Source organism: Suillus paluster (genome assembly GCF_016628075.1).
Source record: "Suillus paluster strain FC165 chromosome Unknown EDB91scaffold_73, whole genome shotgun sequence".
NCBI lineage: Eukaryota > Fungi > Basidiomycota > Agaricomycetes > Boletales > Suillaceae > Suillus > Suillus paluster.
The window spans coordinates 1-111,236 of record NW_024537633.1 but is presented as its reverse complement, the minus strand read 5'-3'; the positions used below and the strand labels follow the sequence as shown (position 1 = coordinate 111,236).

Genomic DNA, 111,236 nt, shown 5'->3' with positions numbered 1-111,236 from the left:
AATGCTGGGAAGTCTCCAATGAAGGTCAACTTCACAGCAAGGTACAAGAAGCAATCAAATATTTCAATAGATGAATTTGAGCAGCACTTGAAGCTCCTGCAGGAGGATTTTGATACCTGTGATCTCATTCAGTGGTGGGTAGGCCACTGTGCACAATTTCCAAACCTTTCTCATCTTGTGTGTGATATTCTTTCAATCCCTGGTGAGTGTAGTATAGCCTATTTGAAACATTCATATTTAATTATTGTCTTCATACTGTTTGCGGGGTCTGCTGTTGCTGTTGAACAGATTTTTTCTGGGGGTCAGGACACAGTCTCTATGTGGTGTACAAGCCTTAAGCCTGAGACCATCAAGACACTAATGCTGGTGAAGGCAAAGCTTTGTTTGGCTCATGCTGCAGTCAAAGACCTCATTTAGTGTTTCATATGTACTGTATGCTACCATATATAGCCATAAAGTATGCTGTACCATACTGTCAACATATTTTTTTCAACCATAATAGATGGTTATTGTTTAACTTCATATGGTGGCACACTGTATATGGTATGGTGAACAGCCCTACCGGTGTGCATGTTCAATGTATGTTCTCCTTGACATACAGAGACTATACAGCAGACTCCTACACTCCTGCCTGGTCATACCAGCAGGATGTGCTTACATCACCACCCTGGAAGCTATGCTTGGAATATGCAGTAACTGTCCATTCATGCCACACCATAATGTTTGACATCTCAATGCAGACCTTGCATAGTGGCAATTCAAGCTTGCCTAACCCCCTGTTAGTCACTCAATATCACAGCCCTCTTCCCTCATCAACATCCACACATTTTCTGATGCCAGCATATCTGTCAGAATTGCAATTGTTGTTAATGGGCATTGGAAGGCCTGGACTCTATGATCAGAATGGAAAACACTTGATAGCCAGCAGGATATTGAATGGGCTGATGTTAGATACTGTGCTTGGATGGAGAAGCAGAGGGGTTGGGGCTTGGCTTCAGCTCTTACATTGCACCTTTAGCTGAGTATGTGCCCCAAATTTGGAGCGGAGCTGATGTTGTCTAATGATAGGATGAGAGGACCACTTTGGTCTGCTTGGGGTTCAGAAAAGTAAAGGCTACTAGTGGCAGGCTGACTAGTAAGTGGGCGGATGAGGCGGAGGAAGTAAGTTGGAGGTGGAAAGGAACAAGGGGATTGGAGGTATGGATTATTGGATGGAGGGGACAAGAGGTAAAGACTTAAAGTGCAGCTCTAAGTTGGAGCAGAGAAGTGGAGGCAACAACAAGGTGAGACTTGTGTCTGGAGGTTGAGCAAGGTTCTATAGAGAATTCCCACAGTAGAAACTGGAGAAGACAAAGTAATATTAAGACTGAGGAATCTAGATTAAGTACAAGATATCTTATATACTCTAGGTAGCAAGGCAGTGATCAGTAATGCATAGCAGAAGTCTATGTGCTGAGTGTACAAAATGTAAGTATGATTATATGAGGAAACATAAGGGTTGGAGTGGATATCAATATGTACAAGATAGATCAGTAATCGGATGGCTATAGGAGTAACTGGTGATCTGAGAAGAAGAGCTATGTACTGAAAGGGGAAATTATATTACTAATGGGGAAAGGGGTCCAGTTGAATGAAACTGATACAGAAAGTAAACTGACTGAGGTGGTGGAGCAGGAGCACTGGGGCAGGGAACAAGCAGAGTGGAAGTAAGGGGAAAGTGGAATAATAGGGTCGGGTGGAGTGGATGTGAATGATATTGGGAGTAGTTGGATCCGGTATATGACAGCTGAATGTGTTGGCTTCAAGCTCCTCATTCATGCCATTCTCAATGGCTGCCATGGTAGACCACTTCATCACTTCTGCATTTTCTGTAATAACCAAGGAGTCGTTAATGGTTGGAAGAATGGCTGTAGTTGGAACTGGGCAACCAACCTCATATTCTGTCAGATCTGTTAGCAATGAAGTTTAATTTCACCTCAGTTATGTCCCCTACAGGAACAACTTGATAGATGGACCCTCTAGGGGCATCTTTCCCCCTTGTCATTTCCTCTTGCCACCTATCTCTCTTTCAGATGACCTCACAAAATACCTTGTTGATGCTGACATGTCAGCCATGCACCTCAGCTCCCACATCATCAATCAGAATACAAGCCCTGATGGGCTAGTTAATGAGGCAGACCTCAAGAATTGGGGAGATCGACTCTTCCAATTCTGCAATGTCTGGCAAGACTAGGACCTCCTGTTTTGTTGACATTACTCCCATCTCCTTAACCAGCCTAGTACTAAGCTCAGCCTTGTCCTTACTGCCCTGCCTTAATGCCTCCAGCATTGGACCTGAGGTCACATTGATTGGCCCAAGATCAATTATGGTTGTAGGTTCCTGCTGTGTCACAATCATGCTTAGACCACATAGGTTCTACAGTGGCAATTTTGAAGAGTGATCTAGACTGTATTTTGACTGTGATTGCCCACTTGCATGCTCCTAGTATGATGGAAACATATGGCTCAGGTTTATTAGTATTTCATGTTTTTTTTTGCGACTCATGCAGCATTCCAGAGTTTCAGTGTTGTCTAGCTCTATCCATCCTTACTCTTGCCTTCATTGCTTCTTGTGCAGGCATGTACTCTGGCAAGACCCTTGAAAATCACCCCTACTCTGTTTGAGTGTGGCATTTACTGTATGGACAGTCTTGGCTCATCAATCATGACCAAGTGTCATCAGCATTGAAAGGTGGAAAACACCTTGCCTCTTCCACTCCCCTTCATGCCACTGTCTATACTTGCCTCACCACTTCTTTCTTTACCATCACACACATGGGGGAATTTACTGTGCTGATATTGCAGAGCTTTGATCTGCTGGCTCATGTTATAGTGAGTGACATAAGGAATGAAGCTGATAGACATGGGTTCCAGGTCACAATTTTTCATTTACCACATACCAAATTCATGATCGCTGAGGAAGAAGTATATTAGGCAGCACAGTCTGAGGTAGAAGACCTGCAAGTGGCTCTAACCAACCACTTATCTATCAATAGACTGGCCACTTCTGAAGCTCTTTTTAGCTGGAAACATCACACCAGCATGAGACCCTTGATAAAGAGTCAATTTCTTACAATTAGCAAATGATTGGCTAGGTGGCGAGCCATTGAAGGCTCATGGGATTAGGATCGAGGTCACCCTTGAGTACTTGTTATAGGGTGTGCCCTTCAAATCTGTCAGAACCATATCTAATAGGTAGGAAGGAGGTTATAGAAGGGCTTAGCTTCATCTCATGTGCTGTGCTCCTTATGTGAGTATGGTGCCCTTAACTTCAAAGGACAGATAGGGGGCTTACCAAAGGTCAACTCTGACATGCTCTGACAGAGGTATGGTTATAAGGGACTACATCTGATATGCTTCAACAGAGGTAAGGCTATGAGGGACTAAGTCCAATGTAGTCTTGAGGTTGGAGTAGACAGTGAGGAATGCTCAAGTCCAGTTGGAGGTGGTTATGATAGGTTCAAGTCTATAATCATATTGTAGAAAACACTACCAGAGTACATGGAGTTTATATACTATAGGAATCCTTGGCTATGTGATACAGTGTAGTGGAGTACAAAGTAAATAATAAAGGTGCAATGAACCATACTATATAACAGGCTGAATTTGAATGGAGAGTTGGATCATATAAGGTACTGTTAAGAATGTGCTCAGGGGTAAGGCAGAGTCTGAGGGGCTTGGCTTCAGCTCGTGTGCTGCGCCCCTTACCTGAGTACATGCCCCTAATTTTGGAATGTAGTCTGACACGAGTTCTATGAGTTCCGACAGGACATCAGAACAGGAGTCCTCTGAAGGAGGACCGACGGACTACTAGGTGAGCACGGGAAAGTCAGGCGGGGTTGTTCCACCCAACAGGAGAGAGGTTTGAAGGCTACCGTTGTTGGAACCAACAGTAGAAGTGGAGTGGAACGAAGGGGACGGATTGTAGCAGGGTGCTGGGATTAGTTCCGACACGCGGGGAAAGGTGGCCGATGCGTGGGGAGTCAGATGAGTGGAGGAAACAGAGGAACAGAGGAACAGTGGAACAGTGGAACAGTGGAACAGTGGAACAGTGGAACAGTGGAGTGGAGGAGTGGGGGAGCAGGGGAGCAGGGGAGCAGGGGAGTGGGGGAGCGGGGGGAGCGGGGGAGCGGGGCGGGGGAGCAGGGGAGCAGGGGAGTGGGGGGAGCAGGGGAGCAGCTGACCTAGGGAGTCAATCCCCTAGGTCAGCAAATAGGAGTTGACTTGGGTTAAGCCTAAGTCAAGGAGCAGAAGAGCAGGGCTTAGAAAAGGTAATATTCAGACTGAGTATCTACAGACAAATGTACATATGTTTATATACTCTAAGTAAGTAGCATAGCATAGCAGAAGGCTATGTGCTGAGTGTACAGGATTACAAGAGAGATGACTGAGACATATGAGAAAGAGGCTCAGAGAATAGTATGTACGCAATGGATCAATAATCACTCGGGTATGGGATTACCGGTGATCCGAAAGGAGGAACTATGATACTAAACGGAGATAGGACCAGTTGAGTGGTTCCTAGTCTAGGAGTAGACTGGTGAGGGGGTTGGGCAGACTAATAGTCAGGTGGGGCAATACGAGCAGAACTGAAGGAACCGAGCGGGTCGGAAAAGCGGAGGGAGTAGGATTGGGCGGACCAATAGGGTGGAGGAGTTGAACTCCAGATAGGGTCAGATGGAAAAGGTATGGTGTCGGAGGGAATAGGGGTAGCATCGGAGGAGCAGGGCGGAGTCAGGCAGAGGTAGCAGGGCTGGTCCTGCTGAGATGCACTTCGTGCATTGTTGGGGAAGGAGGAATGAAGTGGATGGGGAAACAGGGGGTCGGACCAGCAGTAAGGATGCTCACAGGTGGTGTTGGAGGTGCTTAGATCTGGTATATGACAATGTTCCGCATTTCCCATGCATTGTCCAATGCATTCCACATTCCCACGCATCCTTCAGAACACGCCCGCACTATCCAATATTCCCGCGCATCATTGGACAACCTTCACATGTCCTGTCCCCATCCTTCCAGGTTCATTGGTATGCTGTATCTCTCTTCCCATTGCTTCTAATGTTATCCAGATCACATTGACACATGCCCTTATGTCATGGACCCCTATTGCAGGGTATTGCACCCATGTGCACTGCCTACCTTCACTTCTGCTTCCTGAGAAATTTACTACCTGTACCTCAGTGTTCCTTAAAAATAATGTTCCCTAAAAGTAGTGGTACTCAGGGCTTGAGTGTTTTTTTATCGAATCCCATCTCTTACCTTCCGACTTTTCCCTGACTTTCCTTCACCTTACTAGAGGACCGCTTTGACTTATGCTCACTATCAATCTAACCTTGTGATATACTTCCTTCAACTTGATCAGCAAGTTCTGATGAATCTGTATGTTCTGCATTTTATCCATTTGAGTTCCGCTTCGTTCCACTTCATTCTGCTTGAGTTCTGCTTGTTCTGCTTGTTCCACATTTTTGTGGATCCTCATCCTACCTGCGGTAGGGTTGATTAGGGTCGTTTAGGCAGAAACTAGTACTCCCCAGCAGTGTTAAGGTCGTGCTCAAGGGAAAGACTACTCAAAGGGCTTCAGCTTCAGCTCATGCGCTGCACCCCTTACCCGAGTATGTGCCCTTAATTTCTGAGGGGTAGAGGGGAAGTTCGATGGAAGTCCGGGGAGTTCCAGAGGACAAACATTGGTGGAGTTCAGCGGAACTCCAGAAGACTATGTGGGAACGGAGTAAGGCTACTATGGACAAGTCCAGAGTAGAAACAGAGCAGAGGTTAGACTACCCTAAGGTAGAGCTGGAGAATTAGTCCTAAGGTATAACCCCTAAGACTCGGAGGTGGACAAGAGATGAGACTCAAGTCCGGAGATTGCAGGAATGAGCAGAACTAAGATGATATTCGAACTGAGGAGTTCTGGAGTATTACAGGAGTTTATATACTGTAAGTATCATGTAAGTAAATCAGTCAGCAAAGGTAAGGGCTATGTATGAAGCATGTGGAAAGTCTATTAGTAAGTGTAATGGATCAAAGCAGTGAAGTCAGAAATGAAGTAAGAATGGATGGATCAGTAAGCATAGTGGTGTGGGTACAACAAGTGCAGTGGAGAGAAGTCGATCAACTACACAGTTGGGTCTTTGCTGCCTGCTGCCTCGCTTGGAAACAAGCACGTTTGACCCTTAAGGGGATTGCTACTGGGGAAACACTAGTCTCTGTCTAAAGCGACCCTATAGGATGAAGGATCCGCAAAAGCGGATGAAACGGATAGGATGCGAAACGTACGGATTCGTCGGATGGAGCGGATGATACTTGCAGATTGGATGGGATGCGAATCAAAGTCGAAGGAAGTTCATTAAAGGTTGGATGGATAGTGGGTATAAGTCAAAGCGACCTTCTGGTAAGGTGCAGGAAAAGTGGGAGCAAGTTACATGAAGTAAGTATTTTCAAGGAACATAGAGATATAGGTAGCGAGTCTAGACCGTGCCATAAGCTATCCGAAAAATACTGGAGTGTGAGAGGATATGTCTGTGTTCAGTCAGTAACAAGAAAATGCGTGTGAGTACGTACCAATGAGGTAGAATGGACGTGGACAGGATGGATGCGGCGGATGCGCGAGCTATAGGGGGAGATCTGAAGGTATCTGCATGTCATCCAAAAAGCGGATGTGTATCGGATGGAATGGATAGGTGTCGGATGGACGTCGGATGGACGCCTGATGCATCGGAAAAGTGGTGGATACGAGCCTAGCATAGGGATACTCCCTACAGCGGAAAAGGACATAACCGGTAACCAGAGCAGTAACTATTCTAAAAGGAGATAGGGGTGAGTAAATAACAGGACAGAGGACTGGACTTTAGTGGTGGGGTTCTGGAATTCCGGATCTGGAGGTATGGGATATGACAAGCAGCAATCCCCTTTAGGGTCGAATGTGCTTGTTCTCAAGTGAGGCAGCAGGCAGCAAAGACCCAACTTTGTAGTAGATCAATTTCTCGCTGCTGCACTTGTTGTACCCACACCGAGTACATGCCCCTAATTTTGGATTGTGGTCCAACTCAAGTTCTATGAGCTCCGACAGGACGTTGGAGTGGAGGTCTTCCAAAGGAGGACCAATGGACTACTAGATAAGCATGGGAACATCAGGTGGAGATTGGTCTGCCCTACAGGGGAGAGTCAGAGGGCTACTGCAGTTGGAGCTAACAGTAGGAATGGAGCGGAGGAGACTGCTCGGATGAAGTCCGAAGCAAAATGGAAATGTGGAGGACAGAGGTATGAGAGTATTAGCCACAAGTCCGACATGTGGGAAAGGTGGCAGAGGTGTGGGAAGTCAGATGAGCAGAGAAGGCGGCTGACCTAGGGAGTCAATCCCCTAGGCCAGCAAACAGGAGTTGTCAAGGGTTTTTGCCCAAGAACAGGGACAAGAGAGCAGGGCTTAGAAAAGGTAATATTCAGACTAAAGATCTACAGACAGATGTACATATGTTTATATACTCTAAGTAAGTAGCATAGCAGAGCAGAAGGCTATGTGCTGAGTGTACAGGATTACTAGAAAGATGACTGAGACATATGAGAAAGGGCTTAGAGAACAGTATGTATGCAACAGATCAATAATCGCTCAGGTATATGGATTACTGGCGATCCGAAGGGAGGAACTATGATACTAAAAGGAGGTAGGACCAGTTGAGTGGTTCCTAGTCTAGGAGCGGACTGGTGAGGTGGTCGGACGGACCAATAGTTGGGCGGAGCAACACGAGAGAAACTGAAGGAACCGAGTGGGTTGGAAAACTGGAGATGGTGGAGGGAAAAAGAGTAGGATTGGGCGGACCGATAGGGCAGAGGAGCAGAGCTACAGGTAGGGTCGGATGGTAGGGATATAGTGTCGGAGGATATAGGGGTAGTGTCGGAGGAGTGGAGCAGAGTCGGGTGGAGGTAGTAGGGCTATGCCTGCTGAGATGCACTTTGTGCATTGTTGGAGAAGGAGGGATGGAGCGGACAGGGAAACAGGGGGTTGGACCAATAGTAGGGACATCTATGAATGGTGTTGGGAGTGGCTGAATTGGGTATATGACACTAGCTCTTACCCCATTTAAGAAAGGTGTTAATACATGTTTTAGTTGAAAACCCTGCAGGTATTGCCCAAAACACTTGTTTAATCTTCTTCATAGTATTCTTAGACCTATGCTCTTAGCACTTGCCTGTGTTGATCAAAGCTCATTAATGTCTGCATTCCCAGCATTTAATCAATCACATTCATTCTCTTAAGATTAGCATAGATCATGTTCTCCCTAGTGCAAAGAACAAGCACATGGTTAGAACAAAGTCTATGCCATTTGGAGCAGAGAAAGCTCATGCCTTTTCTTTCTTCTGCCCATCACTATTCATATCTCTAATGCTATGGCTACTACTCTCTGTCCTGTTACTCTCTGTTTGAGTCTGCCTCTTTCAAGGCACCCACCCACCACTCCCTCACAGCAGCTCAAATGTTATGTCATCAGCTCATGTACCAACATCTTGGACATCAGAGAGTAATTTATGCATACATCACACTGCCAAGCTGCATTGATTGCAGATAAATTTGGAATTATGTCTTCTAGTGGCATAGCTAGAGTACCATGGATTCTGCAGTATTCCTTATGTGCTAATTGGTTTGCTTGACCCTTATAAAACAGGTCTTTTCAGCCGGGTGTCATATACCTGATCTGACTGCTCCTCAGATATTAATATCCGCTCTGCCTGACGTCATACTTCCCCCACTTTCCTACCACCTCCACTCTGTCCGCCCTCCACTCATCCCAGTCAGCTTTGGCATCTGCCCCTACAGTTCTGCTCGACCGCCTCGTCGGTTACCTTCCACATCGTTTCCATTCTACTGTAAACTCCTTCCCCATTTAGGTATATACTATTCCCCATTTGCACATAGTACTTACTTCCCGTATCACTGGTACTTCCCATAACCACTCAACTAACTAATCCAACGTGTACATATTGATATCTGCTCCAACTTATGTTTTTCACCTGTGTCTACTTACAAATTGTATACTTAGTACATAGCCTCATACCAAGGACTACTAGTCACTGCCTCCTACATAGAAGTATATAAAAACACATCCTGTATATAGCTACTCTCCAGTCTTAATATTACTTGTCTTCCCACTGTCTCTACTAGTGGGAATTCTCTGTAGGACTTTGCTCCCTCTCTGGACACAAGTTTACCTTGTCATCACCTCCGACCCTCTGCTCTGACTTAGAGCCGCGCTCTAAGTACTCACTCTTACCTCTCCAACCCCATCAATCAATCCTCTTACTCACCTCCGTCCCAATAAACTTCCTCTGCCTTCCCCACTCCGCTCCTAGTCGGATTACCACTAGTAGCACTTACCTCCCGACCCACCAAGTGGACCAAAGTGGTCTGCCCGTCCTATCGTTGGACTTCATTGGACCCGCTCCAAATTTTGGGCATGTACTTGGCTAAGGGTGCAGCGCAAGAGCTGAAGCCAAGCCCCAACCCCTTCGCTTCTCTGTCCAAGCATGGTCTCTAACACAGGGTCTGCATCATGTCAGTGGTAGAATATTATCACACTATTGTCTTTGGCACATCAGTTTTGAATGCCACCATGTTGACACTGACCCCTGATACAGGGCTGGTGGCTACTGCCCTAGCGGCCACTTTGCTTATAGGGACATCCTACACATTTGCTGGATGTAACATTTGAAGTTTTGATAATTACATGAATCCTGATCCTCATGAGTATCTTGGAACTAGAGATAAAATCATAGTTTATCACCACATTTACAACTCCTTTTGATCTCCACTACCATTGCCCATCTTCTCAGCATCATTATCCCACATTACAGCTTGAGGCAACAATCATGTGGAATTTAGCATCAGGATCTTGAACACTGGTGATCACCATCCACAGACCATTGAACTGCCTCTCAGTATTGTTTGCATCTCTATCCTCCAGCATCTGCACAAGCTCTTCTGGTCTTTCTCTCAGTCTCACACCATCCCTGCTCCTGCCACCTAGTACACCTCAGCCCCCAAAGCAGTAGGCAGGATCTAGAGTCATAGGAGATTAGGTACCCAGAGACAGCAATGACTTGCCCATTTGGAACACTCAGAGAGTACAGACCTGAATATATGTTTATTGAGTTTTGGTTATATTGTTTCAGCTCACAGCTTAACAGATAACCCATATCAGATCCTAGCAAATCTAATTGTTACTTGTTTCACAATTTTTCACCTGACCTGATGCATGTCATCCATGAACTTTCTTGAGCTGCTTAGCCCACCCACCCATCTCAGCTCACTCATATGCCAGGGTGTACTGTAAGCATGTTTTTTGCTCAACCTTGCCTGCTTTTCAATGTGGGAAACTCGGGCCATTGTGGTGGTAGTCATCACCAAAATTCCTGAAAACAGATAAGAACAGATAAGGTCAGATCAAGAGATGAAAGGTCACATAAGGTGCACCATATACATCAGCAAGCAGCAGATCAAAGGAGTAGGCCTATCAGACCAGAATTAGAAGCAGGATTTCTGCTCAGTATGCCAACTACATTTGAGACTTGGCAGATTTTTTGACCTTAGGAGTACTGATCTGTCCTGATCTGATGATAAGAACTGATAATACATTATCATTGCAGTAAGGTATTACATGTAAGGGAGTGAAACAGTGAGTGAAGTGTGAGTGATGCAGGTAGTGAAACAGCAAGTAAGAGCATGAGCATAGTAAAGAATATCATCAGAATGTGGAATACAGCTGAAGATATGCATCAGTAGGGAACTGCATGGGTATGGATATACCCATGCAGGTGCAGGGTATGGGTATGTGCAGGGTACAGGTACAGGTCTAGTGTTGCAATACCTGTACCCATACCCATACCCTCGTGCCAGGCTAGGGTTAAAACAGCAGGGTAAGTGTTGGTACTGGAATGATCAAGGAGGAGAAGATGAAATATGCACTGTGAGAGGGAGAACTGCACCAATCATGTTGAGTAAGGGCTTGAAATGATGCTGATGAATGGGGTCTTCAAAACGCTAGCAACGGCTAATTAGTCCTGCACAGTGAATCCTATGGTAGTGTACTGTTAGTCTGAAGCTCCTACCGGAATATGGGAGACTGGACTTAGAAGGTCCGGTAAGCTAGTACAATTGGTTATCTCATACTAGGTATAATTCATAGAGACCTGCAGGTATACCCTCTTGGGTCACCCAAATGTATTGCCTCAGAAAACCCTACCCCTGCAGGGTATGGTATATTTCAGGAGGTATGGGTTATACTACAACATGGGGTATACCCGTGCAGTTCCTATGATAGACCACTGAGCCAAGTGAAACTCACCAATACTCCTCCTATGCAGAAAAAATGCAAATGTTGTCAATATCCAGATCAAAAGGGCTGTATATACTTACTTGTCCTTGCTGATGTCCTTTTTTGCCTGAAAACATGCAATTAAGTCCATATATGTGCTATACAATAAGATAACTTATGATCATGGACATTTTGAAACCTTCAGTTTGTCATTGTTGCAGTCATCATCAGTATCTAATGACCTGTTGTGCTTATGTTTTCTGCCCTTGAGGGGCTCAGTACTGTGAGAAGGTTTCTCTACTGGAGGAGTGAGTGAAGTTTTATGCGACAATACTGAAGAGATGTCAGATTCAGAGTCTGAATCTGATGAACTTGAAGAATTGGATGCAACATGACAACAACTCAGACGGGCTGCATGATGATGGTGAGTATAGGGTTAAAATGATGCGACAACAGGCTGATATCAGTTGTTTGCTTGTATTTGTCAGTCAAAGTGTGAGACCATTTATTACTACAGTACATGCATACCTTTTTTGGCATGTCAAACATGTTCAACACAAATAGGCTACTGTAACTTCAAAACTCCATTGTTTTTAATGTAAAGTAGTGTAATAGACTCAGTTTCATATGCAGAACATGACCCATTGAACAAGTAGACACAATTCTGAAGTTTGAATTTTTCGTCATCAAAAATTGAAACATGCCTCCAAAAACTGTGTTTTAGCGCTGATAGAGGCCTGTAGGGCCTTCGGGTGAGTGTAAACAGTGTTTTGAGGGATGTATGAAGGCCCTATGAGGTATCTAAGACTCCATCAATGCAATTATTTCATTCGGGAGTCCTACATGGCGGTGAGACTTGTATTTGTGCACCGCGAAGGCTGTTTGACATGAATCAAGTCCTTTTCTGTGACACATAGCGTGGCAAAGAGTAAAATCAGAAAATTGAACAGGATCGGATACAGGGCAATGGAAAACTCACCAATATGCATCCATATAGTGCCACATTTTACAAAAAAACTGACGGATAGTCAAGGTCTCACACATATCAAGACACTGTGGAACCAGGACTTTCGCAGTTGTGAATTTTCCATCTGATGCTTTGCGATAACCTGAATGGTCCGTGAGTTAGTGTGATATGAATATGAAGGAAAACAACAATAAAACTCATGATATTTGGCATAACCCCACAGCAACTCAATAGGGTTCAACTCACAGTGAAACTTGGGCAAGAACATGCAAACATGCCCATGGCTCTCAATATAATGTTGTATCATTGGCTTTTCTGTGGCAAAGTCCTCTTGCAATGACAGCACACAATACATGCAGCACCATTCACTTTCTGGTGCTGTCTCGACCTCCTCGGCTTGGGAGATGTCATTATCTCACAATGTGTCTTCTTGCCCCATTGCCTCAGCTGCAGCAACTCGCCTCTCAGCATCTTTCTTTGCCTGTGATTTCTGGCAGCTCCTGCACTTTCCCACAACTTTTCTGTGACATTGCAAGCTCAACTCCTGCCAAACAGATTCACGCTCTTGAAGCACGGCCTTCATACCTTTTGGTTTTCCTTGCAATTGAAGATCAGGGTGGGTGTCAGGGTACACCAACTGCTGAGGCATCCCTCGTGTATTGAGTTGGCCTGGTTTCAGAGGTGGATTGGTAAGGGGGATGACTGTGTCTCACATCAGCCCACTGTTTTCCACTGGGGTTAACATTCATATTGTTGACATTGAGTGCATCAACCCGTGAGACCTTCGTGTACGGAGGAGCAATCGAAAAGCTAGATACCAACTTTCTCAGGATGTAGGTACTCAAAAATATCAACTGCAACTTTTGTCTGGTCCATGAGTTGGGCAAGGTCCCACCATGCATCGTGATTTTTACCAGGATAGATGATTTTGTGAGCATCCATTGCTTTGAGTCAAGCTTCTGGAAGCAATTGCAGTTGTTGTGCAATCTGTTCTTGCGAGAGCATGAGCTGACCTGTCAGTTCACAGATCCAGTCTGATATGTGAATTTGTTGGCCATTTCCTTTTGTCTTCAATGGTTGCTGGTTGTCTTTCAACCACACCCGACGGGTGTGATCATTGGTGCTGATGGTGCACTCATCATGTGTGAGAAGTATGTATTTTTCTCTCTGGCCTCAGGATTGGTGGAATCAGCTCCAGAGTTTTATCATATTTGCACATAAAACTTTACCATGGCATGAATAAGTACAATTATGTTGATGTGCGGAAACCTGCGGGAACTCACCATTCATATTCTTCCATCTGATCCAGGAACTTTTTGCATGCCTCAATGACATCAGGGCATTCATGACCATCATGGTAAACCCCCTTCTTAACATCTTTACAGGTATAACCAAGTTTCTTCAACCAATTGATAGCTGTCTGTTCACAAATACAGCTCTTTTTCTCAGATAAATCCAAGGTCGGAAGAATGACCTTGTTGACATGACAGCAGAATTCTCAAGGGGTGATGGTGCCCAGGCTCTGAGCAGCCAAGTATCTTCGAACACTATGCAGGACTGATTCATTGTCCAGAAGTGTATATTGGCCATGTTTGGCACCTTTTTTTGTGAGCGGGAGACGATGATGGCACAAGAGATAGTTTTCATGGTGGCGGATCTGGCGTGCAAAGTATGCACCATCTGCTTTTCCCATCCGATGTGCAATAGCCAGACTGGCATTAAGACAGGGCCACTTGCAATTTGGATTGCAGCAGAATCTCTCCTGGAACTGCACATATTGGGTAACTGCAGTAAGATGCATCACCATCTTGACTCTTTGTGCTGCTGGCATATCTAACTTTTTAAGATCTTCCAGACATGATTTTACAATCTGGAAGATGTCAGGAGCAGGCTCGTTTTCATTGTCATCCATAAGCTCTTGTGCAGCAGTAATTTCAGGTGCTTCAGTGACTTGTGCTTCTGAATCAATGACTGATTCGGACTTGTCATGGTCCAATTCTTCCCCTCCATTGTGAGCAAGCTGACCCAAGGTCAGTTTCAAGGTTTGTGGGTTTGTACTGCATGAAATGTGACTGCACAGGACATACCCAGAAATCATCATTTGTCTCATTGTTGGGCATTTGAAGCTGGGGCTCTTCAATGGACAATTCATTCTCAAGCTGCTCCATACAAAAGACATCAAATTTGAGACCCATCTCGATGTCAAAGGCAAGTCCAGAATCTTCCTCCAATGTTTCATCCATCATCTCACTCTTGGACATGAGTTGTAAATCTGGGGATGGTGTGCGGGTCCGTTTTTTCTGCATGTCACTTAGTTTCCTATCTATTTGGTGAGTTTTGAAGTTGATGACTCACGGAAAAGAACAAGTCCAGTTTCTGACATCCTTTTGATGCCCCTTTCCAATAGTTCTTCTTCTGCCAGTTGCTTGTATGAGAGTCCTTCTGATAAATAACACTTCGGTTGGGACCCTGTCGTTTTTTTGGCTTGTGGCAGGTTATGTTGCTTTAGACATAGTGGCAGAAAGACAGCATAAAGTTCTTGCAATGACATGATGTTTTCTGGTGATTCATCTTGTTCTTCTGCATCAGATTCTGCAGCTGACCAGACTTCTTCTTCACCTGAATCATACATTGATTCACTAGAATTGGAGACAGCCTTCACAGGTATAAACATTGACTGGCCAGCCTGTTGCTTCGCTCTGGCTCTTGTGGCAGCTTTGTTGGGGCGTGGCATAACTGTCTGTCAAGTACAGGGCAAATGGACTAACAGGCAAACAAAAAAAGAATTAAATTGGTCCACATTTTGAAACATGGGCGCCTAATTCAAAAATGTTAGACTACATGTCTTTTTAACCTAGTAAGTATTTGGGAAATATCCGACAGGGTTCTGAAGTTCAAGAAAATGTGGTGCAGAGGAGTCGAAAAAGTGTTGTGTGTACTGTAGATCATCAATAATTGCAATGTAAGTATGAGCAGTGATACTAGCAGTACAGGCAAAATCATTGTGACAGCATGACAACAAAATGAGAGCTAAGGTAACAAAACTTCAACAGCAAAATGGGAGCAAAAAAACTGCAAAAGTCATTTACATGGTCTGCCAAGTTGGATGCTTCAGCTCTTTCCTTGACATAGTGGGCCTCAGATTCTCAGGATCTGGATTGGGGTTCCCAGCGTGGCTAAAGGATATGGTGCACTTTAACTTGTTTGCTATAAATTAGGGCCTGAATACTGGAATACATACTAATTTTATACAGTTGATATGTCATATACCTGATCCGACCACTCCGATATTAATATCCGCTCCGCTTTCCAACCCCCTCCACTTCATCCATCCTCCGCTCCATCTGATCACAGTCTGCATTCCGCTCCTATGCTTCCGCTCAACCGCTCAACCGGTCCCCTTCCATAATGTCTCCATTCAACTGGACCTCTTTCCCCTTTTAGATATATACTTCCCCCTTCGGTACATAGACCCTTACTCCCGGATCACCAGTAATTCCTTTTACCGCTCGATTACTGATCCGACACGTACATATTGATATCCGCTCCGACTTATGTCTTCACCTGTGTAAGTACTTACAAATTATATCCTTGGTACATAGCTTTACAACATAGTTATCCTGATCACTGCCTCCTACTTAGAAGTATATAACATATCCTGTACTTATATATTTTCCCCAGTCTTAATATTACTTGTCTTCTCGCAGTTACTACTTGTGAGAATTTCTCAGTAGGATCTTGCCTCCTCTGGACACAAGTTTCACCTTGTTGTCACCTCCGACCCTCCTGCTCCGACTTAGAGCCGTGCTCTAAGTCTTCTCTTTACTTCTCTGCCCCTATCAAGTATTCCCCCTGCTCCTTTCCACCCTCTGCATTATCCTCCACCTCCTCCACTCCTATCAAGCATTCCCCCAGCCCCTTTCCACCCTCCCCATTATCCTCCACCCTGCTCCTAGTCGGTCCACCAGCTAGTAGCTCTTACCTCCCGACCCTCAAAGCTGGACCTAAGCAGGTCCACTTGTCCTATCAGTTGGACAATGTCGGACCCGCTCCAAATTCGGGGCACGTACTCGGCTAAGGGTGCAGCGCAAGAGCTGAAGCCAAGCCCCAACCCCTCTGCCTCTTGAGCTGGCATGGTACCTAACATGATACTTGAAAGTGCTGCTTGATCTATTAACAAAACAGATGGTATTTAGGTTGGCACTTGTAGTAGGCGAACACTGAGGTCAGAACACATCCAGGGAGACATGCAGATGGTCTGAACTTATCTGAAGTGCATCATACTGATGGCAACCTGACATGCTCGCAGATTGGCTGCTGTGCATGTCACGAACTTATTGTTGTGTTGACAATGTACTATCATTCTGGGTAATCTGCAACTAGCATGTAATATGCAAAATGTTCAAAACACCTCAACGTGCTGCTCAACTCACTTCAAAAAAATTCAGGCATATGTAGACTACTTATAGATGATGTACTGTCCAAGTAGAATGAAAATTTCTTGAGTGTTGCAGCTGTGAGAGATGAAATAGTGGTAATTTGTAACCATGCAAAAACATAAATCATCCAGATCCCATAGATCCTACAGATATATTCACAAAGTTATACCTGGAGCATAACAATCACCTCGTCAGGATTCCAGAACGCAATTTTGATAAAGGTCATACTGTTGTTTTAAGATGCTATAGAGGAAGAATTAACAACATGTATGAAAACATGACAGCAGATAGGAGAGTGAGTAAGAAATTCAATCTCCTCTATGGCACACTCAGCTAGTGCACAGCATCTGCACTCTCCACGCCAAGTCTTGCATTGTGTTGTGTTGTCTCCTCTTGCATCATTCTCGCATCCTTGTTACAATGGCACCAAACCGCAGGCATACTACCCGTCAGAAGAAAGCCGAAGAAGATGTGACTCATGAAGCCAACTTCGCCGCCACTATCCAGACTATCAGAGAGAAGAAGACCAAGAACCTCTATACAGCAGCTGCAGAGTTCAAAGTCTCATACCATACTCTTCGTCGGCGGGCACAGAACCTCACTAAACCTCATTCGAAAGCCCACAAAAACCAACAGCTACTCACTGAAGGGCAGGAAGCAACAATATGTGACTGGGCCAAGTACCTGGCCATGACGGGTCACCCTCTTTCTAAGTGCAACCTTCGTGCAAAGGTGTCAGAGCTTAGCTAAGAAGTTAAAGGCAAAGAAGAAGCTCACCGGAAAAGATAAGGGGCCATCAAAAACCTGGGTTGAAGATTTTTTCGCTCGTCATCCAGAACTCAAGCTGGGATGCCCAACAGGCATTGACCCAAAGCGGATGCAAATGTTCAACTACACAACTGTTAATCACCACTTCAAACTCCTGGATGACTTCTTGAAATCTGAGAACATCCCCTGGGATAATGTGTATAACATGGACGAGAAGGGGATACAACTTGGAGGGGGGAGGAAATGTGATAACACAAAGTACCTGTTTTCATGGACAGCAAAAGCCCGAGTCAAGGCAAAGAGCGACCAACTCAAGCTGGTAACAGTGATTGAGTGTGTGTGTGGATGGCACTAGTTTGAAGCCTTGTTTTGTGTTTTCTGGGTCACAAATATATCCTGAATACTTTGAAGAGGATGGTATCATGTGAGTCTCTGCTCAATCATAGGTAGAAAAAGCTCACTCAACTTTGATATCAGAGTTGCAACATCTGAAAATGGTTGGACCAGCGACTTCATTGGCACCAAGTGGTTTGTGAAGAGTTTCGTGCTGCAAGCCAAGGAATGGAACTCGTCCAGTCAACCAATCATCCTAATATACGACAGACACCGCTCACACGAGACAATCAAACTTCATCAAGCAGCAGAAGAACATGATATTCACCTTTTTTGCCTTCCCCCCCCACACAACACATTGTTTACAACCCCTTGATGTGGGCATTTTCGGTCCCCTACAGAAACAATGGCAGAGATGCAGTGAGGTCATAATGGAAGAGACCGGGGAGGGGATCAAGAAGCATGACATGATTCAAGAGTATATGAAGGCAAGAGATATAGTGTTTAAAGAGGAGACAATCCTGCAGGCCTGGAGAAAGAGTGGAATTAGACTGATAAACCCAGGAATATTTACAGAAGAGGATTACGCACCAAGTTACGAGTCATCAACCCAGCTGCACCTCCCCCCCACCTTTCCTGTCAATCCAAACTCTGATCCAATATTCTCTGATTCCCTTTCCAAATCCGATCCATCCTATGAGCCACCCCAAGAGAACTCATCTGACTCTGACAGTTCAGAATCAGACTCAGAGTCGTCATCTGAGTTAGACGATGACTCAGGCAATCATACCCGTGGCTTTGGTGAAATGACAGATTGAGGGGCAACACTGCAACAATATTCACTGCAGGTATCAGGGGCTCAAATATTTGAGCCTTGGGTGCCTGAAGTTGGTCCCTCACATTTTGCTGGCTCACTCGACTGCAATGCTCCAACACCCTCCAACAGCACAACTGGTACCAGCGCACACCTGCCTCAACACCACACTTGATCAATATCTCTTTGGACATCATTGTCACGAAGCACAACACCTGCGCTGATTGAGCAACCAAAAACAATGGCAGAGCATCTCCGAGATGCTGAGGAAGAGGTTGAATGGCTCCATTGAGAGAATGAATTATTGATGTATCAAAAAGATGCGGTGGAGACTCACTGTTATTTTTCGGGTCAGATGGCCGAGCACTACAAGGAATGGTTAAATAAGAAGTTGGAAGACAAATCTCGCAAGGGATCAGGCAAGAAATGAATGAAGCCCTATTCGAGGGTACTGACGTCAGAGGAAGGCCGCATGGAGCTGAGGGGACTGGAGGCCAAACAGGCTGAGCGCGAACATCAAGAGGAGGCGAGCAAACAGAAGAAAGTTGCAGAGGAGCAGGAAAAATGTGATTGGCGAGCAGAACAGGAGTGGTCCCAAGTTGCATTTACAGGCACAATCAAGACCAAAAAATTGGACGAGCTACATGACATAGCTGCGGCCTTGCGATTACCAGAGACTGGACTCAAGGCAGAGCTGCTCCAGCGAGTTGTGCAGCTCTTTAATGATCAACCTGAACTCAAGAAAAACCAGCAGTACGAGGGCCTATTTAACCCCCCCTTGAAAACAACAATAACACTTCTGAGTTAGTACCACAAGACATGATTCGTCAAAATTCAACACACGAACCATTTGGTGGCTATCAACCACAGCCTATCCCTCCGAGTCAACCCTCGATGTTGCGCATGGATCTTCCCCCACCCGGCTATGCACCCCCATATTATCCCATGCACCATTCCACACCTCAGCTTCAGCCTCCACCTATTCCTCACTTTGTGCCGGCTGGTAGAGCAGATGTTCGAGTTGGTGGTGGGGCACAGATGTATGATGTCACGGGCCGTCAACTCTATTCAGGAGCATATCACCAGTACAATCACAATAACTAATAACTACATGAACCACGATACTTAATAACAATATATTGCTATATTCAGTATTTTCAGAGCTTCGCACAACTTCAAGTTTCAAGCTTCAAGTTCGACGACTCCACGCCAACAGACCGAGAGCTGCGGAGAGTCAAAGTTGACGATGCTGGTGCTGCGCCGAGGTGTGACACGACGTGACCATATTTTGCAGATTAGCAGTCAGACCCTGAATTTTCTCGGCTTTCATCCGACACCACACCACAATGTCCTAAAAATGAGCAAAAATCAGATCTATATAGAGGCGGTACGAATCTACAACACTCTAAATTCGTGGAAGATAATATGAAGTGGTTGACGAGCTACAAAAGATTTGCTGAAAAAGTTGCAGATTACCCGGAATGATAGTATGATCATGACACGTCAATGCCCATATGCTTGTGGCGCGGGAAATTGTCCAAATAAGGCAGCATCAGATTTCGAGAATTTCGGTGATGTACGAGAACAAGGGCCTCCCGTTCGTTACATTTGCAAGGCATCTACCTTACTTTCCGGCTTCCCTTTGTAACTTGTTGACTCTGCTGCCATCAGATCTTCTTTTGATTCATAGATGCATTCATCGCATATTACGATGATCGTGCGTTGGGAAGACTAGATTATCCTCTGGTTCTTAAAAGCTAAGCTCATCGGCCCGTTCTTGCGTGCTAACTTCTATCTAGAGTACCAAGTGCACTGTGGGTCTGAGGACTGCAAGGAAATTCCCGCCGCGGTTCCTGCCAATGCTGCATGATGACAGACACGTCTGGCAGAGATCCAACTTGTGAGCCGTGGATTGGCCGTGGACTACTTGAACGGTTCACACTCGGAACGGTCCCTAGCATAATTGCCATGTCACTATCTATGGTACTATGTGCTGGTATGCACGTGTGCATCCGAGCTACCAGAGAAAGTAGCGGTGCTGGTGGGGCTTGTGATGTACGCGCTATGGCCATTTGTAACCGACAACGACATTTTCAAAATTTTCAAAGCAGACCTCATCACACGGGCCGTAAGCGTTCGTGCATAAAGCGTTCGTAGTGGCAAATTTAAGCTTTCATTTCACGGTTTTGCAGGGGCAGATAGGGACTTCTGTTGTCCGAAGTCTCGTTCTAATGGCTACACGTAAGAAGGAAGACCTCGCGTATGTCTGAGTATAAATACAGTTCCCTCCATCCACGACGGATTTCTTCTCTCAGGTTGACCACCATGTTCTCCTTACTCTTGGGCGTCCTGTACGCCCTGTCGCCTACAGTTTCGGGAGGGGTATCATCTCTAAGAAACAAGCACGCTCTTGATGGCACCGCGCCGTCTTATTCGATGAATGTCACGAACTGTCCAGGTTGGACTGCAGTACAATGGCTTGGGAGTTGACATTGACAATGGCAGCGTTTAGGATACACTCTAGGGTCGCTTGAAGAGTCTGACACTGGTCTCACTGCTCAGCTCACACTCGCTGGACCAGCATGCAATGCATTTGGACTAGATATATCAGCCCTCACCATCGAAGTCACTTACCAGTCGCAGTCCACGTACATTGCTTTCCGAGTCTTTTGAGCGCAGCGCTAATGGTTGGTTTTAGTTTACACGTCAAGATCTATGACACTGCCAACCAACAGTTCACGATCCCCGAGTCGGTGATCGAACGACCTACTGCACCAACAACATCCTACACAAGCAGCTCTGACCTTATGTTCAACTATGATGCAATGCCATTCGCATTCTGGATTACGAGACGCTCTGACCCAGGGGCAATGCCATTGTTTGACACGAGAACTTCGTCACTCCCACCTACTCCCATTCCACCTTTCAATGCATCTGACCCAAGTACAGCATTTGGTGGCTTCCCTCTTGTATTCGAAGACCAATACCTTCAGGTCTGCATCCGTCATCCCTGATGCAAATCCGGCTTACGGTTACCAGGTTACTTCCGCTCTGCCGTATGGCACCAACATCTATGGATTAGGTGAAGTCGTTGCCAGCAGTGGATTTAGACGTGACATTGGAACAGACGGTGGTGTCGGCACCATTCAGACGCTTTGGAGCCTCGGAGTTTCAGATCCCATTGATCAAAATTTGTAAGTGACATGGCTGAAAATCATTTTTACGTGACGAGATGCGAGCTCTTCGTCTTTAGGTATGGCTCCCATCCAATCTACATCGAACATAGGTATAATGCGACTACCGGAAAGGCCTCTTCCTCTGGCGTCCTTTTACTTAGGTATTCAACTCCAATTCATTCCAAATCCGTCCGATCAAGCCATTCCTCAGTGCCGCGGGATCAGATATCTTCCTGCAGACGCCTCCCAACTCTAAGGTATCATTAATCGAGTACCGCATGATTGGTGGTATCCTAGACTTTTACTTCTTCTCCGGCCCGACGGATGCAGAAGTCATTTCCCAGTACGGTTCAGTCATAGGGTACCCTATGTGGCAGCCAGCGTGGGGATTCGGGTTCCACCTTTGCAGGTGATGTACTCTGCAATGTGATCGGCGTAGAAGAGACTCAGTCAAATTATACAGATGGGGGTACCACAATATTAGCGACGACAGAGAAAACGTCGCGCAGATGCGTGCAGCGGGTATCCCCCTGGAAGGTCTGACACATCTTGGACTCGTTGCTCATGATTCTGACTTGGCACTGAAGTTCAATGGAACGATATTGACTTATACCACGCTTACCGTGACTTCACTACTGATCCAGTGAGTTTTCCTGGAGATGAACTTCGTGAGTTCATCCAAGAGTTGGTAAGTGTTTACCCTACAGGGTGCGACCAGTTCTGACTTGAGTGAAAGGCCACAAATCATCAACATTGTAAGTTAGCTTCTCTTCCGCTGCTAGATTCGATTCCAGCGGATCGTCAGATATCCCTATTGTCGACGCCGCTATCGCTGTCACAAGGAATTCAACTGACGTCGTAAGTGTCTCGGCATGACGTGGTCGAATACTTCCTGATCATATGCTGATTTAGTACGACCCTTTCACACGGGGAGTTGAAGAGTACGTTTTTGTGTCCTCGTATAGGACTTGAGTAATGAATTCATTTCAGAGACGTGTGGATCAAGAATCCAGATGGGTCTCTATACATCGCCGAAGTCTGGCCTGGGTACACTGTCAGTCATTCCTCACGTATGACACCCTTCTCCAACCAATTATTCTGCATGCTTTCTTAGGTTTTCCCAGACTGGTTCAGTGAAAATATGCTCTCTGTATGGACTGACAGTCTCAAAAACTGGACAGAGATGGGTGTCGAATTCTCTGGTATTTGGCTCGACATGAACGAACCAAGCACATTCTGTAGCTACTCTTGGTGAGACAAACTTTTGTTTGCATTCCGCTTGAAGCTGAATGGTGAGAAGTGGGACTGGCGCGAACTTCTCTTCCGTTGGCCCCCTGACCGATGTCAGCTCTGTCGTTGTCGGATATCCTGAATGGTATGGCAATTAGGAGTTTTCTGAGGCGCTGAAGGTTCCTAACATTGTTTGATGAAGTTACAACGAGACGCTCTGGGGACCAAGCGGGAACATGACTATCAACGGAACATCTACATATTCATGTGGAACAAGCTCGAGCAGTGTGACGGCGATAGAAAGACGGGGTGTTGGTACAGGTAGCGAGCAAAGCGTCAATCTCAGCAGCCCACCATACGCCATCCATAATGGTAAGATTCATCTGCTATATGCCTTTGTTTCCATGTGACTCGAACTTCACTGGAATGCAGCGGCCGGATCCCTTAACCAACACTCCTTGGCGACCAATGCAACACATTACGGCAGCTACGCGGAGCTCGACGTGCACAACATGTTTGGATTCATGGAGGCAAAGACGACCAACCTTGCTGTCCAATCGATTCTGCCCGGAAAGCGTCCGTTCTTGATCGGCAGATCGACCTTCCCCTCTGCTGGAAAATGGACCGGTCATTGGGTATTTCGAATCTACTCGACGCAATAGGGTGGAATTTAACGTCTCTAATAGCTTGGTGACAACTACAGCAAATGGCAATACATGTACTTCAACATTCAGGGCGTCCTACAATTCCAGATCTACCAGATTCCGATGGTCGGCGCTGACACGTGTGGCTTCAGTAAGCATCTTGCGGAATGTAGATCAGTGTCTGGTTAACAATCTACACAGATGACAACACCGACGAGGAATTGTGCAACCGTTGGATGCAGCTCTCGGCATTCATGCCTTTCTATAGGAATCACAACACCAACGGTGCTCTTCCTCAAGAGCCTTATCGCTGGCCAAGTGTAGCAAATGCATCCCGCATCGCCATCGCTGCGAGGTATGCCCTACTGCCGTACTGGGTGAGTATGTGCGCTATTATGTGATCCCGTCGCTGATATCAGACGTACACAAGTATACACTCTTTGCTAACGCATCGATGGCTGGTCTTCCGCCTATCAGAGCGTTGTTTTACGAGTTCCCTGACGAGCCTGAGCTCTTTACCGTGGACAAGCAATGGCTCGTTGGAAGCGACATCCTCGTGACTCCAGTACTGATTCCAGGAGCTACGACCGTTGAGGGTAATAGACCAATCCTGATCAACAATCATTGCCACTGACGTATATCCGACAGGTATCTTCCCCGGCCGCGGTAGCGTAATCTGGCGCGACTGGTACACTCACGCCGTCGTCGACGCTACGTCTGGAGGAAACACGACACTAGACGCTGACATCAGCCACATCAATGTTCACATTCGCGACAACTCCGCTTTGCTGTTGCACCAAGAGCCCGGGTACACGATCTACGAGACTCGTGAAGGCCCTTATGCGCTCCTCGTGTCCCTCAACACAGCAGGCACGGCATTTGGCACTGCCTATGTGGACGATGGGATCAGTTTCCCGCCTGGGCCGAGTCGGGGCCTTACATTCCAGGCTGCTGAAGGCACGCTGGAGATTGAGAGCCAGGGAGAATATACGATTAAGCAGAAGCTGAAGACGATTACTGTGCTTGGCGTGCAGAAGCCTACACAAGTCACATTGCAAGGATCACCGGTTGGGGGTTGGACTTATAAGGAGGCAACTGAAGAGCTAATGGTGTCGAACGTGACCATCGACCTTAACGGACAGCTTACTACTTTAGCATGGAAGTAGTTTTCTGGCGTGTTTTTCCTGACTCCCAGACAAGTCGTGCAGGCGCATGATTGCACACATTTACTACACAATAGTCCACCAAACAAATGCCACTCGCCATTCAGTACAGATGTAAGGCGACGTAAAGTTCCTGCAAATTTGGATGCCGGAAGCCAAGATGAAAGTGAACTTTTAGCGTGCGTTTTGACAGCTCGAAAGGGGTACATATGCATTTACGGGGAATATCCATTCTCGTCTGTATCAAGGTGCACTGTCGATGAACATAGGTAAGCAATCACACACATAAGTCTACGGGTGGCCGTGGTGGGCATGGGGTATCCTTGCCACAAGCCAATCCCAAGCATGAGCTGTGTTGGGATTGTACAATGATCGGATGTGGCCCAACGCTAACGTGGTACCTGACACTCAAACAGTTTTGAGATGCTGATGTGCGAACCTTCAGAGTTCACCACGACCATCAGGATGCCAGTGCTTGAAAAGGACGTGAGTAACCTCAGAAAATTTCTCACAGAAGCCGACGTGAAGTGCTTGCTGTCTTCTGCTCAATAATGCCAAAGGTCATCTTGTCATTATCAAACAATGTGGCGTCGTCAACGTGTCAACGAAGGGGTTCGAGGGCTTCGGGTCCGGAGTCTGGTGAATTTCGGTACCGTGGGGGATAATCATGCTGGGAATGTGCTTGCTTGCCAATGTCACAAGGGGTTTCGACTCGATAATGGCGGGTATGGACAAGTTGCTATCCCAGGATATCGCGGCGTGACCTAGCGGATACCACAAAGCATGTCTGCACGATGCCCATAACAGGCCTGTGGATGATCTGACGAGGAACCCATGTTATGTGCAACAAGCTTCTTCGCATTCAGTTGGGACGTGAAACATGACATCAACCTCACATGGCAGTTTGTCGTACTCACCTTCTGCAAATTAGGCTGCTGGTTCAAATGACACGAAGCCTTAGAATGGCTTCGCGCCCTTGGCAGGTCGAACATGTTGAAGGAGCAACAGATCTAATTTACACTTCTAGGAGGCATACGATACCACCTGAGACAGAAAAATGGCGCGACACTGACGTACAGATCAGATTCGAACGAAGTCACTGGCTGACCACGAGGCTGATTGGCAAGACGGGAGTCACATCAATGCATGTGGGCATATTCTCGGACCAGGAGCAGCAAACAATACAAGCTCAGTCAGTTATATGTAGTAGCTTAGTACTAGTAGTAATTTAAACTTCGCTGCTGCCCCAGCAAGCGGCAACTCCAAGACCGGCATTTGCCGTCACCATCTGACCATCTGACGGGGGGTCGAATACCCTGAACGGCTCCAGCGTTTAGACCACTTGCAAGTACTTCTCCCCTCGTCGACTCTGCTGCCATCAGATCTTCATTTAATATGATGTTCATGGCATCTTACTTGCGATGATCGTGCGCTGAGAAGACTACTTCTCTGGTTCTTAATAGCTAAGCTCATCGGCCCTTTCTCGTGTGCTAACTTCTATGTAGAGTGCCAAGTGCCAAGTGGGTCAGAGAACTGCAAGGAAATTCTCGCCGCAGTTCCACCCAACGCTGCATAATGACAGACACGTCTGGCTGAGATCCGACTTGTAACTTGTGGACCACTTCAACGGTTCACATTTGGAACGCTCCCTAGCATTGCCATCAGTGTATCTGTGGTGATATGCGCTGGTGTGCGCAAGGCTGCGCGTATGCATCGCTATCAGCGAAAGTGGCAGGACGGGACTTGTGGTGTACGTGCCGTTTGGAACCGAGGACATTGTCGAATTGTCAAAGCAGGCCTCATCATACGGGCCGTAAGCGTTCGTAAAGCGTTCGTAGCGGCAAATTCTTGAAGCTTTCATTTCACGGGTTTGCAGGGGCAGGTAGTAGTAGGGGCTTTCGACGTCCGAAGTCCCGTTCCAACGGCTACACGTAAGAAGGAAGAACTCGTGTATGAGTATAAATACAAATCCATCACATCTTCCCCATCCACGACGGATTTCTTCTCTCAGGACGATCGTCATGTTCTCCTTGCTCTTAGGTGTCCTGTACACCCTGGCGCCTGCAGTTTCGGGAGGGTTCTCATCTCTGGAAAACAAGCATATTTTTGATGGCACTACAACGCCTTATGCGATGAATGTCACGGACTGCCCAGGTTGGACTGTAGTACAATGTCTTGGGAGTCGAGGATATTGATGATGGTGGTGTTTAGGGTACACTCTAGGGTCGCTTCAAGATTCTGACATTGGTCTTACTGCTCAGCTCACACTCGCTGGACCAGCATGCAATGCATTTGGACTAGATATTTCAGACCTCACCATTGAAGTCATTTATCAGTCGTCATCCATGTACATCGTTTCTTGCGTCTTGTGGGTGCAATGCTAATGGCTGGTTTTAGTTTGCACGTCAAAATTTATGACACTGCCAACCAACAGTTCACAATTCCCGAGTCGGTGATTGAACGACCTGCTGTGCCAACGACATCCTACACAAGCACTTCCGATCTGGTGTTCAACTATGATGCAACGCCTTTCGCATTTTGGATCACGAGACGCTCTGACCCGGACGCAATGCCATTGTTTGACACGAGAACTTCGTCGCTCCCACCTACTCCTATTCCACCTTTCAATACGTCTGACCCAAGCACAGCATTTGATGGCTTCTCTCTTGTATTCGAGGATCAGTACCTCCAGGTCAGTATCTATCATCCCCTCTGACCCTGTGAATCTCGCTTATGATGTCCAGGTTGCTTCGGCTCTGCCGTATGGTACTAATATCTACGGATTGGGTGAAGTCATTGCCAGCAGTGGATTTAGACGTGACATTGGAACAGACGGTGGTGTCGGCACCATTCAGACGCTTTGGAGCCTCGGAGTTCCAGATCCCATTGATCAAAATTTGTAAGTGACATGGCTGAAAATCATTTTTACGTGACGAGATGCGAGCTCTTCGTCTTTAGGTATGGCTCCCATCCAATCTACATCGAACATAGGTATAATGCGACTACCGGAAAGGCCTCTTCCTCTGGCGTCCTTTTACTTAGGTATTCAACTCCAATTCATTCCAAATCCGTCCGATCAAGCCATTCCTCAGTGCCGCAGGATCAGATATCTTCCTGCAGACGCCTCCCAACTCTAAGGTATCATTAATCGAGTACCGTATGATTGGGGGTATCCTAGACTTTTACTTCTTCTCCGGTCCCACTGATGCAGAAGTCATTGCTCAGTATGGTTCAGTCATAGGGTACCCTATGTGGCAGCCAGCGTGGGGCTTCGGCTTCCACCTTTGCAGGTGATGTTCTCTGTAATGTGATAGAGGCAGAATCGACTAAGTTATACACAGATGGGGGTACCACAACATCAGCGATGTCAGAGAAAATGTTGCGCAGATGCGTGCGGCAGGTATCCCCCTGGAAGGTCTGGCACATCTATGGACTCGTTGCTCATGATTCTGACTCGGCGTGGTAGTTCAATGGAACGATATTGACTTATACCACGCTTACCGTGACTTCACTACTGACCCAGTGAGTTTCCCTGGGGATGAACTTCGTGAGTTCATACAAGAGTTGGTGAGTGTTTGTCCCGATATTGTGTAACCTGTGCTGACTCGAGTAAAAGGCCGCCAATCATCAACATTGTGAGTTTAACTGTACCCTCTCGCTGTCACATTGGTTCCAACGGCTCGTCAGATATCCCTATTGTCGATGCCGCCATCGCTGTCACAGTGAACTCAACTGACATCGTGAGTATAAGTCTCTCGACATGCCGAGGTTGAATACTTATCACATGCTGATTTAGTATGATCCTTTTACACGGGGAGTTGAAGAGTAAGTCCTCGTGTCCTCATAGAGGACTTAAGCGATGAATACATTACAGAGATGTGTGGATTAAGAATCCAGACGGGTCTCTATACATCTCTGAAGTCTGGCCTGGGTATACCGTTAGTCATTCCCGAATTACGACACCCTTCTCCAACTAATTGTTTTGCATGCTTTCTTAGGTTTTCCCGGACTGGTTCAGCGAAAATACGATTTCTGTATGGACTGACGGTCTCAAAAATTGGACAGAGATGGGTGTCCAATTTTCTGGTATCTGGCTCGACATGAACGAACTAAGCACATTCTGTAGCTATTCCTGGTAAGGCAAACTTTTGTTCGCGTGTAGCTTGAAGCTGATCAGTGAGAAGCGGAACTGGCGCGAACTTCTCTTCCGTTGGTGCCCTGAGCGATCTCAGCTCGGTCGTTGTCGGATATCCTGAATGGTATGGCAGTTGGGAGTTTTCTGAGGTGCTGAACGTTACTAACGATTTGATGAAGTTACAATGAAACGCTCTGGGGACCTAGTGGGAATATGACTGTCAACGGAATCTCTACATATTCATGTCCGGCTAACTCGACCACTATGACGGTGATAGAAAAGCGAGGTGTCGGTGCAGGTAGCGAGGTAGGCGTCGATCTCAACAACCCGCCATATGCTATCCATAACGGTGACACTCATTCATTGCATACCACGGGCTCGTTCTGACTCAGAATTCTCTGGAACGCAGTGGGCGTATCCTTCAACCTATACTCCCTGGCATCAAACGCGACGCACTATGGCGGATATGTGGACCTCGACGTACATAATTTGTTTGGACTGATGGAGGAAAAAGCAACGCACCTTGCTATTCAATCAATCCTGCCCGGAAAGCGTCCGTTCCTGATTAGCAGATCAACCTTCCCCTCTGCTGGAAAATGGACTGGTCATTGGGTATTTTGAATCCATCGGGCGGAATATGGTTGGACGTTGACGTCTCTGATAGCTCGGTGACAACTACAGCAAGTGGCAATACATGTACCTCAACATTCAGGGAGTACTACAGTTCCAGATCTACCAAATTCCGATGGTTGGCGCTGACACGTGTGGATTCGGTACGTATCCCGCGAAATGTAGATCAGTGTCTGGTTAACAATCCATGCAGGCGACAACACCGACGAGGAATTGTGCAACCGTTGGATGCAGCTCTCAGCATTCATGCCTTTCTATCGGAATCATAATACTAACGGTGCTCTCCCTCAAGAGCCTTATCGCTGGCCAAGTGTAGCAAATGCATCCCGCATCGCCATCGCTGCGAGGTATGCCTCTACTGCCGTACTGGGTGAGTATGTGCGCTATTATGTGATCCCGTCGCTGATATCAGACGTACACAAGTATACACTCTTTGCTAACGCATCGATGGCTGGTCTTCCGCCTATCAGAGCGTTGTTTTACGAGTTCCCTGACGAGCCTGAGCTCTTTACCGTGGACAAGCAATGGCTCGTTGGAAGCGACATCCTCGTGACTCCAGTACTGATTCCAGGAGCTACGACCGTTGAGGGTAATAGACCAATCCTGATCAACAATCATTGCCACTGACGTATATCCGACAGGTATCTTCCCCGGCCGCGGTAGCGTAATCTGGCGCGACTGGTACACTCATGCCGTCGTCGACGCTACGTCTGGAGGAAACACGACACTAGACGCTGATATCAGCCACATCAATGTTCACATCCGCGACAACTCTGCTCTGCTATTGCATCAAGAGCCCGGGTACACGATCTACGAGACTCGCGAAGGCCCCTATGCGCTGCTCGTATCACTTAACGCAGCAGGCACCGCATTCGGTAATGCGTATGTGGACGATGGGATCAGTTTCCCGCCTGGGCCGAGTCGGAGCCTCACGTTTCAGGTTGCTGAAGGCACGCTGGAGATTGAGAGCAAGGGTGAATATGCGATCCAACAACAGTTGGAGACGATTACTGTACTTGGGGTGCAGAAGCCGACGCGGGTCACGTTCCAAGGATCGCCGTTTAAAGGGTGGACGTATGAGGATGCTACCAAAGAGTTGGTAGTGTCAAATGCATCCGTCGACCTCAATGGTCAGATGACTCTAGTCTGGAGATAGCTTGATCGTTGGGCAAGTCGTGCAGCGCATGATTGGACAGATTCACAATCACCTCGCGAGCGGAATAATTTAGACCCACGGTCATGCACAAACTAGAAATGTCGTATTTGATCATAGCGCTATGCGTAGTCAGTTAGGAGTTTGGCGTGTATCTGTTGTTGCATAAATGACTTGGGTATAGGGTCTATAAGACTACGCGAGGGCCCCTATGCGCACCTTGTGTCCTTGAGGGCATTCGGCACTGGGCTGGTCTGATCAGGGGCAGTACTTGCCACGTTCTCAACTTAACTCAGGCCGTCCGGACATGTGGTATCTTTGCACTACATTCGAATCGGCAAATGAATTGAGAGACGGAAAAACAATCAATATTGCTACATACGCCTACATGTCGGAATGATCTAGCCCAACTGTTGACTATACTATATTTAGGGATAATGTATTCAGTAATGTCTAGCACTCGGATGACGTCCTCTGAGCACGAACTCGAAACATACCCTAAGCCGGGACCCGAGCGAATTGGGTACGGATTCAGCAGTAGGTTATGTACCATCGCATGACATATTCCAGTCCTATAACAAAATTATGTTTCAGTGATCACCTCCATTTGTAGGTAACTTCAAAGCACACACCTGCCGTGCAGATTTCCGCACCTCTTGAGAGGAATTTTCAGGCACGATCACTAATGCATACACAAAACGATGGAGGAGGCGAGGCATTTCGCCGTCTTGCGTTCGCTTTGTGTATGCGTCAGCTGTGGATATGCACACTCTGCCCTGTATAACCATGGGCAAAAGGAAGTTTGTTGTAGGGAGTCGTATAGGTCCAACATGCTGTACCATTGAGGCTTAGCATACGAACAAACGGAGTGATTAATAAGACAGGGGGTATGATGGTCAGAACATGCTCCTCTCTTTGAGAACGTGGCCGCATGTATCATGACAGTCAGGTTTAAGCCATCGATGTCACCACAAAGCTGCCACCAGCGCAGAGTATTACTGTGACGCATCCATCGCATGCCGAAGTCTGCGAGTGAGATGATACACGCAATTAGCACTTAAACGTACTGGGGTTGCACAGCGTTCAATGTATGCCAGCCTACGGAACTTTAGGGACATGTTAACGTACGGTGATGATCACTTAGCTTCAAGTTGGGGTTAGGTCGGTGATGATCTGCGTTTCCTTGTTACTGTCAAGATAAACACAGGAAAGTCAGTCAGACTATTGGTCTCATGATGGAATGCTAGAAATACAGGAAGGTCAGCAAAGATGTAGTGGAGGCCGGGATCCGGGAGCCCATTACTCCAAGCTGATCGTGATCAAGGAGAAGAAATGTTTCTATACACAGCAACCAACAGCAAAACCACAGCTGCTCCCGCGCTCATAAGGCAAGCCGTCAAGTGACCAAATTTTCATCCAAAAAGTTTTGAATTTGGACCCCCGGACCTAATACAACGACCTCATATCTTCTTCGGACTTTGAACGTCGAGCAGCTAGGAGCGACTAGTTATCCGGTTCCATCGAACTACTTTCTTTGCATACTACTTTTTCTTGCTCAGCAAATTTACTACCAAGCCATGTTGGCTGCCTCTCGTGCTTCAGCCCTCACCGCCAGACAGGTTGTTCGGGTTGCTGGCCAGCGCCAAGCTGCCCTTACCGCAGTTAGACGTCGCGAAAATGTGTCTGTTAGGTCCCTCCAGTCGGTAGCCCAGACTGATCGAGTACGTCGAAAATTTGAACCTGCATTATCATCTCTTGAATGTACTCCATGCACAGGATACGATAACTAGACTTTTGTACTCCATTGGAACGAAACGAGAGGTCGAGCGACACCTCCGCATATTTTCCTCGTCCTCACACCCGTCGCAACCTGCCAAGTTCGCGGTGATCAAAGTCGGAGGAGCTGTTTTGGATCAAATAGACGAACTGGCCCTCAGCTTGAGCTTCTTGTATCGTGTTGGCCTCTACCCTGTGGTACTTCATGGTGCAGGACCACAACTGAATGGCATCATCGAGTCCGAGGGCGTCATTCCGGATTATATTGATGGAATTCGTGTTACAGGTGCGACGTTCGACCCGCTATTCTTGGGTCTTGATGGCTTATCTTTTTTTAGACGCGAAAACCCTGCAGATAGCCCGTCGAGTGTTCTTGGAACAAAATCTAAAGCTTGTCGGTGCACTCGAGAAGCTAGGCACCCGTGCCCGCCCCATCACATCTGGCGTGTTCACTGCTGATTACCTCGACAAAGACAAGTACAAACTTGTCGGAAATATCACTCGCGTCGATAAACGTCCTATCGAGGCGTCCATCAGGGCCGGCGCATTGCCCATTCTGACCAGCTTGGCCGAGACCCCTGACGGCCAGATCCTCAATGTCAATGCTGACATTGCCGCTGGAGAACTCGCAAAGGAGCTCGAGCCGATGAAGATCGTCTTCCTGAATGAAAAGGGTGGCATGTTCCACGGCATCACTGGCGCAAAGTTGGACGTCATCAATCTGGACGAGGTACATCTTAATTGGCATTAAAGTATCGCCCTTAAACTAAATGCTCTATTTTGTAGGAGTATGATCAACTCATGAAAGAGCCATGGGTCAAGTACGGCACCAAGCTCAAGTTGCGCGAATTCAAGGAGCTTCTTGACCACCTGCCGCGTTCTTCCTCTGTTGCCGTCATCTCTGCCGACAATTTGCAGAGGGAACTGTTCACCGACAGCGGTGCTGGCACCTTAATCCGCCGCGGCTACAGGCTCTTTAAACACAACAACATCGAAAGCGTTGGCGCTGATCGCCTCCGCCAAGTCATTCACGACCGTGATCCCGAGGTGATCAGTGGCGTCTCAAGTGTCACTAGCGTCCTCAGCGATCTCCACAAGGCACCTTACACCATTTACGGCGATGAGCCCCTCGACGCGGTCGCCATTGTCACCCGCCCTGAAGGCGAAGTGCCAATCATGACGAAACTCCTCGCCTCTCGCAGCGGAGTCCTCAACAATGTCGTTGATAACGTTTTCAACGCTATCAAAAAAGACCATCGCAGGCTCTTCTGGACTGCGAAGGTTGACGATGACAACCGCTCCTGGCACTTTGAGCGTGCTGATGGAAGTTTCACCCGTGCCGGCAAGAGCCTGTTCTGGTATGGTGTACAGGATGTTGCTGAGGTTCAGAAGATTGTCAAGGATTTCGAGGCTAAGGGCAGGCTTGAAAGGGCATACTTGCCTGTTGGACCGTCTGCTCCCCCTCACCATGCGGGTGCTGGCACCACTAGGTCTTATTCCACCCTCGCTCGTCGTTCAGTTCCTTCCGGCTCTCGGGGATATGCCACTGCTGCTACATTGCAGCCCACCTCAACTGAGCCTAAGCGTCTCGCCTTGATCGGAGCGCGTGGGTATACAGGACAGGCCTTGACAAACCTCCTTTCCGGTCATCCCTACATCGATCTCACGTATGTCTCGTCTCGACAGTTGGCAGGATACCCTCTACAGGGATACACAAAGTCCGCAGTCACGCATACCAACTTGTCTGTCGAGGATGTTGAGCGAATGGAAAAGGACGGGGAGGTTGATGCGTGGGTCATGGCGCTCCCCAATGGCGTCTGCAAGCCGTTTGTTGATGCGATTGATCGTGGAGCAAAGGAGCGCAGCTCCGGAGAGTCAAGTGTCATTGTCGACCTGAGCGCGGACTACCGTTTCGAATCTGGGTGGAAGTATGGGTTGCCTGGTGAGGCGTCTGTGTAAATACCCTATTGATCTGCCAAATTTACATGTATTTTTGTTTCCGTTCTTTTTCCTTTTTCTCTCAGAGCTCTACGGGCGTGATGGCATCCGAAGGTCGAAGAGAATATCCAATCCTGGATGCTACGCGACCTCCACGCAATTACTTATCGCGCCATTGCTCAAGTATGCAAAGCATGGGTGTGGGCCAACGGTGTTTGGTGTCTCGGGCTATAGTGGTGCTGGGACTGTCGCAGGCACGAGCGACTCAGAGGGCAGACCGACGACGGTTCCCAAGGTCACACCAGAAAGCCTCGCTGGTGGTTTCCGTCCGTACTCACTCACAGACCACATCCACGAGCGCGAAGCAGGCCGTCACCTAACCAGTCTGCTCGCAGATCCCACCAACCCCATGAAAGTCGCCTTCATACCATCTGTTGCGCCCTGGTTCCGCGGTATCATCTCGACGGTGTCTATGCCTCTTAGTGAGAAGGTTACTGCACGAGATATCAAGGCCCTGTACGAAGAGAAGTATGGCGAAGAGAAGCTGATACATGTCAAAGCGAGCGTTCCGGGATTGTCGGACATCGAGAATAAGCACGGCTGGACTGTAGGAGGTTTCCAAGTCCACAGCGAAGGCGATCGAGCAGTTGTGGTGGTATGTATACGCCTTTCCTGTGTGCTAGGACATGCCGTTGACTCCGATTAGGGTGGCTTGGATAATCTTCTCAAGGGCGCCGCAACCCAGTGCTTACAGGTACGTCCACCAATAGTAATGGGGAGCTGTCAGTGGTCTGATTTCTTGGCAGAATTTGAACCTTGCTCTCGATTACGACGAATATGCTGGGATACCCATCAACTAAATGATATTGGTAGGGTTTGAGTCTTTGTATCCCGGCGACGCTCTTCGGGCTTGTAGTACGCTTCATGAACTAGTAAAACTATGTAATATCAGCGGTTACAACTTCTGCGAGTTCCATGCCTGCCGGGGTGCAGTTTATTGGCCGTTTACTGATATCTTATCAACTGCATCATTTGCCCAGACGACCAGCTCATGAACGCGCGAGCATTGGCGAGTATTTTGACGCTCATAGCTGACAGCTTGGGCGTCTCTCCATAATTAGATCTCTTATTCATGTTGTTGACCCTGTTTGACCGCGCGTACAAGCACTACTGACTTCAGTTTTCACCACCCCATCCCTCTCCAACTTATGGCCGGCAGCAACCAAGAATACTTCCAGTCTGCCCTATACCAAATCGCTGAGCGGGAACCAGTCATTCCTGGGGGAGCTCCGCAATGGACCAACGCGCCCGGAGTAAGTTACAAAGATCGCCCCGTGCCCAATGTCAGTATCTGAGTCGAACCACGAACAGGACACATAAAAATTGACCCTCTCATTCTTCACAGGTACCACAACCTGCTGCATTCAAACCCACGGACGAGCAGCTCTTCGTGCGCGATGCATATGGAGAACTGCTGCCCAATGCGGATTTCTTGAAGCAGCATTTTTTCCATGAGGGTCGTCTAACTGAGGCCCAGGCTTTGTATATTCTCCAACAGGCGACCTCGCTATTGTCTCGCGAACCTAACCTTGTAAACGTAGAGAGCCCTGTAACAAGTGAGTGCGCCCTGGATCAAAGTGGGCGTGTGAGCTGAACGATTCAAGTATGCGGCGATATTCATGGGCAATACGTGCGTCATCCATTTTCCTATTCTACGTACATACGCTAAGGTTTTGGGGTTGGGACAGTACGATTTGATGAAATTGCTGGAGATCGGTGGAACTTTTTCTGATAATGCCTATCTATTCCTCGGGGATTATGTTGATCGCGGAAATTTTGGGATCGAAGTGAGTGATTAGATTCATTGCAAAAGTCTGCGTTCTGATCCTCGCTTAGTGTCTGATTTATCTATATGCGCTCAAGCTCCAATATCCAAAGCACATCACACTACTACGAGGAAATCACGAATGCCGACATCTAACGGAATACTTCACTTTCAAACGAGAGTGTGAGTTCTGCCGCGGTCAACCGTGCCATATGCTGCTCACGTTGTGATCATAGGTCTCCATAAATACTCGCCAGCAGTGTATGATGCCTGTATTGCTTCATTCTGCGCTCTTCCTGTGGCAGCGCTTGTAGATAATCGCTTCTTCTGTGTCCACGGGGGCCTTTCGCCGGAGTTGGTGACTTTGGAGGATCTGCGCAGGGTCTGTTTAATTCCGCGATTTAATCGACTGCGTTCCAGACTCACCAAAGGCATAGCTTGACCGCTTCCAGGAGCCTGGATCTAGTGGCTTATTGTGCGACCTTCTATGGTCAGATCCTGTGGTTAACTTTGGATATGAACATGAGCATTCACAGCATGGCCCGCCCCTGCCTCCTGGAACCACGTTCGAGCATAATGGGGTTCGAGGGTGTTCATACTTTTTCACGTAAGTGCTGTCATGTGCTAGCTCTTCTCCTAGTCTGAATTAACTCAAGATATGAGGCGGCGTGTAAATTCTTGGAGCGCAATAACTTGCTGGGGATTGTGCGCGGGCACGAAGCTCAGGATGCAGGGTGAGGAGCTCTCATCACCTCGTTCCATACTGTTCTTTGCTCAAATATCAATTTCAGATATATGATGTATAGAAAGACACCCACGAAGAAGTTTCCCTCCGTCATTACAGTATTTTCAGCACCGAACTACCTCGATGTCTATCACAACCGCGGAGCAGTGATCAAGTACGCAAACAAGAACATCACTATTCGTCAGTACAACTCGAGTTCTCATCCATACTGGCTTCCCAACTTCATGGATGGATTTACGTGGAGCCTACCTTTCGTCGGTGCTAAGAGTAAGCCAGAACAAATTCACAGGCCTGGGTTCGTTTTGACGGTAGAATTCACAGTCACGGAGATGTTGCTCGCAATCTTGGCAACGTGCAGCCCAGAAGAGCTAGAAGACACGGAGGTCTCTATGGAAGATGGAGATGGAGCCAGCAGGGCCGTCACGGACCTTGCCCTGCCGCCTTCCGAAATTGCAGCACGTAGGCAGGCAATCAAGAATAAGATTCTTGCGGTTGGAAAGATGCAACGGGTCTTCCAACTTCTTCGGTCCGTGATTTCTGCAATTTGATTTAGTGCTTGATACTTACTTTACTGGCTGGCTGCAGTGAGGAGGCCGAGAACGCGTCAGAATTGGCTACTGTTACGGGCGAGGAGTCTATCACTGGTCTAGACCACGTCGCGTCAGATATGCTCACAGCGCAAGGCACACAGATGAGGCACTATATTCGCAGCTTCGCCGACGCGTAAGCATCATTTTCAATTCTTGCATTGCGGACGTTTTCTCATTTGCTACACTCGTATAGTCGCCGCTCAGATCTGATGAATGAGCGTCTGCCGATATTCCAACCAATGGATTCGGTGAATGACTTCCCTGTGATACCAGCACCGAGTATGCGACGCCGTGGCAGCGGCGACATTGACGGGGTAAGCATGGAGGAATTGATCCGCCGAGCATTAGAGGAGCCCGATGATGACGGTCAGCCCGGAACGGTGGAACGAATTGCTGAGCGTGTCGCAATCGGGAGAAAACCAACAGGGAAACCAATGCCTCTGAAGAGATTTGAGACTGCGTGACGATCTATGGATGATAGGATGATCTAGACTGCCGTGCCTGAGGAGGATACCTTTGATACCTGTTTGGATTGCTGTATTTTGCCCACATTGGTACATCACTGAAGCACGATATGCAGTACAGACGATTCAACCCCAATTGCAACATTAGTACCCTACAGGATGTCGTGCGACTATACTTGAGATAAAGGTTTTATACTGGATGGTATTGTCAGCAAAACTCATATAAAAGAATCAAGCAAACCTTCTAAATAATCAGCCGCGAGGAGCCTAATCGACTCACGTTAATTCAGGTCATAATGGAACAGATAACAATGTGACACACAGCTCCAGGGCCACCTCAGGCGGTATGCGTTCGGTGAACTCATTTACATCAACGCCCTCCTTGGATCCAGGCCCCTCGTAGTAGGCCCTAAAGGACATGTATTCACAGACCTTCTCCACCACAGCGGCGCTATTTTAGCGATCAGAAGACACAGAACGGGCTTCCTAGCCGGGTCGGCACTCACCGTTCACTAATTGGACATGTGTTGGCAATTGCCTCCTTGAAACTGCCTGCAGTGCGTAATAATTCAGATACCAGAGCAAAACTTCCAAAATGAATGGGAGCTCACTGTCCTCGCTAAGCATGTTTTTAAGGGTGCCGCTAGTTACAGCAACACTTCGCTTCACGAGAAAGGAGTAGCCGTCTGAACTGGTGATCTTGACCCAATCATCCTGCTTTTCAGCGCCTGTGTCCTAGAGCACCGTCAGTACAAGCTCGTGGTAGTATCCGCACATGTACATTCATCTGAACATCATTGGACATTATGAGCTCGCCGTTGTGTGTTGCCTTGAAGCCACGCCACTCAACGACTAGTGACTGTCAGGCGTGAGAATAAGACACCGTAAACGGATTCCAAGGTGGCTCCGCTGCAGGCAATCTCATTTCCATCTCATTCAGTGTCTTACCACCGCGTACAACTCGCCCTTGAGCCCTAGATATGGCTCTTCCCAAGGTAGGCGTTCAATATAATTCTCCGACTAACATGTTTTGATATACCTTTGTACTTATCTAGCGGATCATCAAGGTGTGTTCAGCCATTTTTACAGCATCTTCTCAGTAGTCAGCCGCATCCCTGACTATGTTTCTTTCATCTATTCTCCATTCCTTCGCATAGGAAACTGAGCGCCTCGTCGCAGACCCCGCGCCTGGAATCACTGCTGCGCCGCATGAGGACAACCTGCGTTACTTTGATGTAACGATTCAAGGGCCTGATGGCAGTCCTTTCCAACGTAAGCCGTCGAGATTATAGATGATGCATTATCTGAATGCTGAAAGCGTCCGGTTAGAGGGCGTGTTTCACCTTGAACTATTCCTACCGGAGGAATATCCCATGAGTCCCCCAAAGGTGCGATTTCTCACAAAGATATACCACCCAAACATCGGTGAGCTCATAGGCTGCCCTTGTGCCTGCGGAATCTAAATATGTTTCACTCCCGCAGACAAACTGGGTAGAATCTGTTTAGATATTCTGAAAGGTGCGTCAGGTACCTCGTGCTGGTCCTTGCCGATTTGAACATCACCGCCTTGAAGACAAATGGTCCCCCGCATTGCAAATCCGGACAGTCTTGTTATCTATACAAGCTTTACTGAGTGCGCCCAATCCTGACGACCCACTGGCTACCGATGTCGCCAAGCACTACAAGGAGGATGAGAAGGACGCACAAAGAGTCAGCAGGGAATGGACTGAGAAGTATGCGTCCAATTGATAATTTGGCTTCCGATGGAGTATTTGGAAATTATGACGGTCTGAAGGCACGAGTGTTGTAAGCTGATTATAGCAAACCATAACCTGGCAGTTAATTTGTACATGAAGCGAGGACTTCAAGCTTACGCTTCTTATTCTGATTCGGCGTGGATGTGGGGGTTCGCCTGGGTTCGCCCACTAGATCAAATTAGACGTGGCGTCCAGGAAAGGGGAGTTGCCGTGATCACTCATGTTGATTCATTTTTGCGTAAGTCACTCGTAAGGGCAGCACCATTTGTATTTGGTCCGATGAAAAAGGTTTGGGCCGAAATTGGTTGATCTAGACCTGGAAGTCTCGGTTAGGTCTAGAGCCTGCGAATTCGGCACGATAGATCTGACAGTCCTTTGGGCGTTTCTCAGACTAACTTGCGCCATATTTACAGGCAAGATGGCACAACTAGGGCTTCAAGATCAACCACCAACATAGCAAGAGCTGCCTTCAAAGGCGTAATCATAACCAAACTTGTGTGTCAAGTTCACGGTTACCGTTCCTCGTCTGTACGTTACAGCACCCATACAAGGCTTCAGAATGAACGGTACTGACCACCTGTCTTCTTGCCTCACTGCACCCAGAAATTTTTACTTCAGGTCACAAGGCTTCTAATCGCCTTGCGCACCCAACACGATCAGTTCCAATACCTTCCCCAAATTTTTACACCGTGTATACGATACACTCCTCTCGTCCCGTCATGTCGATCCTGAACGCGGACATAACGCATATCCTTATCAACGATCTGTTGTCCAGTAACGAAAGTGCACCATCTGCGCTGCTCAACCTTGCCAGCACAACTCGATCTTTCCGCGAGTCGTGCCTCCCCTTCCTCTTTTCTGAGGTGCGGTGGCCTCATAAATCCAAGGGTGACAAGGAATCCGGCCTTCATTTCTTCCCTGAGGGCCTCTGGCCCTACATCAGGTAAGCTCGTCATCGTCGTTTTCCCCCCTCTCATAGCATCAAAATTCACCGTGATTTTCGACGCCAAGGCATTTTCAGTTGGAATGGCCTGACGAATGGACGGAACCCACCCGCCTCAAGTGGGGAACGCTGGACATAGATGGTAATTATATCCCTCACGACCTGGGCAAATTAAATTCGGCGATCGCAGACATGCCCAAGCTGTCGAAGGTGTCATTAAGGTGCCCCTTCATCATACCTCGATCCCTCTCTCAATCCCTGGGTCTCTCGCGATCCCTCAGCATCATCACCTTCGTCGACACGCCGCTTCAAATAGGTATAACGTCTATCTCCCCCGCTGTGCTCAAGCAGATTTCCTTCACGCCTGTTGGGCAGATACTTCGCATCGGTGATGGACCGACAGACCCAAAGTTCGCTGACATCTCGTACTTCATTCGGGATTGGAGGAGGAAGTATCGCTCGCATCCCACCTTGAGGCAAATGCAAGAAACGCAAGCCTCCCTAGCATTTGTCAAGATGAACGTGGCACACCTCACGCATCTCGAGCTGTCCGGTAGTATATGCTCTTTCGGTGCTCTATCCAGAATAGATTGGCCGTGTTTACAAACCTTTGCGCTCACCGGTCATGCTCCAGTAACACAGCCCTACGAACTTCCAGCGCATGTGCAGCTTTTCAGCGTCCTTACACGCATGGGTGCATTGCGGGATCTGCGACTCCTCTTCGCGCAAAGCAAAGCGCAGGAGTTCCACATCCTTGGGCGCGATGATCCTCCCGATCCGGCACACACTGCAAAGCTCTCCACTTTGACCGACTTCGCCATATCCAACGCTTGCAATCTTGATGGAGTTCTCAATCACATGTCATCTCTGGAGCGGCTAGCCATTCTCGCAATCGTAGAGCTTCCACGCTGGCCCATTGCACTTGGCCAAGCAGAAGTTGACCGCGTGCTCACGGACATTGCCGCGAGCGGTTGTGAGCTCAAGCATTTGCGCGTTATCATCGAAGACAAGCTCACACCCGAAGTGTGTTGGTCCATCTCCTCCAACTGCCCTCACCTTCAGATACTAGAGATCGAGCGATGTGGTTACCACGATGGTAAATCAGTATCGGGCTGGGTACGTGTCCCTCAAACATGATCAAAGATCTATGCTAAACTGGGGCTGATCTTGGCATGTGTGATCGCCGCAGCAAGAGTTCCTCGAACCCCTATCCACTCTGTCTTCCCTCCGAGACTTGCGCATCTGCATGCAATTCCCAGAGTATGATGATGTCGATGAATTGGAGTCTTGGCGTACAGTGCGCAAAGATGGCGCCAAGGCCCTTGCGATGGGGCTCAAATTGCTTGGCAAAGTCGGGTTTGAGTATAGGAAACGCACAGGGACTCATCGTTACCAGGATGCGTGGCTGGATTTCGAGGTCAGTCGGAGGAAAGGAGGGGATGTTGAGCTGTATCAGCTGCCAGCTATGTGGTACGCGTTCCCCGAGGTGTGGGAGTCGTCGCGGTCGCCGTTCTGATCGGGGTGTGTTTGTTGGCGCAACGGTTTACTACTTTCTTGCAAGTATGCATGTCTTTTTTTTTTCTTCTTCTCATGGGCATTGTAATTTTACACAGCGTCTCGATGGGGCTGAACCCATCATGGCTTGGCTGTTTGTCAATATATAGGGCTTCTCACATTGCATCGTATCCACATCAGGTAGTGTACATAGAGATATTTGTATACACATCTCTAGACTCGTTACTGAAAGTTATATAGCTTTTGTATCTTGTTGCTGTATAGTGAGTAGGAAGGATCTAGAACTAGTCGGAACACTCCGCCCGATACGGAAGGGGAGAACAGTAGAACAGCAGAGAGATTCGAATTCAGCGGCAGCATCAGTCATGGGTAAGGTTCAGTAAGGTTATGGTAATTGTAGCAGGTGGCGCAACGGTAATGTAAATGATAGACCGAGGCCTAGCTCCCGGCGCCCCATGACGTGTGTACATTTCATCGACATCACTCTCCCGCAATGATGTATTGCGGTACTGAGTGATGATGTCGTTCGCCTAGACAATAAGGAACCAGAGGTTGGTCATGTGGAATCCTTCACATGTGTCTTGAACAACGTTTGAATGGGAAAACCATGTCACCAGCTCAGCGCTCGCTTGTGGTTAGGAAGGCGTCAAACATAAGCGAAGGCGTCAAAATCTGGGGTGACGTTCAACTGCAGTAATGTGTAACTAGTGCAAACCTAATTTATTATGAGTAGTCCGCGGTTCAGTGTATTGTGCCGATATCCACGGCTGGTCGAGTTTAGAATGCTGATACTTACTGACGTCTTGTGATGGAACGTTCTATCGAATATCAAATCAGGGAGATGCCACATCCAGTAGATCTGCGTTTTTGACTCTCGAGTTCCGTGGTCTGGTGTACAGCATGCTTCCAAGGAAGAAACTGATCAGATATGTGCAGGGGACAGTATAGGGTGGCAGATTTACCTCAGTGGAATTTCTCACACAACCCCAGGACCCCTAGTATAAGTAGGGTGTATGAGTGCTCCAGAGCGCGACAGCTACTACGACAGTTAACCGACATGCCATGCCAGTGATACTGTGGAAAGCTTATCAACTCCCGCCCCAAACACGCCACCCATAGTCCTAGGTTCGTCGCACATGCAGGTTCAAAAGCCGACGGATGCGAAGCCATGAATGCGCCTAAGATCAGTCCCCAGATCAATGAGCCTGCCCTGCATGAAACTTTTAATGGTGTTCTTGTTACTTCATACCGTCATTATTATCCTGGCTGCACCTGCTGGATCCGGGTCCAATATAGCACGACGGTCATCTATCGCCGAATCATCTGCCACGATGTATGTAATCCCGCCTCTATTGTGCATTTGTCGATTGAGGGATTTTCCTTCAGAACGTTGGGGGCTCACCCGGATTCTACTACGGCAAGCAGTCGTAATTTTATGGATCTTTCCTCAAATATGCAGGAGTCGAGAAGAGTATCTGCAACCGCCACGGCATCGGCATCGGTGACAAGCGGTAAGTCTGCGTAACATTGATCATCGCGTAAACTTCATGTATGGTATCCAGTGATCGCTGCGCCTACTGGGACCTTGCTGACGGCACCTACAGCGAGCAACAGGGTTTCGGATACTTTCACGTTGACTATCAACGAAACCTCTCTGAGGGTATGTGTGATCGGGATAATCCTGGCAGCTTCCTTTACGGGAATAGCACTTGTTCTTGTCAGCGTGCTTACCTTTTTTGTCGCCAGATACATAAGAGTGAGTTGTCAGAATTCAAGTTGTACATGGACGTTTGTGCTGACGTGAGGATGTAGCGAATACCAGAAATTCAAGATATTGCGGGCCGCGAGACCCACCAGTCTGCGCAGCTCGCGAGCGAGGACTGTGGATTGGGGAAACCGTTGTCATGCTATTCACAGAGCATGGTATATTCTTCGTCGAGCAGTCCACTGAAGGCGTAGCAGAGCTGTGTACATTTGCAATCGTGACGCCCTGCCACGTTGGCATGTCCTGGCGAGATGCAACAGCAGTGTGGACTTTTAAAGAAAATGAACGGTGTACATATGTACTATGCACTGGGTTTGTTAAATTACTTGTGTATTGATTACTTTATGACGTACGCACCATGACGAAGCTGATACATAATGCAATGAGTGATTACTGTCTGACACCGACAAACACAATGATACGAGTTGGATGTAACAAGCATAGCGCAAAGTCTGTCTCTTGGTGGACCGTTGACTGGGAACGCAAATGAATGAGCACGCGAAGTGTTGCCAGTGGCCTGCCGGTTGACACCGCACCGTGTTCTAACTTCTCTTGCGAATACTCCGATTCCTGTGCAGTAATAGCAACAACATGTAAGGAATCCCATATGGAACCATGAAAAACCGCACTGCTACCAGCTGGAACCCATAGGTTGGCTGCCGCCTGCAAGAACGAACGTCCCGCCATCCGGTTTGTGCGGGTTTAGGTGCCCCAGAATCAAGCGTAATGGGAATGTAGAATGGAGCGTCCCTACTGGTCGGACTACAGAGCTATTCTAGGTAATAGCTCCTCGTTGTAGTTCCTCATGTCGTTCCGTTGACAGTAATAATGTATTTGTACATTGAATCCTGCGATGAGCTGAGACTAGATGACGATGATCGGAGAAGTTAAAAACAAAGGAAGGACGCGGCTGCAAGCTCGTTTAAGGGTGGGAGTTAATTATTAGAAGTCACTAGGACCTCCCCTTTCCTTTGTTCTTCCTTGTGGACCTTGTACATGGACTACATTCATGTCTTCAGAATATCCTCTACATGTCTCTTTCTCTCCAAATGGGACCTCGTTCAAACGGACTTTTGAACAGTTTGGTTACGATTCAAGTCCCCCAATGTCTAGCGCTATCCAAGCCAGCGGCAGTGGTTCAGCAACCCATAATGCCCCGGCGGGCTCAAGTAGCAACACTAGCGGAAACGAAAGAAACAAGAGGGCAAGGAGTACCAGCAGTTCATCTGTTAGCAATAGCTCTGCAGATTCTTCCAGGTCCTCCGAATACAGTACAGCGCGATCGAGTACCTCGCTGAGCGAGAGCTCTACTACCAACGACCATAACCTCTCTCTTGATCAGAACAGGAGATCACCAACTTATCAGCTTGCTTCAATTGCTTCTACTACGAGCACCTTGACCTCACCATCGCCTGCACTACCGGGCACCGAACCTCAGGATGAGGTCATGTCGGATGGCTCTGGTTTTGCCTTGGAGATCCCACGTCCCACACCTGTGCCAGAAGTAGCATCATCTACCACAACACATGACACTATTAGCAGCTCCATAGAGCGTTTCAACGAATTCGATAGTCATATTGCAGCCCTCCGCCGTTCACATTCACGTACCCCATCTTGGCTCCCTGCCCCATCTCCCGTACTTTCCCCGCTCGAATCATCCAACCATACTACCGAGGCATTTGATAGCTGGGACTGGACTCATTTTGGAGCTTCACCGGGCCAGTCACAGACATCTGGGGAGGATCGCCGACGTCGATATTCTACAGATGCAACAACTTCCATTGCGTCTGCGGGTACATACGCTGCGGTTTCCAGGCAGGGTGACTCGTTATCTTTCCAAACATCAGATGGTAGGCATCTCTTTGATCGGTTTACATACATATCACCACTGATTACATATTACTCGCTGACAGTCTTATCACGTCCCGGCTATACTGCCTCATCAAGTAATGCTTCCAATTCTACATCGTCATCGGCCACCCCTCCTCATCCGTCATACCGCACATCCTCATCAGCTTCTTCATCAGCAAGGACGGCCACATTTTCCAGAGAATCTGACCAGTTTACCAGCGGCTTCACTGGATCGGTCGCTTCCATACCATCAGTCCTGCAACCTGGAAGAAACAATACTGATGCCCTAAGTGGACTCGACGGCAGGCAAGATGTCCATCAAGGGTCAGGTTCTAGCTCATCCAATTTGTCATGGGCTGCCTTCGCTTCCTCTCGTCCCTCTTCGCCTGCCGCGCCATCCCCAGATGTAGTCACACGCCCAGGATTCCTTGACAGCGTCTTCGAACCAGTACCTGGTACTAGGGCATATGCCGCAAGGCGTAGTGCTCATTCAGATACCGACTGGAGATCCACGAGTTCTGCGCGTACTACGTCAGCAAGTACTTCAACGTCATCCTCTGGTTGGTACTGTGTCCTGCATGGGTGATGATCATACTTACTAATGGCTACAATTTGTTCCCAGCATTTGATGACTCCATTTCTCGCTTCGACATTGCTAACGAGGAACGGCACCAAGATACCTCGAACACATTCGAGGATAACAACCCACCACCTTCCGGCTCATTGCAAGAGCTCACTGCACGTGCTAGGGCGGCTATCGAACGCTCGCGTAACTCAAGTATGACAACGTTAGCAAGTACTTCGACGTCATCCTCTGGTTGGTGCTGTGTCCAACATGAGTGATGATCTTATCTACTAATGGCTACAATTTGTTTCCAGCGTTTGATGACTCCATTTCTCGCTTCTACGTTGCTAACGAGGAACGGCACCAGGGTACCTCGAACACATTCGACGACAACAACCCGCCACCTTCCGGCTCATTACAAGAGTTCACTACACGTACTAGGGCGGCTATCGAACGCTCGCGCAACTCAAGTATGACTTTTGTATTTCTTCTTCACTACTGATGTTTACGAATATCATTAGTTCGCCCTCTCTCGGAGGCTTTCGATACGTTTGCCAGAGAGCAGACAGCTGAAGATTCTAACGAACCAGAATTGTCATTTGACCGTTTCTTGACGGATTTCGATGGAGAGGATACCATTGATCTATTTGACGAGAGAAGGCGCAGGGTGATGGGTCGTAACCGTTATAACATTGCCGGCGAAGACGATGATGATGACACCTCCCATCCCGATAGTGTACGTGATATCATCCAAGGTCTTCACAATGCCCGCGGTCTGCTCGAGCGTGGCGTAGAAACTGGTAAAGTGCAGCGCATTCATCGACATTATGTCCACTCATCTTTCTCGATCAGCTCGTTCGTTGTCCGGGACGCCTCCCCGACCTGAGCCCAATCCTCCACCTCCGCCTCGCTACCGCCTTCACTCCCGCTTGTATACTTCCGCCACGACGGTGTCTAGCAACTCTTTAGTATCGGAGAGTGCTGCGGAGCATCGTCGTACCAATGCCATGGCGCAACTTCGTTCCCAAGTGTTTAATTCACGTCCCAACTCTGATGTATCGCCTCGAGACGGTCCAGGATATCCAAGTTTAACTGCTGCTGCTCGTTTGAGGCGCCTCATAGCCACTCAAGCCGACTCTTCGTCCAACGCATCTCGTCCTCCTGTGTCTAGTCGACCCAGCGATCCTCCATCAAGACCGTTCGGATTCAGTAGTTCTGTGCCACCTCCGTTGCCACGAGGAGGCTTGAACGAAAGGGAGAGAGTCCGATTTGCAGAGATATTGTCCGAACACAGACATCCCCAGGCAAGAATCGGGAATAACAGATCTCCGTCAAGAGATCATAACCACATCTCTTCTGAAGACTCACCCGACAACATCTTTGACCCCGTGTTTGCCGAGGTCGCGGATTTTCGAAGTTCAGCGGAGGAAGACGCGCAGCCGCCGTATGTGTACCGCTCACCTACACCACCGCTCCATACTTTGCGTGCTGCGCGCTCCCGCTCTCCGCCGCATATCTCTTCGGAACGAGCACAGGTGTCTACTAGTGATACGTCTGCAAGATCCCATCCTTTTAGCAACGTCGACTTGGATATGTTCCCACCTGGGATATACCGCGATTCCTTACGAAGATCGATACAGGCCAGCCAGGGGCGTAGTAATCCTCGCGTGCCTGTCCCTGAGCCTACCCTTTCTTCTTCTACCACGTTTTCATTCGGAAACTCGGATGAAGATAATGATAGCGATGACATGGATTCTTACTTTGGCGTCCTGGTGCGTTCCGTTTGTAAATCACATGTGGTACGTATTTAGCACTGACTTATTTGTGCAGCCAAGGCGTGGAAGGGAACACACAGCAGTCACGAGGTCTGTGCTATGGATGGCCTCATCAAAGCATTTGCTGAACTTCATTAATACTATAGCGCACGGTTTACCTCGAGGCATATAATGCCAGAGCCTGCTGCTCAAGCACCTCCCTTTGGTTTTGGCAGCGACTCTCATGACACGCCTAATAGCGTGTTCACTGCTGCGCGGAACCGTTTCCCTCCATTGAGAGTTCAAGCAAGCGATGATCTTCTTACGAGGCATCGCCTGAATGAACCAGACAGTCCAAATTCGCCTCTTGATCCGTTCTGGACCAGCAGTAGACGAGATGCCCCCGCGCGCAACCCTGGCCCCCAATCTTCATCTTCTTGGGAATCGCTTATTCAAGCACGGGATCGCGACTTTGATAGGATGAGAGCAATTCGTGATATGGTGGATCGGTATGGTACCAATAACGAACGGTCTGATTTGGGTGCTAGGCGTGTCGTTCCTCCGCCTCATCAGCCTGGGAATCCTAATCGTCATACCTTGCTGCCCTGGCGGTCTTCACTCATTAATGGTTCTACTCCGACAAACTCGGGATCGTCATCCAATTCTAACTCCAGTAGTTCTGCTACGAGCACCCATATCAATCCTTATAGAAACAGTACAGACCGACCTCGGCAAGAAGCGGCGCCACCAGAGGAGCGGACGCCCATCCGTACTTTGAGGCAGCGGGCTGGCCTTGTACGCGGTGCGTCCAGAACGGAGGGTACTCGTATCAGATCAATGTTTCGGACGATGGCGAGGAGGAATATGGGCGATTATATGGTGCGTGATGTATTGTGTTTGCTGGATCTTGCTTATCTTTTGTGTTCTGGGGTATAGCCGGATGAGATGTTTGATTCTTCGTATGAGGGATTGCTGTCGCTGGGTGAAACGCTTGGCGAGGTTCGGTCAAAGGCTACGCCGTCCGATGTCATTGCTTCGCTTCCGACAGGGACTTATCAAGCGTGGGCGAAGGAGGACAGTGAGACAAGGTGTCCGATTTGTTTGGATGATGTGCGTCTGTCAGATTCATTCAGTCGACGTATTGTACTCATTATCCTTTTTCAGTATGGGCGTGACGATCCTGTTACGAAGCTCGTCGAATGTACCCATTGGTTGCATAAGGCTTGTTTGGAGGTGTGCTTTGTCTTCCTCTATCTTTTTCGCTTGCTGACGGATTGCCCGTCCAGCAATGGCTCAGGACCGCGAATACTTGCCCTGTATGTCGCAAGAAAGTCAAGGGCTCTCCGAAGTGCCCGTATAAGCCCAGTCCGACAAGCACGATTACAAGTGCGGGGACTAGTGGCTCAGGGCCAAGAGAACCTGAAGTGGGAGCAAGTGGCAATCACGGCCGGTCATCGAGCTCGGACTCTGCCTCTGGGGTTGTTGCCTTGCGTTTGAGTGAATTGATTGGTCGCGCCCGCCGAGGGTCCAACGCCCAATCAGGGAGCGGTCCCCAGCAGCAATCATTATCCCGTGTACAACCCAATGCTGTTACCCCTGCCGAGCCGACAAGGTTCAACGGCGGAGGTACCCATTTCCATCATCACCATCACCACTATCTTCACATCCACCCACCCCGTCCTGACCAATCCCACGGTTCACCGTTCCTAGATCCTTATCGTCAACCCCCCTAGCTCGACTGCAACTGCAAGCACAGCTCAGAGCGGTACGGCTCCCCGCCCGTTCCCACCTGTCCAGAACGTCAACGGACCTCGTCCTAATGTGAATGTGCCAAGTCGCCCAGCACTTTCCCGCCCGACTTCTTGGTTTGGGTCAATGACCAATCGAACAAGTGCTCGACGAGTGCCTGATTCGACGCTGGATAACGGCATACGTCCCCCGTCTTCTCCTATGGACGTGGATTACGAAGGAAGCTTTAGACGGACGAGTTTCGTCAGTGAAACCTCTGGCTTTCATCATCCCATGCCAGCTACGCAAAGCACCTTCGGAGCACCTCCATCGTCTAGTATCGCATCCAGCGGAGTGTTTCCTCAAACCGCAAGCTCATCCTCCTCTTCATCATCGTCGTCATCATCATCTACTACATCTAATATACTAGACACATACTCTTTGGCGACAGGTGAAATACAGTCTTCTCACGGTACATCGCGGATGAACGTAGGCTCTGGTTCTTTGGGGAACCGACTTCATGTACCCGCGAATCCCAATGCAGGGTCATCTGCTCAGCATTTCGGATCTCTCAACATGGATGGAGAAATGGACTTGAGAAGTAGTGCGAGTAGCGGTGGTTATGTGAGGCCTGGAGGACCCGGGACGTCTGGGTCTGGTCTTCCTCCATGGTGGCGGTAAGCTTGGTTGCTGATCGTATCTCTGTTATCTTCAATGGTCCCTCATATATCCTATCTATTTGTTCGGTCAAGTTATAGCATTACATCACCAATTTATGCTCACTTCTCCGCATACATAATGTACCTGAAAATCATGCGATTTCTGTCGATGTGTATTTCTAAATGACAGTGGATTTAGAGAAGGAGTTCATCGTAGAGTAAGCTGGTCCCGTGACTCCCGGCGTTGGATCCCTTCGTGACAACACTGTCACAGGACCTCACATCATTCCGAAGTCAACCCCACTTCGTCCAGAAAGTCAAGGATTTGGCCAGTCTGTGTGAGATCTGCGCAGACCTCGCATAGACTGGCCAATTCCTGGATGTGCTCGCATATTCTAGTGCAGTACACGGTGCATTAGCATCATTTTTATAACGCACTACTGTGTGGGTGTACAACATTTGAAGTTGGAACCGAGGCGGTTGTTTGCCAAAACCTTTGTATAACGTGATCATAACTTGATCCAGCGACCTATGATTGGTGTGCGAGGATGAACACACATGTAAATTGTAAGTTAACTGCTCTACACTTTTCGATGATACCCTCGTCCAATTCATCATCATCGTGCTCAGTTGATTCCATTTTGCGTCGGGATCTATCATTAAGCTGCCCGAAGAAACATGCACGTCATTGATGCAATTGACAAGTACAGCGTAACTGTACCGTTGCAATCTTGGAACGGCTTGGGATTCCAGTATGGCTTCCACTGCTCTGGCAATGGGCCGACAAATTTCATCGCCTGATATATGAGCGAGTCATTGTGGCAATTGTCTTATGAGATCATCTCCTCTGAGAATGCTGTCTCATATATCTAAGACGCGATCATTTCATCGTCAGAAGGAGGGGGCTCAGTGTTTACCGTACAGGCCATCGACCAAACATCGCTCGGCAAACCCCACTCATCTTCGACTTGACCGTCGGATAGCTGTAGAACGTCAACTCAGGGGGCTGGATGACAGGTGCCATTTCTGGGTGCCTGAGTGGCTTTCGCATCCTGTAACCGAAATGCTGGCATTCGATAGGTTAGTTGATGAACTACGATACCCAAGAGAGGGTGACAAACCATTACCGTAACAAAATCCATAATCTCCACGACCAACTGCTTATTCAGTTTCTCTGCGAAGCGTCTAGGAATAAGATGTATGATTGACGACATCGACACAAGATACATCGGAAGAGAATCATTTTGTGCTGAATGGTCTCGTGGTATCACGGGAAGTATGCTTGGCTCCTCCGTGAGTTCCATCATTTGACCCTCCGTGTATTGGTCGATACCGGGTATTTTGAAACCAACGTTCCCAAAGTGCAAATCTGGATCATCGGTGCGGTCAGTAATTATGGAAGGTATAGAGGCACCACTGCCGTCCGCCTACCGCCGGGCACTACTGAAGATACGCTAGCCCCAACACTAGCTGATAACAGACACTACACCCATGTTGGTCAAGGACGTCTTCGGTACGAAGGGAGTATAAAGATCCAATTACGTCCATCACGAGCACCTGGTGCGTTCCGCTGGGACCCCATATCTGAAAGTCATGGTGTACTTGTCTGGCTCCTGGATGATCGCGAAATCTAGTGTTCAGCCACTTTAAGACAGCGGATTCTCTGTTCCCTGTAAGATCGGCGATGATTATTTTCAGCGCCACCCAGCAGCTGTGAGGACATTCAGAGCGTGAATGAATCAACAAATGGAGTTGACCTTGCTACAGCATCTTTGGCGAGCCAGACGGTTGAAGATCCATTCTAGCTTGTGGAGCATTCAGTACCTTGGGTTCTGCTGTGTAAGAAATGTGTCCCCCAAGTGTACCGGGTAATATCCGCCTAGCTTGTAACCTTCTATATATTCCACATCTTCATCACCGATGAAGTGCAGTTGGGTCCAGGGGGGATCCCCGTCATGTTGAAAGGCAACAGAAAAATTCAACCACCCCCAATTGTTGTCATCATTGTAATTGGAATAAAAGTCGACCACAAGTACTGTTTGCCAGGCACCATGCATAGTCAAGAGACTATGTAGTGATTACCGAGCAAAGAGAAAATGAGATCTAAAAAGAGATCCCCCGACGACACAAGCCAGTAGTGCAGTAGCAAGGTCATCATGTCCTCCGAGTTGCAAGCAGAGCTCAAAGATCCAAGGGCGGCAAAAATTTGATAACCAAAGAATGAGGGCGGTGCCCTCATAATAGTGGTTAAACTATTAAGAACAGATACTACACTTGATCTAAGCCAAAAGGCCAGAGTGGTGAGGATTCAAGTCATCGAGAGAGCCCTTTTATATAGACAGAACCCGCGCACGGGCCATCGGGTTCGTCCGGTCCTAATAGAACGTCAGCTATGTGCATGTTTCTTCATGCAGCTTAATGATAGATCCCGACGCAAAATAGATGCAGTGGGGCCCAGCAGCGCGGCTTCAACAAAAGAGCCCGAAGCATGCAAGGCCTTGTGAAGCTTACATGAGCATGCATGCCGTGATTTAGCTTTTAAGCATACACAAGTTGTACACAAGGTCTTATATTGCGGCGTATATGTGAATATATGCTTCGGGCAGCATATATTCACATATACGGTTCAGGCTCTATTTGTTGATCAGTAATAAGGCAAGTGTTTTTTTGTCTTACGGATTCCATATTCTCGACGTTTTCTTATCACTAGCTTCTCGGAAGCAGCCTACTTTGGCTCTCTGGGTCTTCTGATGGGCCATCATGCAACCCTCCTGGCCTCTACTGGTACGTAATACATCCTACTCCGAGGTCTTGGTAACTACACCCAAGCGATAGCCATCTTCAGCCTGGTATCCTCCACCGCCCCATATCCTCGGTAGAAAGCCTCGGCCTGCCCGTGATCGACATCAGCCTTATTTATGATCCTGCTCATGCCGGACGGCGAAGACGGCCCTGCATGACCACAATTTTTCACAATTGTTAACAGACTAAATTACGGAGCGGCTTTCTAACAGTTTCATACCCGGCTAGTAATCGGAATATCTAACACACATTGACTTTTCAACCATACCATAAAAGGTTCCGTCTTGTTGACCACGAACCCTGTGCGGAAGGCCAAAACTCAAACGTTGCGCAGGAGCTATGAAGCGACCGTGATGAGCTTCATCGATCGAAGGATGGTCATATTACGGAGAGTATTGTTTGGGAAGTCACAACGTCCGATGAACGTGCACATATCTTACGAACAACGCGAAGCCAATACCGCCTGGCAGGAACCGGAAATTTATTCGTGCTGCACATTTCCCTTCCACATCAACTTCTCATCACGTTCACAGTTCTTCCCGAGTCTGCGGGGATTTTGGCCCAACTGTTTTCGCCTAAAGTAGGGCGTCTGAGCAGCCAGGCAAGCAACGCCTTTACGTTCACACTGGAAGTTTCGGACTTAAAATACCTGCCTGCTACTATATGGCTTTGCCTCATTCCCTTCCACAAACTCCGTCATGTTGACATCCCGCTCCATCATGTTTGCGCTGTTCAGCTTCCTCGTTGGCGTCCATGCGTGTGTGCAGTGCCCATCCACAGTGCCATTGAATTATAAGTCTATGGTCGCGCTCCTTACCAATACCGTCCCAGACAACGTGCTTACACTTTGCCTGTGCGTCGTACCCACACATTCTCATTGAACAAAGTAACTGATACGCCAGCAGTTACGACCTCAAGAGTCAGGGTAAAACCGGCGACCCAGTGTTATGTCACTATTACACCGTAAGTGCTTTTTGGATATTATGCAGCTCATTATAACATGCCGGCGATGGCATCAGTCGACCGGTAATCTTTTAAATGGGTATCCGAATTGTCCGGCTACAGCAAATGTGAAGAGTCACTGCTGAACGTGACGTGAAGAGGTGGGGGAGACAAGACACCCGACAGGAGGAACAATGTTACTGTTTTTTTTTTTGAATTCTTGTTTATTGTCCGTTGAGGTAGAGCCCTAGTTAGACAATACCTGCTGTAGGTAATGTGTCCGTGTGTTCATGCTATGTGTGGAAAGAGTTACAATGATAACGGTTCAGGCCCCAGGCGCGAGAACAGAAATGCCAACTGAAGGCGATTGATAAGATAGTACATACTGTGGAGCTCTTCTGGCTGATATACCTCGCCATCACACCGCGGAATTGATGATGGATCCGAGAAACTTGCGACTGGGCTCGGGATGGTGTGTCGTCACCTCCCTCGACAGCTCTCCTTCGCCAGCTAAACGTGAAGCTGCGCACTCGATCCAACGCTTCCGTCCTTCCTACACGGGTAGGGAAGGTCACATTCCAAGGTTCAAACGCAAACGTCTATCAGATGAACGGACGGAGTTCAGGAACCGCATCAACACGGCGAGTTTGAGAGGCCGAGGAGGAACGAGAGACTGACTGTATAGGGTACATAAGTGAACTCGATTCCTCAATTCACAATATTTGGCTAAAGTCAAGTTAAACAAGGCCGCGTTAATACACAGTCGTGTCGTGGCGATCAAGACAGCATTGAGACAGTATTCTGTGCTGGGTAATAGGTGGTATACACACTATGTGACAGATGGTCACAAAGCGGTGAGAGGTACTCATAAAAAGAGACGTGTAATGACGGGAGCAGCCAAGACAATCGCCATACCATGGCATGGTTTTGGTTAAAGTTCGTAGTCACAGTTTGGGCCAAGGCTTGAGAGAAGGGATGACTGAGGTCTGACCACGGCAGACTGCTAAGTCACTGCCCTATCTATACATTCACGATCATCAATGAACCAATGAGCCCTTGTGTAGGGAGGCGGCTCTTCCATACTGACCTTTGCGCTGCCTATGATGAATGTAGCCTAGCAATGGTGCTATCCCACTTAACTCAGCCCAAAGCAAATCCTTCGAGGCTCATAGAAGGTCTTGTATGTCCTGGCAAGCTCTGCAAGGGATATCCGCTTTAACAATGATTTCAAGCTCGAACTTGGCCCTGGTGTTTGATACGGACGGGAGAATATCTTCAGGAGGATTTCGAAGACAAATAGAGCTGGATGGTATCAGCTCTACAAGTTCTACTAGGTTAACGGCCATAGAACTTCCATAGCTGACATTCTATTAGGACCGGACGAACCCGATGGCCCGTGCGCGGGTTCTGTCTATATAAAAGGGCTCTCTCGACGACTTGAAACCTTACCACTCTGGCCTTTTGGCTTAGATCAAGTGTAGTATCTGTTCTTAATAGTTTAACCACTATTATGAGGGCACCGCCCTCATTCTTTGGTTATCAAATTTTTGCCGCCCTTGGATCTTTGAGCTCTGCTTGCAACTCGGAGGACATGATGACCTTGCTACTGCACTACTGGCTTGTGTCGTCGGGGGATCTCTTTTTAGATCTCATTTTCTCTTTGCTCGGTAACTACTACATAGTCTCTTGATTATGCATGGTGCCTAGGCAAACAGGACTTGTGGTCAGCTTTTTATTTGAATTACAATGATGATGACAATTGGGGGGTGGTTGAATTTTTCTGTTGCGTTTCAACATGACAGGGATCCCCCCTGGACCCAATTGTACTTTCATCGGTGATGAAGATGTGGAATATATAAGCCTGGGCGGGTATCACCTGGTACACTTGGGGGACACATTTCCTACACAGGAGAATCTAAGGTACCTGAATTCTCCACAAGCTAGGATATGGATCTTCAACTGTCTAGCTCGCCAAAGATGCTGTAGCAAGGTCAGCTCCATTTCTGTGACTTTGTTGATTCATTCACGCTCTGAATGTCCTCACAGCCGTTGGGTGGCGCTGAAAATAATCATTGCTGATCTTACAGGGAACAACAGAGACACCACCGTCTTAAAGTGGCGGAACACTAGATTTCACGATCATCCAGGACTCAGGAGCCAGACAAGTACGCGATGACTTTCAAATATGGGGCCCCAACGGAACGCACTAGGTGCTCATGATATACGTAGTTAGATCTTTATACCCCCTTCGCACCGAAGACATCCTTGACCAACATTGGCGCAGTGTCTGTTATCACCTAATGTTGGGGCTAGCGTATCTTCAGCAGGAAACAGTAGTGCCCGGCGGTAGGCGGACGGCAGTGGTGCCTCTATACCCTCCACAATTTTTGATCGCACCGATGATCCAGATTTGCACTTTGGGAACACCGGTTTCAAAATACCTGGTATCGACCAATACACGGAGGGATCAAATGATGGAACTCATGGAGGAGCCAAGCATACTTCCTGTGATACCATGATGACCACTCAGCACAAAATGATTCTCTTCCGATGTATCTCGTGTCAGTGTCGTCGATCATACATCTTATTCCTAGACGCTTCGCAGAGAAACTGAATAAGCAGTTGGTCGTGGAGATTATGGATTTTGTTACGGTAATGGTTTGTCACCCTCTCCTGGGTATTGTAGTTATCAACTAACCTATCGAATGCCAACATTTCGGTTACAGGATGCGAAGCCCCTCAGGCACCCAGAAATGGCACCTGTCATCCAGCCCCCTGAGTTGGCGTTCTACAGCTATCCGACGGTCAAGTTGAAGATGAGTGGGGTTTGCCGAGCGATGTTTGGTCAATGGCCTGCACGGTAAACACTGAGCCCCCTCCTTCTGGTGGTGAAATGATCGCGTCTTAGATATATGAGATAGCATTCTCAGAGGAGATGATCTCACAGGGCAATTGCCACAATGGCTCGCTCATATATCAGGCGATGAAATTTGTCGGCCCATTGCCAGAGCAGTGGAAACCGTACTGGAATCCCAAGCCGTTCCAAGACTGCAATGGTACAGTTACGCTGTACTTGTTTATTGCATCAATGACGGAAGTTCTATGGTTGTTAACCCAGTAGAATTTGTAGAGCCGATACCATCCAGCTCTATTTGTCTTCGAAATCCTCCTGAAGATATTCTCCCATCCGTGTCAAATCCTAGGGCCAAGTTCGAGCTTTAAATCATTGTTAGAGCGGATATCCCTTGCAGAGCTTGCCAGGACATACAAGACCTTCTATGAGCCTCGATGGGTTTGCTTCGGGCTGAGTTAAGTGGGATAGCACCATTGCCAGGCTACATTCAATCATAGGCAGCGCAAAGGTCAGTATGGAAGAGCCGCATCCCTACACAAGGGCTCATCGGTTCATTAATGATCGTGAATGTATAGATAGGGCAGTGACTTAGCAGTCTGCCGTGTCAGACCTCAGTCATCCCTTCTCTCAAGCCTTAGCCCAAACTGTGACTACGAACTTTAACCAAAACTATGCCATGGTATGGCGATTGTCTTGGCTGCTCCCGTCATTACACGTCTCTTCCTTGTTTTATGTGTACCTCTCACCGCTCTATTACCCAGCACAGAATGCTGTCTCAATGCTGTCTTGATCGCCACGACACGATTTTGTATTAGCGTCCGTTCATCTGACGGACATTTGCGTTTGAGCCTTGGACTGTGACCTTCCCTACCCGTGTAGGAAGGACGGAAGCGTTGGATCGAGTGCGCAGTTTCACGTTTAGCTGGCGAAGGAGAGCTGTCGAGGGAGGTGACGACACACCATCCCGAGCCCAGTCGCAAGTTTCTCGGATCCATCATCAATTCTGCGGTGTGATGGTGTAAGGTATTGTGAAGGAGTATAAGAATAGCATCGTTTACCATGACATTGATAGGCTGATTTCCGGGGTCATTGCAAGTACTCGCCACCACCCGAGAGGAGTATTCTAATAGGGGGTTGGGATGATGCAACTGGCCGGGGCAACACAAGACTATTTGGAAATTCTCGTAACAGATGGTGCATACACCCGGCTTCGAGGAAGAAGAATGAGCAGAACATCAGCCAGGAGAGATCCACAGTATGTACTATCTTATCAATCGCCTTCAGTTGGCCTTTCTGTTCTCGCGCCTGAGGCCTGAACCATTATCATTGTAACTCTTTCCATACATAGCATGAACACACGGACACATTACCTACAGCAGGTATTGTCTGATATAGGGCTCCGCCTCAACGGACAATAAACAGGAATTCAAAAAAAAAATACACGAACATTGTTCCTCCTGTCGAGTGTCTCGTCTCCCCCACCTCTTCACGTCACGTTCAGCAGTGACTCTTCACATTTGCTGTAGCCGGACAATTCGGATACCCATTTAAAAGCTTGCCGGTCAACTGATACCATCGCTAGCATGTTATAATGAGCTGCATAATATCCAAAAAGCACTTACGGTGTAATAGTGACATAACACTGGGTTGCCGGTTTTACCCTGACTCTTGAGGTCGTAACTGCTGGCGTATCAGTTACTTTGTTCAATGATAATGTGTGGGTGCGACGCACAGGCAAGTTGTAAGTATGCGTTCTGGGATGGTATTGGTAAGGAGCGCGACCATAGACTTGTAATTCAATGGCACTGCGGATGGGCACTGCACACACGCATTGACGCCAACGAGGAAGCTGAACAGCGCAAACATGATGGAGCGGGATGTCAACATGACGGAGTTTGTGGAAGGGAATGAGGCAAAGTCATAGTAGCAGGCAGGTATTTTAAGTCCGAAACTTCCAGTGTGAAGGTAAAGGCATTGCTTGCCTGGCTGCTCAGACGCCCTACTTTAGGCGAAAACAGTTGGGCCAAAATCTCCTCAGACTCAGGAAGAACTGTGAACGTGATGAGAAGTTGATGTGGAAGGGAAATGTGCAGTACGATGGGGTGGTGCGCACGAATGAATTTCCGGTTCTTGCCAGTATTGGCTTCGCGTTGTTCGTAAGATATGTGCACGTTCATCGGACGTTGTGACTTCCCAAACAATACTCTCCGTAATATGATCATCCTTCAATCGATGAAGCTCATCACGGTCGCTTCATAGCTCCTGCGCAACGTTTGAGTTTTGGCCTTCCGCACAGGGTCCGTGGTCAACAAGACGGAACCTTTTATGGTATGGTTGAAAAGTCAATGTGTTAGATATTCCGATTACTAGCCGGGTATGAAACTGTTAGAAAGCCGCTCCGTAATTTGGTCTGTTAACAATTGTGGACATGCAGGGTCGTCTTCGCCGTCCGGCATGAGCAGGATCATAAATAAGGCTGATGTCGATCGCGGACGGGCCGGGGCTTTCTACCGAGGATATGGGGCGGTGGAGGATACCAGGCTGAAGATGGCTATCGCTTGGGTGTGGTTACCAAGACCTCGGAGTAGGATGTATTACGTACCAGTAGAGGCCAGGAGGGTTGCACGATGGCCCATCAGAAGACCCAGAGAGCCAAAGTAGGCTGATTCCGAGAAGCTAGTGATAAGAAAACGTTGAGAAAATGGAATCCGTAAGACAAAAAAACACTTGCCTTGTCACTGATCAACAAAAGAGCCTGGACCGTATATGTGAATATATGCTGCCCGAAGCATATATTCACATATACGCCGCAATATAAGACCTTGTGTACAACTTGTGTATGCTTAAAAGCTAAATCACGGCATGCATGTTCATGTAAGCTTCACAAGGCCTTGCATGCTTCGGGCTCTTTTGTTGAAGCCGCGCTGCTGGGCCCCACTGCATCAAAGCGAGTCAATGACGTGAACTGTGGATATAATCATCAAACGTGCGCAATCGTGATAGGAACAAACAAAGACAGACCGAAAGAAATGAAGGGTTCAGGCCAGTGCCCGTAGGTAGTTGTTGAGCGCCATAGGTCTGTATGGATGTAACGTGTAACACACACCTTCCCCGCGTTCACCACGCTTAATGTTCAGTGGGTTGCATGTGGCAATGCACAGTCTCAGTCCGTCTCCGAATTCTTTCAATTTATGTAAACTGACAGGCTTACGGTTTCAGTATGAGATTATACTAGGCTGGGCAAACTTATCTTAGCGCTAGTACTGCAGTTGTCTGTAAGTGTTCCTTCTATCAGAACTCTTGGCTGAACAGGCGCAAAGTACACGTTATATCGGGAGGCGTTGTAATGCTAAGTGGGGATTCAGAGCTGTTTAAAATTTAAACGCTATAGTAAGTACTTGCTTGATGACTACATACTCACGTTGAACATTCATATCGTGAAGGCACTGCGTGTCAGCATCTTCATAAGGTTTCGATTGACGCTGCTCTATTCACAAACCGGATATAAAGCGCCAGATCCATGCAGTCCATGCCCTCTACCCTTGTACTAGTGCAACCTGTCTGCACAGCACGAGCCCACGACAATTGATGACTACTCCTGTCGATAATCAAGTCATATCCAAACCTAAGTCATCAACAAAAGAGCCTGAACCATATATGTGAATATATGCTGCCCGAAGCATATATTTACATATATGTCGCAATGTAAGACCTTGTGTACAACTTGTGTATGTCTGAAAAGCTAAATCACAGTACGCATGCTCATGTAAGCTTCACAAGGCCTTGCATGCTTCGGGCTCTTTTGTTGATGGTTTGTCGTTCTGTGCTGATCTTGGTTTCGAGCTCAAAGTGATACAGACATTCCCGACCAGATGATATGACAAGGTTCATTGCCAGGCCGCATCAAGAACGCGATCATCCGGTAGCACGTGGCGGATTTGGTGACATTTACAAGTGTACCTATAATCCTAGAGAACAGCCTTCAGTGGACGTATGTTTCAGGACTTTGCTTGAATCACGAGCTATTGTGACATACTTTCAGGTGGCGATCAAGGCGTTTCGCGTGCGAGCTGATGAGATTGACGATCCTGACGTATGAATTTACTTGTTCTTTGTTCTGATGTTCCTAAACGTCTTTGAAGGCACTGTGGAGGGAGATAGGTGTTTGGAAGAGAATGCGCCATAAATGCATCGTTCCACTTTTAGGTTCAACCACGCATTATTCACCAGTGTCCTTGGTATCGCCTTGGATGCCTAATGGGACACTAACTTCTTATCTCCAGACTCACGTCGAAAGTCAAGCCAAGTCCCTTCTGGTAGGTTATAGCTTCCTTGGCATCTATCTTCTCATTCAGTTGATTTAGCTGTATAACGTGGCGGACGGCCTACACTACTGTCAGTGCCACACGATTGACACTATTCAGCGCAGTAAAGCTGATTTCCTGCGATTCTAGTACACTCGGAATCTGTGGTGCACGGAGACCTTACGAGCGTAAGTTTAACCCTGGACTCCGGTTACGCCAGCAAATGAAACGGTGTATTTGACAGTTCAATGTGTTAATCGACGAAAAAGGTCAAGCATGCCTCGCCGATTTTGGACTATCATCCATGGTCAAGATGGGTGAAAAATTTGACTACCTCCGTGTGCACGAGAAGCACCCTGGAGCCTTGCGCTGGTCAGCGCCCGAGTTAATCGACGGAGATGGAGATGGAACGAGTTCCCTAGGGGTTGAGGAGAGATATATGCCATCTCCTTCAAGTGACATTTATTCCTATGGCTGCATCATGTTTGAGGTGAGCTTGTCGAGAGTCCAACAAACAGATTGCAGTGAAAGCTATGATAGGTTCTTTCCGGCGACATGCCTTGGAAACGTTGCAACAACCTCGTTCGTACCATCCTGGACGGAGGGACACCCGAGCGTCCGCAGTCACAAGACGTGCAGGACGAGGATTGGATATTTATATTACAATGTTGGCTGTCGCTCCCATCCCTTCGACCGGTCGCATCCCAAGCACTCAAATTTGCTGAAGCTCGCCTACCTGTAGGTAAGGCATACTGGTAGTGTTGCACACGCGCCATTGAAACTCATAATTTCTTCTATCATGTAGAGTCTCGCGAAACGTCTAGTCAAACTTCCATATACTCCGCACATCTCGATGGCGCAAACGTCTACAACTTATCTTCATTGGTACCTTCACATACGCAGCCTGCATTTTCAGACGCTGAAAAATGCTGGAAGTCGGTTGATAAGCTAGCAAAAGCGCTCATTGAACTCTTCACTACCAAGAAGAACCAGCATGGCCTTAATGATGCCATCCAGCTGTACCATGTTTCCCTCGCCTCGCTCTCGCCTACTTCCATAACTTTACTCCCTGAAATTACCGTAGCCATCGCTCAAATTGGCACTGAGAAAGGAGATGACAAGAATTTGGATGCGACCGAACGCCTTCGCCTTCGCATGGGATCTGTCGGCACCGATGATCCCTTTCATTTCACAGGTTCCAGCTACCTCAGCCTTGTCGACATAGCCAGGCATATGACAGATAAAAATTCAAATTCCATTTCCAGCGCAAAATATTGGTACAAGAAATCATTCAGCAATGCCGCCAGTGGTGTATTATGCCGCCTGCAGATAGCGCTGGCATGTGCTCGGATTACCGAAAAGGTTGTGGGGCAGGACGAGTTCAGGCTGGAGGCGTACGAGACGTCTCTCCAATTATTGGAATCGCATATATCTGCGACGCACACCTTGTCATGGGCGGTGGAGCATCTTTCGAGTTCTCTTGCAGTTGATGCGGCAGCGACGGCACTTTGTCTAAAAGACGTGAACAAAGCCGTGGAGTTATTGGAGTGGGGGAGAGAGCTGCTGTGGGCATATATTGCGCGGTCTCACACCAGCAAAGAGGAACACGCCACTGAAGAAGGGCACACCACCGAAGAAGGGCATACCACCGAAGAAGGGGGGGAAAAGGTCTCTAAAGTAGAGCAGCTGCACTTGTTTGTGAACGGTGCACCAGACACTTCGCAAGAGGCTTCCAACCTCAAAAGTGCCGCTGTACCTGATGCAAAAGTGCATGAAATACGGGAGGCGGAGGGCCTGCCATCCTTGCATCCTCGAATATCTGATCTGCTGAAAGCAACGCAAGACGGGCCTGTAATTATGCTCATCGCAAGCAGACGATCATGCGACGCCATCATCGTGTCTAACGCGCACCCCAAACCGCTTCACGTACAGCTGAAGATCTCCTTCAGCTCTCTCGCAGCGTTGTCGACAACTTTCCAAGCTTGCACCTCTTCGGTATCCGAAGATCCCGAATCTGTAGAAGCCAAGCTGGAAGAGGTACTGAAATGCCTGTGGGATGATGTTGTTTACCCAGTGATCGTTCATTTTAAAGAGTCAATGCCACCGGGGCATGGCTCTCGAATATGGTGGTGCCCCACTTCGTTTTTCTCCACCTTGCCGGTGCATGCGGCAGGGGATTACACTCCGGAAGGGACACAACTACCGCAGCTTTATGTTTCATCCTACACTTCCTCTATCTCGTCACTGGTTCGTGCTCGCGAATGCGAATCCGCCAACCGCTCCGAGTCATATTCGAAGTTCGCTGCAATATATACCAAGCACAACCACGTGAAAACGACGAAAAAAAGGAAGTCGAATACCCTGTGATTGAGTTGGCAGAAATGGAGCCTGACATAGTGAAACGCAACTTATCCCCATCTCTCTTCCTCAAAAAGTTCCCCGACGCAACAAAGGATGATGCTGACGAAGCCTTCGGCGACTATGGATGGTTTCATCTGGTAGCTTATGCTACACAACATGCTTACAAACCATTCAATTCCTCCTTTGTGATGCGCGACGGCTTGCTGTCACTTCCCGATATCCTCCTGGCCGGCCCCGAGCCAAAGGAGTTTGCCTTCCTCTCTGCGAGATCGCTTGGATCGCGTTTCAGATGGATGCAGAACGAGACCATCCAGTTTGCTGCCGGCTTGCAGTTTTCTGGATTCAAGAGTGTTGTTGGAATGATGGGAAACGTGGAGGACTCTAAGGCGCATGAAATTGTTGACAAGTTCTATAGGATTTTCTTTTCTACCGAGACCCCAGATTGTACCCGGGCTGCACGAGCGTTGCATGATGCCTTGGAAGAAATGGCTCAGAGTGGATTATCTCTGGGACAGAGAATCATCTTTGCACATTTTGGACTATAGTTGGTATAGGATTTTGATAGCGACGATATATGAACCTTACTTTCTGTTTTTGCAAGTGATGATGCCGGCTTTTGCATGACAAATCGCGTATTAGATGGTGAAAGTGACTCAAGGGGAAAACCTTGGGATGTTGCAATGGTACACGAGTAACAACAAGTATATGTACACTGGACAGCACAGAGTGTCTGTCAGTACTGACATTGGACACTTTAGAATGTGATCATGAATGTTCGGCAGATGAACTCGGGCATCTCCTCGCTACTATTAAAGCACAAAGGTGGTGATAATTTAAGGGCAAAAAGTAAGAGTATCATCCGTGACGACTGGAATATCGACGTTTCAACAGTCTCAGAACCTATGCGCGCAAAATATGTTCAAATAGGAACCACAATTCGTGAATAGAGACTTACGGCAGCCCACAATCTAGCCCAAGTGAAACGTTCACGTGAGGTTGTTGGTGACGACGGCTGTGAACCAGGCCCAGATTCTGTAGTGGTCACCCCCTTCATATGAAAAAGTGAGTGAAGGAGGCACCAGGGAAAGCGAGAAATGCAAACCTGTGAGCCCTGCCCAGCAGCACTTTGTTTGGTTCTAATGGTGGCCGATCCTCGGTTGTGGTGATCCTCGGTCTCATTAATTTTGTTGAGAACCGCTGCCGGTCGCCCCCTGCTGGCAGAAATATTGCGTGGTACAATTCCACGTGGTATACCAGCACGCGATAGGGCAACGAATTGTTGCTTGAAACCGCGTTTCACTGGCACCTTGTTACCATTCTGCGGCTGTGAATGGTGTGACTCGTGGGGCTGCGAAAGTGTGTTCCGTCAGTAGTGCTGCTCAGTGAGATTAAGAGATGAACGTACACCGAAAAAATCTTCAGACACATCGTAACCTGGTTCAGTGATCTACATTATACTGAGTCAATTCTACGCAGAGTTTCGTGAGTTAGATCCTGACATCACCAATGTCGCTGAACTGGATCTAGCAAGAATATGAGTGTCAAAATAAATTGTAATAATGTTCTAGCACTTACATCCTCCGCATCCCCCGTTATAATTGCCGAGGTGATTTTTCCGATGTTCCAGGTGTATAATCTACCCCTTTCGGTACACGCAGCAATAGTGCCTTCATCCTCTGAGAGCGCAACACAGTTCGCCTCGTCAGATTTTGAAAGCTCAAATGGACCATGAAGGCACTGACGAGTCTTGAGATTCCATAGGTAGGCGTGGTCAACAGATGCAGTTGCAAACACGTGTTCTGATACTGCAATATAATTGACTGCATGAGAATGTGCTTGTATCGCAGGGCATACTTCCTTTTTCTCGATAATATCCCATATTCGAACAGTACAGTCGACGGATCCGGAGATGACTTTACTCCCATCCCTGGTCCAAGCAACCGAAGAGACTGTCATTGTATGGCCGCTCAATGTTGCTTGTAGCTTCATTGTGAGAGCATCCCAAATTTTGATCGTGAAGTCTTGCCCACCGGTAGCAACTTTCTCCCCATTTGGGGAGTAAGCGACAGTGTAAACCGCTTTCTGCTCTGTCAGGAGGGGGTCGAGGATAGGTTCCCCCGAGTGAACATCCCAGATTATGAGAAAGCTGTCTGCTGGACAGGACGCGATGTGGTTCCCATTTGGAGACCACGACACGGACCAGACTCTTTGTTTATGCACCTTCCAGGGACCTGCAAGACGTTGACCTGATTCTGCATCCCAGAGCTGAAGAGCACAGTCGCGACCCCCGCTGGCAACTTTTTTGCCGTCGCGAGAGACTGCGACAGTAGTAGCGCCCTTGTGAGCCCAGCGGTGTTCTTGTTCTTTTGTTCTGAACTTCCAAACAACGACAGTGTCGTCGTCGGAGACGCTCACCACTCGTTCGCTGTCGGGGAAAGCGGCAACGCACCATGCCCGTAGGGCATGGCCGCCAAGAGTATCTCTATCGGTTTGGGGTGGTTTGGAAGAAGTCTTATCGTGAGAGGTCGCTGCGGACATGATGAACTACTGCCAAAAGGATGAGTGATACAGGATGGACACAATTCAGGATGCTACCCACCAGTGCGAAGGAGAGGGAAGCCATCAAGCACGGGACGTCCACGCGCGGCTTTTCTAGGGGTGCCATGGATGATTGTTATCTTCTGTGGGTCCATGTTTGTTAGCTGTAGATTCCATCCTTGTTGTGCATGTCGATCTTTGGCAGTGCACATCGTCTTCGGTTACCAATGCTGTGCGCATACACCAACAAGCAGCCGGCTGCCATCGGAGCTCATGCTGACCGGGGTCATTCTCGAAGGGCATTTGTTAAGATGAACTTCTGACACTGGCTTCAGCGTCTACTCCATTTCCGGTCAAACTCACAATGTCGAAGCTGCGGTTCAAAGTCTTTCTAGCCAAATGAACCTCCAAGATAATATCAATGGCCCATAGTAGGTCAACGAATTGCACACATGTCGATCGGTGTGCGACTGAGAGAAAAACTCTTGAAGATGAAAGTCGCCGGGTTGAATCCTCGGCGTGAGCTTGACTTAGGAAGCTGAAAAGGCTCATAATTATGGGTCAAAAACTGGTGATGTTCACAACAAGCGCTCGGTTGTCAGAAAACCCAATGAAGTATATCATTGTACTCACAAGTTGTAGTGTTGCCGCGAATTGAACCGAATCAAAACGAGGTGGGAGTTCGTTCCAGGTTCGATGGTCGAGGTGGAACGAACCGAAGTGTAACGAATACGGCTCGAAGCTCCAGCCAATGAGAATTGTTTGTAAAGTGAAGTAGATATGAAGTGGCTATGTTTCATTCTGCGTTATCGTCGTCGACATTTTGTAATAGATCAGCAAGCTCATCGAACTTCACCCCGTAACTATCAATTCCTCTGCAGCCCTTCGTGTCACAGGCCGCGAAATCTTGTAGTCATCCTCTTTTGCAATCAAATCGCTAGTGAAACATAATCTCTCCTGTCTGTAAGAAAATTTGAGAATCTGGAGTGCTTCCATTACTCGTGGTGAGAGTCTGCTTCGACTGAGTGTGCAGGTTTCTTTGCTGGATGAAAATACACGTACGCACGGCACAGAGGATGCCTGAGCTGGCAGGACATCCATGGCAACGCAGAAAAGTAGTGGATAGACTTTTTCCATGCGCTGAAATTGACTTTAGTGCCTTCCTTATGTGAAGGAAAAGTCGAGCTCACCTCCCAGAAGCGAACGAGATCAGTCACACGCTCGCCCGCATTGAACGTGACTGGTTCACGCTCATAACGCTCAAGCTCACGCAGGGCATCTTTTCGGTCTTCTTCGAGTGCCTTAGCATGCTGCGCGTTCTTGTGTTTCTTCGCGCGGGATTTCGGTCCTGTCGCAGCAGCGTTTTTGCGTTTTCTCGTAGTAGTAGTTGGAGCGATATTATTGACAGCCGTAGGAGTGATGTCGGCAAATGGATTTGACGGTGTAAAGCTTGCTGCAGCTGATGAATAAGGGGCTTGCACGAAGTGATGTATGTTTGCCAATGCATTTGCGACAGGCAATGGATGTGGGAGGTGCGGAGATGCAGAAGTGTTGTTTGGGAGCCCATATGGTGTGTGAGGGTAAAATGGTGGACGTGCATGAGCGGCGGACCATGCCAGACTTGTATAGCCTGGGTGAGGGTGATGATGCTGTTGCTGAGATGCCGAAGGGATGGCAGAAGCTGCAGAACTGTTCCACTGGTGAAAACTCATGTTTTGGGAATATAATACTAAACTCACAGTACGACGCACGAATTTATACGACGACCTATAGATCCGTCGCCTAATTAACCACGCTTGAGGATTGCTCAACATTTGTATTGTACAGCATTGCAGGCACCTGTCCTCCGGCGCTAAAGCAGCACTATGGTCCGACGAAAATACGTATAATGATGTTCTACACCAAAAGGTTCGAGGACGGACAATGGAGAAGCAGAGTACATTGAGGAAACGCTAGAGATGTGAGGTTGCTGGAGTACTACTCTAACGAATCACCAAGTCACAGGCCAGATTTAGCACTTCATTTGGCAGTATCTAAACGAGGCGTAAACGAATCGAGTTGTATTGAACTGCCTCAATTTCGAACCGAACCGAAGTTACCTCGAGGTCACCTTGGTTCGACGGCAACACTACCGCCAGGGCCTCCGGTTTGGTGTCTCGTCTCCCCCATTTCTTCACATCACGTCCAGCATTGATTCTTCACAGGCGCTGTAGCCGGACAAGACTTATACCCTCCTGACAACTTTCCGTTACTCTGATATGATCGCTAGCATGTCAACCGGGGACAATGAACTGCACAATATCCAGAAAGCACTTACGGTATCATACTGACAGGTCACTGACGAGTCTTCGTTATTTGAATTGGGAGTATAGACGTAGTAACTGCCAGCCTATCAGTTACTTTGTTCAATGAAGATGTGTGGGTGCGACGCACATGCAAGATGTGACCGAGACGTCTGGGAGGGTTTTGGATAGTTCCGTGGCACTATTGTTGACCTTCACTGAGGACGGGCACTGTACACATGCATTGGCGCCGGCGAGCAAGCTGAGCAGCGCAAAGATGATGAAGCGGGAAGTAAACATGACGGAATGTGTGGAAAGGAATGGGGCAAAGCCGCAGTAGCAGGCAGGTTTTTTGTAGGCTGAAACTTCCAGTGTGAGCGTAAAGGCGTGGCTCGAGTTTCTGTTCAGATACCCCACTTTAGGCGAAAACAGTTGAGCCAAAATGCCTGATAATCTCCGCAGACTCGAGGAGAACTGTGAAAGTCATGAGAAGTTGACGTGGCAAGTACTCAAAGGAAGGTGTCGGAGACCTGGGTCATCCAGTTTCCTGGGTAGCCTTGACTTCGCGTTGCAGATATGTGCACGTTCATCGGACGTCGTGGCTTCCTAGAACACTCTTCGTAATATAGCCATCCTTGAATCGACAAAGCTACGGACGCCCTATAGATACCAAAACTCCTGCACAACATTTGAGTTTTGGTCTTCCCCAGAAGGTCCGGGGACAACAAGATGGAAGGCATGAACAGGATATAAGTAAGCCCAATGCTCGATCGTGGACGTGCTGGGGCTGGTATAAGGAGTGCCCGGATGAAGTATGTCTGCTGCTTGTGTGTAGTTACCAACACCTCAGCGTAGATGGACGACATAGAGACAAGGAGAGTTGTGTCAGAAGACCCAGACAGCCAAAGCAGGCTGATTCTGAGAAGCTTGCGATAAGAAAAACGTTGAGAGTATGGAATCCGTAAGATTATAAAAACAGTTGCCTTTACGCTGCATCAAAGCGAGTGGGGAAATCGGACCGACTTTTCAGGAAAAAGGGAAGTGAAGAGAGGGGACCGGAGTTGGCAGAGTCGGGCCTATCAAGTTTTACATAGGCAGCACCTCTAGGAACGAATGGCTGAAGATGGTTGAGAGCCCTAAAGACGGTTGTGGAAGACCCCAAGGTCGGGTGATTCTGACGACCACAATCAGCCCAATGCACAATTTATGTAATCATATCAGATTTGCGTTTCACTAAAATGGAATAGAAGGCGGTTACTCGCCATCTAAAGTTGCCTCACTGATAGCAGCTGAACGTGCTAGCAGCCTCACTGGGATCAAGTGGTATTCACTGTCAAACTGCCACCCTCAGTCCATATGGAGTGGCCAAGGCAAGACGCGACTAATTCTCGTAACAGATGGTAATCTACTGGCATATATTCGGCTGCCCGCAGACGAGCTGTTGGGTGTCTCGGCTCCCCACCTCTTTACATCACATTCAGCAGGGACCCCTCAAAGTTACTGTACGCGGACAAGCCTTATTCCCAAATTGCAACTGGCCGTTGTCCTGATGCCATCGCTAGCATGTCAACCGAGAACAATAAGCTGCACAATATCCAGAAAGCACTTACGGTGTAATACTGACACCACACCGATGAGGTGTAACTATCAGCCTATCAGTGACTTTGTTCAATGAAGATGTGTGGACACGACGCACGAGCAAAATGTATCCGTGTCCTCTGGGTAGGTATCGTGTAGATTAATGGTACTACCGCCGACATTCAATGTATCTGGGCACTGTAAACACGCATTGGCGCCAGCGAGGAAGCTGAGCAGTGCAAACATGATGGAGCGGGAAGTAAACATGATGGAGTTTGTGGAAGGGAATGATGCAAAGACATAGTAGCAGGCAGGTGTTTTATAGGCTGAAACTTCCAGTGTGAATGTAAAGGCGTTACCAGCTTTGCTGCTGAGATGCCCTACTTTAGGCGAAAACAGTTGAGCCACAATGCCTGATAATCTCCAGACTCGAGGGGAGCTGTGAAAATCATGAGAAGTTGACGTGGCAAGTACTCAAATTTACAAAGGGAGATGGTCGGCACATGTACAATGGGGTCCTGGGCACGAATGAATTTCCGGTTCCTGGGCAGCCTTGCCTTCGCGTTGCTCGTCAGGTATTGACTTCATCGGACGTTGTGACTTCCCAACAACGCTCTCTGTAATATGACCATCCTTGAATCGACGAAGCTCAGCACGGCTGCCCTATAGATGCCAAAAATCCTACGCAACATTTAAGTTTTGGTCTTCCGCAGTAGGTTCGTAGAAAACAAGACGGAACTTCGCAGGGGTACGGTCGAAAAGTTAATGGTAGTGAGCAGGTGTTAAATATTCCGGTCATTATTTATAACACTATAGCATTACGGATACGCTGTACAGAGCGCCGGGAATATATACAGATCACTACGGTATCATAGGTAAATGTGGGGAATCAATAAATGAGCGACCTGTTGCAAACAAACACTATCGAAAGCGAAAGCGAAAGAGAAGAGTTATCATAAAATGCAAGGGACCAGTCGGTACATGTAGGAACAACGACACGCCTTACGAGGCTTTCGGGAGAGATATGGACGCAGTCTGCATGCCTGAGGGACCATTGGTCGATAGTGTACGGGACTGAGTTTGACGCTTGAGCTGTGCTTCCATTTTGACACGTTGCTTTCGAACATCGTCATCTTTCAGCTTCATCGTTAGGGCTTGATTAAGGAATGCGTCTGCTGTCGAGGGTAGGCACGCCAGAGGCGGATGAACAAGGTATTCCATAGCAGCTTCTTCGGATGTCGCTTGCAAAAGCAGATGCCGCACGCATTGAACGAGCGCGAGCCCAACACGAAACAAAAGAGTGACGCCTAAAAGAGTATAAATAAATACAACGCAAGACAGCAAAGCACGCTACGTACCTTCACACAAGAAAACGTCCCAGACACGGTGAAGATATTCAACAGGTAACGTTCCGACAAATAGAGTAGAGAACCTGTACGAGGTCAGAAACCATGGAACCCTAGAGGTGTGTATTGATACGAACCAAGGCCTTGCTAGGTCGCCAGGCTGGATGCCAAACGTGACATAGAGCTTTTTGCACACACCAGGATCATTCACTTCGATGGCTTTGCTAAGCAATGAAGCATCAACCTCCAACTGGGTGGTATTGGCTGAAAAGTACGGTCGAAGGTGGGCGTCCATCATCGAAGCGAATATCCAAAAAGCGTCTTCTTCGGGTGATAGCAACAGCAGATGACCGGCGATGGAAGTCAGTCCTGGCAACACACATCAACAACGATACAGCGCTCAGATACAACGAAGACGTACCTGAACTATATTGGATATCTGGCACCATATTGAGATACGCCTGCAGGAGTGATACTAAAGGGCCATCGAGGGGATGCAGTTGCGTCTGATCGGGAAAGTACGTTTTTGCATCCCTCTCGATATCTGAAAAAGCAGGTACTCTCTGCCTCTTACCCAGCTGCGCATATACGCCGGGAATCGCGCGGGCTTTACTATCCGTGAGATGACACCACACCAAGTATCGTACCGACGAAGGCACTCCCTCCAACAAAAGACGCTTGACCTTCTTGTTCTTGCGTGCTTGAGAGGGTGGTACAATAGGCAGAAGAGCCATCCACTTGATCTCACGTTGGCGGTGGGCATCTATTGACACAGGTGACTCCACTGGCGGGGTACCCGACGAGATCGGATCGGGGAACATGGGAGACCGTGGGGCACTCGAATGCATCGACGCAGTATCGCCCCCCATGATAACAGGGGAATCGATGTGCACAGCATCAGCATGTCCAGCGTACGATGATTCTTGACTGGAGCGACCCAGTGGCACTTGCGGTAAGGCTGGTTTCACAAGTTCAAAGTCCATGTCTTGTACTTGCACGGTTTCGCTCTCCTGGTTACCCACCGAAGACGTCACGCTCACAGCATCGTCAAGCTTGGATTTCATGCTCGCCCTGCCACGAAGCGCAGGAAGGCTAAGTTTTCCCCGAAGTTGAACTTCGTGTGCTAGTGGCGACGACCGCGCTGATTGTGAGTGCCACTCCACAATGGGAGGTGGAGATGCCATTTGAGAGCGCGAATCGGTGGAATCAGAACTCTTTCGAGGAGGAGCACCTATCGACGGAATTCTTCCTCGGTATGTCCAGTGACCCTTGACGAACATTAGTTACCCAGGGCTGCGGCGAGGAAACGTTGCCAGAGTTAGTTGAGACAGGACGTGCGTCCCGTCATTGCAGATGGTGAGGTGTCCTTCTCACGATCAGCTGAAGTTAATCGGACTAAAACTGGGTGCAGGGCTGGCCGAGGAACCTCCTGTAGACGGGGGCTGTAGCCCAAACTGCGTGACAATTGGAATAGGAGATGACTGCTGGAAACCTGGGGTGATCGGTGACTTCAGCTGGCCTGCATTGGGAGATGGAATATCGGTGGAAGAAACGATGCTATTGGGATTTCGTTCACGACTCAAGCTGCCATTCTGCAGGGAAAGAGGTGAGGGGATGTGACGTGCCCTCAAGGCAGCTGGAAGACCATTTGTCGTGGGCGCAGATGCGGACGCAGGCTGTGAAGAAGGGAAAGGGGTTGAAACAGGAGCGGCAGTCAGAGATATGCTTTGCGTCCTTGGACACTGGTTCTTCGCGGCTACGTCACTCATCAGCTTTCACTCTTTACTATATTCGAAAATAACTCACCTTCGCTCAGGCAAAGCACCAACATTCCCAGCTTCCCCGAAGCCCGAAAATGACCTCGATCTCGGTCGGGCAGCGCCCACCTGCGGGACAAAATTCGGGCGCGAAATGGGAGCCACAGGCGCACTACCACTCGCAGCTGGCTCCTGCGCACCTGCAAGCGTCGTCACTGACCGCCCAGGCAGTCTAAGTGGCGATGTGTTGGTCGGATTAGCGCTTGTATTTGGACTGGTATCTTGCGCACTACTAGGCGGTGGTGCCCCGCGGAGATGTGCAAGAGCTGGAGGCGCAGCTGAGCCCCTTCGTACCGGAGCAGAAACAGTTGCAGCGCGAGTGGGTGGAACAGGTGCCACAGACTGAGGAGCTTGATGTGTGGCAGAAGGCACGTATGGTCGTGGTGGAAGTGGGTCCATCGAGAACATGATCGGCACAGGGCCAGCACTCAAGTTCAAATCAGGCTCGCAGCGTGCATACAGCGTCATCGGCGGCCTGCGCGCTCCAGGACCAAGGGAGATACTCCTGAGGTGGCGGAGAACTTGAACGGAGAACGCTGTGGCATTGGGCGGTGGCTGTACGGGCGGCATTGACCCAGGGCTTGCATTAGGAGGCTGGGGTCGCGCATACATGGGACCCAGCCCTTGGCCGCCTGGAGCTATCTTGGGAGCATTCGGATGAGGGAGGAATATCGATGTACGTGAGAAGGGATGAGGTGCCTGGTTAGGCTGACGGGGACGTAGAGTCGATGGTGGAACTGCGTCCTGGCCTGGAGTTGAGCTCCCTGGAGCGAGTGCCGATGGTATGCCCGGACTTAGCGCTGAGGGAGTTCCAGGACTGAGTGCTGACGGTGTCCCAGGAGAAAGTGAAGCACCAGGATCAGTGTAGATAGTGTCCCAGGCGTAAGCGCTGCAGGTGCCCCAGGCATAAGTGCAGACGGTGTGCCCGTCGTCGACGGCAGGAGCGACGCTGGAGTAACAGTATGTCCCGTGGAAGCAGTCCCAGCCTCGCTCGACACAAACGATGTCTCTCCTTCAACATCCGCATCCGTGCGGGGATCCTCATCTATTCCAGAATGATCCTCGTCGTCGTCATCAGCATCCACCGCGACCGCGTGCATCCCAAGGCCAACACGCTCCTCGCGCCCACTCTCCGCATGCATGCGCAGCGCAGACGCAATACCCGAACCATATGTAGGCGACACAGGGGATCGCACACTCCCCGAGTCTGACCGCAGCCCACGCGACTTGCGAGACGCGTGGCCATCATCTGACTCCGAATACGCATATGACCGTCTCTCCGTCTCCTCCGTGTACCCCGAATGTCGCTCGTTAGCACCGAACGACGCATAAAGCAGGGGCGACACCGGGTTCATCGCATGCGGGATCACCTTCTCTCCTCCCACACCCGCATCATCAGCCTCGTCTTCTATATCCGTGTTCGTCACTCGCAGCCTGCTCGGCACCCCAGCTGGAACTTGCGGGAACTGCGCGCTGAGCGGGGACAACGTCTGGGTCGAATACGTCGACGGCGTGCGTGCGGACTCGGTGTCTGTAGTGACATGGCGTGCGACGGGCGGGCGCAGGCGCACCTCTGGGCCATCGACAGGGCCGTGAGGTGTATGCTCAAGGAGGACAGGCGAGCCGGGATCCACAGAAGATGTTGACTCGAAGGAGGGCCGTGAATAGACGGAGACGGATGTATGGGTATACGTAGATGGGATGTTGGCCCGGTCGGGCTGGCTCCGACTCGAAGTGCTTGAGACGCTGGGCCGTTCGCTCGAGACGCTGGGGCGTGATGACGCATCGAGGCTGGGACGATCTGGCGAGAAGATCGGTACGGGAGGCACTTTGCCACCCGATAGAACGGACATCCGCGCCTTCGACTTTACGGAGATTGCAGACATGCGCTTGGATGCCATGCTATAGCGGGAGTAGCGGTAGTCGTCGTAGATGTCGGATGCTACGGGCCCAGTAGCCTTCTTCTTCATCTTCCTCCTCCTCTTCCTCTCCCTCGTCGTCTTCTTCACCTTCCCTCTCTAGGTGCTGTTCTGCCCTATCGTCATGCGCCATGACATAGTCTTGCGTAGTCTCATTTTCAGGCGATGCACGCGGCGCATCCTCATGGTCGACTGTCGGAGGCACAGAAACAGAAGGCGTATACTTGGTCCACGGAATCGGCGTACTCCCGCCCGTCGCAGTACTTTCCCTTGCTCCATCACCCAAATCATGTCCCTCCCTCCCTCCTCCCACTTCTAGCCATCCTCGATCACCATAGCCCCTCACACCTTCATCCTCCTCCTCATCGTTGTCGTCATCGTCATCATCATCCGTCGTCGTCGTCCATCGCAAGTGCTCCAAGCAAGCTCAAACCGATGCCCGTCTCCCCATCTTCCTCTTCCTCCGCGCCCTCCATATGGCGATTCAGCGTAGAAAACTGCGTGCTCTCGTGTTCATGGTCATGATCATCATCCAAATATAGCGAAGAATCATCTGCTTCCGAATTCGTGTCTGGTGCTGACGACGCAGTGGACTGGTGGGGATGGCGGAGACTGCGATATTTCTGGAGGCGGTGGCGGGAGAGGCGAGCGTGGTGGACTGCCCGCTGCCGGGAGCGTGAAAGACGCCGGGAGCGGTGAGCGTAGTGGGAGAGGTGAGTAAGCGCGCGAGTTTGTTCCCGTCCCGGGCTGTGGAGGCAAGGGCGAAAGCGGCGGGGGCACTGGGCTCGCTGTGAGTCGCGGCGACTTCGTGAGGCGCAGCGGAGCCACTGTAAGCCCTTTCGTCGTATTAGTCGCGAAATTGGTAGACGACGAAGAAGAATTTGAAGTGGGAGCCGAGGTCAAGGAGCCGTACGTCGAGCTTGAATCTAGAAAGACGCCCGACATGTACTCAGAAGCGGATGCGGAGGTGGAGCCTGACATGGACTGAGATATCGAAGGTGAAGGATTTGACATAGACTGGAGGAGCTTCTCCACGGATCCTGCGGAGGAAGCTTGTGTCGAGCCTAAGGAAGGAATGGACTGCACACTCGACGTAGCTGGGGTAGAGTTTGATGAAGATGTGGGCAATGAACCCATCGACGAAGACGAGGTAGGCACTGATTTTGTGCTCGACGAAGCGTGCACTGAGCCGGACGAAGACGACGGCACCACTCCGCTCGACAAGAACGAATCCTCGCTATTACGCCACTGATCGCCATCGGAGAACGTAGTCGAAGTAGCACTCGAAGTTGATACAACAGAGTACACAGATGACTCAGATACAGACATCGTCAGCTCATGTGCACGACTACTCGTTCGCTCATATTCCCTAATGCGCTCAGGGGAGGAAGAATACAAATGCATGTCAGGTGAAAGTGGCTTTCGTCTCACTGGCGAGCTCCCGAGGCGTAGATCTGAACTGTCAGCTCTTGCCGCTGAGCTTCCGGGACGAATGGCATTCGAACTGCCGGCCCTTGCGCCGCTCGAGCTCTCAGGCCATGACGGTGATACACGCTCGAGAGACATGGGGCGCGTATCGGCAACACCAAGGGATCCTCGTTTCGCCATGATAGGGCGCTTGAGCTTCCCGTTAAATTTCACGTCTGTTTCAGAGAAGCGCCCGACGACACCTTCGCAGAAGCCCTGGCAGTGAATCGGTGTCAGTAGACTGTCGACCCAGAGGACAGATTAAGAAAATGAAATATGAAAAGCCAAGATGTAGATACAAAAGGAAGTATTGACAAAGTGTTTATGAGATGGCAGAATCCCGACGTAAAGGAGAAAACAAACTGAAACAACAGAGAGAGCAGAACACGCACCAGGTAATACCCAGCTTCGGGAAGTTGCATCAGCACTGTGATTTCGTCGTCCTAGGAGGGGTGTACATTAGCATGTTGAAAGAAAGCACTTCACGGAGACAGGGGTGCTAAGACTCGGAGAGGTGATCCCATCCTCGAGGAACGCAAGGTTGCATGGATCCAGGACATCATGTGATGACACAACCTGCATAAGGCCAAGTTATGTCTCGATCAAAGGACTCTCTTGGCTCTTGGCTGAACCTGGACCCAGCTGCATCCTCAACCAAACAGCCAAAACACTGCAAGGAAACGAACGGCTGTACTCGAGTGCATAAAAAAACACGTACCTTGAGAAACATGAGATCGCCAATTTCCCTTGCGACACAATCCACGGTCGCTGTACAACGCCCAATGCCCCCCTTGGCGGCAAAGCGTGTCCAGCGGGCAAGATCCTGGGCAGCCATACGCTTTCAGTTCTGCTATAATTTGTGCACCTGGTGATGGTTATGGTGATAGAACTTCTGAGGTGGATTGAAACGGACGTATTGGTTGATGTGCGGAGCCAGGGTCACGTTCTTAATTGAGTTGTGTGGTTATATAGTCAGATACCACGGATGAGTCGGTCTGATAAAACAGATGCGAAACGTAGTCGTGGGTGGTCGTAAACTGTGAAAACGAAAAGAAAGGAGTGAGTAGGGATTTCTGTCACGGTAAGGCCTGTCAATAATCAAGATCAGAAGAAGACATGGCAGGGCAGGCACAGATCTGTGGAACATCATTGTGATCACAGACATCTTCCCGCGAAGGTACACGTGGCAGGACTCAACCTCGCGGTACTCACCTCTGAAGCAACTGTCCTCGTCGTCACCAGAGCTCTCCTCGTTGTCTACGACCCTGAAAAATAAGTAGTTGAAATGAGATTATATAAGCTGTGTCATTATCCTCGCGGCCCTCGCCTATGTAGGCCTAGACTGCCGTCACACTGTACGTATGAAACTTGCCTGGTACTCTTCTCGTTGTCCTCCACGTTCCTTGGAAGCAAAGCAACGGTGCGGTGCGGTGTTCAGCGCGAAGTCTATCTGGCGCTACAACGTACTCGCTGTGCATGTGACTTCCCGCGAAGGATTGACTATATGTCATTTTGTTTAGTTCCCTACTAATAGCCGAACGCGGTACGGCTGCATGGCACATGTCACATGTCAGTTCCTGTATCAACTCCTCACAGATTTAGAATTGCCTTTCACATCCCACTAAACGTCTGATTTACTATGATTTTCAGCCCCTTTTAGGCGGCGATCTCGGCGTTCGACCTTTATTAGATCTAGAAGGAACAACCGTCTACGGATCTGGCTAGTAGGGGAGACTGCGTCTGTCATGAGCAACAACTTAGACACTTGGCTATCCACGGTCGGTACTCTTCTTATCTTATCAGCGTTCACAGAACCATTGAATGAATTAGACTCCTGGAAGTTGTACCCACAACTGCAGTGCATTCTAAGCTATCCTAGGATCACATGTAAAAGCGCACGAGTCGACGTCAGGTCGAATCGGCAAACGTCAGACCTCGATTATGTCTACTACAACATATACCCACATATAATGGTCAGTCGAGACTTGAGAGTAAGCGCACTCGAATAAGACTGTCCGACCTCGGGTCTCCCACCAAAGGACAATACATCTGATTTTTTTTAATACGTACTCGGACCCTGAAGATACATCTCGCGGAACTGCACATGTAGTTCAAGTGCCTGCGTAAGATTCACTACATTTGGAAGTCCCAAAACCTTGTAAAGCCACTCTAGACTCCTACGGCACCGCTAGCTTGAAGATACCCGCGCATAATTAAGTACGTCGTCCCTCATTCTTAGCACCCTCGCTATTGATTGGCGGGGAGCTGTTTGAAACTACTCACTCGTGGGGTGCAAATTAGAATTTAGAGTTGGAATGTTCATGCTTTTGAGATATGTAAGTCCTTACTTGCGATAATAAAAGTGTTCGAAGAGTACGAAAAAATGAGAAACGAGTACAGCTCGAAATGTCAGTAGCACCAACGTGTTTGATAAAGGGACACACTCCTTCCATTAATTTACCCAAAAAAGTGAGATAAGCGAGAGAAGAGTGAACTTGACATTTACTGATGATGCAGTTGTCTTGACGCCAGCCACATCTTCCACCCATAGTTTGAACCAAAAGCTAGCACAGCAAGTTCCAAGTAAGGTTCCTGCCGCGATTTGCGGCCATGTGTGATGACCCAGCCGGACCCTTGACATAGCTATCATCCATGTCCAAGGTAAGACAACCACTGGAGCGAACGTAGCGAAACGAGGGAATGTAGGATGGATAGGTAGCTCAAGGCAAGCAAAGGTAATATATACAGCGAAGAAGGTGCACGTGGATGCATGTGAGCTGGGCATCCTGTGTTAACGATAAAATCAGAACACTATATGTGCCACTGGAAGTAGATCGAGTTTCCGCACCCATAGGTCACTTTGTGCGCGGAGCAATGCGATGGGCGCTCCTGTCGTATTGCCTTCTTAATGACCTTAGCAAGTTTTGAACATAATATTGCGCCGGTCACGAAATATGCGACACCTGCAGAGCGGGTATAGAGAAGGGCTGCTGCAGTCAACGCAGTCACGACTTTGGACGTCTGGAGAATGGACTCAGCACGTGCTCTCGGTTGCGAAAACAAGTGCGCTACTTCATCCAAAAATTTGAGCCATAGCGGTAGTCCTGCTCCCATGGAGGATATGCTTAAACGCAGAAAGGAAGTTGACGGTGAACGCTCTGTTTATAATCTTCTTTTTTTCAGCATGTCACCTCTCTTATTCGTTTCATGATACCATCGTCACTGCGTGCGTGGCGGTCATTCAACCATCAACTCGACTCCCAAACAACGAGGATAGACGTCACCTACCCCAGCATGACTCTGAAATTCTGTCTTGGCAAAATAAATCTTTGAAAATGATATCCGAGCTTTGTACATCACACGACCGTTCGAATAGCTTCACCTGTGGAGTACTATCATTGGGTAGGATGTGCACGATTTTGACAAAAAGACCACGTAACAAGTAGTAATTAGCGACATTGGTCCAGACGGATCAGCGAGCGCTATCTTTGCTTTATTCTTGGGCTTCGCTGGTGGACTCTGATTGGCTTCTGTAAGTTTCGCAGTGCGATCACTGCGGTGCATTTGTCTCTGGGTTTCTCTGCTGTAGAGTTGTTTTTGTGAGCAAGGTCCGGGCCAAGGAAGTACTTACATATGTGGCGATTTTCCACCAATGTTCGATCCCGAACCGACCCTCAAACCGGCTTCTGTGGAGCGGTCTGCGGTCCGGCCCAACTTGGCTCCAGATGGGAATGTAAACGAGGTTGCTTTGCTGGGCTCTTGTAACACAACATATCGACCGTCATATGTTCGTATTAGGTCATAATGAGTTTGAACTGAAGTGAACATAGTTCAAATTGAGTTCCCTTCACCAGCAACACTATTAGCAATGAGTGTGTTGGCACATCGTCCACATCACACACTGGTATCGGTGACACGTTCTCCGAGTATCGTCACTGGTGATCATGTGCGTGGCTTGTGGTCATCGTTTGCTAACTAAAACTAATCCATTGGACATCGTTCCCTTCGAAGGATCAGTTCATTAAAAAAAAAAAAGAAGTTATACGTGTGCGTCAGCATCTCACGACGTGTCATTAACATCAGCCGATGATGAGACGCAAGCCAGCATTGAAAGCAAGCGACAGGAGGACATGACTCGGCGTTTACGAGACTGAAGAGAGGGAGGTTTCTGATGGCATTCTCGAAGGTGGTTGAAATATCAGAAATTAAGAACAGTACTTACTAATGCTGCATCCGGTTGTTGCTCTCGAGATGAAATATGTGACATCGCTCGGATCGACATTTTCAAAAGTTTGAAACATGATGGTTTTGGCGCAGAGGGTCACGGACAGACCCGGACGCAGGTTGATCCACGACGCGGACTGCGAATTTCGAATTCGCAGACTTTTGGTAAGTCTGTATAGCTACGGAAATTTACGATTACATGTGGTGGGCCGGTGGAGAGTCCGGAGCCAATAAACTTTCCCGACAGCTTAGTCTGAAGTTCAATTGTCGAGACTGAGTGACACATACCATTGACAACGCTCGCGCTATGATCCTGGACTTGCCGTCGTGGGATGACCGTGTAGGATTACGTATGGGGTGTGGGTATGGTGGAACCAATGAATTTTGGCCACTGCATAATTTGAAGTTGGTGACAGGTGATCATGAGTGTCGTAGCACTCATAGCATTATGATGCTGGACTAATTGGAGGGGTTAGAACCTCTACTAGCATTAATGGGCCGTGAAGAAGTATATAAGTTAGACGTCTAACTTGTAAAGCTTGAAGGATCACACTTGTACAGTTTCCGAATATGGATACTCTTCATGACGTCATCGCTCAAGCTGTCAACCGCTATCCATCACACTGGCTTAGCTTCATAACCTCCTCCGCACATGACTCCTCCATTCAAACAAAGACTTTCAGCACATTCAACAAGTATGTTCGCAATCTTGGACGCGCCATGCTGGAGTGGGGAAAGCCCACCGGCTCAATTATCGTCGTATACCTTACCGAGCACCAAGACAATATGGCCGCTATCTGGGCCTGTATCATGGCTGGCTATGTCCCTTGCTTGCAGCCTGCACTTAGTGCACAACAGGCGCACAAGGACGCGCATGTTGCTCATATCAAGAACTTGTTTGGGTCCGCTATTTGGCTCACCAGCGAGCTTGGTGCTGAGCAGATCGGCACCATTTCTGGTCTGGAAGTTCACTTGTTCTCCGAGTTGAAAGCCTCTGCAGAGAGGTTCACTGTCCCAGCTGACTGGATTGCGTATGAGCCTAAGCCCGACGACAACGCTATGTTCTTCCTGACTTCCGGCTCGACTGGATTTTCAAAGGTGGTCGTGCACACGCACCGTACCATTCTTGCTGCTTGTCGTGCCAAGGAGCAACGCTTCGGCCCGCCTTCAGAGTTTCGAGTCTTAAACTGTAAGGTGTCCATCATTTTAGCTTTGCTTCTGGGATTAACTATGGCCGTCAGGGGTCGGATTTGATCACGTCGCGGGGGCCTTGGAAATGCACGTCACGCCTCTTCTATTTGGTGCTTCACAAGTTCATGTGCATGCATCTGTGATTCTTTCCGATTCCGTTCGCCTGCTCCGTCTGATCGACGAAAATGTATGTCAACATCCTACCGTAGCTTAATCATATGTTCATCTGTTCATAATTCTAGTCCATTGGTCTGGCTTTCGCACCCAACTTCCTGCTGGCCAAGCTCACTCGTGATCTCGAGAAGCGCACCGACCTTTATGGATCTTTCGACCTGTCCTCCATCAAGCGGATCATCAGCGGAGGTGAAGCAGTAGTTTCGAAGACTGCAAAAGCCTTCGCTGCTACCATGAAAAAGCTTAGCAAGAAGCCCTCCGCAGTGTCCTTCATAATCTCTGCTGGATTTGGAATGACAGAAACTTGGTAGGAATATTCTGACGATATCGACACATCTAAAGTGACCAGTCTTTGGCAGCGGTGGATGCATTTATGACCCGGTCAATATTTTTGCAACTGAACCAGCTCGCGAGTTCCTTGATCTCGGACGCCCTGTCAAAGGTTGCGAGATGCGCATAGTTGACCCTGTTGATGCCACCACCCCGCGCCCCGATGGCGAGAGCGGCGAGCTTCAGGTTCGCGGTCCAATGATATTCGTAGGCTACTACAAAAATCCGGAGGCCACGTCCTCTAGCTTTGTCGAGGGTGGCTGGTACCGCACTGGTGATGTGGGTATCATCGAGAATGGCGTCATGCGCCTTATTGGTCGTATCAAGGACACGGTCATTATCCATGGTGTCACATACGGTATCCCCGAGCTTGAAACACATCTCCAGACTGTAGAAGGCGTCACGCACTCATTCCTTGTTGCTGCACCCTACCGTGTTCCTGGACAGGAGACCGAAGGGTTCGCCATTTTCTACTCGCCATCTTTCGACCTCAATGGAGCAGACGCGCCCACCAAGCTCTTTGCTACGCACCGCTCCCTACGCGATATTTCTGTCAAGATGATCACCCAGCCACCTCAACTGATCATTCCTATCCCTGCTAGCCAGATGGAGAAGACAACTCTGGGAAAACTCTCTCGAGCGCGCCTCGTCATCCTCTTCCAGCAAGGCGGGCTGGCGAAGCATATCACCCGTGCTGAGGAGCTTCTTAACGAGGCACGCGGGGCTTCCTTCGTCGCCCCCTCTACCAAAACAGAAAAGGCTCTTGCCAAGATATATGCAGGTATCTTAAACCTCGCAGAAAACGAGGTGTCTGTGATCGACAACTTCTTTGAATTCGGCGGTACCTCTATCGATGTTCTCAGGTGAATACGTTGTTTCCTGCCATAAAATGACTTTCACCGATACGTATAATCTGCAGGGTCAAGCGGGAGGCAGAGGCGCATTTTGGCCTGCCCGAAATTGACGCTATCCAATTCCTCAAGCACCCTGATGTCTCGAGCCTGGCCAACTATATCAACACCTTGCTCTCTGAGGATAATCGGATTGAGGAATACGACCCTGCCGTTCCCCTCCAGGTGACAGGAGACAAGACTCCTATCTTCTTCGTGCACCCCGGTGTTGGAGAGGTTCTTGTTTTCATCAATCTTGCCAAATACTTCCAGAATGAGCGTCCCTTCTATGCACTCCGTGCTCGTGGCTTCGAGCCTGACCAGCCCTTCTTCATGTCCATGGACGAGATGGTTTCCTGTTACACCGCGGCTGTCAGAAGAAAACAGCCGAAGGGACCATACGCCATCGCCGGTTACTGTTATGGCGGTTTGATGGCTTTTGAAATAGTCAAGCGCCTGGAGGCCATGGGCGAAGAAGTAAAGTTTTTGGGTCTCGTCAACGTTCCACCTTTTATCGCCAAACACATGCAAGATATCGACCTGATCTGCGTGCTCCACGTGTCGTTCTTCCTCGGTCTTCTGTCGAAACATGAATCTGAAAATATGGCGCCTACGCTGAAACCGCTCACTAAGAAGGAAAGGGTCGATGTCGTGTGGGATATGGCGCCTCCCGAACGTCTCACTGACCTTCAGCTGACGCCTGAGAAGCTTGCACATTGGGTGGAGGTCTCTGCGTCTCTCATGCGCTGCGGAAAGGGATACGAACCGTCGGGCACAGCTCGTCAGTTATTTATTTCCTGACTTCAGCACTGCTTGCTCACATATCACGCCTCTCTCCAGCCGCCATCGATGTTTTCTACGCGGTACCCCCTCGCGGCCCGGAAGACAAGGTTAACTGGCTCAACAATGAGCTCAAGCCATGGACTGCCTTCAGCCGCAACGACCCAGCTTTTACTGACGTGCCTGGGGAACACAACACGCTCATGGACTTTGATCACGCCTCGCAGTTCCAGAAGCTCCTCCGCGGTCGTCTCGAGGCTCGTGGGCTGTAAAGTTTTGAATCTAACGGTTTGGGGCGACATGCATGGAATAAGTTGGTATATCGTGTGTATCCGTATCTCAAAATTGTTTCATGTAACATTACTGTGAGTACATCGACAAAGCTTGGTTTCTCACTTGTACCTGGGGATATGAGTATCACTTGCTCCGAGTCAATTGCTATCTTACATAGCAAGCATAAGAGTGATACATCGCACTGTCACTACGTGAGATGACATATGCGTTCTGGTTATGACAACCGAGGTCAATATGTTCTCCTGCTTCCTGAGTTCGAGCGCGTACAAATTATAAGCACGAGCTGCGGATCCCGCTACTTTTACATTTCACTTCGTAAAGTTCATCTCCTACAGGATATATAAGTACCAGCTGGTCTCGAAAGAGAACTAGCGCATATGTACACAGTCATGAAAGCCAAAACCCTAGACGGGCTCTAATCATACAGGATAACTACCAAAATCACACCATACTTGTTTTGAATATGGGCAGTCCACGACTCCTCAGTTGTAGTGTTTGACCACAATACCCTCAATGACCTCTTCTTCAACATTGTGTTCCATTCCCTTCTTGAGGTCAGTCCTACCATATGTCGTCGTCCTTCCCTTCCTCCACGTCACACACAGCGGGGCATCCTCATCAGGGCACCGGCGCTGGATGCCGACTTGCTGGAGCACTGGGCTCTCCACACACGGCAGCAAGTGAACATTGTCGTCTGGCATCGAAAAGTAGAATACACCCAGACGGTCGTAATTGCGCTGATCCTCGGGAGGCTGGACGACGCGATGAATCGTGGGTTTATAGTATCCACCGCTGAAAAATTCCATCATGTCGCCTGTGTTGATGACCTGGAGGTAGAGCGTCACATTTGCGATTGTTACGGTGGCTCACTCATTTGCATACCAAAGCATTGTCGATGTGGCGGACCCATTTCCATCTGCCGTCGGGAGACTGAATTTGCAGGCCTCCGACAGGTTGGCTCCACAGGATGGTGACACTGCCAACGTCTACATGGTTGAGGACAGATAAGGGTAAGTATAAAAATAAAGTGTACCTGTGTGTCCCTTTAACCACACATTCTTGGATTTCTCCTCTTCCTCCTTCGAGCGCCTGTAGCTTCAGGAAGGTTGATCAGACTAATAAGAATGCTACTGAATAAGAGCCACTAACTATTTCATCAATCTGGCTGCACATGTGACCATCAGTATATATAGGACTCGAAACAGGAGAACAAGACCGACCACATGTTTCTCCCGTGCCGTCAAAGTTGTGTTTTTCCACCAGAGTCTCCTCAGGGCAACTCGAGGCTTAACGCGATTAAGCTGTATGAGACCGCTGATAAGGTGAAATTTCAACATCGAGTTTGCAAAAAAAAACTAACCGAAGAATTGGGTGGACAATGTTGAAGTGATTGTGTCGGATGAAGGCATCGACTTCTGGAATGAACGGACGTAAGGCTTGAGGGTGCGGACGCTTCGTGACATCCTTGTTAACTGTCGGCAGTGTAAAAAAACGCCTATTACACCAACAATTGTGACACCCACTTCCATAGTGCTCGATCTGATCCAGAATGTGATTCTCCGTGTCAACTTTCTGAACGACAAACGTTAAGGACAAGTTTCGCATGTGTTGCTCCATGCTGGAACATGACACACCCAGTATTGACGTCCTTTAAAGCCTGCATAGTACCCGACTTTCTCGATGTTCGCTGTGTATGTCTTCATTTCATCCGGAGGGACAACATCGAAAGGGACAGCAGCTATATCAAAGATCCTGTCACGCTACAACAGTGCCTCAGAGACCTTGGAATGAGTCACGAGCACGAGCCCTACCTGAGTCTGGTTATAGCCATGATTGATAGCATAAACAAAGCCGTGGGTGCGCAGCGCATCTCGAAGTTGTGGATAGAGCTCTGTTCGTCCTTCCGGTGTGTGGGCCTTGGAGAGGTCGATGATAGCCAGATCCGCGAATTCTACTACATGCTGAATCGTTAGTCAAACATATCATGTTATCATTAATCAGATAGTTCCTTACAGTCCTCCTTTGTTGCCGGAGGCGGGACATAGTGTCCACACTCGGGCAGGGTTAAGCTGGGCATGTCTTGTTAGATGGTTATGGGAGAAAGGAGAGTCAGGTACCTCGGGCAGAGGGATCTCCGTTATCCCTTCTCAAAGACGGGATAGAATCGATCCACGTTGAGATAAGGCATCAGAAATAGATCTATGGTGCTGTGACCTACCAATTATTACTTGCGAACATGTGATGTGATACTGTGCTATAGTAGTCGAGTGCTTGAACATGCACTTTCTGGAGGGCTGGGGGCAGCACATCTGATCCTTAAGCTTCACCCTTTGCACCGACGTAGTGCAAATGATGCATGGTGGAAGGGACGCGATGATGCTCCATTGAAATAAACATTCTTATCAGTGACCCTGGGACGTCTGTAGCCCAATATTACCGGTGTGGCGACCGAGGAGGTCAAGCATACAGATTGTTAGACGTGACAAGTGTGCGATGAAGTTGTGCCTGCCCGGCCCCGGCGGGGTCGGAAAGCGAACTTGTTCCGATAATGGTGAAGAGAGTACCGACAATAACACTGAGAGTGGCGAGTAATACAGGCTATACAAACCCAAGGTGACCATGGTGGACTTCGAACTACACCTGAAACGGCGCGCACAGGTATGAGGGGGAATAAGGCTTTAATTGGTTCACGTAAGTACTGGTGCTAATAATAACTACAGCCTCTACTTAGATATTCAAGCAATTGCCAAGTACAGTAATGTACGGTGAATTTCGACATTCCGATGCCAAGTCCAGGCCGCCCCTCACACTCGTAGCAGTGGTGGGAAAGAGCCTGCATTAAGCCTTGACATACGACCATCAACTGAGTCCAATTGATATTCTGCGACTGTTTGAATCTCTTGCGAGGCTGATTAAGAAAGCATGGAGAACGGTCATCTGAGGTATGGTCGCATTGTACTTGGTGTCGCAGTATCTGAACTTTTTGCGCGACCGTGCTGCAGGATACAGGACTTGTCAGACGATTTGACGCCCTTTATCACTCGAACAACTCGTGACCCCGTTAGCGGTGGTGCGTTTGGCGATGTCTGGAAATGCAATTACAATGCAAATGGTATTTCAACCCTCGTGAGTTCATGTGTTGGATTTATTTACTATGTAACTGATTTATGAAATGTTGATTGATAAGGTTGCGGTCAAGGCCTTCAAGTTTCCACAGCATTATGATTTGGAGAAAATCAATAGGGTAAGCGATATGTACGAGAGCCGCGTTTTAGCCCATGATTCTTTGGATCGTACAGAAAATCAGCAGAGAAATTGGCATTTTGAAGAATCTACGCCATGACAACATTGTACCGTTGTGGGGTATAGCGACAGGGTTTGGACGCATGCCAGAGTTGCGCTGCTTAGTATCTCCGTGGATGCCAAACGGCACGTTGAATGCCTACTTGGCATGCAACCACCAGCATCTGACAGTCCTCGACCGCTCACATATGGTGAGCAGAATTCTCATCACATCCTTTCATCAAGATTCACTCGAAGTCGGTAGCTGGAGGATGTCAGCGCTGGACTTTATTACTGTTAGTTTCCATCCATCTTCCCAGGGTGTACAAATAGTAACCTACCTTTGGTGCAGTGCACTCGGTGGACGTCGTGCACGGGGATATGACAGGAGTGAACTTCCCGGAGCTGCTGAGGCATTCTTGAAAACTAATGAACCTACAGGCGAATATACTGATCGACGAGGGAGGCCATGCGAGGCTAATTGATTTTGGTCTTTCCACAATTACCCGACCCCTTCCCGGCCAGTCGCACTTGGCTGCGACATCTATACGCGCAGGTGCTATCCGTTATACAGCACCAGAAATCTTTCTGTCAGATGATGTCCGTGACCTGGGATATTTGGAAAAAACTGATATCTATTCTTTTGGTTGTATAATGCTTCAAGTGAGTTGGTGGTTCAATCACAAAATGTTCGCCCGAGGACTCATTGAACAGGTTCTTTCGGGTCGCCGCCCTTGGTCTGAGATCAAGTCTGAAAATCCGGAATTACGCATTGTTCTTCTGATACCCGAAGGTCGTGGACCACAGCGCCCCATCAGCCATCCTGCGATAACAGACTCAGATTGGAACTTTATCCAAAGGTGTCTGCAGTTCAGACCCGAACGTCGACCTTCAGGTGATGAAGTGCTTGGCTTCGTCATGCATAGGTTTTCCTCCTCGGGTAAGCGTGCATAGTTCGTGGTGCCTTGTTGACCATTCGCTTACATGAGCTGCAAGTTTCTTCTAGGCCACCTGACGATTCTCCCGATGATGCGCAGAATGGCTCCCCTGGAGCTTCCTCGCGACGTGGTTTTAGTGGCTCCGATGCAATAGAAAAACCTCCCAACTTTCCACCACCCATCTCAGGCTCCAAACCAGGCTCCTCCGCCTACATCGACCCAGGCAGCGGTCGCCTTACAATACCCCCAAACCGCTTACTCCACCCCCAATCCACCACCGTCACAGTCCCAACAATATCCGGCATGCACATGCTCAACAGTCACGTGTACGGCTCAAAACGTCAACCACCCTCAAACCCCCTTGCAAATGTTCGCGACGATCCAGAGTTGGTAGAGTGGGGTTACGGTGGCAAGTACTTAGGCAATGAATTATCCGAGTCGTCTACTGCACCCAGGCGTGCAAGTTATCAACCTTGCACCACTAATCTACGCTTGCAGGATGTTCCTTCTAAACCTGAAGGAGTTCAAAGGGCACTCCTTGTTGGTGTGGCAAGAGTGAGCGGTTTACCCGACCTCCCTCAAGCGCACAATGGTGTTATGAGAATGAAGGAATTCCTTATTAACTGTATGTCTGTTTTCCAGCTGGGAACTTCGTTGATTGATTCACCGCTACAGCCCGTGGCTACCTACCTGAAAACATCGTAGTTATGATGCACCATTATAGTATCGCGAAAGACTTGTATCCCAGCAGACGAAACATGGTAAGCATCCTAAAGTATGTATTATCCATAGCCTATCTGATCGTAGAACGAAGCTGCGCGAAATTGACCTTATGGTCCAACGTACATCCGAACAAGATCAGATTTTCTTCTACTGTAAGTAAAGTCTTACTACGACTGTGACAAGCATCTAAACTTTTGAGCGCTAATAATTCATCAGATACTGGTCATGGAGATCAAGTCACTTCCACTGCGTGAATCCTGAACCTGACAACAAGGATGAAGGTAGTGTACAAGGCTCGTTACTTTAGCGCATGTTAATTGCTTCGACGTAGCTATCCTCACATACACGGGGAAGCGCATCATTAATAATGTAAGCACCATATCATGAATTTTTGTTGCTTCATGGCGTTGAATGGCCCCCTTGAAGGTTTTGAAAGCACGCCTCGTTGATTCATTACCTCAACGCGCCAAGCTTTTTGTGCGCGTTCTGATTTAATTTCTAAAATTTACTAATGATATCGTCTTGTGAACAGGCACTCTTTGATTGTTGGCACTCTCCAACACTGCTTGGTAAGTAGGTCTATAGCTCGTTTTCGTTTTCGTACTCACACGAGTATCAAAGACCCGGAGCATTCCAACTACAACGAGTTACGGAAGGCACCCTTCCAAGTCCCGACCAGTGAGAGATATGTTTTAATCATGTCTCCAAGTCAATATTAATGATTTTAGGTCTGGCGAGGAAATCCAAAAGTTGTGGTGGGTGTTTTATTGCTCTGTTTTTTATCGCTTGAATGTTCGCCACGCAGGCAAGAGCCTCAGTGCCAGAATCTTGGAGGATAGTTTCGGGGGTCGGTCCTCGTCAGGGGGCGGTTCTCAATCAAGAAATCTGCCATTTGTAGTTGACAGTGTTCCTCATTCTTACTTACCTGGACGTACACCTGACTCTCCTATGACGCCCCCCGAGGACCGAGTCAAGGCCCACGCCGTGCGTGTTCCTCTTCCTGATATCTTCAAAAGAGTCTGAACCCGATGCATCTGATGCATCTAAGGTTTCGTTGTCTGCAAGCAGGCATATTGAGTTATCATGTGGTGATAATACCGCGGATGAAACTGTGACGAAGGTAGAACTCAGTCTTCTAAGCATTTCCAGTCTGACTGAAGGCCGCTTAGTTTGTCACTGAGTATCTTGGTAAGAGCCATAATCAGAGAAACGGGGTGCATAGAACTCATCATCCTTAGAGCGCAGTCCTCAGGCTTCTTACAACGATCTACTTGCCCACACACAGTAGGTGGCGCTTTTCTGTCTCGTACGACGGGCTGACGCGCACTCCATAGGCAAAAGCTCGATGCCATAACTCGCAGACGACCACGGGCGATAAACTCGACGGGCGAGCCTACAGAATACCAGTCAGCAGGTGAAGTCGAAATCAAGAATTGGCCCACGTACGGACACCGCCAAGGCCATAGCGGTGACGACAATGATACTTCCGCTTTGAACCCTCAGCAGCTTGTGGTGCGTTCGACGCGGCTTAATCAGGTCCGTCATACTTATTTGGTCTTTCGTGCAGTACTCGAGCAACTACCACCTTGTGAGTGTATTGAAGTGGCTTGCGTGTTGAGTGTCATGTTTATGTGATTCAGGATATGTCGCGAATCGTTGACTTATGAAGCACATATGACGGGCGATATCACCTGGTACAACTAGCACACTGGTTTCGAATGTTTACATTATAATCGATTACAGATTACAAGTGATTGCCGCTCCACGGCCCATCTTGTCAAAGTGTATTCTATAATATTCTGCTCCTATTACTAACAATTACTTGGATGCAATGAGATCTTGTCCTCCAAAAACAGGATCTGCGATGTATCTTGCAGATGGAAAGGGCAGACTGTATGTACTACATAGTGCCGAACTTCGCTGGCAGAGACCTTGTCTACGAAATAGTTCCGAATTGACATTCAGGGTGTTTGAATGGTATCGAGGTCCGAGGATGTACATAGCCCACACTGCGTTTGAAATTGGTACAAACGGATATTTGACTTTGCGTATCGCAGCAGACGGAAGAGCCAGCGACTGCTTCTTGCCTGAATGATGAGTAACTGCCAGTCTATTAGAGATGACAGTTAATGGACGCGCAGCAAATGAAGGCAGAACCTGTAGATGTCAAAGAAGTTGCAGCGACTACTAGATATTTGGGCAGCAGAAGCGTAGTCAAGACTCAAGGAGGTTAACGTACTTTTGTGGTCGCAGGTTCTACGATATGAGGTTGGAGAAAACCTTGCCATGGTCGCGGTTGAAGTTCGCGGGCCTCGGTGGTTGGAATGAGAATAGCGAAAGATCATCCGCGTGCTTGCCTCGATTTTCATTCAAGTTGGACGGGGAGAAAAGAGCTAACGTGGCTACGGGACAGGACCTGCCTCGTACATTCCCAGTTCGACAACCAAACAGATTCTAGCACGGTACACCCACACACCAGCGCATTAGAATCATTTCGATAACGTGTGCAGTGCACTGTGGATGTAAGTGGTTCTTTGCCAAAACCCAAACAATCTTTTTCGCTCCTCCATATCAAGTTCTTCCTTCTGTGCCATACTAGTACTTATCCATTTATGTAATTATTGAATAAACTTATGTAAAATCTCACCAAAGTTTCTTTTCCATCACACGTCGGGGGTTTCAACCCTTTGCCTCTTGCAAGATTTCAATCAAAAGCAGGTCTGGACCTGGCTAGAGCATTCCAGACCTAGGCCTAGAGTGTTCCAGAGCGCTCTAGATTACCTTTCGAATGTAATCTCACTGGCGGCAAAAGGTGGTAAAATGTCAGTTTCCCCGCTGTGTCACCCATCCATACCTCGCAGAGTCATATCTCCACCTCCAATATTAATGCCATCCGTTAAATCGGAAAAGACAGTGCTCGCATCCTCCACGCTGTAAGGAAGCACGTCAAAAATCAGGGATGAAATGCTAGTACCCAGCGGTTTGAAGCGTCAGCTCAGTATATAACAGACGGGTCGAAGGACATGTCCACATCGCACGCGCACGTCAACTCAAAGAATCAGAGCCCCTTTGCGAACCAAACTGGACTTAAGTCCGCCCGTCAACTTGAAGCCCGCGTTCAATTATTGACCGACTGTCGCTATGAGTGTTCGGAAACACTATCAATCAATGACGATCATACAATGACTGGATCCAATCCTTGGACCACCGAGAAACAAGATGAGTATCACGACATCTAAGACGGCCGTGATATCAGTTGCGATCCGGCCAGTGCAACAACTTGGCCGACGACGTGTTGTGGTAAAGTTGCCCATGACCTGAACAATGGGATATCGGGGTACAATTACTGCAAGGGTACGATATTACATATATAAACAATGCCTCAACGTCAGTGAACTTCGCTGGCATACTGGCCGGTGCAAGAAATCTTGATCAGAGTGGTCAAGCTTTGCTTTTCAATTTTTGCTTTCGCTTGGTATCTATCACCCCATGTCTCTTTGCGCGAGTCGCAACTATAGCGGCCCGCATTTTTTTCGTCAGTAGCACAACGAAAATGAAAGAAGCCTGATTGTCTACTGACATTGATTTTTCAGGTCTGTTACTGACGGAAACTAGATCGTACAAAATTTCAACGTAGGCTCGGTGTCTACTTTTCAAAGACACTGCTAAATCGGAGTGTTGCTCGACAACGTCGGGAAAGTCTTTATCTCCTTTGTGTTGCGGCAATCCTGCAAATCAGGATGTCCAAGGTGAACTCCAGAGGACCGTAAGACCGGAAGTACATTGGATAACCAGCCACCGCATCTTCGTTGCGGTTGCGAGATCAACGTTTCCCAGGTATTCATGTCTGGCGCATTCTACGTGGTGAGTTTCTTGTACTCGCAGATTAGTGGGCATAACTGACCATCGTGATCAAATGAGACTCATCATTGCCCACCACCCAGCTGTACTCGTCGATGCAACATCTACTATGAACTTTTATCAACTGTTTGTCTGAAGTTCCTCTCACCTGTGACTTCACTTGACTTAGCGAGTTTCGTTTCCGGCGTCTGTAAATCCATGCCGCTGACTGACAATCGTCAAACCAAGTCAGGATGCTAAAGAGACACTGGAGCGAACGTTAAACTCTGGTACCACCATCTGATGACACATTCGCTGATTGTTTCCTGAAAAGCCGGTTCAATCTCCGCACTCGCTTTGATGCAGTGACGAGGCAAGTATTTTTTGTTTCTTACAGACTCCATACTCTCAACGTTTTTCCTATCGCGAGCTTCTCGTAATCAGCCTACCTCGGCTCTCTGGGTCTTCCGATGAAACCCTCCTAATCCTACTCCCGAGGTTTAAGTCAAGCGATAGCCATCTTCAACCTGGTACCCCTTGACATCGCATGCGGCTAGCCTCCATTACGAAGTTGTCCGGACGGCGGAGACGGCCTTGCATGACTACAATTTTTCACAACAACATATAAAGCGTCATGCGGTACATTGCAATTTGCAATTAGTATTTCGTTCATTCACTGCGTCATGCTGTACAGTCCTTTTGCATCGGAGGCAAAAAAATTGTTTTCACATCGAATTTCAACGTTGCAACAACAACTGCAACCGCGTATCGTTGGTGGCACCCGCGCTTGGGTAAATTGCATCTTTTCTGCTCTACCCTGCACAGGGCAGAAATTTTTTGCCATCCACCTCATATACCCTCCCTTCTTTGCATAGATAGCGATCTACACTCAAAATCTGTATATTTAGCCCGGCGGACTTGAGCTCCTAGAGCGGGGGTGTCGCGCTCCTAAACTAGGGGTCGGCATTGCCGATTTATGACTTTGCGGAGCTGTATTTTGGTCTCTGGTTATGATTGAGTTAAATGCATTTCTTCAAATGATGGCAGTGTTCTCGACCTGCAATCCCTGTGACGTTATTTTGCTCACTGTCTCGGATCACCTCCTTCTCCTTAACAGGGCTTTGTTTGTTCGTATCTTGAATCTGCTACATTGAAACGACCTTGCTCTGCAAGGTTATGTTGACTTTTCAACCGTACCCTACGAAGTTCCCATCTTGTTGACCAAGAGACTTCTGCGGAAGACCAGAACTCAAACGTTGCACAGGAGTTTTGGCATCTATGAAGCGGCCGTGCTGAGCTTCATCCAAGGATATTCCGGTGTTGTTTGGGAAGTCACAACGTCCGATGAACGTGCACATATCTGACGTTGATCCGACGAGCAACGTGAAGTCAATGATGACCAGGAACCGGAGAATTTATTCGTGCACCGCGACTTACCCGCGGCTCCATCGTGCCGCACATCTCCCTTTGAGTATTTGCCAACATCATGACATCCACAGTTCTTTTCGAGTCTGCAGGGATTATCATGCATTTTGATTCCTGTTTTCGCCTAAAGTAGGGCATCTCAGCAGCAAAGCGAGCAACGCGTTTCCGTCCATACTGGAAGCTTCAGCCTATAAAACACCTGCCTGCTACTATGGCTTTGCCTCATTCCCTTCCAGAAATTCCATCATGTTTACTTCCCGCACCATCATCTTTGCACTGCTTAGCTTCATTGCTGGAGCCAATGCATGTATAAAGTGCCCAGCCACATTGAAACTCGACGGTGTTGACACGAAACTATATGATACCTACCCAGACAACCAGGTCACATTTTGCTAGTGCGTCGCACCCACACATCTTCATCGAACAAAGTAACTGATAGGCTGGCAGTTACAGTAATCCCAAGGTGGCTGGCGGCGTCGACCCATCAGTGTACTGTCAGTATTACACCGTAAGTACTTTCTGGATATTGTGCGGCTCGTTGTTCTCGGTTGACATGCTAGCAATCATTCCAGGATACCGGCGTATGGTTAGGAGGGATAAAGTCTTGTTCGAGTAAAGCAACTGTGGCGAAGAGTTGCTGAACGTGATGTGAAGGGATGGGGGAGACGAGACACCAAACAAGAGGAGCGATGTTCGTCTGCAGACAGCCGAGTATATGCCAGTACTTAGATCACCATCTGTTATGATAATTTCCAAATAGTCTTGGTCAGTTGCATCGTCCCTCCCAACCTCCTATGAGAATAGTCCTCCCCGGGTGATGATAAGTACTTACAATCATCCCAGAAACTAGCCTATCAATGTCATGGTAAACTGATGCCGTTCTGGACTTCACAATACTGTATACCTCACCGTCTCACAGCGCGGAATTGATGATGTACCCGAAAATCTTACGACTGGGCTCGGGATGGCACTTCACTCAACAGCTAGACGTGAAGCTGCGGACTCGATCCATCGCTCCCGTCCTTCCCAGAAGGTCACAGTCCAAGGCTCAAACGCAAATACCAGTCATAGTATGAATGGACGGAGACTGAATTCGCGAACCTCGTCAACACGGAGAGTTTGATAGGCCGAGGAAGAGTGTGAGACTGACTGGAGGGAAGTGAGTTCGATTTCCTCGATGTTTGGCTTAAGTCGAGTTAGCCAAGGCAGCGTCAATACACAGTCGTGTCGTGGTGATCAAGACAGCATTGAGACAGCATTCTGTCCTGGATAAGAGGTGGTCACAACTGTGTTGGTGTGCGCTGCGGATGTGCAGGGAATAGAGATATGGCCAACGAATAGAAGGTAGAAATGAGTAGTAGGACCGCAGTGGACCTGCGTAGGCTTCGACAAGAGTGAGTTCACGGCTGGGACGAAGAGTGCGTGCGGTGCGATCAAGTTGAGGTCCTTGAGGCTGTATTCGCGCACTACAACTGGTCGACTTGAGAGGAGAGTAAGCCACGAGTAGAATGAGGAGTACTTACATGCCTTGGATTAGGTATCCCAGAGTACAGTACTCGAAGAGTTTTTGCAGAACAATGGCTCGGGCTACTTTGAAGGCTGCGAGTACCAGTATAACGCAACGTACCCGATGACCCAGCTCGCGTTTACGAGCGGATAACACGTCTATCGAAATCATATCTTTGATCTCGTTGTCGCAACTTGAGCCTGCACGCTGCCAACACCCAGTAAGTCATTGCCAGCCTTCCATGACGTTATACTCTTTTACTGGAAAGGCTGACCAACCCTCCTGGCCTCTATGACATCCATCCTACGCCGAGGTCTTGGTAACCACACCCAACCGATAGCCATTCTTCAGCCTGGTACTCGGCACGTCCACGATCCACATCGGCCTTCTTTATGATCCTGCTCATGCCAGTCTTGTTGACCACGAACCTTCCGCGGAAGACCAAAACTCAAACGTCGTGCAGGAGTTTCAGCATCTACGTGACCGCTATGATGAGCTTCGTCGATTCAGGGATGGAGAGTGTCGTTTGGGAAGTCACAACGTCCGATTTGAACGCACAAATTTGATCTGAGCAACGCGAAGCCAAGGCCGCCCAGGAACTGAAGATTCATTCGTGCTCCACGGGTCCCACACCGTGTTTGGTACAAACAAGCAAGTACCAGACATTTGCCTTTGCGTATCGCAGCAGACGGAAGACCCTTCAACTGCCTCAAGTTGTTGCCTGAATGATGAGCAACTGCCGGTCTATTAGATATGGCAGTCGAAGCAAATAAAGAGCACGACACGAGTTCACCGACGGGGTTGTTGACGATTGCAGCACGATGAGAGCAGGTGCGGCGACGAGCTGAAGATGTCAACGAAGTTGCAGCGACGACAGGACCACATGTACTTTGATTTTTGGTTTTGCTCTTTTTCGCACGTTGCGGAGAGACATATTAAGCCTACATCTACTATATATTTGAGCAGCAGAAGCGTTGTCGAGACTCAAGGAGGTGAACGTATCTTTTTTTCCTGGGCGGTCACAGGTTCTACGACACGAGGTTTTTACTTCGGCCGCGGCTGGAATTCCATTGTGTCGTGGCTGCTGGAATGAGAACAGCGGAAGAACGTCCGGGTGCTCCACTCGCTCACCTTGCCTCGATTTGTGTTCAAGTTGGACGGTGGGAAAAGAACTAACGGGTCGATGGGACAGAATCTGCCTCGTACATCCTTAGCTCGACAATTAAGCAGATTCTAGCACGGTACACCCACATACTAGTGCGTTAGAATCAATATTCTGATAACGCATTACTGTGTAGTTGTACGAGATTTGAAGGATCTGTTTTTGGGAGGCGGTTGTTTGCCAAAACCTTCTAAATCAAACAACCTTTTTGAGAAAAGGCACACGTTTCTTTCCAATCACCTGTCGATTCTCTACACATATCCCTCCCAGAGTCTCGAGCTTATCCTCTCACCTCCAATATCATCCACCAAATCGAACAGGACAGCGCTCATATCCTCTGATCCAGGCCGTAAGGAAGCGCGTCAAAATCGGGGATGAACTGCTAGCAAATATGAGACTACCTGTCAGTGGTTTGAAGAGTCAATTAAATTTATACCAGATGTCTGAGGTTATGTCCTCTCTAGCTAGAAGACATTACACGCGCCACACCAACGAATTAGAGCTCTCGCATGAAGCATGATCAAACTGGATGCACCCTCGTCAAGTTTGTGACCTCCCTGCCATCTCTTGGGACCCTGGCTCAACTCAACGTTACCGCAAGTAGTCCCTCGAAGAAACACTACTTCTCATACAAGATACCGACCCGACCATTCGCCCTAGCATCCGAAGAATTCACCTCCCTCACCAACTCCCTCACCAACTCCCTCACCTCCACAACCTTTCCCTCTCTTCTCGTTCCTCCATCGTCTATGCGGGATTTGTACGCTCTGCCGGAACTAAGGGCCGTCGTTGGAGGGTCTTAAGCGGCTTCTATTTAGGCTGTTGGACCTTCTGCAGGTCTACATTCGGTGTGTTGATTCAGTCAGGTGGCAAACGAGCGTCATACGAAGCAGTGAAACAGAAAACAGGAGGAATGCGTGAGATCAGAGACGAAGTCGCTTATGATGCAGCTGATGTGGGTAGAGCGGCGGTGTACATAGTGTGCAGCGCGTCTACCAAATTGATTGAGTGGTGGGTGACATGCCCGCTGTCAGGTTTTCCCTCAGTGAAGATGCTCAGAGTATGACCGGGAACGATGAACTCTTCAAAATGGAAGACACGGAGGTCATGCGGCGCAGGTGAACAGGTGGGCTTTGACTTCGAGCAGACTGCCTAATCGACTTTAACACTGTCCTTCAGCACGTCAACAAAACAAAATCTGCAATTCGTCCTCACCCATACACCCACCGGTATCACCGTTTCACGCAAGACAAACGTAGTCAGCGTCAGGTGACACACGCCCATACTATCAATTCGAACAAAACAAGCGTCGTACTTTTCAAGTTCTTCAAGCTCGTCTGATGATTTAACGCTCGTCCAAGGTATCGCTTCCCGCCGAGCTACTCGTCAGAATCTGGTGCGCACCGTTGACCGCAGCGAAAGGATTCGATGGTACAAATATGCGCAGGATCGCGCGAGCATCACCAGTCAGGAATGGCACCTTGGCGGTCAAACTCTGTTATTCTACCAGCAACTGTTGGAGCACGGTCAGACTCAGACTAAGAGAAGAAAACTCTTGGACGAGTTGGTTGATGGGTTTCTTGAGCTGTCGAACGGTCAGGGCTACCGTACGTTGCCGCAGGTGCCGTTGAACTGACTTGGCGATAGTACTGAGTCTGTATGGCGTCATCACGTAGAATGACCCATGAGATTAAGCGAATTTCGGTGCCTGTACTTGCGCTTGGCCTACAACTTTCAACTCACATTCTCTGACTCTTCGTCACTCACGAGGTTGATTGAGAACTCATGAGAAAGCATGTAGAATGACGATGTGGGGTATGATCGTGTTGTGACTGGTGGTGCAGTGTCCGCTTCACTGAACTTCTAACCAACGTGACCGCGGTAAACAAGTGTGGTCAGTATAGACGCCCATCCAGTGTCACATGGGTTCGCAAAGTACCTTGACCTACGACCATCAACTGAATCCGATCCACACTCAGCACCTACGAGGCTGATTGAGACATTTTGAAAGCATGGAGAGCGACGATCTGGGGTATGATCCCATTGTGCTCGGTGCCGAAGTATCTGTTGTACTGATCTCTTGCAACACAACTGTTGTCTGCAGGGTAGAGGACTTGCCAGACGATTTGACACCCTTTATTACTCGAACAACTCTAGACCCCATTAGCACAGGTGGATTCGGTGATGTCTGGAGATGCAATTACAATGCAGATGGTATTTCAGCCCTCGTTAGTCCGTGTCATATACATCTATCGTGTAACTCGCTGACTGCCGATTTATCAATAAGGTCGCGGTCAAAGCTTTCAGGTTTTCAGAGTGGGATGGTTTTGAGATGATCAACAGGGTGAGCGGTACATGATACCGTTCTTGTACGGTACAACAACCGTATCATACTTACATTCTACTTGGATCATCTAGACAATCAGCCGAGAAATTCGGCATTTTGAAGATTCTACGTCACAACAACATTGTACCTATTATGGGGTATAACGACAGGATTTGGACAGATGTCACAGTTGCCCTGCTTGGTGTCTCCGTGGATGCCAAACGGCACGTTGAGTGACTACCTAGAGTCTAAACACGATGATCTAACAGTCCTGGACCGCTCGCGTATGGTGAGCAACATCATCTTTCGCATCCTTTCGCCTTTTAAGACTGGATTGAAATTGGAAGCTGGAGGATCTCAGTGCTGGACTTCGTTACTGTTAGTTTCCATCTCCCTTCTTAGGATGATAGAATAGTAACCTGGATTTGGTGCAGTGCACTCGGTGTCTGTCATGCATGGAGATATCACGGGGGTGAACTCGGCACTCCTGATGTTTTCCCCAAAAGCTGATGAACCTGCAGGCGAATATACTAATCAACAAGAGAGGCCATGCAAGGCTGATCGATTTTGGTCTTTCCACCATCCTCCGACCCCTTCTCGGCCAGTCGCACTTAGCTATATCATGTGTACGCCCGGGTGCAATCCGCTATGCGGCACCAGAACTTGTTTTATCAGATAATCCTGCCGAGCTGCCTTTGGAGAAAGCTGATATCTACTCTTTTGGTTGTATAATGCTTCAAGTCAGTTGTTTTGATTACAAGATGTTCGCCTGAGGACTGACTGAACAGGCTCTCTCGGGTCGGCTGCCTTGGTCTGAGATTTGGTTGGGTCACCTGGTGGCGCGCATCGCCGTTAAGATGTCGCAGGGGCGTGGACCGCAACGCCCCGATGGTCATCCTGCGATAATAGACTTAGATTGGGACTTCATCCAAAGATGTCTGCAATTCAGTCCCGAACTTCGACCTTCAGCAGACGAAGTGCTTGACTTTGTCATGCGCAGGTTTTCCTCCTCTCGGTAAGCCTGCATGGTTTGTAGTGCCCAGCTGATAAACCACTTACACGAGCTTCAAGGATTCTTCTAGACCACCAGACAATCCTCCCGATGATGCCCAGGATGACTTCCCTGGAGCTTCTCCGCACGATGGTTCTGAGGGTGGGCCACCCAACCCTGATCATGAACTAAATGCTATAACCATGGACATGGACAAGCTGTTCTCCTCGGGTGATCCTGCACATTCATGGTGCCTTTCTCGTCAACTTACATTCGTTCCAAAATCTCTCTAGACCACGCTCTGTGCGGGATGACCTTCACAGCACTAGTAGTTTCTTCGAGCCAGCTACCGCTGGTTCGATCTCCAGAGCCTTTCGAATGGATGCAGATGACTCCGATTTTTCAGAAGAAGAAGAATTTTGTCCAGAACCAGAGGACGTAATCCAGGGTCCCATCACTGGGTTCGTTCATTTAATATAAATTTTCAAAACCGACACCTGATCTCAAACCTGGCGAGTAGCTTTGCTCAGCGCGGGCCCGGGCCACGAGACAACTTACTTACTCGCGTCCCCGACAAAAAAGACAAGAAACACAAGCCGTCAGAGAAAGACACGGGCAATCAACCCAACGAAATAAAGTGAGTGCGAATATTGTAAGCAATTATCACGTCCCACAATGACGTGTTGAAAAGGCATGGCAAAACCAACCTACCAATTCGAAAGCCGAACCCAGACAACTATAAGTGATACATTGATAAGCTTTATCAAGATGATAGGAAGACGAGCACGGGGAGAGGTGAGCTAGACAAAGAATGTATTCATCTCAGTATCTAGAAGAGACTCAGTGTACGTAGATAGTACCTAGACAATAGTAAGTGTTTGAAGGACAGCGCTCTTTTCTACATGACCTGGCGCAAAGAATCACGCCGCGAACGAGTTTATACAAGTGAATTCGAGAGGAGATGAACTGGCCGAGGAAAGACAAGACTATTTGGCAATTCTCGTAGTAGATGTGTCTAAGTACTGGCGTACACCCGGCTATCTGTAGACGAACATCACTCCTCCTGTTGGGTGTCTCATCTCCCCCACCTCTTCACATCACGTTCAGCAGTGTTCCTTCTCATCCACTTCAAGCGGACAAGCCTTATTCCCATGAATCAATAAGCCGATATTCTGATGCCATCGCTAGCATGTCAACCGAGAACAATGAGCTGCACAATAAAACACTTACGCTATACCGACAGGTAATTGCTGAGCCGTCGCTTTCCGCACCACCATAACTGCCGGCCTATTAGTTACTTTGTTCAATGAAGATGTGTGGGTACGACGCACAGGCACACTGTCTTATCGCCTGGGGTGGTTTTGATTAGGTCTGTGTCATGATTATTGACCCTTAATGAGGCTGGGCACTGTATGCACGCATTGGCGCTAGCGAGGAAGCTGAGCAGCGCAAATATGATGTGACGGGAAGTAAACATGATGGTGTTTGTGAAAGGGAATGAGGCAAAGTCATAGTGGCAGGCAGGCGTTTTATAGGCTGGAACTTCGAGTGTGAACGTAAAGGTGATGCTCGGACGCCCTACTTCAGGCGAAAGCAGTTGAGCCGAAATGCATGATAAACTCCGCAGACTCGAGGAAAACTGTGAACTTCTTGGGAAGTTGATGTGCGGCACGATAGGGTCGTGGGGCACGAATGAATCTCCGGTTCCTGGACGGCCTTGGGTTCGCGTTGCTCATCAGATATGTGCACATTCACCGGACGCTGTGACTTCCCACACAACGCTCTCCGTAATACAGCCATCCTCGAATAGACGAAGCTCATCACGGCCACCCCATAGGTGCCGGGACTGCAACGTTCGAGGTCTGGTCTTCCGCAGAAGGGCACTGGTCAACAACACGGAAGGCGTGAGTTAGATCATACATAATGCCAATGTGGACCGTGGACGTGCGGGGTCTTTCTGCCGGGAATATGGAGCGGCAAGGAGTTATAGGCTGAAGAATGGCTATCGCTTAGGTGTGGTTACCAAGACCTCGGTGTAGGATGGATGACCTGGAGGCCAGGGTTGGTCAGACCTTGAAAGAAGGAAGACAGTCATTCTACCGACACCCGCGCTACCCAGAAATTCGGAATAAAGTGCCGCCGTAGTCTGGCCCAAAGTGAGCCCTCACGCATGATGGCCTAGTGATGTACCGGCCCGGCTTGGCCTAAAAGCCGCGGCTTTGGCTTTCAGAATATCTAGGCTAGGCCAAAGCCCTCAATAATTCGGGCCGACTGCGCGAGGACATTGAACCATAATGGACGTATACAGTGGGCCAGTGAACGACGTGAAGGCTCCGCACAGGGAAATAATATGTTGCACAACCAAACATACTAAACGTCAAATAAGCCATATTTAACACAAAAACGTCATAAACGCAAGGAAAATGCACATACCTCAACGTGTCCGTGGAGTTTTCACGGTATCTTAGCACAATCCCCAGGGTACTCCACAGCTTCGAGCTCCTCTTACGTCCAACGCTTAGCCCCGCACACTTCTGCAGAAGCAAACGCACGAACTGATATGAGAGATTGTCGAGAAACGTGCGTACAACGGCTGGTGCCGCACGCGTTGTGTGCTGGGTGAAAGCGTGCAGTACTTGGCGTCCGGAGTCATTATTTCTTTCACTGCAATGAGACAGAGGTCAGCTCGCAGCCGATCGACTCGATTAAAGATGTACCTGTGAACATGTTGTGTCGACTATATAAAAAGATGGCTGCCCAAATAAAGAGGGCCACGATAAGCAAAAAGAGTACCAGTAGAGCAAAAATGCGCAAGAAGATGTTGATTGCATCACTTACCTTTTGCAAAGCCAAAATACACTGAAAGGAGTCAACCAGAACTCTGTAAAGATGCTTTACAAAGGTGAGGGTGTCACGTTTGAAGATCCATGGAATGACGAAGACGAGTGCAGCGAGTTGTAAGGTTGAAAGGTAGCCGCCACCCTCTGCTATTATGCCGATAAAAAGCACACCCTCAACGGCTGATGGCATGGGATAGAGCAGGAGCGTCGTTGGGACCGTGGGCGAGGACAGGTGACAGCTAGTAAGTAGCCAGTGATGGGCGCTTGTCATTTGAACAACTAAATGCCAGCATAAGTACCACTTACCATGATCTCCGCAGACTCGAGAAGAACTGTACTTACATATGAACGTCGTGAAATCATATGAAGAATCATGATCTATTTTTGGGAAGCGGTTGTTTGCCAAAACCTTCTAAACCAAACAACCAGAACTTTCTTCCATGGGCTACTCCGTGTGCCACCTTCTGTGCCGCTGCCATCCAATAAAACCTCACCGATGTTTCTTTTCGACCACTCGTCCATGACCTCATACGATGCGGACATCCTTCCACCTCCAATGCCATTCATTAAATCGAACAAGACGGTGCTCCCATCTTCCAGGCTGTAAGGAAGCACGTCAAAATCAGGGATGAAATAACATTGCTAGCGAATGTAAGATTACTTCAGTGGTTTGAAGCGCCACCTCAGCATATACCAGATATCCAATGACATATCCTCTCCAGAAGACATCGCACGCACACGTCAACTCAATGAATCAAAGCCCCTTCACGAAACATAGTCAAACCGGACTTTCGTTCGTCAAGTTTGTGGTCTCCCGTGCCGTCGTCGTGGATTCTGGCTCGATGCTACCACAGCAGTCCCTCAAAGAAAACTACCTCTGATAATCTTCTCGTTCCTCCATCGTTTACGCGCGATCCGCATGCTCTGCTGGAACTGTAAGTCGGCACTGGTTCAGTCGGGTGGCGAACGAGCATCATACGAGGGATGCGTGATGCTATCCTCGAGATCAAAGGCGAAGGCGCTTATGATGCGCTAAGGTAGGAGAGCGGTATACATCGTGTGCAGCGCGTCTCTACCAAATTAGATTGAGTAGTGGGTGACGCCCCCGCTTTCAGGCTTTGCTGAGCGAAGATGCTGATGATATGAACCGCAACGATGAACTCTTCGAAATGGAAGACGTGAAGGTCGAGGTGAAATGTACACGTGGCGCAGGTGGACAGGTTGGCCTTTTGACTTCGAGCAGCCTAATCGATTTTAACCACTGTCCTCGGCACGTCAACAAAACAAAATCTGCAGTCTGTCTCACTACACCCATCAGTATGACCATTTCTGTGCAAGACGAACGCAGTCAGTACCAAGTAATCCACACCCATACCGTCACTGATGTTGTTCTGAATAAGTGTCGGGCTTTCAAGTTCTTCGCGCTCGCCTGATGGATTTAACGCTCACTCAAGACATTGTCTCCCGTCGAGCTACTCGTGTGCACCACTGACCGCAGCAAGAAGATTCAAACGTATAACCATACGCAGGATTGCGTGTCAGATCATCGGATCTATCGCGAACCTCACCAGCTTTCTGGAAGGTGATGGCGTGCAGGAGTTTCTGGATGCATCGCGCCGAAACTGGGAGGAAGCATGTGGCCAGATGCACCATTAACAGCGTTTGTGGGATGATTGAGGTTCCTGTAAACTCGTGAATCACAGTGGCGTGCTGTCACTTGTCATCACCGTCAGGAATGGCATCTTGGCGGTCAAACTGACACGATCCTGTTGTTCTACTTACTAGCAACTGTTGGAGCATGGTCAGCGCTCCCATGACCGTATATTGCCACACCATTGAACTTGCGATACTGTATCGCGTTATCAACACTGATATATGATACAGTAATACACCATCATTTGAGTTTGGGTCGCATAGCACTTGATCGCACACCATCGCAGCCACATTTTTCGTTGGATCTTTTTTGTTTTATGTACAACTACATACTAGTATTACCTGTAGACTAAAAACACTTCATTTGAATGCAAGATGTTGTGTTTTGTGTTGAAAATTTGAGCCCATTCAGTCACATAGTCTGTATTATACAGGCAGCCGAGGTTGAAAATATGCTGTTCCATACAGGCCAGCGGACGTCGGCCGATCGAATGGTTTTGCCTGTGCATAACGTTCGGCCGGCAGGCTTACTGAGACCCGATTTCAACAGCTGGGCCCATAAGTAATGATGGTCGATATTAACATGTCGGCCGGTGGCCATGAACATCATATGGCCCCATGGGTTCGGTATATTGGTGGGCAAATGGTGGTGGAGGAGTCTCTGATGCTGTCAGCTGGGCCCATGTAGAACATAGTGCCTGTGTGTATTGGTCGGCCAATTGTATGCATCCTCTGTGTATATTGGTAGGCCAATGATGGGTGTGAAGCCATCATGTGGGCCCATGGGGAGAAATTCCCGATGCTATCAGGCAGGCCCATGGAGCTTGTTGGCTGTGGCCATCGACCGGCTGACGGTCTGTATTAGATCAGGCAGGCCCATGTAGAATAGGTTGCATGTGCATATCGGTTGGCCGACATGGAATAGGTTGCCTGTACGCATCGGTCGGCCGGTATGGAATACATTTCTTGTATATCAGTCGGCCCATGTGGAAAAGGTTGTCTGTGGATATCGGTTGGCCGACATGGAATAGGTTGCCTGTATGCATCGGTCGGCCGGTATGGAATACATTTCTTGTATATCGGTCGGCCCATGTGGAAAAGGTTGTCTGTGGATATCGGTTGGCCGACATGGAATAGGTTGCCTGTGCGCATCGGTCGGCTGGTATGGAATACGTTTCCTGTGCTTATCGGTTGGCCCATGTAAAATATGTTGCCTGTGCATATCAGTTGGCCCATGTGGAATACATTGCCTGTGCGCATCGGTCGGCTGGTATGGAATACATTTCCTGTGCTTATTGGTCGGCCCATGTAAAATATGTTGCCTGTGCATATCAGTTGGCCCATGTGGAATACATTGCCTGTGCGCATCGGTCAGCCGGTATGGAACACGTTTCCGGTGCTTATCAGACGGCCCATGTAAAATACGTAGCCTGTGCGCATCTGTTGGCCCATGTAGAATACGTTGCCTGTGCGTATCAGTCGGCCCACATGGAATACATTTCCTGTACTTATCGGTCGGCCTATGTCAAATACGTTGCCTGTGCACATCAGTCAGCCAATGCTAGGTGTGAAGCCACTGTGTGGGCCCATGGGAAGGGATACCCGATGCTATCAGGTGGGCCCCTATAATGTGTTGTTTTTAGGTATCAGCCGGCCGACGGTCTGTATTTTATCAGGTGGGCCGATGTTGAATACTTTGCCCGTGTGTATCGGTTGGCCAACAGAAAATGTGAACCCATCGTGTGGGCCCATGCGAAAGAACATTTGATTCTATTGGGTGGGCCCATACTATGTATTGTATGTGCATATCGGCCGGCCCGATGGCATGTGTGGTGTCGGGTGGGCCGATGGGGGAGAAAAGGTTGATCCTATCTGGAAGGCCGATACGGAATGCATTGCCTGTGTATATCGGTCGGCCAATGATGGGTGTGAAGCTATTGTGTGGGCCGATGGGGGTGAATTCCCGATGTAATCAACTGGGCCGATGTAGAATGCCCTGCCTGTGCATATCGGTCGGCCAATGCTTGCTGTGAAGTCATCGTGTGGGCCCATAGAATGTGTTGCCTGTCTGTATCGACCGGCCTGTGCAGAATGCATTTCCTGTGCATATCAGTGGGCTGATGGGATGGATGATGTCAGGTGGGCCCACAAACGAGCAGTGTTTGATTCTATCAGGTGGGCCGATGCGGAACGTGTTTCCCGTGCACATCGGTTGGCACATGGCAAACAATGCCGATCATCTTGGCTTGGCCCATGGCCTCCATCTTCACGTCCGGTCGATCGGTGACATGGCGAGAAGACTTCAGGGATTCAATCAACATCATCGATTCCAATTAATTGACAACCTTATCACTAATCGATCCAAAAGGCTGAATGCAACCGTAATGTAATCTGATATACCATGACACGGTCGTCTAAGCTGAAACCGAGACATCCCAATCTACATCCTTGTATTTTGCATACTCTGACCGAGGTGTCCCCACAAAATTGTGAAGGCTATCACGCATGAACCATGCCCACATGAACCGATCACCCCTGAATGTGACGCCATGCCTGACAATGTGTCCGGAGCAGCCGACCATGGCACTGGAGTTATATCGCAACTGAATGCCGAGATTGGACAGCGTCATGAGGCCATCGCAATAATGGCCAACACTGGTCATGACGTCGAACCCTTCTGGAGTAGATCTCGGATCTCGGTGAAGAGGGCATTGCCTGTTACACATGACGGCTGCTGCAGTTGAACACTGAGGCCCAAAGTTGCAGACGAGCATACATGCCATCAAGCTCATTTTCCATAGCCCATCGAGCGAGTTTCATCTGTGTGGTGACCAAAGCCCAATACAACTCTGGGTGCATCACCCGAAGAGCCGCCGAGGCCAGGAGTGCCGATCGCTGCATCGATAATATGACCTTCGGACCACCTTCGCCCTTCAGCATAGCCGACACCTCCGGGGTGAAGCCACCAGTGGGGGGGAATCCATAAGGCTGACACTGCCGAGTGAGTGTCGGCATCGCACATGAAGAAGCATGTCATACCTCTCGGCCTTGCTGGAACCAGCAAGGGGCTATGTTGATGCATCCTGGGGTTAGCAGGTGGCAATCGCTCATGTGAAAATGACCGGAGAATGTTCTCCAGTTGGACTCTTGTCCACTGGTGATGCTTGTTTTCAGGAGGTAGCCCATCCCGACCGTGGCTGCTGCCATCTCGGCCTGTGGGGTTGGTGTAAATGGTTGGCCCACAGGCGACAATATGTAGCCTTACTTGAATCCACGGGCTAATGGTGTCCGGAAGATACCATAAGATGATATGGCCCCCGGAATCCATGAGCACTGAGGGCTTCTCCAACAATTGTTGGGAACTACAAGGAAATTTTTGGAGCAGAGCATCTTCATGTTTTGTGATCCTCCCTGTGGACCGTTTGTCGAGGGCTTCATTGTAACGAATCATGTCAAGATCAAGCTGAACTGCGATGTGTTAGTAAACCTCCGACCGAATGACAGAAATGACCGACTCGGGTTTGCATATGCATCGGCGAGCACTCGGGCTAACTGCCGACAAGCGAGCATGGTCGGCACATCCAGTGCCAATGGAGGCGACGCCAACGGTTGCCGATCGCCGACATGGCAAGCGAAGAGCTGGTGAACGAAGTCAGCAGCAATGCATGTGGTGTGCAATGCCCAGTCGGTAGGAATTGGGGTCATGATTAGGGCAGAGGAACGGGAATCATTCATTGATTGCTTATATACAGTGGCTCAAAAAACTGTCCACATGTTTTCACATTTTTCACTATCTATGATATTGTGTGAGAATATACAAACACCTCAAGGACATGCTGGTACCATATTGTAGCACCACTTCAGGGCTTTCAATTGAGCACTATGGCTGTGAGAATTGGTTGAGATATAGTTGAGATATGAGGCTTCCAAAATGATGACTTATGCAGACAGTTTTTTGACTCAAATATTTTATAGTGATAATCAGGTATTCTAGTACTCTGTGTGACCTCCCTTGGCTTTAATTACTGCCTCTATCCTTCTAGGCATACTCTTGAGACTATATCTAACTATATAAACCAGAATGTCTCATGTGTCATAGTCATAATCACCATGAAAGCCATCTCCTCTGCTCAAAGGGATGATATCCTCTCTTTGTCCTATGCTGGCCTCTCTGCTCATCAAATTTTCTCTAGAACTGAAGTATGCAAGTCTACTGTGGCCAAGTGTATCAAAGAAAGCCATCTGGACAAGGAAAACTCTTGTGGAGGACATCCACCTCTACTAATAAGAGGGCTATCATTCAACATATCACTACAGGAAAGGCTGATAATGCCGTCCAAGCCACCCATTATATCAATTCCACCATCACCACCACTGTCTCTTCACAAACTGTGAGGGATGTTCTCAAGGCAGCTCATCTCAAGGCAGTAACAAAGAAGAAATGCCTCTTCTCTCTATCAAACATAGACAGAGAAGACTACCTTTGGCTTGACCCATTAAAACTGGACTGTAGAGCACTGGAAGCATGTTATATGGTCAGATGAGACCAAAATCAATAGGATTGGGTCAGATTGGAAGGTATATGTATGGAAAAAGAAGGGAGATTCTCTAACAGACAGAGAGGTTGGTGAGACTGTCAAATTTGGAGGAGGTTCTCTAATGGTACAGGGCTGTATTGGATGGAATGGTGTGGGTATGCTTGCTGAAGTTGAGGGGAGGATGGATGCTGAGCAGTATGTGGACATTCTAAACGACCACTTGCTGCCTAGCATAGCTGAATCAGGGATTGATGAAGAAGACATCATTTTCCAACAGGCTAATGATCCCAAGCACACATCTAGGAGAGCCAGAAAATGGTTTGAAGAAGCATAATATCAATGTTCTTGACTGACCAGAACAGTCCCCTGATGTTAATGTCATTGAATATCTCTGGGGAACACTCAAGAAGAAGCTTCAAGCCTCTGAAACCCCCCTAAAGGAGTATGGGAGCTATGGGAGAGAGTAGCAGTGGAATGGGGAAGGATTGCAACAGAATATTGCCAGAAATTGATTGAGAGTATGCCTAGAAGGATAGAGGCAGTAATTAAAGCCAAGGGAGGTCACACAGAGTACTAGAATACCTGATTATCACTGTAAAATACTTGAGTCAAAAAACTGTCCACATGAGTCATCATTTTGGAAGCCTCATATCTCAACCATATCTCGACCAATTCCCACGCCATAGTGCTCAATTGAAAGCCCTGAAGTGGTGCTACAATATGGTACCAGCATGTCCTTGAGGTGTTTGTATATTCTCACACAATATCATAGATAGTGAAAAATGTGGAAACATGTGGACAGTTTTTTGAGCCACTGTACAAAGGCACTGAAACACATTTAATAATACTATGTACATCGCCGGTATTTTAAGCGATATCGGTGATAAGTCCGCACATACAGTCACTGCTCCGCACGAAATCGCCTACGGGAATTAATGAGTGCCTGCTCCACCTCATCAATCGGCACCTCAAGTTGGGATATGGTGGAGGCAGCCGCTGCAGTGATCTGGGTCTTCTGCTCCAGCAAGGAGGCCATCGCTTCGCCAAGGTGTCAGAGATGGGCTCTCACCGCCACAATTTGATTGAAGAGGGCATCGCTGTCCACCTGACCGGTCACAGCGGGACCTGGCATGAGCATGGCTCCGATCGGCTAAACATTCACATCAGTGGAAGTCCAGGATGAGCGGAGGAAATGACCGACCAGTTGTTCAAAGTGCTCTCGGGTCATCTCCATGACCTCCTGAATGGT

The 111,236-nt window shown here is 48.5% G+C and overlaps 32 protein-coding genes across 32 annotated transcripts; 16 read left to right on the top strand and 16 right to left on the bottom strand.

Moving 5' to 3' along the window:
• Window positions 1-12,724: 12,724 nt before the first annotated feature.
• EDB91DRAFT_1085554 (uncharacterized protein) lies at window positions 12,725-15,043 on the bottom strand (the record flags this gene model as incomplete). The annotated part of the gene is made up of 6 exons (XM_041315910.1): window positions 12,725-12,978; window positions 13,323-13,432; window positions 13,593-13,725; window positions 13,909-14,329; window positions 14,397-14,632; window positions 14,665-15,043. The coding sequence occupies 6 exons, from the start codon at window positions 15,041-15,043 to the stop codon at window positions 12,725-12,727; spliced, it is 1,533 nt and encodes a 510-aa protein (XP_041172886.1).
• A 4,092-nt stretch (window positions 15,044-19,135) lies between these two features.
• On the top strand, window positions 19,136-19,670 carry EDB91DRAFT_1252779 (uncharacterized protein; the record flags this gene model as incomplete). The annotated part of the gene is made up of 2 exons (XM_041323556.1): window positions 19,136-19,416; window positions 19,472-19,670. The coding sequence occupies 2 exons, from the start codon at window positions 19,136-19,138 to the stop codon at window positions 19,668-19,670; spliced, it is 480 nt and encodes a 159-aa protein (XP_041172885.1).
• Window positions 19,671-21,090: 1,420 nt separating this feature from the next.
• On the top strand, window positions 21,091-25,059 carry EDB91DRAFT_1207227 (glycoside hydrolase family 31 protein). The gene is made up of 20 exons (XM_041320721.1): window positions 21,091-21,121; window positions 21,176-21,311; window positions 21,362-21,656; window positions 21,703-21,857; window positions 21,917-22,000; window positions 22,051-22,248; window positions 22,303-22,376; window positions 22,427-22,527; window positions 22,576-22,594; window positions 22,645-22,697; window positions 22,752-22,780; window positions 22,830-22,893; window positions 22,954-23,090; window positions 23,140-23,214; window positions 23,272-23,441; window positions 23,502-23,704; window positions 23,756-23,864; window positions 23,915-24,090; window positions 24,144-24,309; window positions 24,362-25,059. The coding sequence occupies exons 1-20, from the start codon at window positions 21,100-21,102 to the stop codon at window positions 24,877-24,879; spliced, it is 2,784 nt and encodes a 927-aa protein (XP_041172884.1). The 5' UTR covers window positions 21,091-21,099; the 3' UTR covers window positions 24,880-25,059.
• A 1,838-nt stretch (window positions 25,060-26,897) lies between these two features.
• Window positions 26,898-30,981, top strand: EDB91DRAFT_1310626 (glycosyl hydrolases family 31-domain-containing protein; the record flags this gene model as incomplete). The annotated part of the gene is made up of 19 exons (XM_041325095.1): window positions 26,898-27,030; window positions 27,088-27,223; window positions 27,274-27,568; window positions 27,621-27,775; window positions 27,835-27,918; window positions 27,969-28,166; window positions 28,218-28,291; window positions 28,343-28,443; window positions 28,493-28,511; window positions 28,564-28,616; window positions 28,673-28,701; window positions 28,751-28,814; window positions 28,875-29,011; window positions 29,061-29,135; window positions 29,191-29,360; window positions 29,421-29,623; window positions 29,676-29,784; window positions 29,835-30,230; window positions 30,283-30,981. 19 exons carry the CDS (start codon window positions 26,898-26,900, stop codon window positions 30,795-30,797), a joined length of 2,946 nt encoding a protein of 981 aa, XP_041172883.1. The 3' UTR covers window positions 30,798-30,981.
• Window positions 30,982-32,371: 1,390 nt separating this feature from the next.
• Window positions 32,372-35,683, top strand: EDB91DRAFT_1310622 (uncharacterized protein; the record flags this gene model as incomplete). Its single annotated transcript, XM_041325094.1, has 7 exons — window positions 32,372-32,515; window positions 32,571-32,856; window positions 32,909-33,300; window positions 33,357-34,512; window positions 34,595-35,163; window positions 35,215-35,262; window positions 35,315-35,683. The coding sequence occupies 7 exons, from the start codon at window positions 32,372-32,374 to the stop codon at window positions 35,366-35,368; spliced, it is 2,649 nt and encodes an 882-aa protein (XP_041172882.1). The 3' UTR covers window positions 35,369-35,683.
• EDB91DRAFT_1310614 (Metallo-dependent phosphatase-like protein) lies at window positions 35,596-38,132 on the top strand (the record flags this gene model as incomplete). Its single annotated transcript, XM_041325093.1, has 12 exons — window positions 35,596-35,851; window positions 35,914-36,124; window positions 36,173-36,198; window positions 36,257-36,355; window positions 36,405-36,516; window positions 36,570-36,715; window positions 36,771-36,940; window positions 36,990-37,067; window positions 37,125-37,345; window positions 37,400-37,608; window positions 37,668-37,801; window positions 37,862-38,132. Exons 1-12 carry the CDS (start codon window positions 35,717-35,719, stop codon window positions 38,130-38,132), a joined length of 1,812 nt encoding a protein of 603 aa, XP_041172881.1. The 5' UTR covers window positions 35,596-35,716.
• Window positions 38,133-38,423: 291 nt separating this feature from the next.
• On the bottom strand, window positions 38,424-38,843 carry EDB91DRAFT_1059700 (BTB/POZ protein; the record flags this gene model as incomplete). Its single annotated transcript, XM_041314272.1, has 3 exons — window positions 38,424-38,583; window positions 38,639-38,684; window positions 38,744-38,843. Coding segments are annotated over 3 exons (306 nt in total), but the record flags the coding sequence as incomplete, so codon positions are not given.
• A 184-nt stretch (window positions 38,844-39,027) lies between these two features.
• On the top strand, window positions 39,028-40,292 carry EDB91DRAFT_1227755 (ubiquitin-conjugating enzyme/RWD-like protein). Its single transcript, XM_041321007.1, has 7 exons — window positions 39,028-39,127; window positions 39,188-39,199; window positions 39,290-39,404; window positions 39,462-39,557; window positions 39,615-39,650; window positions 39,706-39,938; window positions 39,989-40,292. The coding sequence occupies exons 1-6, from the start codon at window positions 39,113-39,115 to the stop codon at window positions 39,879-39,881; spliced, it is 450 nt and encodes a 149-aa protein (XP_041172879.1). The 5' UTR covers window positions 39,028-39,112; the 3' UTR covers window positions 39,882-39,938; window positions 39,989-40,292.
• A 316-nt stretch (window positions 40,293-40,608) lies between these two features.
• On the top strand, window positions 40,609-42,348 carry EDB91DRAFT_1059702 (uncharacterized protein; the record flags this gene model as incomplete). The annotated part of the gene is made up of 3 exons (XM_041314273.1): window positions 40,609-40,832; window positions 40,901-41,948; window positions 42,022-42,348. 3 exons carry the CDS (start codon window positions 40,609-40,611, stop codon window positions 42,346-42,348), a joined length of 1,599 nt encoding a protein of 532 aa, XP_041172878.1.
• A 1,647-nt stretch (window positions 42,349-43,995) lies between these two features.
• Window positions 43,996-45,039, bottom strand: EDB91DRAFT_795340 (uncharacterized protein). Its single transcript, XM_041328421.1, has 3 exons — window positions 44,748-45,039; window positions 44,470-44,682; window positions 43,996-44,420 (listed from the first exon to the last, which is right to left on the bottom strand). Exons 1-3 carry the CDS (start codon window positions 44,797-44,799, stop codon window positions 44,119-44,121), a joined length of 567 nt encoding a protein of 188 aa, XP_041172877.1. The 5' UTR covers window positions 44,800-45,039; the 3' UTR covers window positions 43,996-44,118.
• Window position 45,040: 1 nt separating this feature from the next.
• On the top strand, window positions 45,041-48,716 carry EDB91DRAFT_795203 (uncharacterized protein). Its single transcript, XM_041328420.1, has 7 exons — window positions 45,041-45,962; window positions 46,026-46,523; window positions 46,586-46,780; window positions 46,843-46,998; window positions 47,050-47,328; window positions 47,381-48,393; window positions 48,450-48,716. Exons 1-6 carry the CDS (start codon window positions 45,122-45,124, stop codon window positions 48,337-48,339), a joined length of 2,928 nt encoding a protein of 975 aa, XP_041172876.1. The 5' UTR covers window positions 45,041-45,121; the 3' UTR covers window positions 48,340-48,393; window positions 48,450-48,716.
• A 457-nt stretch (window positions 48,717-49,173) lies between these two features.
• On the top strand, window positions 49,174-50,027 carry EDB91DRAFT_794658 (uncharacterized protein). The gene is made up of 3 exons (XM_041328419.1): window positions 49,174-49,392; window positions 49,447-49,515; window positions 49,569-50,027. The coding sequence occupies exons 1-3, from the start codon at window positions 49,228-49,230 to the stop codon at window positions 50,013-50,015; spliced, it is 681 nt and encodes a 226-aa protein (XP_041172875.1). The 5' UTR covers window positions 49,174-49,227; the 3' UTR covers window positions 50,016-50,027.
• Window positions 50,028-50,851: 824 nt separating this feature from the next.
• Window positions 50,852-52,908, bottom strand: EDB91DRAFT_1338900 (uncharacterized protein; the record flags this gene model as incomplete). Its single annotated transcript, XM_041325639.1, has 10 exons — window positions 50,852-51,064; window positions 51,108-51,163; window positions 51,228-51,333; window positions 51,386-51,466; window positions 51,622-51,735; window positions 51,791-52,038; window positions 52,101-52,152; window positions 52,272-52,380; window positions 52,494-52,704; window positions 52,752-52,908. The coding sequence occupies 10 exons, from the start codon at window positions 52,906-52,908 to the stop codon at window positions 50,987-50,989; spliced, it is 1,212 nt and encodes a 403-aa protein (XP_041172874.1). The 3' UTR covers window positions 50,852-50,986.
• A 1,187-nt stretch (window positions 52,909-54,095) lies between these two features.
• Window positions 54,096-54,729, top strand: EDB91DRAFT_1157930 (uncharacterized protein). Its single transcript, XM_041319690.1, has 4 exons — window positions 54,096-54,324; window positions 54,377-54,434; window positions 54,491-54,609; window positions 54,669-54,729. Exons 1-3 carry the CDS (start codon window positions 54,170-54,172, stop codon window positions 54,557-54,559), a joined length of 282 nt encoding a protein of 93 aa, XP_041172873.1. The 5' UTR covers window positions 54,096-54,169; the 3' UTR covers window positions 54,560-54,609; window positions 54,669-54,729.
• Window positions 54,730-56,208: 1,479 nt separating this feature from the next.
• EDB91DRAFT_1085542 (uncharacterized protein) lies at window positions 56,209-56,932 on the top strand (the record flags this gene model as incomplete). The annotated part of the gene is made up of 3 exons (XM_041315909.1): window positions 56,209-56,333; window positions 56,460-56,578; window positions 56,727-56,932. The coding sequence occupies 3 exons, from the start codon at window positions 56,209-56,211 to the stop codon at window positions 56,930-56,932; spliced, it is 450 nt and encodes a 149-aa protein (XP_041172872.1).
• Window positions 56,933-58,714: 1,782 nt separating this feature from the next.
• On the bottom strand, window positions 58,715-59,291 carry EDB91DRAFT_1157911 (uncharacterized protein). The gene is made up of 4 exons (XM_041319689.1): window positions 59,000-59,291; window positions 58,891-58,947; window positions 58,861-58,863; window positions 58,715-58,831 (listed from the first exon to the last, which is right to left on the bottom strand). Exons 1-4 carry the CDS (start codon window positions 59,152-59,154, stop codon window positions 58,765-58,767), a joined length of 282 nt encoding a protein of 93 aa, XP_041172871.1. The 5' UTR covers window positions 59,155-59,291; the 3' UTR covers window positions 58,715-58,764.
• Window positions 59,292-60,925: 1,634 nt separating this feature from the next.
• Window positions 60,926-64,551, top strand: EDB91DRAFT_1157900 (uncharacterized protein). The gene is made up of 11 exons (XM_041319688.1): window positions 60,926-60,972; window positions 61,039-61,078; window positions 61,140-61,258; window positions 61,310-61,360; window positions 61,410-61,587; window positions 61,722-61,759; window positions 61,816-62,061; window positions 62,112-62,313; window positions 62,377-63,899; window positions 63,920-64,477; window positions 64,518-64,551. Exons 3-10 carry the CDS (start codon window positions 61,145-61,147, stop codon window positions 64,475-64,477), a joined length of 2,910 nt encoding a protein of 969 aa, XP_041172870.1. The 5' UTR covers window positions 60,926-60,972; window positions 61,039-61,078; window positions 61,140-61,144; the 3' UTR covers window positions 64,518-64,551.
• A 236-nt stretch (window positions 64,552-64,787) lies between these two features.
• EDB91DRAFT_1252768 (WD40-repeat-containing domain protein) lies at window positions 64,788-66,470 on the bottom strand (the record flags this gene model as incomplete). The annotated part of the gene is made up of 6 exons (XM_041323555.1): window positions 64,788-64,832; window positions 64,888-64,980; window positions 65,035-65,280; window positions 65,338-65,379; window positions 65,432-65,455; window positions 65,508-66,470. The coding sequence occupies 6 exons, from the start codon at window positions 66,468-66,470 to the stop codon at window positions 64,788-64,790; spliced, it is 1,413 nt and encodes a 470-aa protein (XP_041172869.1).
• Window positions 66,471-68,421: 1,951 nt separating this feature from the next.
• EDB91DRAFT_1157866 (uncharacterized protein) lies at window positions 68,422-69,098 on the bottom strand. The gene is made up of 3 exons (XM_041319687.1): window positions 68,904-69,098; window positions 68,788-68,851; window positions 68,422-68,723 (listed from the first exon to the last, which is right to left on the bottom strand). Exons 1-3 carry the CDS (start codon window positions 69,050-69,052, stop codon window positions 68,649-68,651), a joined length of 288 nt encoding a protein of 95 aa, XP_041172868.1. The 5' UTR covers window positions 69,053-69,098; the 3' UTR covers window positions 68,422-68,648.
• A 917-nt stretch (window positions 69,099-70,015) lies between these two features.
• EDB91DRAFT_793078 (uncharacterized protein) lies at window positions 70,016-71,153 on the bottom strand. Its single transcript, XM_041328418.1, has 4 exons — window positions 71,021-71,153; window positions 70,815-70,963; window positions 70,449-70,769; window positions 70,016-70,396 (listed from the first exon to the last, which is right to left on the bottom strand). The coding sequence occupies exons 2-4, from the start codon at window positions 70,916-70,918 to the stop codon at window positions 70,270-70,272; spliced, it is 552 nt and encodes a 183-aa protein (XP_041172867.1). The 5' UTR covers window positions 70,919-70,963; window positions 71,021-71,153; the 3' UTR covers window positions 70,016-70,269.
• A 179-nt stretch (window positions 71,154-71,332) lies between these two features.
• Window positions 71,333-72,497, bottom strand: EDB91DRAFT_1059661 (RabGAP TBC; the record flags this gene model as incomplete). The annotated part of the gene is made up of 4 exons (XM_041314269.1): window positions 71,333-71,637; window positions 71,689-71,762; window positions 71,814-72,045; window positions 72,098-72,497. 4 exons carry the CDS (start codon window positions 72,495-72,497, stop codon window positions 71,333-71,335), a joined length of 1,011 nt encoding a protein of 336 aa, XP_041172866.1.
• Window positions 72,498-73,052: 555 nt separating this feature from the next.
• Window positions 73,053-75,346, bottom strand: EDB91DRAFT_1252765 (uncharacterized protein; the record flags this gene model as incomplete). The annotated part of the gene is made up of 3 exons (XM_041323554.1): window positions 73,053-73,410; window positions 73,483-74,442; window positions 74,496-75,346. The coding sequence occupies 3 exons, from the start codon at window positions 75,344-75,346 to the stop codon at window positions 73,053-73,055; spliced, it is 2,169 nt and encodes a 722-aa protein (XP_041172865.1).
• A 1,656-nt stretch (window positions 75,347-77,002) lies between these two features.
• EDB91DRAFT_1023923 (uncharacterized protein) lies at window positions 77,003-77,714 on the bottom strand (the record flags this gene model as incomplete). The annotated part of the gene is made up of 3 exons (XM_041312610.1): window positions 77,003-77,095; window positions 77,272-77,322; window positions 77,598-77,714. Coding segments are annotated over 3 exons (261 nt in total), but the record flags the coding sequence as incomplete, so codon positions are not given.
• Window positions 77,715-79,167: 1,453 nt separating this feature from the next.
• EDB91DRAFT_793009 (uncharacterized protein) lies at window positions 79,168-80,125 on the bottom strand. Its single transcript, XM_041328417.1, has 3 exons — window positions 79,952-80,125; window positions 79,728-79,900; window positions 79,168-79,665 (listed from the first exon to the last, which is right to left on the bottom strand). The coding sequence occupies exons 1-3, from the start codon at window positions 79,991-79,993 to the stop codon at window positions 79,332-79,334; spliced, it is 549 nt and encodes a 182-aa protein (XP_041172863.1). The 5' UTR covers window positions 79,994-80,125; the 3' UTR covers window positions 79,168-79,331.
• Window positions 80,126-81,711: 1,586 nt separating this feature from the next.
• On the top strand, window positions 81,712-84,856 carry EDB91DRAFT_1157838 (atromentin synthetase). Its single transcript, XM_041319686.1, has 6 exons — window positions 81,712-82,292; window positions 82,345-82,481; window positions 82,537-82,775; window positions 82,828-83,661; window positions 83,718-84,469; window positions 84,529-84,856. The coding sequence occupies exons 1-6, from the start codon at window positions 81,824-81,826 to the stop codon at window positions 84,738-84,740; spliced, it is 2,643 nt and encodes an 880-aa protein (XP_041172862.1). The 5' UTR covers window positions 81,712-81,823; the 3' UTR covers window positions 84,741-84,856.
• Window positions 84,857-85,244: 388 nt separating this feature from the next.
• On the bottom strand, window positions 85,245-86,839 carry EDB91DRAFT_1239136 (uncharacterized protein; the record flags this gene model as incomplete). The annotated part of the gene is made up of 9 exons (XM_041321813.1): window positions 85,245-85,589; window positions 85,645-85,748; window positions 85,796-85,857; window positions 86,043-86,063; window positions 86,123-86,234; window positions 86,286-86,334; window positions 86,397-86,522; window positions 86,574-86,716; window positions 86,776-86,839. The coding sequence occupies 9 exons, from the start codon at window positions 86,837-86,839 to the stop codon at window positions 85,245-85,247; spliced, it is 1,026 nt and encodes a 341-aa protein (XP_041172861.1).
• Window positions 86,840-88,040: 1,201 nt separating this feature from the next.
• On the top strand, window positions 88,041-88,998 carry EDB91DRAFT_1059669 (kinase-like domain-containing protein; the record flags this gene model as incomplete). The annotated part of the gene is made up of 5 exons (XM_041314271.1): window positions 88,041-88,256; window positions 88,310-88,340; window positions 88,397-88,434; window positions 88,486-88,707; window positions 88,759-88,998. The coding sequence occupies 5 exons, from the start codon at window positions 88,041-88,043 to the stop codon at window positions 88,996-88,998; spliced, it is 747 nt and encodes a 248-aa protein (XP_041172860.1).
• Window positions 88,999-94,877: 5,879 nt separating this feature from the next.
• EDB91DRAFT_1157805 (uncharacterized protein) lies at window positions 94,878-95,825 on the top strand. The gene is given in 7 exon segments (XM_041319685.1): window positions 94,878-94,907; window positions 94,919-94,970; window positions 94,982-95,017; window positions 95,050-95,170; window positions 95,181-95,365; window positions 95,418-95,478; window positions 95,543-95,825. The coding sequence occupies 3 exon segments, from the start codon at window positions 95,217-95,219 to the stop codon at window positions 95,609-95,611; spliced, it is 279 nt and encodes a 92-aa protein (XP_041172859.1). The 5' UTR covers window positions 94,878-94,907; window positions 94,919-94,970; window positions 94,982-95,017; window positions 95,050-95,170; window positions 95,181-95,216; the 3' UTR covers window positions 95,612-95,825.
• Window positions 95,826-96,124: 299 nt separating this feature from the next.
• EDB91DRAFT_792741 (uncharacterized protein) lies at window positions 96,125-96,730 on the bottom strand. The gene is made up of 2 exons (XM_041328416.1): window positions 96,494-96,730; window positions 96,125-96,442 (listed from the first exon to the last, which is right to left on the bottom strand). Exons 1-2 carry the CDS (start codon window positions 96,646-96,648, stop codon window positions 96,157-96,159), a joined length of 441 nt encoding a protein of 146 aa, XP_041172858.1. The 5' UTR covers window positions 96,649-96,730; the 3' UTR covers window positions 96,125-96,156.
• Window positions 96,731-100,474: 3,744 nt separating this feature from the next.
• EDB91DRAFT_1059637 (kinase-like domain-containing protein) lies at window positions 100,475-100,984 on the top strand (the record flags this gene model as incomplete). The annotated part of the gene is made up of 2 exons (XM_041314267.1): window positions 100,475-100,705; window positions 100,754-100,984. The coding sequence occupies 2 exons, from the start codon at window positions 100,475-100,477 to the stop codon at window positions 100,982-100,984; spliced, it is 462 nt and encodes a 153-aa protein (XP_041172857.1).
• A 953-nt stretch (window positions 100,985-101,937) lies between these two features.
• EDB91DRAFT_1157772 (uncharacterized protein) lies at window positions 101,938-102,523 on the bottom strand. Its single transcript, XM_041319684.1, has 3 exons — window positions 102,288-102,523; window positions 102,187-102,235; window positions 101,938-102,128 (listed from the first exon to the last, which is right to left on the bottom strand). The coding sequence occupies exons 1-3, from the start codon at window positions 102,431-102,433 to the stop codon at window positions 102,060-102,062; spliced, it is 264 nt and encodes an 87-aa protein (XP_041172856.1). The 5' UTR covers window positions 102,434-102,523; the 3' UTR covers window positions 101,938-102,059.
• Window positions 102,524-107,863: 5,340 nt separating this feature from the next.
• EDB91DRAFT_1252759 (uncharacterized protein) lies at window positions 107,864-109,154 on the bottom strand (the record flags this gene model as incomplete). Its single annotated transcript, XM_041323553.1, has 5 exons — window positions 107,864-108,164; window positions 108,226-108,437; window positions 108,489-108,662; window positions 108,715-108,917; window positions 108,965-109,154. The coding sequence occupies 5 exons, from the start codon at window positions 109,152-109,154 to the stop codon at window positions 107,864-107,866; spliced, it is 1,080 nt and encodes a 359-aa protein (XP_041172855.1).
• Between the last annotated feature and the right edge of the window lie 2,082 nt (window positions 109,155-111,236).

Excerpts from the sequence above, each read along its gene's own strand:
- EDB91DRAFT_1207227 (XM_041320721.1), top strand. The coding sequence starts at position 21,100 with ATGAATGTCACGAACTGTCCAG. Across the intron at positions 23,091-23,139 it reads ACATTCTGTAGCTACTCTTG|TGGGACTGGCGCGAACTTCT; the intron begins GTGAGACAAACT and ends AATGGTGAGAAG. Across the intron at positions 24,310-24,361 it reads AGGAGCTACGACCGTTGAGG|GTATCTTCCCCGGCCGCGGT; the intron begins GTAATAGACCAA and ends TATATCCGACAG.
- EDB91DRAFT_1227755 (XM_041321007.1), top strand. Across the intron at positions 39,405-39,461 it reads TGATGGCAGTCCTTTCCAAC|AGGGCGTGTTTCACCTTGAA; the intron begins GTAAGCCGTCGA and ends GCGTCCGGTTAG. Across the intron at positions 39,651-39,705 it reads CTGTTTAGATATTCTGAAAG|ACAAATGGTCCCCCGCATTG; the intron begins GTGCGTCAGGTA and ends ACCGCCTTGAAG.
- EDB91DRAFT_795340 (XM_041328421.1), bottom strand. The coding sequence starts at position 44,799 with ATGGCGGGACGTTCGTTCTTGCAGGCGGCAGCCAACCTATGGGTTCCA. Across the intron at positions 44,683-44,747 it reads CAACCTATGGGTTCCAGCTG|GAATCGGAGTATTCGCAAGA; the intron begins GTAGCAGTGCGG and ends ATTACTGCACAG. Across the intron at positions 44,421-44,469 it reads TATGTATCAGCTTCGTCATG|TGCATAGTACATATGTACAC; the intron begins GTGCGTACGTCA and ends TAACAAACCCAG.
- EDB91DRAFT_795203 (XM_041328420.1), top strand. The coding sequence starts at position 45,122 with ATGTCTTCAGAATATCCTCTACATGTCTCTTTCTCTCCAAATGGGACC. Across the intron at positions 46,524-46,585 it reads TACTTCAACGTCATCCTCTG|CATTTGATGACTCCATTTCT; the intron begins GTTGGTACTGTG and ends ATTTGTTCCCAG. Across the intron at positions 46,999-47,049 it reads CGAACGCTCGCGCAACTCAA|TTCGCCCTCTCTCGGAGGCT; the intron begins GTATGACTTTTG and ends GAATATCATTAG.
- EDB91DRAFT_794658 (XM_041328419.1), top strand. The coding sequence starts at position 49,228 with ATGTTTGATTCTTCGTATGAGGGATTGCTGTCGCTGGGTGAAACGCTT. Across the intron at positions 49,393-49,446 it reads GTCCGATTTGTTTGGATGAT|TATGGGCGTGACGATCCTGT; the intron begins GTGCGTCTGTCA and ends ATCCTTTTTCAG. Across the intron at positions 49,516-49,568 it reads TGCATAAGGCTTGTTTGGAG|CAATGGCTCAGGACCGCGAA; the intron begins GTGTGCTTTGTC and ends TTGCCCGTCCAG.
- EDB91DRAFT_1157930 (XM_041319690.1), top strand. The coding sequence starts at position 54,170 with ATGTTGACATCCCGCTCCATCATGTTTGCGCTGTTCAGCTTCCTCGTT. Across the intron at positions 54,325-54,376 it reads AACGTGCTTACACTTTGCCT|TTACGACCTCAAGAGTCAGG; the intron begins GTGCGTCGTACC and ends ATACGCCAGCAG. Across the intron at positions 54,435-54,490 it reads TGTTATGTCACTATTACACC|TCGACCGGTAATCTTTTAAA; the intron begins GTAAGTGCTTTT and ends CGATGGCATCAG.
- EDB91DRAFT_1157911 (XM_041319689.1), bottom strand. The coding sequence starts at position 59,154 with ATGTTGACATCCCGCTCCATCATGTTTGCGCTGTTCAGCTTCCTCGTT. Across the intron at positions 58,948-58,999 it reads CGCATACTTACAACTTGCCT|TTACGACCTCAAGAGTCAGG; the intron begins GTGCGTCGCACC and ends ATACGCCAGCAG.
- EDB91DRAFT_1157900 (XM_041319688.1), top strand. The coding sequence starts at position 61,145 with ATGACAAGGTTCATTGCCAGGCCGCATCAAGAACGCGATCATCCGGTA. Across the intron at positions 61,259-61,309 it reads GAGAACAGCCTTCAGTGGAC|GTGGCGATCAAGGCGTTTCG; the intron begins GTATGTTTCAGG and ends ACATACTTTCAG. Across the intron at positions 61,361-61,409 it reads ATGAGATTGACGATCCTGAC|GCACTGTGGAGGGAGATAGG; the intron begins GTATGAATTTAC and ends ACGTCTTTGAAG.
- EDB91DRAFT_1157866 (XM_041319687.1), bottom strand. The coding sequence starts at position 69,052 with ATGTTTACTTCCCGCTTCATCATCTTTGCGCTGCTCAGCTTGCTCGCC. Across the intron at positions 68,852-68,903 it reads GTCTCGGTCACATCTTGCAT|TTACTACGTCTATACTCCCA; the intron begins GTGCGTCGCACC and ends ATAGGCTGGCAG. Across the intron at positions 68,724-68,787 it reads TGACCTGTCAGTATGATACC|AGTAACGGAAAGTTGTCAGG; the intron begins GTAAGTGCTTTC and ends CGATCATATCAG.
- EDB91DRAFT_793078 (XM_041328418.1), bottom strand. The coding sequence starts at position 70,918 with ATGAAGTCAATACCTGACGAGCAACGCGAAGGCAAGGCTGCCCAGGAA. Across the intron at positions 70,770-70,814 it reads TGTGCCGACCATCTCCCTTT|CTCCCCTCGAGTCTGGAGAT; the intron begins GTAAATTTGAGT and ends TGATTTTCACAG. Across the intron at positions 70,397-70,448 it reads GACACGGATACATTTTGCTC|TTACACCTCATCGGTGTGGT; the intron begins GTGCGTCGTGTC and ends ATAGGCTGATAG.
- EDB91DRAFT_793009 (XM_041328417.1), bottom strand. The coding sequence starts at position 79,993 with ATGGGAGCAGGACTACCGCTATGGCTCAAATTTTTGGATGAA. Across the intron at positions 79,901-79,951 it reads GGCTCAAATTTTTGGATGAA|ACGTCCAAAGTCGTGACTGC; the intron begins GTAGCGCACTTG and ends TCCATTCTCCAG. Across the intron at positions 79,666-79,727 it reads GCGCACAAAGTGACCTATGG|GATGCCCAGCTCACATGCAT; the intron begins GTGCGGAAACTC and ends TCGTTAACACAG.
- EDB91DRAFT_1157838 (XM_041319686.1), top strand. The coding sequence starts at position 81,824 with ATGCTGGAGTGGGGAAAGCCCACCGGCTCAATTATCGTCGTATACCTT. Across the intron at positions 82,482-82,536 it reads TCCGTCTGATCGACGAAAAT|TCCATTGGTCTGGCTTTCGC; the intron begins GTATGTCAACAT and ends TCATAATTCTAG. Across the intron at positions 83,662-83,717 it reads ACCTCTATCGATGTTCTCAG|GGTCAAGCGGGAGGCAGAGG; the intron begins GTGAATACGTTG and ends TATAATCTGCAG.
- EDB91DRAFT_1157805 (XM_041319685.1), top strand. The coding sequence starts at position 95,217 with ATGTTTACTTCCCGCACCATCATCTTTGCACTGCTTAGCTTCATTGCT. Across the intron at positions 95,366-95,417 it reads AACCAGGTCACATTTTGCTA|TTACAGTAATCCCAAGGTGG; the intron begins GTGCGTCGCACC and ends ATAGGCTGGCAG. Across the intron at positions 95,479-95,542 it reads TGTACTGTCAGTATTACACC|GATACCGGCGTATGGTTAGG; the intron begins GTAAGTACTTTC and ends CAATCATTCCAG.
- EDB91DRAFT_792741 (XM_041328416.1), bottom strand. The coding sequence starts at position 96,648 with ATGATTTCGATAGACGTGTTATCCGCTCGTAAACGCGAGCTGGGTCAT. Across the intron at positions 96,443-96,493 it reads GGATACCTAATCCAAGGCAT|TTGTAGTGCGCGAATACAGC; the intron begins GTAAGTACTCCT and ends CAAGTCGACCAG.
- EDB91DRAFT_1157772 (XM_041319684.1), bottom strand. The coding sequence starts at position 102,433 with ATGTTTACTTCCCGTCACATCATATTTGCGCTGCTCAGCTTCCTCGCT. Across the intron at positions 102,236-102,287 it reads GGCGATAAGACAGTGTGCCT|TTATGGTGGTGCGGAAAGCG; the intron begins GTGCGTCGTACC and ends ATAGGCCGGCAG. Across the intron at positions 102,129-102,186 it reads CAATTACCTGTCGGTATAGC|AATATCGGCTTATTGATTCA; the intron begins GTAAGTGTTTTA and ends CGATGGCATCAG.